This window comes from Dendropsophus ebraccatus, chromosome 5 (genome assembly GCF_027789765.1).
Source record: "Dendropsophus ebraccatus isolate aDenEbr1 chromosome 5, aDenEbr1.pat, whole genome shotgun sequence".
Lineage (NCBI taxonomy): Eukaryota > Metazoa > Chordata > Amphibia > Anura > Hylidae > Dendropsophus > Dendropsophus ebraccatus.
In genome coordinates this window covers 15,742,011-15,886,189 of record NC_091458.1, presented here as the reverse complement: position 1 = coordinate 15,886,189, position 144,179 = coordinate 15,742,011, and the positions used below count along the sequence as shown (strand labels likewise).

The window sequence follows — 144,179 nt, the reverse complement described above, 5'->3', positions numbered from 1 at the left end:
TTTCATGACCACAATGTATTTTAGCTGCTGTGATGCAACCTCACTGTTTTCCTATGTGGTTGACCTGATGACCATCGGGCCGGGTCTGCAATTTTTTAACAGTCAAATTTTTTTGCATTGGTTACAAAGTCGCACGCGGCTGTGTTTTGCCTGAGGTCACACAACGATATCTCCTCGATTTTACTAATAGACCTGGCACAACCCGATAATAAATCTATTTTCATAATAAATGTTTCCTCCACCCACAACACGTCCAGGTTCTTAGAATGAGTCCATATAGATCACTGTCACAATCCCCACATCCCCCCCAGCGGTCTCTGTATTACCCCTTGTATACCCCTCTTAGCGGTCTTTGTATTACCCCCGTATACCCCCCTCAGCGGTATCAGTATTACCCTACGTATACCCCCCTCAGCGGTCTCTGTATTACCCCCCATATACCCCCCTCAGTGGTCTCTGTATTACCCCCCCCCTCCGTATACCATACCTCCTCAGCAGTGTCTTTATTACCCCCTCCCCCCTGCTAAATACCCTCCTCAGTATTCTCTGTATTACCCCCAGTATACCCCCCTCAGCGGTCTCGGTATAACCCCCTGTATTCCCCTCAGCAGTCTCTGTATTACCTCCCCCCCCCCCCCCCGTATACCCCTCTCAGCAGTTTCTGTATTACCCCCGGTATACCCACCTCATCGGTCTCTGTACTATCCCCCCCCGTATACCCCCTCAGTGGTCTCTGTAATACCCCCTCCCATATACCCCTCTTAGATGTCTCTGTATATACCCCCCTCCCCCGTATACCCCCCTCAGTGGTCCTGTATTACCCCCGTATACCCCTCTTAGCGATCTCTGTATAACCCCCCCCCCCCCGTATACCCCCCTCAGCGGTCTCTGTATTACCCCCCGTATACTCCCCTCAGTGGTCTCTGTATTACCCCCTGTATACCCCCCTCAGCAGTCTCTGTATTCCCCCCCTCCGTATACCCCCTCAGCGGTCTCTGTATTACCTCCTGTATACCCCCCTCAGCGGTCTCTGTATTACCCCCCTGTATACCCCCTCAGCCATCTCTGTACTATCCCCCCCCCCGTATATCCCTCTCAGCAGTCTCTGTATTATCCCCCCCTTCATATCCCCCCCTCAGCGGTCTCTGTATTACCCCCCGTATACTCCCCTCAGTGGTCTCTGTATTACCCCCTGTATACCCCCCTCAGCAGTTTCTGTATTCCCCCCCTCCGTATACCCCCTCAGCGGTCTCTGTATTACCTCCCGTATACCCCCCTCAGCGGTCTCTGTATTACCTCCCGTTTACCCCCCTCAGCAGTCTCTGTATTCCCCCCCTCCATATACCCCCTCAGCGGTCTCTGTATTACCTCCCGTATACCCCCCTCAGCGGTCTCTGTATTACCCCCCGTATACCCCCCTCAGCCATCTCTGTATTACCCCCCCCCCCCCCCCATATATCCCTCTCAGCGGTCTCTGTATTATCCCCCATATACCCCCCAGGGTCTGGAATGCTGCTCAGTATGGCGGCATGTATATAAGAATGTTGCTATTCTCCGGTTGTTGCCAAATTCTTAGAAACCGCATAAAACAATTCCCCGTCATGTATCTGATGATAATAGTGCTGTTTGCTGAGTTTATACCTCACCCGCAGTTGTATTTGCACTAGGGTGCACAAACCTTCACGGAGAACGCCCAGAAAGCCACAATGCCGCTGCCAATCCTAACGCTGCTCAGATTTACTGGAAGTCACAATGTCCCCAGGTCACTTACACTTACCAAATCCATTTCGGGTGCAGCTGAAAGTGAGTCCTGATGTCACACTAAGTATTAAAGGGGTAATTTTCCAAAAATGTTTTTCTTTCACATCAACTAGTGCCAGAAAGTGCCAGACATTTGTAATTGACTTCAATCAAAAAATATCATCTTCCAGTACTTATCATCTGCTGTATGTCCTGCAGGAAGTGGTGTATTTTTCCCAGTCTGACACAGGGCTCTCTGCTGCCACCTCTGTCCATGTCAGGAACTGTCCAGAGCAGGAGAGGTTTTCTGGTTCAATGTTTTTATTCGTTTTTTAAGAACAAATTACAAAAGAGAAAATCTATAAGCACTGACGATTTGCCGCTGCTCTAGATAGTTCCTGACATGGACAGAGGTGGCAGCAAAGAGCAGTGTGTCAGACTGGAAAGAATACACCACTTCCTGCAGGACATGCAGCAGCTCATAAGTACTAGAATAGAAGTAATTTCCAAATTTGTTTCTGACACAAGTTGATTTGAAAATATTTTTTTTTCCACAGGAGTATCCCTTTAATATTACAGCAAAATAACACTATGGGGGAGATTTATCAAACATGGTATAAAGTGAAACTGGCTCAGTTGCCCCTAGCAACCAATCAGATTCCATCTTTCATTTTCCAAAGAGTCTGTGAGGAATAAAAGGTGGATTCTGATTGGTTGCTAGGGGCAACTGGGCCAGTTTCACTGTACACCATAGTGTTTGTTTTTTACCCTTCAGTTTACCATGTCTTGGGGTCTTCTAGTTAGCCCCCTCCTCCTATCACAATGAGATTGTTGATGTGAATCCCTGATATGAGGGAATGGCGGCATTTATGATTCTTTTTCTGGATTTATTGGTTCAGAATAAACACCCATAAAATGAGTGTATATAAAGTTCCTGCAGCGTGGTAGTACATATGGCATGTGTTAGCGTGGGCGTTGCAGGATACATTCATAGCATACCCCATTATATGACATCAGGATTCAGGAGGCAAACAACCATTCCCTTGTGTTTGATGTTCCATTCACTGGAGGAGTCCACCCCCGGCCACAACGGTGACATTTACAGCAGGAGCTTGGTGTCCTCTCTGTACATAGTAACAAAACACACAAGCGAGAGCAGAGACCCTATCATAGATGGAGAGAGGAGACCACAACCAGGAGGAGAAAGTGACCGAGCCACCACAAAAACTGCAGAAAACACCAGATCAATAACTGTGATAGCACCCCCTTGTGTATGTTCATGGTGTGTGCGGTGAGTTTCCTCATCTCCAGGTGTGTTCATCCTGCTGTCCTATCTGCTATCACCTGCATAGTGAGGCCACATAGGACATTATAGAAGTTCCCGGCTGTGATACATTATCTGTAGTAACCGGAACCGGACGTCTAATGACTTTCCACCATACGGAGACGATCAATAGTTTACAAGTGAATTAAGTAACTTCAGCATCTGCCAGTAACTCTGCTCATTGTAGATGGGTCCAATCTATTCAGAGTCAGCAAACTCCTCCAAACTTCTATCTATCTATCTCCTATCTATTATCTATCTACCTCCTATCTCCTATCTATCTATCTCCTATCTATCTATCTCCTATCTATCTATCTCCTATCTATCTATCTCCTATCTCCTATCTATCTCTCTATCTATCTCCTATCTATCTCCTATCTATCTATCTATCTATCTATCTATCTATCTATCTATCTATCTATTATCTATCTATCTATCTATCTATCTATCTATCTATCTATTATCTATCTATCTATCTATCTATCTATCTATCTATCTATCTATCTATCTATCTCCTATCATCTATCTATCTATCTTCTGCAGCACTACTTCAAGTATTGTGTGGTGCCAGCGGGTTGGACCTTAGACTCGGGTCCTCTGCAGTACATACAGGGATAAACCAGCAGCACTCCGTTCCTTTAGGTTACAAACCCACTTGCCGGATCTGCAGCGAGTCTCCTTGCTGCGTTTTTGCAGCGAAACTCGCTGCAGATCCCGGCCCTATACTTTCAATAGCAGAGAAACTCGCAGCAGGGATGTACATCCCTGCTGCGATTTTGTCTGCAGCCCGCCCCATTAACCCCCCGGCCGCCGGACATTATACATTACCGGGTCCCCGTTCCTGCTTGCTTCGGGGCTCCCGGTGTCTTCACGGCCCGCCCGGCCAATCAGTGCGCTGCGGCGGGGCAGCGCACTGATTGGCCGGGCGGAACGTGCCGGGAGCCGCCGAAGCAAGCAGGAGCGGGGACCTGGTAATGTATATCCTGCCCGCCCCCCCTGCAGCCCCGATCGCCCCACAGCCCCCGGCCGCACGATCGCCCCCAGCCCCGCAGCCCCCGACCGCACCATCGCCTGCAGCCCCCGGCCGCACGATCGCCCGCAGCCCCCCAGCCCCCGGCCGCACGATCGCCTGCAGCCCCCCAGCCCCCGGCCGCATGATCGCCCGCAGCCCCCGCTGGGGGCGATGGTGCGGCCGGGGGCTGCGATGCTGGGGGCGATCGTGAGGTCGGGGGCTGCAGGGCTGGGGGCGATGGTGCGGCCGGGGGCTGCGGGCGATGGTGCGGTCGGGGGCTGCGGGGCTGGGGGCGATCGTGCGGCCGGGGGCGATATACATTACCTGATCCCGGCTCCTGCTTGCTTCAGCGGCTCCCGGCACGTTCCGCCCAACCAATCAGTGCGCTGCCCCGCCGCAGCGCACTGATTGGCCGGGCGGGCCGTGAAGACACCGGGAGCCCCGAAGCAAGCAGGAACGGGGACCCGGTAATGTATAATGTCCGGCGGCCGGGGGGTTAATGGGGCGGGCTGCAGACAAAATCGCAGCAGGGATGTACATCCCTGCTGCGAGTTTCTCTGCTATTGAAAGTATAGGGCCAGGATCTGCAGCGAGTCTCGCTGCAAAAACGCAGCAAGGAGACTCGCTGCAGATCCGGCAAGTGGGTTTGTAACCTAAAAGTTCAAATAAACGTGATTTATTCCATTATAAGTGCGACGTTTCAACCGCCTCTCGCTGTCTTTTTCAAGCAAAAAAACATGTGACTGTGATACAAATATATACACTCCTCTACAGGTGTTCACAAGATTGGGGGGTGTGACCACCCTACACATGTGATCAAATACACATCTAGTGCAAAGAAAAAAAGGGTTATTCCATCTGTTTAAATATAGTATTACCAATGTGACAAAAAATATTGTGTATAAATCCATATATTTTGTGAGTCCAATGGTTTTTAATTTAAAGCAATCAAAGTCCAAAAAAGTATTTTGAAAAAATAAGCGTACAGGCCGGTTGCATAAATTCCATAGTACATTTACATTCATTTTAATGTTGATGGATGTCAGGATCCAATACACACGATCAGCGATGCACGCTTTGAGGATATACAAGTCTTAATTCACATTGTTCAGCCAGGTTTAAATGATGTTATGTAAAGAGCTATTCACATAGGGACGTATCTTGGGGAGTATACTTAATTCATCAGTTGAAGGACAACATAACGGAGTAAGCGTATCTCCAGTCCGGCTCGTCTCTACAACTTCAAGTTCCGCCTTGGATTGCTCAGTGTGAATAGATCCCAAATTTGGGTATCACTCCGAGTGGGAACAGAACCGCACAGATTAGGTAAGTGATCAGGCTTCTCGATTCCTTTCACCCTGGCGGTGAGTCCATACCGATACTCTCGTGCCCCATGGATAGACATGCCCGGAGACACTCCTTGTGGTATCCTTCACTGCTATAAAGAGTAGCTATTTCAAAAAACTTATTTATCTCCCATAACGACCCATCATGTAATTCCTCGGGTGACCAGCCGATCGTCAGATGAATCCCGCCATCCGTTTGCACCAATTCTATAATAATAAACAAAAACAGAAAAAATGAATCAATTACAGTCTCATGTAGTACACGTTTGATCAAGAAGGAAGGAATTACTATTTGCAGCAGTACAGCAAGTCATTTCCTATACATTCCACTCGTTACTTTATACTCAATATTTAGGCCATATGGTCCTAAAGCTCCAAGTTTATAAATCCACTCTAATTCTTTTCTTTTTAAGAGTGTATGCCTATCACCTCCCCTCTTTGGCTGAAGAACTTGATCAATTACCATAAATTTTAAATCTCTTTCTGTATGCCCAGTATCGAGAAAATGCTTCGGTACAGGTAAATCAACCTTACCTTTGCGAATTGAGTACCTGTGCTGAGTTAATCTGGTCTTAAGATCATTAGTAGTTTCTCCAACATAAATTTTGTTACAGGTACACCACAATACATATATAATCCAGCTTGAATTACATGTTAAATATTGTTTTATGGGATACTCCTTCTGGGTAACAGGATGAATGAATTTTTCACCTTTGCACATGTATTTACAGTTAACACACGACAAGCATGGATAGGATCCTCTCTTGCGTGGTGCTAAGTATCTCTGTGTGTCCTCCTTGGGTAATGTCACGTCTGTCTTTTAGATTAGTAGTTCTGCGCTATGATATGAGTGGTGGGGCTCGAAGTTCAGGTATGTTCCTGTAACTGTTCTTGATAATGTGCCAATGTTTCTGGATGATTCGACCTATTTGGGGAGATAAATGTGTATAAGTTGTGATGAAGGGTATACGGTTAAGCTCACCTCTGGACTTTCTTTGTGTAAGCAGTGTATATCTGTCTAATCTGTTAACCCTTTCTTTACTTTCCTCTACCAATGTCTTTGGATATCCCCTATCTGTGAATTCCTTGACCATCTTATCAAGTGCATTGTCCACATTCATTACTGGATCTGTAATCCTCTTAGCACTGATCATCTGGCTATACGGCAGGGACTTAATCATGTGTCGGGGGTGACAACTGTCAAATCTAAGCATATTATTGCAGTCAGTCTCTTTGTGATAGATTTTACTGATCAGTTTGTCCTCTATCAGAGTTACTTCAACGTCCAGATAGTGTATTCGTTCATGTGAGTGGGTAGCTGTGAACTTGATTGTTTCGTCCACACTATTCAGGTATACAAGGAAATCATCAAATTGCACTTTGTTACCTGTCCATAGGAGGAACACGTCGTCTATGAAACGCCATCATCCCAGGACATGTTGGAAATGGTGGGATCCATAGACGACGTGCTCCTCCAGCTCCGCAACCACAATGTTGGCATAAGTGGGTGCCACATTGGCACCCATCGCAATGCCTCTGCGTTGCATGTACAGTTGGCCATCAAAAGTAAAGTAATTATTGCCAAGAACTAAATTCAGCAGCTGCAGCAAAAATTCATTTTCCTGTGGAAGTAACTGAAGTTTAGGTAGAACATTCATAATGCCTGACATCCCCCTATTGTTCTCGATAGATGTATAAAGACTACAAATGTCTAATGTAACCAATAGGGTACCTGGTGGAATTGTGAGTGTGTTAATGATATTCAGGAAGTGTGTTGAATCTTTTAAAAAAAAGGTCTGGCCCTTGTGGCCAATGGTTGAGATACTTTGCCCAAAAAAATGGATGCATGACTCAATATAGAATCTCTCCCCGATACGATCGGCCTCCCGTTTTTTTTGTGATTTTTGTGAATCTTCGGAAGAAAATATAGGATTGGTGTGATTGGGTGTTTCACCATCAAAAAGTCCCCCAAATCATCATCAATGATATTACTTTCATGTGCCTCTTTAACCAAAGTTGTGAGTTTTCTAGAAATGTCAAATTCAGGGTCATTCTGCAAATGTATGTACACCTTGTCATCATTCAATTGATTGTAAGCTTCCTGTAGATAACTGACCCTGTCCATAACCATGATGGCACCACCCTTATCTGCTGGTTTAATAACCAGATCGTGGTTATGGACAAGGTCATTGAGCGCAAGCATATCATCAGTGGTCATATTAGGGTGTACCACATCATGCTCCCCATGCTTATCTTTTAATTCAGCAATGTCCTGTTTGGCCAGTGTACTGAACGTTTCAACAGGATGAAATATACTACCAGGTTGAAAGTGAAATTCAAGGTTGATTTACCTGTACCGAAGCATTTTCTCGATACTGGGCATACAGAAAGAGATGTAAAATTTATGGTAATTGATCAAGTTCTTCAGCCAAAGAGGGGAGGTGATAGGCATACACTCTTAAAAAGAAAAGAATTAGAGTGGATTTATAAACTTGGAGCTTTAGGACCATATGGCCTAAATATTGAGTATAAAGTAACGAGTGGAATGTATAGGAAATGACTTGCTGTACTGCTGCAAATAGTAATTCCTTCTTGATCAAACGTGTACTACATGAGACTGTAATTGATTCATTTTTTCTGTTTTTGTTTATTATTATAGAATTGGTGCAAACGGATGGCGGGATTCATCTGACGATCGGCTGGTCACCCGAGGAATTACATGATGGGTCGTTATACGTTTTTTGAAATAGCTACTCTTTATAGCAGTGAAGGATACCACAAGGAGTGTCTCCGGGCATGTCTATCCATGGGGCACGAGAGTATCGGTATGGACTCACCGCCAGGATGAAAGGAATCGATCACTTTCCCATGACAATCCCTGAGGAAGCCGCTGGGCGGCGGAACGCGTGGGGTTACTCTTTCCCACCTGACCCGTCTCTCATATGTTTCTAGGACTGACATGGTGACTGTTTTTTATTGTCCTACCTCATATGTATATCATTGTGATGTTGCTATAGGGTACATGTTATAGGGACTCTGCTCAGGCAGTTGGCTATATTTTGATATTGTTTGTACAGTCCTGGGTCAGGGTGGTTGAATAGTCCTTGCTGGTATACCGGCCGGACTTATGTGGACTTTTTAATTGTTTTTATGCAGAGTGGTTTTGGGGTTTGTCTCCCTTTTTGCTATACTCCTGCTTTATCAATTTAGTGTTTATTTTTGTATTTGTGTCTATATTATAATAAAGTATTTTTGTGATGTGCTACCTATTTGTGCATATGCTTTTTGTTCTTTTTGGGTTTCTATCTATCTATCTATCTCCTATCTATCTATCTTCTATTTATCTATCTCCTATCTATCTCCTATCTATCTATCTATCTATCTCCTATCTATCTATCTCCTATCTATCTATCTATCTCCTATCTATCTATCTTCTATCTATCTATCTCCTATCTATCTATCTATCTTCTATCTATCTATCTATCTATCTATCTATCTATCTCCTATCTATCTATCTATCTATCTATCTATCTATCTATCTATCTCCTATCTATCTCCTATCTATCTATCTATCTATCCTATCTATCTCCTATCTATCCAGCTTTGGTGATCCCTGCACCTTGCGTCATGGTTTGTAATTCTGGAACCATGAGAATTGTACTTTGGGAAAGTGCAACCAATGTGTAAACAGTATTAAATGGTGCAATGATGCAAACAGTCTCCCACCGTTTTGTGTTCACAGTTCCTATGCAGATCTGTGCAAGGTTACCAGCTGGAAACAGAACATGTGTAGCCTCACCTGACACTTCTTTGTTGATCTAACCTCTTTGCCGTATACAGACTACAGAGGAGTACTCAGGGACAGTACTCAAGCAACATATAACTGCAGGGTCAGACTACACCCTTACTTGTAGTCTGTAACCAGGGAGACACAAAAGATTTTTATCATTGCTGATTATTGGGATTATATTTTAAATGCATAGAAGGAATAGGAATCAGGTTGCGGAAAGGACTGTTCTGTCCCATAGGAATACATAAGATACAATGAATCCATGGAGATAGAACTAGTGCATGTATTTCTTGTAAATTCTCCTTTTCCAGTTGTGGGATTTCCATCATCGCTGTTCATTGCCGTCACTAGCCGGTTCATTGATAAGCCATGACTTACCCATCCAGACAAATCACTGACTCGTCTCTGTATAGTTATTACAAGCTCACAAAGACAACCAGGTCATTGTCTGCAGCCGGGAAACGTTAGCTTTGTGTCCTGTTCTCAGCTATCGCCGCCTTCCCACGGGCACATTAACAATTTTTCCAACAACCATCATTACACAACACAATAAATAATGCCGCCATCTACTTATATGTATCTGTAACTTTATTCAATACTAGGAACTGACCTGAGTACAAGGGAGAAGTGAAATGTCCCCCTAAGGAAATGCTAAGGAATATGGGGGAGATTTATCAAACAGTGTGTAAAGTGAAACTGGCCCTGTTGCCCCTAGCAACCAATCAGATTCCACCTTTCATTCCTCACAGACTCTTTGGAAAATGAAAGGTGGAATCTGATTGGTTGCTAGGGGCGACTGAGCCAGTTTCACTTTACACCATGTTTGATAAATCTCCCCCTATGTGTCTATTTACTTGTGATTGATTCTGTTTCTGCTGAGGATTGGCTCTAAATGTAGTGTAATATACCGTCATAGAGTAAAGAAAAAACACCGCCATGCATTGAAATGGGATTAGTGAATATTCTTGGGTAGTAGTAAGGTTAATACCCGCATCCCTTGTGGTTGAGGGTGTTAAAAGGGTTAATCAAAACATACCTACTAACAGCCCAATTTTTACAGGACCGTACTGCGTACGGAACCCTTAAAGGGGTGTTACTAGGCTGTGTGAGTGCATTATGGAGCAATGCTTAGGGCCCTATTCCACCGGACGATTATCGTTCAGATTATCGTTAAATCGTTCGAATCTAAACGATAATCGTTCGGTTGAAATGCAGTAACGATTAACGACCGAACGAGAAATCGTTGATCGCTTTATAAGACCTGGACCTATTTTTATCGTTGCTCGTTCGCAAAACGTTCGCATTGAATAAGACATCGTTCGGTCGTTCGCAATAGATACGAACGCAATAGCGAAGAAATACGGAAGAAGAAACGATCGCAATTACGATCATAAGTAACGATTATCGTTCCATGGAAATGAGTGAACATTTTCAGGTCTTTCGCAATAGCGGTCGTTTGAGATCGTTAATCGTTAACGATTATGCTAACGATAATCGTCCGGTGGAATAGGGCCCTTAAGCTTCTGGATCCCTCTGCCCAATCTCACCTGCCATGTGCATTTACGGTTTTAACATCTTCTTTTTTGGCATAGGAGGCTTTAAACTTCTACAAGTAACAGGACAAGCCCATTAAGGCTTTTAGGAGCCCTAAGGCCCCGCCCCCAGCACCGATCCAGTCCACCCTCTCCATTAATAATCCTTAGGGGGCTCTGTGCAGGGTTGGGGCTACATCTCTCCGGCTGGCCTGCTCCTTCTAATGTTTATCAATGGAGGGGCGGATTGGATCAGTGCTGGGGGCGGAGCCTAAATGCTCCCGATGGCTTAACAGGTAGAGGATTTTACAACTCACGGCACTGAATGGTGCCGAGGATGAAGGTAACAGACGTACCGTCATCCTTAATGTCCTGTGCAAAATAGGGAACTATCAGCCGGTTAGATTTGTCTCACCTGCTTATAGTTCTCCTTTAACTGATGGTTTCCTAGTGGCCCATGGTAATGGAGCAATAACCATTAACTCCATTTTTGTGTAGGGTAGTGGTAGAATTAACCATTGCTTCCCTAGTGATCCAGGGTAGTAGAGAGTTACCTATTGCCAGTGTCGGACTGGGGTACCTTGGGTCTACCAGGGAATTTGATTCTAGGGGCCCACCCTACATACACCAGATATAACCAGCGCAAAATCTTTCACTATAGCATTATACTATAGCAACTGTGCACAGAGCTGTATATGTGACCAGTGATTCTAGCTCACTGCTAGTAATAGCCCTATTTCACGGAACGATTATCGTTCATAGACTTGCTCCAACGACCGCTCGTTAACGAGCACTTAACGATTTTTTTAAGCGAACGATAACACATAATACGTGTGGGAACGTGAACGATATCTGTAGTGTAACGATTTTTTTTTGCTGCCGTTACATCGTTACATGGTCGTTTAAAACATGGGGAAATGTAGGTAGACATTTCAAGAACGACTGAAAGATTTTTTATTCAATGAAAAGATTAGCGAATTATTGTTGAAAGACCAACGATTTTTTTTTCAACATGTTGAAAAAAAATATTGAACGACTCAACGACGATTTCGCTGTTGTCGTTCGCTCGTTTACAGCTATTCCACAGAACGAATATCGTTGACAAACGGTCGTTTGAACGATTTTATGAACGATAATCGTTCGGAATAGTTCTGTGAAATAGGGCCTTAACTTGTTAGTGACTCTATGCTAACAGAATAGCGTGCCACTTAGTTTTCCTGAAAGTAGAAGTGTCATGAAACTAACAAATCTTAGGCAGGCAGGGGGGTGCAGGAACATAATAACAAAAGTATACTTACCTGTCCCAGTGCTTTTGTAGCGCTTCCTTAAAGATATCTGACAAAGCACTGCTTTTGGCCACAAGTGTAACTGACAGGGAGGGAGCCTATGGCTTTTGACAAACCTTGCAGATGTAGGTATAAACCTTGCGATGCATGTTTTTTCTTCAAGATTTCAGTGCAGAAGTTCTACTAGTCACTGCTCCATCCTACTTGCGCTCATTGTGCAGGTGATGGATCTGTGTAGCACGCTGATGTTCAGCTTTATGACTCTGCAATATGTGAAATAAGCCAAATAAGTTAAATCAAAGAACGCAAAATAAAGACACAACACATTGTAATCAGGTGTCAAAGGGGCACAATTTTATTTAAAATGACATGACACTGAAAATGGCAGACCCCCGACTCATAAAGAGTCACCCTCCAGCACTCAGGCGAGGAAAAACCCTCTGTGGGGGAAACCTCGAGGGAGCCATGGCTGGAGAGTTGCCCCTCCCCTGGGCTTAGAGGGTAATAACATACTATAAATACAATAAACTGGATGTAAAAGAGATCTGGCGGCAATATCTGTCACCTTATTAATGGCTAGGCGGGTGTATCTTTTCTCCCTCACAGATCCAGGTCCATTTCTCAAGAAGGTGGCGACTCGATGAAGGGGAAATCTAAAGCATACCACCCCTTTTCCTCTGCTAGAACCTCTAAATTGTATCAAGGGTAGGGGGCAGAAAAGTAGTCAAGCTCAAGGTCCTCTGACGCATCCAAGATGGCACTGATCAGGGAGCGGTGCATTGCTTTATAGAACCTTCTTTATGACATAAGCGCTTGTCATCACAGTGCACGGTTGCCATGGTTACTGCAGGTAAACACATCTGAAGCATTAACCCATTAATGACTGGTGATGCACTTTACTGCAGAGGTCACTAAACACACTTGTTACCAAGCAAACAGCTTATGGTTAGGCCACACTAAGAACACTAAATAATATGGTTTGATGTGGCCCATAGCAACCAATCACAGCTCAGCTTTCGTTTCTCTAATTACTTAGGTAAAATAAAAGCTGAACTGTGATTGGTTGTCATGCGCAACTTAGACAGTCTAACTTCCCCATAGCAACCAATAAAAGCTCAGTTTTAATTTTATAAGAGCTTGTTATGATATGAAAGGATATGAAAGGATATGAAAGGATAATGACTGAAAACACAGGAAATCAAGCTTCCCCATAATGCTTTGCAGTCGGTATTTCCTCTCTACCTCCAAACTTTTTGGAGGGACACTTGTGGTTCACAGACAAATCTATACACTACAATTCCCAGCATTTCCTGTCACTCAGTTTAGAACCCGCTGGTATACGGTTATATACGGCAGATCTGTTAACATGAAGGAGACTGTTGACAATCTGACGTAACTGTATGTGGAAAGGGCTGCCAATGAGTATTATTAATGAAGCTGTGGAAATGAATAGACAAGGAGAGGATCCCTGCCTGGATATTTATGATGCGATTTGGCTGGTGAACTCCCAAGTCTCTCAATAAGTTCACCAATCAAAATGCATGTTAAAAACGCAACAGATATACGCATTGTGTGAACATAGCCTTCTCCTGCTCCACTCCTGTCTATAGTGTAGCTCTTTCTAAATGATATCCAATAGCCACCGGCCTCCTGCAGCTCCTCCAGCTGCAACGTCACATACTCGGCTGATGGATCGCCTGCTCAGCCAATCACTAACTGGGGATGAACCCCACTGCAGTCATTGATTGGCTGAGCAGGCGATCCATCAGCCGAGTATGTGACATTGCAGATAAAAGAGCTGGAGCCGTAAAATACACAGAACCCGGTTGAAAATGACTGAGTATGTAAGTTAACTCCCCACCGGCCGGAGCATACATCACCTCCTCTCTGCACCGGCTTGCTTTGGGGGTTCTCGGCTGGACATCCCGCTTAGCCAATCAGTGGCTGCGGTGGGGCAGTGTGCTGATTGGTTGAGCAGGACGAGCAGATGCCGGGAACCCATGAAGCAAGTTGGGGAGGGGAATAGGTGATGTATGCTCCGGCCGGTGGGGAGTTAATTTACAGACTCGCTGCAGGATGTTAATCCCGCTGCAAGTATGTATTCTTATAAGTATAAACAGGCACTGGATCCACAGGGGATTTCGCTGTGAATTGGCGGCATGAAATCCGCTGCAGATCCGGTGTGTGGCTTCTCCAAGCTCCTGAATAGCTACAAGCTAAAAACAATCTCCTCTCTCCTCCCTTCCTGCTTAATTGACACCTGGAAGCTGAGTCCTCAGCTGATTTAGTGTGGGAGAGGGAGTTACAAGTGAGTGCACATAACATACATAACGTACATACATATTATATACAAGTATGCCCAATACATACACACATTTAAAGAAATGCACATTACCTATATCAATACATTTTGCACACACCATACACAGATATGAAGAAATCACCTATATGCATACATAGAACCCACATACACATGCAGAATACACACATCTACACATCTAAACAAATACACATCACACATACGCATAGAAAATACACACCATGTCCACAAACACAAATTTACCTCTGGTACAGGAAAGCACCAGGATCAGCTCACATGCTGTTAGATTTTTAGCCCTAGGGCCACACTGTACAGGCTGCAGCCCCTCTCCCTCCTCCCCTCCTGTGTCCCTACTGCCAGCAGCAGCACATAGAGTAGATGGAGGCAGCCTGAAAGGAGGAGGTGGGGGAAGGTCCCAGAGGAGAGGGGCTGTGTTAAATCTGCCCTTTACATGCTGCTGCCTGTCACCCCAGTCACTCCCTGCCTCTATATAATATGATGAAACCCCAGGTTACTAGATAGAGGCAGGAAGTAATAATAATAAAAATAATATTTATTTGTATAGCGCCAACAGATGAAAGGCATGTGCAGCAGTGTTGGGGATTGTATATAATCCTGGAGCTGCTAGACAGGGAGGCCCACCTCCTGTTTAGGGGGCCCCTAAAGGGCAGGGCCCACCGAGGGATTCCCCTGCTCCCCTGTGGGCCAGTCCAAACCTGCCTATTGCTTTTATGGTGGTCTTCAGTAGTGAAAGGGTTAACTATTATTTTCCTGGCAGTGGGGGGTATTGGAGGGTCTGACTATTGCTTCCCTGGTAGTGGAGGGTATCATAGTGGTTTCCATGATACATAACAAGGAATCTTTATTTAAATATCTTTTTAGACATCATATAATCCCAGTTACGTTTTATTAGTTGTTTGATAACCGGGATCGTCACAGACTTCCTATCTCCTGAATGCTGTGGATATTCATAGCAGGGTGGGGCCCCTTTTTTAAACTTTCTTATGGGGCCCCAGGGTTATATCTTATACCAGTTTCCTTGATCTTCCATCTGGTGAGACATCTGGAGAACCCGTCCTATCTCTACAATTATTTTTTATATGGGAGATAAGCTGTGATCTCAGATGTGACATCTTTTCTTTTACAGCAGCCTGCCATATATATGTTGCAGTGAAATAATAGAATCAGGGATTTGATCAAATCCCAGGAAATGATGAAATGACGCAGCCGTTCCATCATTTTTCTAGGGAATTGATCAAATCACTGACCCCTTTCTGGGAATGATGAAATGAACTCTATCATTTCCCCCTGCGACATAGAATTCGCTTACCGTATCGCCTCTCTGCTTCCCCAAGCCTATCTGCTCTGCTCCCCGTTCCCTGCTACATGCCTCTTGCTCCCCCAGCCTGTCTGCTCCGCTGCCCGTCCACCCCCGCTGCCATACGCCTACCAGAAGGTGTACTGCTCTGCTCCCCGTCCACCCCGCCCCGCGAGATGCCTCCTGTTTCCCCTGCCCATCCGCTCTGCTGCCCATCTGCCCCAACGCGGTATGCCTACTGGGAGATGTGCCGCTCTGCTCCCCGTCCGTCTCCGGTTCCGTCCGCCCCACCACCATATGCCCGCAGGTAGGTGTGCCGCTCTGCTCCCCATCACCCCCGCCACCATATGCCTGCCGGGAGGTGTGCTGCTCTTCTCCCCTGTCCGCCTATAACGTAATGCCTGCAGGGAGTTCCTGTCTGCCCCCGCCGCCATATACCTGCCGGGAGGTGTGCCACTCTGCTCCCCCTTCCGCCTCCGCTGCCAAACATAGAGCTGGGCGGCTCCTTTATCGTTCATTCCATCATTCCCCTGAAAAGGGTCAGGCATTTGATCTAATCCCTAGGGAAATGATGGAACAGCATCTTCATTTCATCATTTCCCAGGATTTGATCAAATCCCTGGATTCTCTCATTTCACAAGAATATAACTACTATAATCCTGCTCCCTATATACAAGCATATAACTACTATAATACTGCTCCCTATATACAAGAATATAACTACTATAATACTGCCCCTATATACAGGAATATAACTACTATAATACTGCTCCTATATACAGGAATATAACTACTATAATACTGCTCCTATATACAAGATTATAACTACTATAATACTGCTCCTATATACAGGAATATAACTACTATAATACTTCTCCTATATACAGGAATATAACTACTATACTACTGCTCCTATATACAGGAATATAACTACTATAATACTGCTCCTATATACAAGAATATAACTACTATAATACTGCTCCTATATACAGGAATATAACTACTATAATACTTCTCCTATATACAGGAATATAACTACTATACTACTGCTCCTATATACAGGAATATAACTACTATAATACTGCTCCCTATATATAAGAATATAACTACTATAATACTGCCCCTATATACAGGAATATAACTACTATAATACTGCTCCTATATACAGGAATATAACTACTATAATACTGCTCCTATATACAAGAATATAACTACTATAATACTGCTCCTATATACAGGAATATAACTACTATAATACTTCTCCTATATACAGGAATATAACTACTATACTACTGCTCCTATATACAGGAATATAACTACTATAATACTGCTCCTATATACAAGAATATAACTACTATAATACTGCCCCTATATACAGGAATATAACTACTATAATACTGCTCCTATATACAAGAATATAACTACTATAATACTGCCCCTATATACAGGAATATAACTACTATAACACGAACTGGAGAGAATGGAACGGCTGCACATCCCATCTATGGCTGATACTAATGCCGCTAGGCCTATATTAAAAATCAACACCAGAGTATCTGTATATGAATTGATCAAGCCATATTGCCCCGTGTACCACCGCATAGGTCCTCTGGTCCACACGGGTCCCTACGCTAACTCCACACCGTGTCGGTCAGCGGCCGCCAACCCCGCTAAGCGTGCACATGCAGGGAAGGGAGGCTATGGAATGGCCCTGCAACCCCAATGTCACAGGACCAGACCCAAAAAGCCCCACCAAAACCCAGCCAGCACCACCGGCGGGGAAGGCTGCCCCCAGACGACACAAGTATGGATATGGTATTACACTTACCATTGCTGCTCTCATAGAATGGGGAAGACATAAGGTCCGGACATGTGAGCACAGGCATATCCTGCTAATTTTGGTCATGTGGGTCTTATAAAGGAGTGCGAGCTGTTAAGAGAGGGAGAACTGTGAAACACGAACTGGAGAGGAAGGAACGGCTGCAAATCCCATCCATTGCTGATACTAATGCCTCTAGGCCTATATTAAAAATCAACACCAGAGTGTCTGTATATGAATTGATCAAGCCATATTGCCCCGTGTACCACCGCGCAGGTCCTCTGGTCCACACGGGTCCCTACGCTAACTCCACACCGTGTCGGTCAGCACTCTTTTTCTTCCCTGAACCGTATTTTGTTTCTCTCTTTTCTCCGTGTTTTGCACTCCTCCTGGTGAGACCCACATGACCGCAATTAGCAGGAGACACCTGAGTGCACATGGTTTTAATCCCTCCTGTTTTTTCCCATTCTGTTTGCTGCAGCTATGGTGAGTGTAATTCCTTATCCAGACTTGTGCTGCTTGGGGGCGACCTTCTCCGCCGGCGGTGCTGGCCGGGTTCTGGTGTGGTGTTTTTGGGTCTGGTCCTGTGCAATGGGGGTCACAGGGCCGTCCCATGGCCCCCGTTCCCTGACTGTGCACGCCTGCGGGGTTGGTGGCCACTGACTGGCACGGTGTGGACTTAGTGTAGGGACCCATGTGTATCAGATACCGGCACGAGGTACATGGGGCAGTATGGCTTGATCAATTCATACACAAAATTCTGATGTGTTTTTTATTTAGCCTAGCGGCACTAGTATCAGCCATAGGTGTGAGGTGCAGCACTCTGTTTCTTCCCTGAACCGCATAACTACTATAATACTGCCCCCTATATACAAGAATATTACTACTATAATACTGCTCCTATATACAGGAATATAACTACTATAATACTACTCCTATATACAGGAATATAACTACTATAATACTGCCCCCTATATACAAGAATATTACTACTATAATACTGCTCCTATATACAGGAATATAACTACTATAATACTACTCCTATATACAGGAATATAACTACTATAACACTGCTCCTATATACAGGAATATAACTACTATAATACTGCCCCCTATATACAGGAATATAACTACTATAATACTGCTCCTATATACAAGAATATAACTACTATAATACTGCTCCTATATACAAGAATATAACTACTATAATACTGCTCCCTATATACAAGCATATAACTACTATAATACTGCCCCTATATACAAGAATATAACTACTATAATACTGCTACTATATACAGGAATATAACTACTATAATACTGCTCCCTATATACAAGCATATAACTACTATAATACTGCTCCCTATATACAAGCATATAACTACTATAATACCGGTCACGGCTTTAAGTGATTTAGTATTTTCTCTGCTGATGAGGATCTTGTTTTCGCTCCAGTTAAATACTGTTAGATAATAAATAAACTGGATACACTATATACACTCCGCTCTCAGAGACGTCTTCCTTTTCACTTGTTTCTTGGCCTCTGTCCTGTTTTCCGTTCTCATCATTTACCACTTAATAACCACAGAACTTTGATGATTTTTATTAGTCATTATAAAGTTACTGCAGCCAAGACTTTATATAATAAACAGAGCTGAGAAAAAGCAAAGGATTCTGCCGCCTAATACAGTGTAGTAAATATACCGTAGCCATAGCTACTTAAAGGTACATTGCATCAATACAGGTTAGATAAGCTTATGGCATCTGTATGATGCTGGGAGGACAATACATGCAGGTTGGAGAAGACTACTGTAGTGTATACTTGGTCGATCTTCTATGACGACACTTAAAGCAATGACCTCAAGTGACACCCCCTGCTGTCAGAAGCCTCAGCCCCTGACAGACCCTGGCAGGTGCTGCATCTGCTCCTTTAACCATGGGACACTATGTTCAAGAGGCCTAACTGCACAGAGAGGCCTTACTACTATATTGATGCACAGAGGTGACTTAACTACTGTATGGATGCACTGTGGAGGCCTAACTACTAAAGGGAAGCACAGAGGGGACAAACTACTATACTGGAGCACAGATGGGGCCTAAGTACTATATGGATGCATAGTGTAGGCCTAACTACTTATAGGGGAGCACAAAGGGGCTTAATACCTTCTTGGTGGCACAGAGGGGCCTTAATACTATATGGGGTCACAACGCGGGCCTAACTACTATATGGGGCACAGGGGGTCTTTACTTTTTGGTGGCCCAGAGAGACCTTTATAGGGGGCACAGAGGAAACTAATATTCTGTGTGCTGGAGTAAGGAACCAAAAATGACTCTGATCAGAGGAGACGTCACCTGTGAGTCACTGGTCATTTTTATGCTATACCAATTGGATCATGTGATTTATAGCAGATCTGGTGAACTGTGAGCAATGGATAGCAGTACACCCGTGTTACACTGACTCCTGGTTGCCATGTAATAAAAGCCATATCACTTCATTGTGCAATTTTTTGATCTCATTGCAAACACCAGCTTAGGACTCTCCCATTATCCCGTCTTATATAAACTCCAGGCGTCACGTCTGGAATGGATAAGATTACTGGCAGCTCCTGAGAGTCATCCAGCCCGTACACTCCTGATAATGATGGTGGATCCAGCCTATTAGTATTATTTGGAGAAGATGGGCTGAGTAAGGTCAGAGCGAGAAAAGTCTCTTTATAAACAGTGATGTGAACGCTACATTACCCTATCAGCTCTGCTACATGCTGTTAACATAAGAGGATTGATTTCTATTGGGTTTTATTCCTTACAAAATGACACGGTGGGTTCAGATTACAGTAGTAAATGTACATAGATAATGTACATAGTAGTAATGTACAGTAGTTAATGTACATAGATAATACGGCCATATTGTACACCTAAATAAAACTACCATAGTGTACACCTAATACCACTGCCATAATGTACACCTAAATAACACTACCATAGTGTACACCTAATACCACTGCCATAATGTGCTCCTAAATAACACTGCCATAATGTACACCGAAATAACACAGCCATAATGTACACCTAAAAAACACTGCCATAGTGAACACCTAAATAATACTGCCATAATGTACACCTAGATAACACCACAATATAATGTACACCTAAATAACACTGCCAAAGTGTACACCTAAATAACACTGCCAAAGTGTACACCTAAATAACACTGCCATGATGTACACCTAAATAAAACTGCCATAGTGTACATAGATAATGCAACCATATTGTACACCTAAATAACACTGCTATAATGTACACCTAAATAACACTGCCATAATGTACACTTAAATAACACTGCCATAGTGTACACCTAAATAACACTGCCATAGTGTACACCTAAATAACACTGCTATAATGTACACCTAAATAACACTGCCATAATGTACACTTAAATAACACTGCCATAGTGTACACCTAAATAAAATTACCATAATGTACACCTAAATAACACTGCCATAGTGTACACCTAAATAAAATTACCATAATGTACACCTAAATAACACTGACAAAGTGTACATCTAAATAACACTGCCATAATGTACACCTAAATAACACTGCCATAATGTACACCTAAATAACACTGCCATAGTGTACACCTAAATAACACTGCCATAGTGTACACCTAAATAACACTGCCATAGTGTACACCTAAATAACACTGCCATAGTGTACACCTAAATAACACTGCCATAGTGTACACCTAAATAACACTGCCATAGTGTACACCTAAATAACACTGCCATAATGTACACCTAAATAACACTGCTAAAATCTGCCCATAAATAACACCACAATATAACGCGTATATGACCCTGTAATGTTCTGTACTAGTAGTGGATTATAAAGGGGCGTTTCGGGCGGCAGCCCGGGGCCCTGAGCTCCTGGGGGGCCCATGACCACCCAAAAAGACTTATAGTGGTGTACTGTCTCCTGGCTACAATTCCGCCATGATTTGCAAAAAAAATCACAGTTTTTTATGGCAATTTTGCACAAATCAGGACATCATGACATTATCTGTCCTGTAATATGAACGCCAGGCTAGTGCCGCCATAGTTACAGTGGGGGTGGGGGGGGCCCAGGCTTGGTGAACAGCCCGGGGCCTATGGTAAAGTTAATCCGCCCCAATGGCGGTATTATTTAGGCATTGTAATTGAACGGGGACTGATCTGAGTGATAATGAGCTTAGTACAGCGCTCTGGAATATGTTAATGCTATATAAATGAAGGAATTATTACTAGTGCCCCCTACTGGTAAGTCATTCTAGCAAACATATTATAAACAGCAGCCTTATGGTGCACATATACAGGTCCTGGAAGCTGAGATTTACAGTGCTGTTTATAGGGTTCTCTCCCTGTAGAGTTGCTATAGGTTTCGCTGTGCTCACCAGTGGTAAGTCCCTATTAGTCCAGGGCAAAAAGTCCCGGATGGCTAAAGCCGCTCCTATCTGCAGGTACATGAATTCTACAAATAGCAGCATAGATCTCAGCTACTTGCACATGACTATGGCTGCAAAGCCTGATGGGATTCGTAGTTTTGCAGCAGCTGTTTGACACCTGTGAAATAGGTAAGGGGACTTTGCTGTCATAGACTTATTGTTGGCTATACTCTGCCATCTAGTGGCCATCTATAAATCTGCAGTCTTCTTTTTAACTTGAGAACATGCGATGTGATCCTGGTGGCGCACTTGTTTGCTTTCTGTTTCTGCCGTACCTTGTACTCCAGCAAGGCAACAGTTAACGGGGCTATCCAGGATTAGAAATGAAACAGTGCCACACATGTCTTCAGGTTGTCTGTGGTATTACAACTCTGCTTTATTCTCTTCAATTAAACTGAGCAGCAACACCATACTCAAACTGAGGACAGTACAGACAGCACGCTGAGGAGGGAATTGCTTAGCTAAGCGCTTCTCCTGACTCCATTTAACAATCAGTGGAGGACTGAACAACCAGACCCCGACCAATCAAAACTTTTGCTAGGACATGTTCAGCATTTTTTAAAGTGACAGTGCCCATTTAAATTCTTAGTAGACACTAAGGGCCCTATTCCACGGGACGATTATCGTTCGTATAATCGTTAATGATAAACGATCCAAATGACCGCTATTACAAAAGACCTGAAATCGTTCGCCCATTTACATGGTACGTTAATCGTTACTTATGATCGTTCTTGCGGTCGTCGCTATTGCGTTCGACCGAACGACTTCTTATTCAACGCAAACGATTTGCGAACGAGCAACGATAAAAATAGGTCCAAGTATTATTAAACGATCAACGATTTCTCGTTCGGACGTCCTATTACACGGGCCGATGGGGGCCCGATAATAACTGTAAACGAGCGCCGATCTGCTAGATCGGCACTCGTTTACTGGGCCTGTTACAAGGCCTGATAATCGTTTCACAAGGGCTGCAGGGACATCGTTACTGATGTCCTTGCAGCCCTTGCTTAAACTGGATCCATTACCTATCCATATTGCAGGGCTCCTCTTAGCTGACAGGCCGCTAAGCCAATCACTGGCCGCGGTGGTCCTGGCCAGTGATTGGCTGAGCGGTCTTTCAGCTCAGACAGGTATCTCTGAAGCTAGAACACACGGACCCAGGGAGAAGCAGACCGCAAGAGCAGCCCTGGAGCCTGGATAGGTAAAGTATTCTGCTTGCATATCGTCAGCTGCCGGCCGTGCACTGCTATTACACGTAGCGGTGCGCAGTCGGTGCCCGACAATTATAGGTCCAAACCTATATCAACGATCAGCTGATGACAACGATCATCGACTGGTCGTTGTGTTTATTACACGGAACGATAATCAGCCAGATAGGGCCCATCAGCCGATTATCGTTCCGTGTAATAGTACCCTTAGGGTGGCTGGCTCCCTGTGCACAATTTTCTTTCAATGCCACCACCCCATTCAGTAACCCCCTCTAAAATTAGGGAGATGCCCCCAGTAGATTGAATCCTGCCATTTGGTAGATGCCCCCTCTAAGTAGGTAATACCCCTCCCAATTCAGAAGATACCCCTATTAGGTAGATGCCGCCACTAGGTATGCATCCCTCCCCCACAATTCCATAGACTCCCCCAGCAGGTAGAACCCCACCATTAGGTAGGTGTCCCCAGTAGGTAGATAATGCCCCTCAGTAGGTAGGTCATTTCGTCCAATTGAGTAGATGCCCCTAGCAGGTTACCCCCCCCCCCCCCTTAAATTAAGTAAATGCCCCCAATAGCTTACATAAATTAATGAATTAATCAAACATCCTTCTTATCTCCCAAAATTTTACACCTTTAAGAATTGTGAGCCTCCTGTGCAGGGAAGGGTAGCCAATTCTGCTCCCCCCTCCATATCTCAGAGTGATGCCCCCTGTACGGTCACACTGGTCGCACCCCCCTAAGGCCGGCCCTGGATTTGCTCTTTGTCTGAAACCACATTGTCAGGAATCTGTCTTCTGCTTGTTAACCCTTTTTTGTGTTGCAGCATGTTAGTAACATAAGGGGTTAAGAAGAAGGACACACGCTCTTACCTTCTCCCCCGGGCCCCCCTCCTGCACGGGCCCCATAGCAACTGCCTACCCTGTCTCTATGGTAGCTACGCCGCTGGTTGCTGAGAGGGTTAATCACAGTGAGTTCATTAGCAACTTGGCCAAAGAATAATCCTCCCAGCATTACAAAGCAAACTACAGTGTTGCAGATAAAGCCTGCCAGGGACTTGTTTACATCAGCCGCCTCAGAAGACAGGGGAAAGGAGGGGGAGACGAAGAGAAAAGCTCACACACAGATTTTTGTGTCTTCAGCAGAAAGCAGCAGCTAAGAACTGGGGGAAGGAGCCTGAATAGACAATAACAAGTATGGAAGGAATTGTTAGTCTCACTATGGGCAGCAACATATCAAAAGTTCTGTTTGAGTGTAATACCCCTCTAAGCAGAGGGACACAGAGTCTCTACCTTCAGAGCTGTAGTCCATGACTTTTCATGACTCCACCATCTGGGTGATTAGACCCCCACTGATCAGTAGATCAGTAAATCAGCCAGCTGCTGTAATGGAGGTATATAGGTCATCCAGGAGATCACGTTACTTTTCCACATACGGAAAGGCCCATACAGGAGCTTCATCTGCCAGAAGATTGATGATAACAGTTACTGGTAAATGAAGCCCTTTGCATAGGAAAATATAGATGCAGGATTGATAAAGTAATACTCGGTGGTGGAGACGATCACCATCAATGGGCGCAACATGTCAGGATTTGAATCTGAGCCTGAGCCATGCAAATCCACACCTCGTCTCTCTAATGCCATCATTTCCTCCCTGAGTCTGTAGCGTATAAAACTGCAAAATTTGGGAAAGAACAAATCCCAAACTTTTGCTTTGGATGATCACTCATGATGTTGGTCGATGGGCGCTCCTCACCCATACCACTAGCCACTGCTACTACTACTTCTAGCCTACACAGACATCTCCTGCCTTGTCCATCATGTTCTATACTATTCTATACAACTCTCACGTCAAGTTCTGCGTTTCCACACTGAATCAAGTCTAGTCAGGGGTTGGAGAAGCTGCATTTCTTGCCGAAGTGCCCCCCTGCTTTCGAAGAGTCCCTTTCTGGTTAACGCCAAGGTCGGCTCCTACCGGTGTTGCACTGGTGCCAAGTACTCCTGGATGTGGCACTCCATGTACTCATCACAGCAAGATCGAATTCTCTTACTGTGAATACTGGTTGTCTCTCTCTCTATCTGTCAAGTAAGCAAAACCTAACCACAGTTGTCAGGACTCTGTCCAGCACAGTACAGTACTGTATGGACTGTGTCCCTCTTAGTAGTCCACCCTATTGCTCCTGTCTAACTCTTCTACTACCCTACACAGCCGCACATCTCTTGCCCTATATATCATGGGTACCCAACCCTGCTCTCTCGCTCTCTCTCTATCTATCTATCTATCTATCTATCTATCTATCTATCTATATGTGTATATAGATATATAACCTAGGACTCACCCTTGTCTAAAGCCTCTGCCCTATGTGCAACAGAATAACAACACCCATCATCCCCATAGTAGGAGAAGCTGCACTAGTATCATGGACCATCATTGTTTACCTCCTCTTAATGCTGTTCTGCCCCCATTGATGAGACTTGATGTGACATGGGAGATGGTCTTCCCGCTGCTCCCCGGCTGTGATTACAGTAAAGCAAACAACTTATTAATCACCGAATGCAAATAACAGTGTCAGCCATCAATGTCGCCACGTGCGGCCTCCGGAGAGAGAGAAATGGAGCAGCTGCACAGATTGCACCTCGCAGGCAAATCACGGGTTCACGTTTTTGTTTGCCCGGATAAATAACTCAGATAAACCTATATTTGCCAACTTATAGGAAACACAAGCAGGGAGAGCCGAGGTGTAGTGTGCTTCACACACTATGGAAATTTGTATTTTATGTCAACCCCCACCCACAAATAGTCACAGCAGGTCTTCTCCTCAGTAGTCATAGCAGACCTTTCTACTCCCCAGTAGTCACAACAGACCTTTCTTTCCTCCTGTAGTCACAGCAGACCTTCCTACTCCTCAGTAGTCACAGGGTGATGTCCCACCACAAGTGTTGTTAAGTGTATGCACCCCAGTAAGTCGTGCACTTAGGTAAAAGTGGGTGACAAAGTATGTAGTTTCCCCACTAGGTGTCACTGTTCTTTGTATGTATTACTTCTATGCACAGCTGAAGGTAATGGGTTAAATGTTTCTGTACCATGTGTTCTGTGCTGACCACTCACCGGTGCTTCTTCTATCTCTCCTATCCTATCCTTCTTCTTTCTCGCCACACTCAGCTCCACCACTCACAGGAGGGTTTAGTTAGTACCCCTGTAGGAGGAGTTAGCTCAGCGTGGGAGGAAGTACAGAGAGTTAGTCGTTGGAGGTCCATGAGGATGGATGCAGAAGAAACCAGCTCAGCTAGAGATGGCTTCTACTGACCACTATTCCTATTATGCAGTGCTAAGTCCAAGTAGGGGAGAGCAGCCACTTAGGAATACCCTAGCCCATGCCAGGAATCTCTCAAAAACGTGCAGGGCGATCTCCTGTTATCAGAGGAACCGACCCCAGTAGGACAAAGCTACCAGTGTGAAAAGGTCTACATATCCTACTGCGCAGTGCAGGGCAACTGGGAAGTCTTGGGAACCCGCTACACCCAGATAACCAACAACTGGGGCTCATGCTACTCACCTAGGATGGGTTCTACAATACTAGAGGGCAGAAGGTGGTCAGACATTGTTGAAACGTGAGTACGAGTATCACTTATCTACTTATATATCCCTGCAGAGTACAGGATCTACACTGGGCAAGGGCTCCTCTGGCCACTCCTCTTCTCTCTACCTCTACAAAGCACTACTCTCTTCAAGCACCTATTCCTACAATTACCAAGTCTACTTCACTGTCAGCACAATGTAATGTGTACTGTTTATTCCCAAAGTTATACAGTCTTCCTCTCTCTGCACCTGCACCTATACACACACCACCGTACACCTTGGGTTATTTTCTCCCCCTCTTTGTGGGTGACGGTACCGACGGTACCGTGGGTGGGTCAACTACCACTCCTGGTTGCCGGGACAACAAGCCCAGAGGTTACCGACCATTTGGGGATATAAACCTGCCTACTATATCTGCCTACTAAGAAAACTGCCTACTATATCTACTTGTGAAAGGATGGCCTGGCATGACTTTTCAGGGAAAGGATAGCTTGATGTGAATACTGGTTAAAGGGAATCTGTCAACAACCGGGCCCTACCTAAGGTGCTGATTATTCTTCATGAATAATCAATGCTGCCCGGCCTCCTGCTCCCTTTAGCTGTCAGCCAGTGTCTCTGATTGCAGATCAGTCCTCTGTAGGCAGGTTATGTCTGGAAGAAACACTCAGATATAGTTGTATCTTTGACTCCAAATGTGTTGGAGCTGTGGTCTAGGGGTGATTCTCCTGTCTACAGGCCTGACAGCAGTTCATTCTTTGGTTTAAATCCCCTGAGGTAAATTAATAGGTCTTTATTTTTTTCTTTATTTTTTCCCCTTATTATTGTATCTTTTAATTGTTGCTGAGTATTTTGCAACCAAAACCAGGAGTGGATTGAAAACACAAAGTCTATGCTCACACACTAATGAAATTTAGTTGATGGCCACCATTTAATGGCAAAAAACACCCAGTATTTCAAAACAATGTCCCTTGTTTTAAAATAATGGTAATTATTTGTCATTAAATGGTGGCCATTGACTTAAATTTTAACAGGGATTAGAACCAAAGAATGAACTGCTGGTAGGTCTCTAGACAGGTAAGTTACCCCTAGACCACAGCTCCTACACATTTGGGCTGAAAGATTTAGCTATATCTGAGTGTTTCTTTTAGACATAACCTGCCTACAGAGGACTGATCTGCAATTAGAGACACTGGTTGACAGCTGAGCGAGCAGGAGGCCAAGCAGCATTGATTATTCATGAAGAAGAGAGAGGAGGAAGGAGTGGTGAGGTGTGCCATAGTGCCAGGCACTATGCTCACTAGGGGACTGCCAGCTACAGCACACTGTCAGCACCTTATGTAGGGCCCGGGAGATGACAGATTCCCTTTAATAGGAAGTCCTGCTGTGACTCATGGGTGAAAGGAAGGCCTGATAGCAGAAAGGGAGAGCGTTCTATTACTATTATTACTATTGTATTATTATTATTATTACTTTCCACAGTCCACACATGGCACATGGAGATTTTGCAATGCGTGGGTCATAGGTATCCGGTGTATTTGTTACGACATCTGAACTTCTCCTATGATATATTATACGGTTATAACAGCAGGAAATGCCGGATGGAATACGAGTCACGGTAGGCCATAAGCGGTTAAACATTCACGATTGTCATTGATTCATTTTTCTTTCGCAATCTTGTTTTTCACTAAAGTTTACAGGTCGTCGACCTAAAAGGTTTGGAATGTTCTCTCTATGTCCCAACTGTACCGGAAAAGTCCCCCAAAGTGGAACTACAGCTCTGAGGTCATGTCAGATCGATGCTTGTGTAGGTGAAGGTGCTGACAAGAGTATAAAGAAGGCCAAACTTTTATCATGAATACCAATGGACTCCATAGTGTGACTTCTCCTACAGTAAAGACTCCATAGTGACTGCTCTTACAGTAAAGACTCCATAGTGTGACCGCTCTTACAGTAGAGACTTCATAATGTGACTGCTCTTACAGTACAGACTCCATAGTGTGACTGCTCTTACAGTAGAGACTCCAAAGTGTGACTAATCTTACAGTACAGACTCCATAGTGTGACCGCTCTTACAGTATAGACTCCATAGTGTGACCGCTCTTACAGTATAGACTCCATAGTGTGACCGCTCTTACAGTAGAGACTTCATAATGTGACTGCTCTTACAGTATAGACTCCATAGTGTGACCGCTCTTACAGTACAGACTCCATAGTGTGACTGCTCTTACAGTAGAGACTCCAAAGTGTGACTAATCTTACAGTACAGACTCCATAGTGTGACCGCTCTTACAGTAAAGACTTCATAGTGACCGCTCTTACAGTATAGACTCCATAGTGTGACCGCTCTTACAGTATAGACTCCATAGTGTGACCGCTCTTACAGTATAGACTCCATAGTGCGATTGCTCTTACTTTATATATAAGATATAAGGACACAGAAGAGGTATGGAAAATCAGACAGGGCCTATACACAGAGGGGGTTTATACGGAGACACAGATGAGCCTAACTAGTATATGAGGACACAGAGGGGGACTTGAAATCAAATGGGGGTTCAGAGGTGTACAATATGGAGGCAAAGAAGCAGCCTATTTGCTATATAATGGCCTGTATACTATATGGGGGCACAGATGCTGCCTTACTACTATAACAGGGCACAGACAGGACCTAACTACTATATCGGAGCACAAAGAGTGCCTAACACTATATAGGGGCACAGTGTGGTACAATACTATATGGGTAACATATATGGGAATGTAGAATGTAGGTAACATATATGGGACCTAACTACTATATAGAAGCACAGAGGGGGTAATTACTTTTTGGGGGGCACAGAGGGGGTATATTATATAGGGACACAAAGTAGGTAATATTACTGTGCAAGTAATATAGTTGAGGAGTTTGTACAGAGGTGAGAATGGTGCTGGGGGGTGGCTAAAATGTTTGTGGCCCTAAGAAGTCTTCATAATAACTCAGACAAGATGCCCCCTCTGAGTCACTGATATAACTGCACTGTAATCCTTTATGAGTGGGGCTGATGGTGTGGGTGTGATTAGGTTACAGGGGGTTCTCTGCAGTGAACCCCTGATAGTGACCAATCCTATTTACAGTTTATACCTTTGACTCCCAAAAATGTCATTGAACATGTATTAAAAGCAAAATAAACCAGTTTATATAATAACAATAACCATATATAATAATACTATATCAGTTCATAGACATCTCCTATCTATGTTGAGAGGTGTTTGGCCTTAACCGGAACCTCCAGACCAGAAAGTACAAAACTGGGTCAATGCAGCTGTTGACACTGGCCAGTGGTCGCGTTGACTTGTAGGCCACATTAACCGCACTTAAAATCGGACACGGGACAAGGTTCACCTTACGGAAGTAATAGTACATAGTCCTGGTGACGTGAAATGGCAGGAAGCATATGATGAAGACCAACATGACTGTGATGATCATCTTGACCGACTTCTTCTTGGACTTGGCCGTCTGAGTGGCGCTCGCCATTGGCTGGACGAGAACGTAAATAATAAGGCAATTACACACGATGAGGATGGTGAAGGGGAGGCAGAAGAGCATAACCAGGTTGGCAGTGCTGTAGACCACAAAGTCGTCGAAAAGGTCAATGCTGGAGGTGTCATGGCACACGGTGCTGTCATCCCTCATACTGGTGGAGACAAAATAAAATGTAGGGGATTGCATCACGATCACGACTAGCCAGATGCACGCCGAGGCTATCCTTGCGTATCGTATTTGGCCCCAACGTAGAAACTGCAATGGGTAGCATACCGCCAGGAACCGATAAATACTGATACATAGTAAGAAGAGGATGCTGCAATACAGACTGGTGTAGAAGAGGAAGCGGACAATCTTACACAAGGGTTCGCTGAACGGCCAGTCGTTGGCTTTAGAGTAATAGTAGGCCAGCAACGGCAAGGACAAGACGTACAAGAGGTCCGATAAGGCCAGATTAAACATGAAGACGTTCACCACCTTCCATGGTCGGATCCGAAATATGAAGATGAAGAGGGCAAGGACGTTAAGGATGAAACCGAAGACGAATACGATTCCGTAAGCCACGGGAAGGAGGATATACTTGAATTCTTCATCAAATATACATCTGTAGGTTAAGTTTTCATCGTCGGACATGTCATCCATGGGTCCAGACAAGGCACTGGAAGAGTTAACAAAGAAGAGGTTATAGAAACATGAATACCAATGATATAAAATACTTTATACCCAATAAGGGCGATAATTGGGGCATCAGTCCATTATAGGTGATTTAGATGAGCGTAAAGAAACGTTGCTTTTCCCATTCACTATAGTTACATATACACAGTTATCTGCTATCCTATATCAGATAAAATAACATGTTGTTAAGGATTAGGGGTCTGTGTGGACCCCATGGCCTTCCCTATCATAAACCACTTTCTTTATTACATCCTTTACTTTTTTAGACGGATCTGAGACACTCACCTTTAAATCACTTAGGATGGGGCCGTTTGGTTCCCTCCATCGTTTTCTGTACGTTTTTAGTGTAAGCACCAGCCTAGTCCTGAGACACAGAAGAAGAAGCGTCAGAGGAAAAAACACAAAACATTATCCTTTTATTTATAATTGTAGCTAATTTTTTTTTAAGAAACAGCGCCACACCTGCGCACAGGATGTGTGTTGTATTACAGGCCAGTCCTGTTCACTGTAGCTGCAATACCTAACACATTGTGGGAGGAAGTCGCCATGTTTTTCTAATAATGGAATAATAATTTGAAGTCAAATGGGGATATAGAAGGGAGCCTATACACAATATGAAGGCAAATAAGCAGCTTATATGCTATGTAAGGGCCTGTATACTATATGGAGACACAGAGGAGGTCTATTCATAAGATATGGGGACACAGAGGGGGCCAAACACTATATGGAGACACAGATGAGCCTAACTACTATATAAGGGCACAGAGGGGGACTTGTAATCAAATGGGGTACAGAGGGGTACAATATGGAGGCAAAGAAGCAGCCTATATGCTATATTAGGTCCTGTTTACTATAGGAGGGCATAGATAGAGGCCTAACTACTATATGAGGGCACAAACAGAGCCTAACTGCTATATCGGGGCACAAACAAAACATTGTCCATTGTCCTTTTATTTATAATTTTGGCAACTTTTTTTTAAAGGAAGAGCACCACACCTGCGCACAGGATGTGAGTGGTATTACAACTCAGTCCTGTTCGCTTTTATGTAGCTGCAATACCTAACACAAACCACAGACAGGATTATGGGAGGAAGCCATTATATATAAAAATGGACAACCCCTTTAAGTTCTCTTGGCTTATACAACTTTATAAGATCTGTTCCAGGTAGGAAAGTTGTTGGCAATGACAGTAACCACATTACTTTCATGAGTGCTATTGAGTTCTCATAATCTATGTTTATGTATCAGTGTGTACAGATCCCTATCATGCCTCAATATTAAGAAGAGAAACAAGTAGAATAGTCAGTGATATCCTACATAAGCAGATTGTTATTTACTTCTAATACCACCCACTCTGCAGCACGAATATACAATACAAGGTAAAAATCTCAAAAAATCAAGATATTAGAACAAGAAAAAAGGCAATGGGGTTGGTGTGGACCCATGGCGGTACCCCATCAATACAGACCTAATAATCTTCTATGGCTATAATCATGTTCTGTGTGAAACAACCCATGAGCACCCACTCCCATCTCCATATGAGTCATCAAAACCATATCATACTCCCATCCTCCTTAATTATTAAAGAGGTCCTCTAGTGAAAATATGTTTCTGATTTTAAAATGTTATATAGATTTGTAAATTACTTAAAAAATCTAAACGCTTCCAGTACTTATCAGCTGCTGTATGTCCTGCAGGAAGTGGTGTATTCTTTCCAATTTGACACAGCGCTCTCTTCTGCCACCTCTGTCCATGTCAGGAACTGTTCAGAGCAGGAGAGGTTTTCTATGGGGAGTTGCTACTGCTATGGACAGTTCCTGACATGGACAGAGGTGGCAGCAGAGAGCACTGTGTCAGACTGGAAAGAATACACCACTTCCTGCAGGACATGCAGCAGCTGATAAGTACTGATCTATATAACTTTCTGAAACTCGTTGATTTAAATGAAAAATATTTTCGCCGAAGTATGTTCTGAAGCGTAGCAGGCACCTGGACATTAGAAAACAGTCAGAAAATTGAGAGTTTAGTGAGCATGCTCAGTGACAGGCAGGGGCCACTGTGCAGGAAAAGGGAGGAAAGGGAAGGAGCTGAACCGTCTTCATTACCTATTGTAAATGTCGTGATCCTGTGTTATCTACCTACCCCTGATTGGCTAGAGGAGTAAGGGAGGAAGTACCTGTGTGTGCACTACTGGAAATCCGCCCAACCTCCTAAGAAGATTGTATGTGAAATGTCACCATGTCATAGATCAGTAATAGGGAACCTTCTGCTTTGGCAAAACTACAACTCCCATCATGCCTGGGCAGCCAAACCCTATAGTCAGCAGTGACATGTGAAGTTCTGCAGCCTGAGAGCTAACTGAACAGCAGCACAGTTGTGCTCTGTTCCCTCTCAGCCATTCCCTCCATAGCCTGCTTTGTTCAGGATCCGTGTATCATGGATCCTTCCCGTGTTCCTATAGACGTGACATTCCATGAATAAAATCCAGCCTGGAATCTCCTCGGAGCCACGTGCCGCCGTATCCAGCCGGTTTTGCCCGCTCGGTGTGATTCCACACCCGCAGCACCACTATGCATCAGCTGAGGTCACCGCTTATTACCTTACATTGTTTTCTATTAATTGATTTGTATTGGCTGAAACTCTCCACCTACAAGTATGATCGAAAGTACAAAGTAGTCAGAGGGTTCTCCAGGCTCCGGCCTACACAGCGCGGCCGCCTTCCCGCAAGGTAAGAGGGTTATGGGCTGGTTATCATAGTGTATGGAGCCGGGCACGCTCAGTCATGTCAGCGCTCTCCTAGTGTAGATTGGTGAACTTACATAACCCCGTATCTAACCTCTAGACTGTATCTAAGCTCTATACCAGAGGAGTCATGGCCCTCCAGCTGTTTCAGTACTACAACTCCCATCATGTCTGGGCAGCCAAAGCTTTAGCGGTCCAGGCATGATGGGAATTGTACTTTTTTTTACAGACAGTATCACACATGGCAGGCTTAGATACACTAGTTCAGTAGACAGTATTGGACATGGTAGGCTTAGATACACTGACTCAGTAAACAGCATCACACATGATAGGGTTAGAAACACAAACTTTGCAGATAGTATCACACATGACAGGCTTAGATACACTATTTTGGTAAACTGTATCTCACATAATTGGTGTAGATACACCAGCTAGGGAATGATGGGAATTGTACTTTTTTTTACAGACAGTATCACACATGACAGGCTTAGGTACACTAGCTTGGAAGACAGTATCAGGTATGAAAGGCTTGGATACACTAGCTCATTAAACAGTATCACATATAATTGGTGTAGATACACAAGCTAGGCAGACAGTATCCCACATGACAGGCCTAGATACACCAGCTTGGTAGATAACATCAGGTATGATAGGCTTAGATACACTAGCTTGGTAGACAGTATCAGGTATGATAGGCTTAGATACACTAGCTCGGTAGACAGTATCAGATATGATAGGCTTAGATACACTAGCTTGGTAGACAGTATCAGGAATGATTGGCTTAGATACACTAGCTCGGTAGAATGTATGAGATATGTCAGGCTTAGATACACTAGCTTGGTAGACAGTATCAGGTATTATAGGCTTAGATACACTAGATAAGTAAACAGCATCACATGTGATAGGCATGACAGTATCACACACTAAAGGCTTAGATACGCCAGCTCTGCAGATAGTATCCCAATATAAGTTTAAATACACAGGTTAACATGTGATAGAATTAGATACACACATGATAGGATTAGATACAGAAGCTCAGCAAACATTATCACACATGAAAGGATTAGATACACCAGCTCAGCAGAAATTATCACACATGATAGGATTAGATACACAGCTCAGCAGACAGTATCACTCATGATAGTATTAGATACACAGCTCAGCAGACAGTATCACTCATGATAGTATTAGATACAGCAGCTCAGAAAACAGAATCACCAATGTCAGGATTAGATACAAAGGCTTAGCATAGAGCATCACACATGATAAGCTTAGATACACTAGCTTAGCAGACAGTATCAATCAGGATAGGATTAGATACAGCAGCTCAGCAGACAGTTTCACACATGATAGGATTAGATACAGTAGCTCAGCAGACAGTATCACACATGATAGGATTAGATACAGTAGCTCAGCAGACAGTTTCACACATAATAGGCTTAGATACAAGAGCTCCCCAGTGACCAGGAAGTATCACAAGGCTTAGATACCTCTCTCCGCGTTCCTTTGGGGGTGCGGTTACTTTGGCGCGTTTAACGTTCCAGTTGTGATATAATAAGCTGTTTCCTCGGCTATTACACAAGCGGCGGTGCGGGGACATGACGTGTTCTGCGTCTGCAGAGCGTTACGTCTCCTATAAATACCGACTATAAACTGTTATACAACGCCACAATTATATACCTGAGGGCCACATAGTGATGGAGCAGAGCTGAGTATGTCAGATGCTGCAGAGCTGAGTATGTCAGATGTAGCAGAGCTGAGTATGTCAGATGTTACAGAGCTGAGTATGTCAGATGCTGTAGAGCTGAGTATGTCAGATGTTGCAGAGCTGAGTATGTCAGATGCTGCAGAGCTGAGTATGTCAGATGCTGCAGAGCTGAGTATGTCAGATGCTGCAGAGCTGAGTATGTCAGATGTTGTAGAGCTGAGTATGTCAGATGTTGCAGAGCTGAGTATGTCAGACATAGCGAAACTGTTATCATTAGCATAAACCATGACACCATGACGCAAGGCTGAATTCTCCAGTCTTACAGAATCTTCTCTATCAGATGTTGTAGAGCTGAGTATGTCAGATGTTGCAGAGCTGAGTATGTCAGATGTTGCAAACCATGATACCATGACGCAAGGCTGAATTCTCCAGTCTTACAGAATTTTCTCTATCAGATGTTGCAGCAATAAGTTTATCGGGTGATACAGAAGAGGTAGCAGAACTGAGTTTGTAATCTGTTGCAAAATTGACTTGGCCAGACACCACAGAGAGGTGTTTGCCATGTGAAACAGGAATAAATCCAGATAAGCAGAACTGAGCTTGTTGTATGCGATGAAACACAGCATCCTTGTTTGTCAGATGTAGCAGAGCTGAGTATGTCAAATGCAGCGAGCGTAGTCTGTCATCAGTTGAAGAAGTGAGTTGATAGATGCAGCAGTTTGTCAGATGTTGTAGAGCTAAGTATGTCAGATACTACAGAGCTGAGTATGTCAGATGTTGCAGAGCTGAGTATGTCAGATGTTACAGAGCTGAGTATGTCAGATACTGCAGAGCTGAGTATGTCAGATGTTGTAGAGCTGAGTATGTCAGATGTTGCAGAGCTGAGTATGTCAGATGTTGCAGAGCTGAGTATGTCAGATGTTGTAGAGCTGAGTATGTCAGATGTTGTAGAGCTGAGTATGTCAGATGTTGCAGAGCTGAGTATGTCATATGCAGTAGAGCTGAGTATGTCACATGCAGCGAGCTGAGTTTGTGATCGGTTGCAGAATGAAGTTGATAGATGCAGCAGAGCAGAGTTTGTCAGATGCTTTGCACAATGTTTGTGGTGTACGCTCACCATATGCATCCTGTACAGTAAACATATGCACAGACCCTCCCCACACCCCATCACTCAAGCATCATGGCGTTGCTGGAGAGAATTGCAAAGACCTCTGCACTATTCCTGAAGCGTATAGTGCGGTTTATGTTTTCTAACATTGGAATCCATATATAAGTGGTATAGGCATCCATCAGCTAGAACCTCCACTCAATACTGCAAAAGCACAGCAGAGTTGAGTTTGTCACATCTAGTAGATCTGACTTGCCAGATGTAGCAGAGCTGAGCTTGTTAGCACTTGACCTTCCTTCTGCGCAGTTTTGATCCAGAGTCTTATTATTCCACTATAATTTCCAATGTCCGACCGATCAGGCGTCAATATAATCGAGACGTTGAAATGACATGTAGCAGAGCCAAATGTGTCCTCCGCTATCAATCGTGTTGATACATTGTAGCGTGCGCTTACATTCTATATAAACTTATTGTAAGATCTTATCGCTACGCACAAACAAAAGCCTAAATGTCAATGGCAAACTCAGCTCTGCTACATCTGTCTGCACAATATGCAAGATAAACCATGACCTGATCCAGAGTGGGTATAGAGACAGGTGGCGGAGAGTCCGGGACACTTACCTCTCATCCTGATGATCCAGAATTAGAGCCCGGTGAACTTTCACAGACTAAGTTTGGCAGCTCTGGGTGCGCAGAGAAGTTGATCATTCACCTGTCAGGGAGCTGAATCACTGGCTCCACCTTCCAGTGTCTGAGATGCTGCAGCACAGCAGAGCTGAGTGGGCTGGGATGCCTATCCACACATTACAGGAGGAATCACAGAGGAGGACTGATAACCTATGGGAACATTACTACATCCCACAGGAGGGATGAGCCACACAGAGAGCGGGAAGGGGGGCGGCATGTTCCCATCAAGCTGAACCAAGGGAATGGGGAATCAATGTAAAATCCGGTAATGTAGAAAGTGGTCAGCACTGCCAGATTACCAGGAGTACCCTCACATAGCCAGCAACTTGTATCCAATAGTCCAGAACTTATCACCCTGCAGTACCATCTATAACCACTAGGTGTCTACTAAGTGCTGGGACATTGGTGGGAACTGGGAGGCATCAATAACACAAGTAACAGTCCAGGATGAAGAGATACAGCGGTATATATGTACAGTGACCCAGCAGCAGAATAGTGAGTGCAGCTCTGGGGTATAATACAGGATGGAACTCAGGGTCAGTAATGTATGTACACAGTGACCCCCACCAGCAGAATAGTGAGCGCAGCTCTGGGGTATAATACATGATGTAACTCAGGATAAGTAATGTAATGTATGTACACAGTGACCCCACCAGCAGAATATAGAGTGCAGCTCTGGAGTATAATACAGGATGTAACTCAGGATCAGTAATGTAATGTATGTACACAGTGACCCCACCAGCAGAATAGTGAGTGCAGCTGTGGAGTATAATGCAGGATAAGCAATGTAATGTATGATGATTGCGGCTCTGAAGGCGAGAGGTCGGCCATATTGGTTGCTATATTTGGGCGACTCCTGGCAGATCCTTTGAGCTCCTCCTCTCTGACCCATAGTGATCAGTTATATAAGGTGACATTCCCCTGTTAGTATTCGGGTCAGTATCTGGCATCAGTAATTGTCCGCCAGGACACAGTTGGAGCCATAAATGATTGGCCTGGCATTGCTACAGCTGGGCTGGAGGGATGGTGGCATCGCTCTCATCACAGGGAGAATGTGGCAGAACTGGTTCTGGGAATAATTATTAAAGCCGCTGATTAATATGTCCGCCGCAGTGATGTTCCATGATGTCACAGCCGCCGCATGGAGATACAGCCCTCTGTCTCATCTGTACAAACCACCAGGGATCATACAATATGGGGAATACATACCAGGTGGGGCTGAGCTGCAAGACCAAAACAATTGGGAGATATATGGCCCCCACTGTCTATGTGGCCACCGAGGTGGTCTAAGTCATTTACCGTTATAATTGGCCCTCTGCTGCCATTGGGCTGCAATACCAGGCACTACCACTGTGAGGTGCCAGTAGGTGATCAGGGTATGTACCACGAGTGGGAGCCCCACCAATCATCATACATACGGTTCCCCTATCAATGTACACCCCTACACTCCTCTAAGCCCATAGATATTTACCATTGACCCCAAACAACCCCATTCTCTGCCCTTACCCCCCAGGACTTATTATTAACCTGTTCACAGCCCAAGAGAACCAAGAATGTTGTAATTAACCCATTCACTGCCCTAACCCACTAACATTTAGGCATTAGCCTTTTCACTGCCCTAAACCACCAGGGATGTACCCCATTTACCCTTTACTTGCCCTAGACCACCAGGGATCTAACCCATTACCCCTTTACTTGCCCTAGACCACCAGGGATGTATCCCATTACCCCTTTATTTGCCCTAGACCACCAGGGATGTACCCCATTACCCCTTTACTTGCTCTAAACCCCCAGGGATGTACCCCATTACCCCTTTACTTGCCCTAAACCACCAGGGATGTACCCCATTACCCCTTTACTTGCCCTAGACCACCAGGGATGTACCCCATTACCCCTTTACTTGCCCTAAACCACCAGGGATGTACCCCATTACCCCTTTACTTGCCCTAGACCACCAGGGATGTACCCCATTACCCCTTTACTTGTATTGCTCCAGGGATGTCAACTTCATCTCCTTCTATGTTTCAGATCCCAAGATATTTAAAAATTACCCTCTCACTGTCCAGGGCAATGCAGGGTATGAACTGTACTCTCTTCACTGCTCTAGACCACCAGGGATTTAAAGGGGTACTCTGGAGAAAAATGCTAGTTTTCAAATCAGGTGGTGTCAGAAAGTTATATAGATTTGTAAATTACTTCAATTTAAAAATCTCAAGTATTTCAGTACTTATCAGCTGCTGCCTGTCCTGCAGGAAGTGGTGTATTCTCTCCAGTTTGACACAGTGCTCTCTGCTGCCACCTCTGTCCATGTTAGGAACTGTCCAGAGCAGGAGAGGTTTTCTATAGGGATTTGCTGCTGCTCTGGACAGTTCCTGACATGGACAGAGGTGGCAGCAGAGAGCACTGTGTCAGACTGGAAAGAATACACCACTTCCTGCAGGACATACAGCGGCTGATAAGTACTAGGAAACTTCAGATTTCTTAATAGAAGTAATTTACAAATCTGTATAACTTTCTGACACCATTTGATTTAACTTTTTTTTCTACCCCTTTAAACATTAACCTCTTCACTGCCCTTGACCATCAGTGCTGTGCCCTAGACCACCCTGAATTTAAACATTAAAGGGGTACTCCAGCCCAAAACTTATTTTCCTCAAATCAACAGTTACCATAAAGTTGTAAAGATTTGTAATTTACTTCAAAAATTCCAGTCTACCAGTACTTATCATCTGCTGTATGTCCTGAAGAAAGTGGTGTATTCTTTCCAGTCTGGAGAGGTTTTCCATGGGGATTTGCTACTGCTCTGGAGGTGGCAGCAGAGAGCGCTATGTCAGACTGTAAAGAATAAACCACTTCCTGCAGGACATACAGCAGCTGATAAGTAGTGGAAGACTGGAGATTTTTAAATAGACGTAAATTACAAATCTATATAACTTTCTGACACCAGTTTCTTTTTCTGGGAGTACCCCTTTAAACATTAACCCCTTGAGTCCCTGCCCCGGATCGCCATGTCTATGTATAAAGCAGATGGCAGCCGTGGCCGAAAAAATTCCTGCATAAAATTGTTTGCGTAAGTAAAAGGGGTTAATAAAGCCGCGGTTGTATTACGTACTGTGGGCGGCTTTATAACTATGAGGTTGGGGAATGCTATAAAAGTTTCCATCCACCTAATATAATTTCTTATCTTGTCCTGACCTTGAGACACATGGTAATAGGGCCACGGCCCCGCAGCGGAGTAGCCATAATAAGGAGGAGCCTTCAGCTGTCCGGGCATGCTGGGAGTTGTAGTTTTGCAGCAGCTGGAGAGCTATAGGTTAGAGACCACTGCTTTACAGTAGGTGTCCAGCAGGGGGCAGCAGCAGCAGCAGGTTTGGCTCTGCAGACGACAGATTGGCTCGGCAGATTGTGGGTTTACACAACACGGCTCGATGTTTTACAACACTGCGAGTGATGGCGGTATATGGTGGTTACACATCCGCCGGCTTCTCGTTACATTCGGTTTCATCTTCCCACGTCCGTTCTTTTATTAGATTTGCTTTCTAGGATGGGATAAGTGTATTTATAACCAGAGCAGCACAGAGTATTTCAGGAGATCAACAGGTGTCAGAAAGTGATATAGGGTTGTCATTTAATTCTATTTGTAAATTTTCAGTCTCCTAGTAGTTATCAGCTGCTGTATGTCCTGCAAGAAGTGGTGTATTCTTCCCAGTCTGACCCAGTGCTCTCTGCTGCCACCTCTGTCCATGGCAGGAACTGTCCAGAGCAGCAGCAAATCCCCATAGAAAACCTCTCCTGCTCTGGACAGTTCCTGACATGGACAGAGGTGGCAGCAGAGAGCACTGTGTCAGACTGGACATAGTGAAGGAGCAGGGTCGCCCAGCAGCACAGAGTATTTCAGGAGAGGAGTGTGACAGCCAGATTGGGAGTCCCAGACATAGTGACGGAGCAGGGTCGCCCAGCAGCACAGAGTATTTCAGGAGAGGAGTGTGCCAACCAGATTGGGAGTCCCAGACATAGTGACGGAGCAGGGTCGCCCAGCAGTACAGAGTATTTCAGGAGAGGAGTGTGACAGCCAGATTGGGAGTCCCAGACATAGTGACGGAGCAGGGTCGCCCAGCAGTACAGAGTATTTTAGGCAAGAAATCTGCTGGTCTCATAGGGGGTACGTAATACAGTGCAAGCAGCAGGGTCACCCAGCAGCACAGAGTATTTTAGGAGAGTGCTGGCCTTGTGGGAGGTCACAGACATAGTGGGACATCTACTATGGAGCAGGATACCCTGGCAGCAGCGGCTAGTAGGGGGCGCTGACCACTTATGTCCATCCCACATCAACTCACATCTCCCTATAGTTCATGTTAAAGGAACTGTCTATAGACCTGACGTGTGTGTGTGTGTGACATCCACGTTTGCCTAAATCAGACACTGACACACATACGCACGTATTACTTGCGTGCGTGCGTGCGTATGTGTGTCAGTGTCTGATTTAGGCAAACGTAGATGTCAGTTCTACCAAGCTAATCTGGTGCCACCTATTATACTTGTAGTACCACCAATAACCATCAGGTGGTGCTGCAGAGATCTTCCTATTAGGACAATTCCTGGTGGATGCTGGATTGTAGAACTAGTAGTCCCAGCCGGCACCCTGGCACTTACCACATTACCATGACTCATGTTCTTATATGAGGGACTATGTTGAATTTTATAGAGAACCATCTGCAGCTAGTGCTGCAATTACATAGTGATTCCCAGATGACCCCATGGATTCCTATGGAGGTCGGAGAGCTTCCTTAATAGATCCTCCTGCAGTAAAGGTCACAGGCAGTCTAGTCTATAGTTTGCGGACTCTTCTTACATTGGATGTTCCATTGAAATAATCCAAAACTTTTGGCCCAGATCAGATTGTTCTGTGTTTGGTGTAAACGTTCAGTCATGGGTGCCCAAAAAAATGTCATTTAAATTTAAAGGGGTACTCTAATGAAAAAAAAATTCTTTCATATCAACTGGTGTGAAAAAGTGACAGAGATTTGTAATTTAACTCTAATAAAAAGTCTCCAGTACTTATCAGCTGCTGTATGTCCTGCAGGGAGTGGTGTACTCTCTCCAGTCTGACACAGTGCTCTCTGCTGCCACCTCTGTCTATGTCAGGAACTGTCCAGAGCAGCAGCAAATCCCCATAGAAAACCTCTCCTGCTTTCCAGACTGGAAAGAATACACCACATCCTGCAGGACATACAGCAGCTGATAAGTATTTGGCACCAGCTGATCTGAAAGAACTTTTTTTCTTTTGCTGGAGTACCCTTATAAAGATAACCTGTCCCAGCAGATAGCAGTAATGTATAGAAGCTCATCCGGCTATCCCCTGTGATCATTGGTCCGTTGCTATAGATTTGCTCTGCAGTGGCCACTACAGGGTGGATGTGGTATTACAGTGTGTAGGATTCCAAACGGATTGATTACCAGTCACCTCTCCTCCCTCCACAGGCTGTTAGAGAGATCTGCAGCTGCATCCCCCTCCTCTCCCCTCTTTCTTCTCTACTATTAACTGTTCTACTGTAGATGCAGCTGGTCCCCCCTGTAGAGAGCATGTTGGGAAAAGGAAAAGGGGTGGAAGAGAAAAGTACTACAGATGACAGGTACACCTTAAAGGGGTACTCCGGCCCGGGGGTATTTTTAAGCTATGGCTGGGGAGGGGGTGGTTATGGACAGCGGAGGTCACTCACCTCCCCGGTTCCAGCGCCGGGTCCCAGATCTCACCGCCATGTACACCCGTCCCGCGGCCGCTTCCTGACGTGACGTCTCAAGGCAGCTCAGCCATTCAGAGGCCGAGGCAGGACTCCGCTACGTCGGTTCAGTTCACCGCGGCTCCGTCCGAATCACATAAAGATCATAGATAATAGTAAATCTATATAATTAGATTGGAAGCTAATGGAGCGCTGCAGTGTCCTGATACCCGTATCCCAGCAGCTACTATCAGTACAATCAGTGTCTGGGTATTGTATGTCTCCTGTACCTGTCACACTGCGGTACAGCATACACTGAGATGTACTACAAGTGCTACGTATTTGCCACACCCACAGTAAGGAAGTAGAGATTTTGGTCACATTACACTCACACAGACAGCTTCAATGTCTCTATCCAGGTGTAAACCAATCCCTACAACGCTACATCTTATTCTTACTAAAGAGAATTCCCTATGCAAACACCAAAAATACCTTCATACAGTGCACACATAGTGGTAGCTCCACACAGGCCCTGCAGACTGTAGAAGTAATTACAGTGCAGTTTTATCCAGTCACTACAGTGATTGCAGTGCAATTACATCTAGTCACTCTAGTGATCGCAGTGCAGTTACATCTAGTCACTATAGTGATCGCAGTGCAATTTCATCTAGTCACTTTAGTGATCGCAGTGCAGTCACATCCAGTGAATACAGTGATAGCAGTATAGTTACATCCAGTCACTACAGTGACTACAATGCAGTTACATCCAGTGAATACAGTGATCATAGTTCCGTTACATTCAGTCACTACAGTGATTACAGTGCAGTTACATCCAGTGACTGCAGTGATCACAGTGCAGTTATATCCAGTCACTACAGTGATCACAGTTCAGTTACATCCAGTGAATACAGTGATAGCAGTATAGTTACATCTAGTCACTACAGTGATTACAATGCAATAACATCCAGTAACTTTAGTGATCACAGTGCAGTTGCATCCAGTCCCTACAGTGATTACAGTGCAGTTACACCCAGTGACTGCAGTGATTACAGTGCAGTTACATCCAGTCACTACAGTGATCACAGTGCAGTTACATCCAGTCACTAAAGTGATTACAGTGCAGTTACATCCAAGGACTACAATAATCATAGTGAAGTTACATCCAGTGACTACAGTAAAAACAGTACAATTACATCCAGTGACTACAGTGATTACAGTGCAGCTACATCCAGTGACTACATTGATAGCAGAACGATTACATCCAGTGACTACAGTGATTACTGTGCAGTTACATCCAGTGACTATAGTGATAACAGTATACTTACATCAAATGACAACAGTGATTACAGTGCAGTTACATCCAGTGACTACAATGATCATAGTGCAGTTACATTCAGTGACTACAGTAAAAACAGTACAATTACATCCATTGACTACAGTGATTACAGTGCAGCTACATCCAGTGACTACAGTGATAGCAGAACGGTTACATCCAGTGACTACAGTGATTACTGTGCAGTTACATCCAGTGACTATAGTAATAACAGTATACTTACATCAAATGACTACAGTGATTACTGTGCAGTTACATCCAGTGCTACAGTGATAACAATACAGATACATGCAATGACTACAGTGATTACAGTGCAGTTACATCCAGTGACTACAGTGATAACAGTACGGTTACATCCAATGACTTAAGTAATTACAGTGCTGTTACATCCAATGACTACAATGATTATAGTACAGTTACATTCAGTGACTACAGATGTCATCTTCTTGATCACTTTCCTTTTCGTCTTCATGCTGCACATACCACCATGGCAATTTATTTCAGCCACAGCTCTTCTCTGCAGAACCTGCCAGGCAAATGTTAAGCTTCACAGTTTTCCAACACCATCCTGTCCCTAATCATGGTTCCCTAAATGCTAATAATTCCTACTTTGGTAGGTAGGTAGGTCCCCCAATTACAGAGGTGGGTAAGTCCCGCAATAAGTAGATAGACATCTTAAAGAGGTAGACAAGACCCCCAGTAAGTGATGGGTGTTCTCAATATGTACATTGTTGCCATAGCAGGTACATTAGTCTGCTAGTGAGTAGATAGGTACCCAGTATGTAAACAGGGGCCCTCTGCAGGCAGATAGATCCCAAGTAAGTTCGCAAGTAGGAAGATAAGTGCCCCCTGTATGTAAGTAATACTCAAGTAGGTACACAGGTGCCCCTCTGTGGAAAGATAACTGTCCCCACCGATGCATAAATTCCCCCAAGAAGGTATTCAGATTCCCCTCTGTGGCTAGATGAATGCCCCAGGTAAGTAGATAGATGCCCCTCTGTGGGTAGATAAGGGCCCACATGTAGGTAGGTAGGAGCCCCTCTGTGGGTAGATAAGTACCCCCATGTAGGTAGATAGAAGCCCCTCTGTGGGTAGATAAGGGCCCACATGTAGGTAGGTGCCCCTCTGTGGGTAGATAAGTACCCCCATGTAGGTAGATAGAAGCCCCTCTGTGGGTAGATAAGTACCCACCCCCCACCTAGGTACACATGTGCCCCACATACATAGGCAAGTGTCCCCATGTACATAGCCAGGTGCCCCACACCAAAAAATAAATAAATAAACTGACCTACACTAACACTGACAGGATCTTCCTCCTCTTCTACTGTTGTGGCTCCTTAAATCATCACTTACCTCAGGACCCCTCACCTCAGGACCCATCACTTACCTCAGGACCCCTCACTTACCTCAGGACCCATCACTTACCTCAGGACCCATCACTTACCTCAGGACCCATCACTTACCTCAGGACCCCTCACTTACCTCAGGACCCATCACTTACCTCAGGACCCATCACTTACCTCAGGACCCCTCACTTACCTCAGGACCCCTTACCTTCCTCAGGACCCATCACTTACCTCAGGACCCCTCACTTACCTCAGGACCCCTTACCTTCCTCAGGACCCCTCACTTACCTCAGGACCCCTCACTTACCTCAGGACCCCTTACCTTCCTCAGGACCCCTCACTTACCTCAGGACCCCTCACTTACCTCAGGACCCATCACTTACCTCAGGACCCCTCACTTACCTCAGGACCCCTTACCTTCCTCAGGACCCCTCACTTACCTCAGGACCCCTCACTTACCTCAGGACCCCTTACCTTCCTCAGGACCCCTCACTTACCTCAGGACCCCTCACTTACCTCAGGACCCCTCACTTACCTCAGGACCCCTCGCTTACCTCAGGACCCATCACTTACCTCAGGACCCCTCACTTACCTCAGGACCCATCGCTTACCTCAGGACCCCTCACTTACCTCAGAACCAATCACTTACCTCAGGACCCATCACTTACCTCAGAACCAATCACTTACCTCAGGACCCCTCGCTTACCTCAGAACCCCTCACTTACCTCAGAACCAATCACTTACCTCAGGACCCCTCACTTACCTCAGGACCCCTCACTTACCTCAGGACCCCTCACTTACTTCAGGACCCCTCACTTACCTCAGGAACCCTCACTTACCTCAGGACCCCTCACTTACCTCAGGACCCATCGCTTACCTCAGGACCCCTCACTTACCTCAGGACCCATCGCTTACCTCAGGACCCCTCACTTACTTCAGGACCCCTCACTTACCTGAGGAACTGGTGCTTACCCTAGGATGCAGGTTGCTTTATACGCCCGTGCTCTCAGGTAAGTGAAGAGATGTGGGGCTCCTTTCTGCCACACACAGCATTGTGTTCTCTATGAAAAGTGGTGCACGCTTGCCTGAGAATATGAGAATACAGGTCCCACAATAAGGGAAGCGAGGCGATCTGACGGAGACCCAGCGTGCGAAAGAGACCGCTATACAGCACAGGGCAGCCCTCTAGGTTCCTTATATATACCATGTATACTATATACCTTACTTAATAAGATGAACAGAGTAAAATAGAAGAATTAATAGTCATACATCCGGCTTAGATTCACTAAATAATATATTGGTCTTAGATACACTGCTCAGCAAATAGTATAACTCAGAATGGGCTTAGATTCAATGGTACAGTCCGAAGTATCACACGCAATAGTCTTATTAGATACATGAGCCAAGTAAACGGGATCCCATGTAATGGGACAAGATTACTCATTGACTCACACTAGATGGGTTTATATACACCCTAGTACATATTTAGATACTCTGTAGTGCATATTCAGATACACCCTAGTACATATTTAGATACACTGTAGTGCATATTCAGATACACCCTAGTACATATTTAGATACACTGTAGTGCATATTCAGATACACCCTAGTACATATTTAGATACACTGTAGTGCATCTTCAGATACACCCCAGTACATATTTAGATACACCCCAGTACATATTTAGACTAAACAGATAAGGGAACATTGATACTGTGATCAGCAATATTACATAGAAAAAAAAGTTTTCACCACCAGGTGGCAGCATAGTATTAAAGGAATTCTCTAGCTTTAGAAAAACAAGGCCCAACGTTATTCCACAGACAGCACCGCTCTCGTCTCCAGGTCAGGTGGGGTTTGCAGTTAAGCTCCATTCACATCAATGGAACAGAGTTACAAAATCCCACCCAAGCTGGAGACAAGAGTGGGGCTTGCTGTCTTTGGAAGAAAGTGGCCATGTTTTTGAAGCGCTGGATAACCCCTTTAAACTAAACTCAACTTGTGATTCTCCAGTTGATGTAAATCTTCCGTTCCCATCCTGACTTTCTTCCTACCCGTAATCTCTACTTTATGGCTCTCCAGTTGTTAAGAAACTACGACTCTCATCATGATTTAATCTTGTAACAGCTGAAGAACAAGGTGGTGATAAACAAAGAAAGTCAAACAGGAAAGGAGTCGAAACATGTTAGGTTTATAGATAATAATATTTAATTGTATTTATTTGTATTTATTTGCATAATTTGTTCCGGGATTGTGCCTGTAATCCAAATCCACTCTTCAACCAAAGCAAATTTTCCCATAAGAAATCATTGAATTGCAGACAATTGGTTCCACCCCCCCCCCCCCCCCCAAGAAAAATATTTTTTATTCTGAATAACATATAAAACAAGTGAAACAAACATTTAGAAACAGCTGAATATGTGATATTATAAGTTACTGTACAGTATAACAATCAGCATATGGAGTATTGTTACGGCCGCGGCGGCGTCCCGCGTTCCGGGCCGCCGCCGCGACCGCTACCTGCCCTATGCAGCAGCCGGTGTCCATAGTCGGGGACCCGGCGCTGCTGTCACCTCGGCCCCGGGGGGCGCCTCACCTCTCCACGCTCCTGTCTCCCGCTGTGCCGGCCGGCGCGCGCGGCCCCGCCTCCTAGGGCGCGCGCGCGCCGGCTGTCTCAGATTTAAAGGGGCAGTGCGCTCCTAATTGGTAGTTGCACCCAATCACTCCCCTATAAATCCCAGCATGCCCTGTCCTTAGTGTTGGAGCCTCTACATGCTTCCCATAGCGTTTGGCCCAGCCCCCTGTTGTTCCTGAGTCCTATCTGTTACCTGGTCCCAGTCCCTGTTCCTGAGTCCTATCCGTTACCCGGTCCCTAGTCCCTGTTCCTGGTTCCTGTTTCTCCTGCCACGCCTCGCCTGCCGACACCAGCAACCAAGCCAGGGGTAGCGACCTGGGGGTCGCCTGCCGCAGCAAGTCCATCCCGCCTTGCGGCGGGCTCTGGTGAAAACCAGCGGCCCCTTAGACTCCGCTCCCTGGTGAGGTTTGTGCCATCGCTGGTGCCGGTCCAGTGGATCCACTACTCCGGGCGTTACAGTAGGCTCCAACCATGGATCCCGGCGAGGTGCCCGATCTCCGTGACGTCGCCAGAGTGGTCACTCAGCAGGCGCAACAAATCCAGAAACAGTCACAGCAGATCCAGCAACTCACTGCCGCCTTACAGCAGCAGACTACTGCCCAGCGCACACCACCTCCTGACGCTTCTTCTTCACTCCGACTGGCCCTCCCAAGCAAGTACTCTGGGGACTCTAAGTTGTGCAGAGGATTCTTGACTCAGTGCACCATGCACATTGAACTTTTGAGTAGTCAGTTTTCCACCGAGCGCTCTAAAGTGGCTTTCATCATCAGCCTATTAGAAGGTAGAGCCCTGGCCTGGGCCACGCCACTGTGGGACCGTGATGATCCAGTTGCTGCCAATCTCCGGGCCTTCCTATTTGAGTTTCGCTCCGTCTTTGAGGAACCTGCCCGTGCTTCTTCAGCCGAGACTGCTCTCCTCAATCTCTCTCAAGGCAGCTCCTCTGTTGGTGACTACGCCATCCAGTTCCGCACTCTGGCAGCCGAATTGGACTGGAACGAGGCCGCCCTATTGGCCACCTTCAAGAAGGGCCTGTCTAGTCGTGTGAGAGACGTGCTCGCTGCCCGAGACCTGCCTACCTCCCTGAACGAACTCATTCTACTGGCCACCCGAGTTGATACTCGTTTTTCGGAGAGGGAGGAGGAGGTTCGGCATGAACATTTACTAACCCGTTCCCGTCGCCATCCCCAGCTGGCGCCAGTTTTCCAGAATCCTGACCTTTCGATGTCCCAACCCTCTCCTGAGATTCCTATGCAGGTGGAACGGGCTCACCTGACGCCTGATGAAAGAATCCGGCGCCTGGAGCAGAATCTCTGTCTCTATTGCGGTGGTTCCGATCACTTCCGGCTGGGATGTCCCCTACGTCCCCAAACATCCGGAAAATGCTCGCACCTAGGTCCGGTGGGACAGGTGTCCCTAGGTGTGAATGCCACCATTCCAAGTCTATCTATGCCAGTTTCCATCCGGACTCCCTCAGGACAAAATCATCAGACTACTGCCTTCCTCGATTCTGGATCAGCAGGCAGTTTTATTGCGGCAACATTGGTCCAAAGATGGCGGCTACCCGTGACCCGACTAGCCAGGCCCCTGACTATCTCCTCGGTCACAGGCGAAATTCTTACCGACCGTGTGTACTACCAGACCGCATCTTTAGTCCTCCAGGTGGGTCCTTCACATCAAGAAGAGATATCCTTCTACGTCCTGCCCCATTCTTCCCCCGCGGTCCTCCTGGGACTCCCGTGGCTACAAAAACATGCCCCTCAGCTGGACTGGAGAACCGGGGAGATTCTCAGTTGGGGTCAGGACTGTTCCCACCAGTGTCTCAAGTCACCTCAGACCAAGTGTATTATGTCATTTCCTGTCCCGGCCAAGCCTCTATCCGGCCTACCGGCAGAAGACCAAGACTCGGCGGATGCCTTCTCTGCCGAGGTGTACCCTCTCCCCGTACCCAAGACTAAGGTCGTATCCTCTCACCACCGGAAGAACTTACAGAAGGTCCCTTGCCACGTTATACCGCCTGATCGCCTAGTACCAGTCGTCACCTCCACTCTTCAGAGAGTACCCCCCGGAAAGACTCATGTTCACCCTGCGCTTCGAAGAGGTATTTTGAACTGGGGACATTCCTCGTTGGAGGCCGGGCACCCGGGAGTCCGTAAGACCGGCCAACGGATCTCTCGCCACTACTGGTGGCCCAGCCTATCCCAAGATGTCAAAGACTTTGTGGCTTCCTGTGCCATTTGCAGGCAAGAAAGAGGGGGAGGCCAAAGGGGGGGGGTACTGTTACGGCCGCGGCGGCGTCCCGCGTTCCGGGCCGCCGCCGCGACCGCTACCTGCCCTATGCAGCAGCCGGTGTCCATAGTCGGGGACCCGGCGCTGCTGTCACCCTCGGCCCCGGGGGGCGCCTCACCTCTCCACGCTCCTGTCTCCCGCTGTGCCGGCCGGCGCGCGCGTCCCCGCCTCCTAGGGCGCGCGCGCGCCGGCTGTCTCAGATTTAAAGGGGCAGTGCGCTCCTAATTGGTAGTTGCACCCAATCACTCCCCTATAAATCCCAGCATGCCCTGTCCTTAGTGTTGGAGCCTCTACATGCTTCCCATAGCGTTTGGCCCAGCCCCCTGTTGTTCCTGAGTCCTATCTGTTACCTGGTCCCAGTCCCTGTTCCTGAGTCCTATCCGTTACCCGGTCCCTAGTCCCTGTTCCTGGTTCCTGTTTCTCCTGCCACGCCTCGCCTGCCGACACCAGCAACCAAGCCAGGGGTAGCGACCTGGGGGTCGCCTGCCGCAGCAAGTCCATCCCGCCTTGCGGCGGGCTCTGGTGAAAACCAGCGGCCCCTTAGACTCCGCTCCCTGGTGAGGTTTGTGCCATCGCTGGTGCCGGTCCAGTGGATCCACTACTCCGGGCGTTACAAGTATAATGTATAGTAACAGCATACACCTGATAACACAGCAGCAGTTTGTAGATAAAGGATGGAGCTGCAGATCCCCATAATGCAGTAGTGTAGTACAACAGGCTAGAATAGAGAAGCATGGCTGCTGTCAGAGGTCTGTGTGGTCATGAAGCATGGAGCATGAAGGAATGAGCAGGGTATAGGATGAGCACAGTATAGCAGCGCTCACTGTCCGGGGAGAGAGGGGTTACAGCTTTGGGGAGATTACCTCCACAGTCCTGTCCCCTGATGTAAGCCCCAGCCTAAAGTGGATCTGCTATGATTTGGAAGGTGATGGAGACTTCCTGGGTCAGAGTACAGGGCTGTAGACCCCGCTATGCAGATTATGCCCCTCTCCCACTGACCCAGTACAGGGAGCTCTTACACCAAAGCAATGCTCTTACACCAAATCACAATTTTGAAAAACTGTGAGCTCTTAAACCAAGTTACTCTTAAACCAAGGTACCACTGTACTATAATACTGCCCCATATACAATAATATAACTACTATAATACTGCTCCTATATACAAGAATATAACTACTATAATACTGCTCCTATATACAAGAATATAACTACTATAATACTGCTCCTATATACAGGAATATAACTACTATAATACTGCTCCTATATACAGGAATATAACTACTATAATACTGCTCCTATATACAGGAATATAACTACTATAATACTGCTCCTATATACAGGAATATAACTACTATAATACTGTCCCTATATACAAGAATATAACTACTATAATACTGCTCCTATATACAGGGATATAACTACTATAATACAGCTCCCTATATACAAGAATATAACTACTATAATACTGCTCCTATATACAAGAATATAACTACTATAATACTGCTTCTATATACAGGAATATAACTACTATAATACTGCTCCTATATACAGGAATATAACTACTATAATACTGCTCCTATATACAGGAATATAACTACTATAATACTGTCCCTATATACAAGAATATAACTACTATAATACTGCTCCTATATACAGGAATATACCTACTATAATACTGCCCCCTATATACAAGAATATAACTACTATAATACTGCTTCTATATACAGGAATATAACTACTATAATGCGGTTCAGGGAAGAAACAGAGTGCTGCACCTCACACCTATGGCTGATACTAGTGCCCCTAGGCTAAATAAAAAACACATCAGAATTTTGTGTATGAATTGATCAAGCCATACTGCCCCATGTACCTCGTGCCGGTATCGCAGGGCCGTCCCATGGCCCCCGTTCCCTGACTGTGCACGCCTGCGGGGGTGGTGGTCACTGACTGGCACGGTGTGGACTTAGTGTAGGGACCCATGTGTATCAGATACCTGCACGAGGTACATGGGGCAGTATGGCTTGATCAATTCATACACAAAATTCTGATGTGTTTTTTTATTTAGCCTAGGGGCACTAGTATCAGCCATAGGTGTGAGGTGCAGCACTCTTTTTCTTCCCTGAACCCCATAACCACTATAATACTGCCCCCTATATACAAGAATATAACTACTATAATACTGCTCCTATATACAAGGATATAACTACTATAATACTGCTCCTATATACAAGAATATAACTACTATAATACTACCTTCTATATACAAGAATATAACTACTATAATACTGCTCCTATATACAAGAATATAACTACTATAATACTGCTCCTATATACAAGAATATAACTACTATAATACTGCCCCCTATATACAGGAATATAACTACTATAATACTGCTCCCTATATACAAGAATATAACTACTATAATACTGCCCCTATATACAAGAATATAACTACTATAATACCGCTCCTATATACAGGAATATAACTACTATAATACTGCTCCTATATACAAGAATATAACTACTATAATACCGCTCCTATATACAAGAATATAACTACTATAATACTGCTCCTATATACAGGAATATAACTACTATAATACTGCCCCTATATACAGGAATATAACTACTATAATACTGCCCCCTATATACAAGAATATAACTACTATAATACTGCTCCTATATACAGGAATATAACTACTATAATACTGCTCCTATATACAGGAATATAACTACTATAATACTGCTCCTATATACAGGAATATAACTACTATAATACTGCTCCTATATACAGGAATATAACTACTATAATACTGCTCCTATATACAATATAACTACTATAATACTGCCCCCTATATACAAGAATATAACTACTATAATACTGCTCCTATATACAGGAATATAACTACTATAATACTGCTCCTATATACAGGAATATAACTGCTATACTACTGCTCCTATACACAAGACTATAACTACTATAATACTGCCTCCTATATAGCAGCAGACCATATGGTTAGGAAGCCATTAGAGGACCCTCATTGTGTTACTAGTACGGTATGTATGAGGTTGGGGGTTGTAGTTACATATAGGGATTAGTAGGACACTCTCTGACCTTCACAGGTTGGGCTCATGTGATTGGCAGCTGCAGGACTGATAAGCGACACTTTATTTGCTCTATAATCAGGCAGAGATCACATGACGGAATTTATACACATTTCTCTAGGACAAAGCCAAGGAGGCATCTATTCCCAGCATTATTGCCTCCTGCAGGGAGAGTCCGGACTGTGCGCAGGTGAGTCACAGCTTATTGGCTATTTGTGTAGATGGTTACTGTCTTGTAAAAGGGTTACTTCATCTTCAAACTTTCCATGTTTGCCCTTGCACTAGTAAATGGGGTTTTGAGGTTGGTCACTGACTCAGGATGTAACTCAGGATCAGTAATGTAATGTATGTACACAGTGACCTCTCCAGCCGAATAGTGAGTGCAGCTCTGGGGTATAATACAGAATGTAACTCAGAATCAGTAATGTAATGTATGTACACAGTGACCGCACCAGCAGAATAGTGAGTGCAGCTCTGGAGTATAAGGGTGCCTTCACACCTACCGAATCCACAGCGGATCTCACTTCTGCGGATTCGAAGCGAGAACCGCTGCGGATCCGGTATCAATTCACCCCTATGATAGCACATATTCGCAGCGGGATTAACATCCCGCTGTGAATATGTGCATTAACTCCCTGGTGCCCGCAGCCCCGACGTTGCATCCCCCATCCCTGGCGGCAGCACATCCCCCCCATCCCGGCCACATCCCCCCATCAGCCCACCCCCAGCCTCAGCTGAGCGGGACCGGAGCCGGGAGCCTCACTGCAGCCGCGCCGCCGAGCAGGTAATGTATGCTCGCGGCAGCCCGTAGATGGGCTGATGGGGGGATGTGGCCGGGATGGGGGGGATGTGCTGCCGCCAGGGATGGGGGATGCGACGGCGGGGCTGCGGGCACCAGGGAGTTAATGCACATATTCACAGCGGGATGTTAATCCCGCTGCGAATATGTGCTATCATAGGGGTGAATTGATACCGGATCCGCAGCGGTTCTCGCTTCGAATCCGCAGAAGTGAGATCCGCTGTGGATCCGGTAGGTGTGAAGGCACCCTAATACAGGATATAACTCAGGATCAGTACAGGATCAGTAATGTAATGTAGGTACACAGTGACCCCACCAGCAGGATAGTGAGTGCAGCTCTGGAGAATAATGCAGGATGTAACTCAGGATCAGTAATGTAATGTATGTACACAGTGACCCCACCAGCAGAATAGTGAGTTCAGCTCTGGGGTATACAGGATCAGTACAGGAGGGATAATGTAATCTTATTCTTCCCAATAGACATGTAAGGTTTGCTGTGTCCACTAGATGGCGCTGCAGTCTCTTGTGTATATATTATTGTGGTGCTGAGGGCAGCTATAGTGATAGTTCTATGAGGTCCAGGCTGCAGCTTCCCCCTCACCCATCACCATGTACAGTGCACAGAGCTGCAGATCCTACAGAACAATGAGGATGTCAGACAGCAGCTGTCGCCTATTGATGGAGAACAGGGGGGGCAGGTTTATTATTATTGCCTATATGCAGAGCACATAGACATACATGAGCCATGTCTTAGTATAGCCGTCATATGTGTTGGTGACTTATTCTGGGGGTCTCTGGGTGGGGCGACCCCTCTCATACAGAACATTGTATAATAGGGCGTTGTGTCCCGGCTCAGGGCAGTCATTCCCACACAGGATCAAATGGACACAAGTGGGAAGTTATCTCCCATAGGGATGGACGTCATCCCCGCCAGACCATACACATGGTAATACAGCGGCCGCAGCACAGGATTGACCCCAGAGCCAGGGTCATAGGGAGGAAGAGGTTCTGCATCAGCTGAGAAAGCATGTCACCTCCCTCAGCAGTTTTAGATGGGATACAGGTTATTGCATTAGACATGTTGCAGGGTCTTTTTTTTTCTTTATTTAGATCAGATGCTGACTTATCAGCTGCTGTATGTCCTGCAGGAAGTGGTGGATTATTCCCAGTGTGACACAGTGCTCTCTGCTGCCACCTCTGTCCATGTCAGGAACTGTTCAGAGCAGGAGAGGTTTTCTATGGGGATTTGCTGCTGCTCTGGACAGTTCCTGACATGGACAGAGGTGGCAGCTGAGAGCACTGTGTCAGACTGGAGAGAGTACACCACTTCCTGCAGGACAGACAGCAGCTGATAAGTACTGGAAGACTGGAGAGTTTTAAGTGGAAGTAAATTACAAAGCTATACAACTTTCTGACACCAGTTGATTTGAAAGAAAAAGATTTTTGCCGGAGTATCCCTTTAACTTTATCTAGATTGGATACAGGTTAATGCTTTAGATTCTTTTCAGTCTTTTTAGCAAATTCTTTTTTTTTCTTTTTACATCACATACAGACAGGTGATTGGATGAAACGCGTTTCAAGTTTTTGCTTTTGTCTTTTCTTACATAGAATCCAGGTTATTTCAGGTTGATTCTGACCCTGTGCTTGTCTTCCTTCAGGCTGGATACGGGTCGTGGTTGGAGAAGTTTTCCATCTCGACCCTTTCTTCCCATTTTATACAGGTTATACAGCAGACGCATTTCGGGCTCCTCTCGTCAGATTTAGTTTTTTACAGGGTTTTTTTTATAGGTGATTGTATGACACTTTCTTTAGTTTTTCTTAGATGGGATTCTGGTCATAGCTTTTTTTATTTGTATTGGATAGCAGTTATTGGGCGACGCGTTTCAGAGTCTTTCAGAGTCGCCTCGACCCTTTCTTCTGATATAATTTTTAGATCGAGTAGAGGCTATTGCTTGATGCATATTGGGATTAGATGAACCTTTTGTTCCCACTTTCTTTAGTTTTGGACGCGTTTCGGGCTGTGCGTTCACACCTACAGGATCCGCAGCAGATTTGATGCTGTGTTCAGTTATTTAAAGGAAATCTGCTGCGGATCTGCAGCAGAAAATAAGCTGCGGATCTGGTAAGTGTGAGCGTACCGCAAAAATTTACATATATACAAATTCATTATATAGTGAAAAAAATATTCAGTTTGCCCCTGTGTATCTAATCAGTTAGATATTAGTTGCTTTACTAGAAATGGTTCTGTTCAGACGCCGGCGTTTCTTCACCAAAACAATTGCAGAAAATCGTCAGCAGATCGGCAGCTCAGGCTCGGGCTCCCCGCACTGGGCGCAGTACCGCACTGTGTCCAGCAGGTGGCGCCGTGGCGCTGAGCAGCATCTGCCTGCAGTGTCTCCTCCCCCTGTCGTGCTCCGGCTCCTATTACACGCCGTGTGCCCCCTCCCCCAGCAGTAGCCATCCTCCTCCTCCTCCTCCCCGGTCTGCTGTGTGTCTGCTGTGCCCAGTCTCCAGTCTGTCGGCCCTTCATGGAGCCCCCCGGACTCCTGCGCCCTGTCTGCTCCTCCTGACACAAAGAGCCCGCATCCAGCTGCCCACCCCTGGCCTGCCTGGCACCCGAGCTGGAGCAGCCTGGGGCAGGAGGGAGGCTGCCCCCCGGAGCCCTCACACCACCACCCTTGGGATTTATGGTTGCTTCTCGGCCCTCCTCAGGCACCATGCAGCCCCCTCCAAGAAAGGTGAGGAGGGAGGGGGGAGGCAGAGGGGCAAATAGAGGGGTGGGGGCTGCCCGGGCCCTCCCCCTGCTGCTGCTGCTGCATGCTGGATAATGCATTGTTGTGTGCACAGCATTCCATGTGCATTGTGTGTGCGGGGAGGATGGTGCAGCATGCAGAGCAGCCCTACACTGATACACTGTAACAGCACAGCAGCTGATGACACCCACAGCCCTGCACATCCTGGACATCATACATAGTGACCTGTACATCATGCTGCATAGAGACCAGATACATCCTAGACATCATACATAGTGACCTGTACATCATGCTGCATAGAGACCAGATACATCCTGGACATCATACATAGTGACCTGTACATCATGCTGCATAGTGACCATATGTATGACCTGTACATCATACATAGTGACCTGTACATCATACATAGTGACCTGTACATCATGCTGCATAGAGACCATGTATGTGACCTGTACATCATACATAGTGACCTGTGCATCATACTGCATAGTGACCATATGTATGACCTGTACATCATGCTGCATAGAGACCATGTATGTGACCTGTGCATCATACTGCATAGTGACCATATGTATGACCTGTACATCATACATAGTGACCTGTACATCATGCTGCATAGAGACCAGATACATCCTGTGCATCATACATAGTGACCTGTACATCATGCTGCACAGAGACCATGTATGTGACCTGTACATCATACATAGTGACCTGTACATCATGCTGCACAGAGACCATGTATGTGACCTGTACATCATACATAGTGACCTGTACATCATGCTGCACAGAGACCATGTATGTGACCTGTACATCATAGTGACCTAGGCATCATACATAGTGACCTGTACATCATACATAGTGACCATGTATATACCTGTACATCATACATTGTGACCTCTGCATCAAACATAGTGACCATCTCTATGACCTGTGCATCATTCATGGCAACCTGCTGTATGGCCTGTGTTTGCTGGGAGTTACATCTTCTTCTCTATGTGATACACAGTAATAACCTGAGCTGTATGATCATACATTGTGTCTCCTCTGATTCTGTGGGACAGGAATGATCTGTGGCAGCCTACATTCTGTGCATCATACATAGTGACCTGTGCATCATACATAGTGACAATCCTAGGACTTGTGCATGGACGGAGTTACATCTGGTTCTGTATGGGATACATTGTGACAACCTGACAGGCTTTATGATACGATGCTACATTGTAACAACCTGCCTTGTCCCATCATACATGTCGGCCCATCATACATGTCGGCCCATCATACATGTCGGCCCGTCTCCCAGCTGCTGGTTTGCTGCAGTTTCCACATCTGATCCCTTGCACGTTGTCCTATGAATGCAGATGCTCCCCGGCCGGGCCTCCAGCCATTGGCAGCTCTCTGCTCCTATATCCAGCAGGCTGCAGCTCCTCCAGCTTCCCCCATTGGACAGCTTCTCCCCATCTCTTCCTGCATATAGCCCGGGCCTCCCCTGCTCCCATCCGGGTGCATATACAGATATATATAGATATGATGGTGCACTGGGCGGCTGCTGTGACAGCTGATACATGGCTGAGAGATTGTTGTGTGCAGGTTCTGGAATTGAATGGTGTAATACAGAGTATCTCTCCTATAGCAGGGGAATATATATATACTCTTGCATTCACTTCTTTGGCATATACCCGTACACTGTAATCTCTTGTACTGGATACATAGAGTTTGCCGTCTCCTTATTGGATACATTGCGATCACCTGTAACTTCTGCACTTTGGCCTGATATAAATGCAGGGCTGACCTGTATATAGACCCCCCAGGGCCAGCTGCTGCAGAACTACAACTCCCATCATGCTAAAGCTTTGGCTGTCAAGGCATAATGGGAATTGGGCAGGGGGCAGTGTATGTAGGTGCAGTGCGGGGGCGCTGGATATAGGTGCAGTGCGGGGGCGCTGGATGTAGGTGCTGTGCGGGGGCGCTGGATGTAGGTGCAGTGCGGGGGCGCTGGATGTAGGTGCAGTGCGGGGGCGCTGGATGTAGGTGCAGTGCGGGGAGCGCTGGATATAGGTGCAGTGCGGGGGCGCTGGATGTAGGTGCAGTGCGGGGAGCGCTGGATGTAGGTGCAGTGCGGGGAGCGCTGGATGTAGGTGCAGTGCGGGGAGCGCTGGATGTAGGTGCAGTGCGGGGAGCGCTGGATGTAGGTGCAGTGCGGGGAGCGCTGGATGTAGGTGCAATGCGGGGAGCGCTGGATGTAGGTGCAGTGCGGGGAGCGCTGGATGTAGGTGCAGTGCGGGGGCGCTGGATGTAGGTGCAGTGCGGGGGCGCTGGATGTAGGTGCAGTGCGGGGGCGCTGGATGTAGGTGCAGTGCGGGGGCGCTGGATGTAGGTGCAGTGCGGGGGCGCTGGATGTAGGTGCAGTGCGGGGGCGCTGGATGTAGGTGCAGGGCGGGGGCGCTGGATGTAGGTGCAGTGCGGGGGCGCTGGATGTAGGTGCAGTGCGGGGGCGCTGGATGTAGGTGCAGTGCGGGGAGCGCTGGATGTAGGTGCAGTGCGGGGAGCGCTGGATGTAGGTGCAGTGCGGGGGCGCTGGATGTAGGTGCAGTGCGGGGGCGCTGGATATAGGTGCAGTGCGGGGGCGCTGGATGTAGGTGCAGTGCGGGGAGCGCTGGATGTAGGTGCAGTGCGGGGGCGCTGGATGTAGGTGCAGTGCGGGGAGCGCTGGATGTAGGTGCAGTGCGGGGAGCGCTGGATGTAGGTGCAGTGCGGGGAGCGCTGGATGTATGTGCAGTGCGGGGAGCGCTGGATGTAGGTGCAGTGCGGGGAGCGCTGGATGTAGGTGCAGTGCGGGGAGCGCTGGATGTAGGTGCAGTGCGGGGGCGCTGGATGTAGGTGCAGTGCGGGGAGCGCTGGATGTAGGTGCAGTGCGGGGGCGCTGGATGTAGGTGCAGTGCGGGGGCGCTGGATGTAGGTGCAGTGCGGGGGCGCTGGATGTAGGTGCAGTGCGGGGGCGCTGGATGTAGGTGCAGTGCGGGGGCGCTGGATGTAGGTGCAGTGCGGGGGCGCTGGATGTAGGTGCAGTGCGGGGGCGCTGGATGTAGGTGCAGTGCGGGGGCGCTGGATGTAGGTGCAGTGCGGGGGCGCTGGATGTAGGTGCAGTGCGGGGGCGCTGGATGTAGGTGCAGTGCGGGGGCGCTGGATGTAGGTGCAGTGCGGGGAGCGCTGGATGTAGGTGCAGTGCGGGGAGCGCTGGATGTAGGTGCAGTGCGGGGGCGCTGGATGTAGGTGCAGTGCGGGGAGCGCTGGATATAGGTAATGATAAGGGGGTCACATGTGTGTCTCATATACATTAGAGGAGAAGCAATGGCTTTCTAGCTGTTTCCGTTAGCTGTCAGGGCATGATGGGAGTTGTTGTTCTGCAACATCTGGAGAGCCGCAGGTTGGGCAGGACTATCTAATGCATTGATGGGGAACCTTAGGCCCTTCAGATGCTGCAAAACAACACTTCTCGTCATCCCCGGACAACTAAAGCTTTAGCTGTCCAGGCATGATGGGAGTTGTAGTTTAGCATCAGCTGGAGGGCCAAGGTTCCCTGCTCCAGCTGTAATGTAATGTCAGTGACCCCCATATAGTGGCCTAGCAGGGGTTAATCTGAACATACAATCCGCTATAACCATCTGGAATGATCCTGCAGACTCCACACTGTAACGCTCTGCGCTGCTGTGAGCTGCAGTCTGGCGCTGCAGGGGATTTAGCAGCTTTGTGCTGAGTGTGCAGCTCCGTCCTTCTCGCCATAGGTGACCGGGATGACGGGGTTGGTACAGCAGCCTGTAGACGGCACGCTACGCAGCAGAGCCGAGGTTGGCGGTGTAGCAGAGCTGTGTCTGTCAGTGGTGTTACATCTCCATCAGCGTCATTTACTGTACATGGTGGTTCTAGTTTGGAGGTTTGGGTTGCAACCAAAATGCTGTCATGTAGGACCCTATTTAAAGGGGTACTCCAACAAAAAAACTTTTAGATCAACTGGTGTCAGAAAGATTTATATAGATTTGTAAATTACTTCTAATAAAAATCTCCAGTCTTCCAGTACTTATCAGCTGCTGTATGTCCTGCAGGAAGTGATGTATTCTTTCCAGTCTGACGCACTTCTCTCTGCTGCCACCTCTGTCCATGTCAGGAACTGTCCAGAGCAGTAGCAAATCCCCATAGAAAGCCTCTCCTGCTCTGCACAGTTCCTGACATGGAGAGGGGTGGCAGCAGAGAGCACTGTGTCAGACTGGAAAGAATACACCATTTCCTGCAGGACATACAGCAGCTGATACGTACTGGAAGTAAACTGCAAATCTTTGGCACTTGCTGGGACAAGTTGATTTGAAAGAATTTACCTTTTTTTCAAGAACTACCCCTTTAAGGGCTTATCCAGGGTTAGAAAAATCACAACTACTTTCTTGCAAAAACAGCACCACCCCTTCCTCAGGCTGTGTGTGGTACTGAGCTGTAATAACATACAAACAAACTAAGGACGGGAGAGAGGTGCTGTTTCTGGAAGAAAGTGGCCCTTTAAGTGTAGGTGGTGAGTGCAGCGAACTCTTCACCAGTACAGACACACTCTGATAGTTTGTTACAATGTGTCAGGCAGTTTAGCTTCACCTTTGACCTTATGTGTTAGATCTTGGGATCTGGAAGGGATCATTGGACTTTTATGATTGATCCTATGAAAGTAACACATGGCAGCATTGGCAGACTGGGCTACTGGGTGCAGAGCCGAGCATGCACCATGGCACCTGATGCTGGGGTCCCTATGCAGCCCCCAGCCCTTTAACATGTAGGTCAGGCAGGGGGAACATTTGGCCCTTCAGCTGTTGCAGAACTACAATTCCCATCAGGCTTGGACTGACATGATGGGAATTGTAGTTCTGCAACAGCTGGAGGGCCCTTAGGTTCCCTATCCATGATGCAGGTGTTGGATTGTGTGGTGTGTAAGGGGTTAAACACGCCGCCGTCTTCGGGGCACGCGGCAGTTCTGTGTCTTGTAGATGGAGATGATAATGGAAGGGTGTGCGGTAACGCTGCCGGCGAGGATGTCCCTGGCGCACGTTGTGTGGTACGTGTGACACCTGGGAGCAAGGCATGCTGGGACAGGACCTGTTACCTGGATGGGCTCAGGCCTTGAGTATGGTGGAAATCTGCAAAAAGCTGGATGGCGGCCTTTATACTGATCCGTATACACCATATATACGTATACTGATCCGTATACACCATATATACGTATATTGATCTGTATACACCATATATATGTATACTGATCTGTATACACCATATATATATACGTATACGGATCAGTATACACCATATATATACGTATACTGATCCGTATACACCATATATACGTATACTGATCCGTATACACCATATTAGGGATGTCACGATACCAGAATTTTGAGTTCGATACCGATACCAGCTTTCTTATTTCGATACTCAATACCAATTCGATACTTTATAAAGTTTAAAAAAAATAAGTAACAATACAAATATAAGCAATATACTTATTTATGTGATTTTTGATAACTTTGTTACATTTTATACTTCGGACAATTACGCATGCAATGGATGTCAAACATGTATGTTCCTTTTCTTCCACTTTTTTTTTTTTTTTTTAAAAGCAAAAGGGATTATTAGAACCTTTTATTGTGATTTTTTAAATTTTTTAATAACACTTTTTAATTCCCCTCTACCCCGCAGCATTCCCCTCTACCCCGCAGCATAACTCCCTGTGCACAACAGCATACCTCCTTGTGCACTACAACTCCCATCATACCTTCTTATGCACTACAACTCCCATCATACCTTCTTATGCACTACAACTCCCATCATAACTTCTTATGCACTACAACTCCCATCATACCTTCTTATGGGGATTTGTAGTGCACACGGAGGTATGCTGGGAGTAGTAGTGCATAAGAAGATATGCTGGGAGTTGTAGTGCCCAAGGAGGCATGCTGGGAGTTGTAGTGCCCAAGGAGGCATGCTGGGATGTTGTGTCGGGAGGCTTCTGCTGCACAACTGCAACTCTCAGCATACCTTCTTGTGCACTACAACTCCCAGAATACCCCCTTTGTGCACTACAAATCACCATAAGAAGGTATGCTGGGAGTTGTAGTGGACACTGAGGTATGCTGGGAGTTGTAGTGCACAAGAAGGTATGCCGTGATTTGTTGTATCAGGAGGCTGCTAATGCAAAACTGAAACTCCCAGCATACCTCCTTGTGCACTACAACCCCCAGCATACCTCTTTATGCACAGAAAGGTATGCTGGGGGTTGTAGTGCACAAGGAGGTATGCTGCTGGGAGTTGTAGTGCGTTAGCAGCCTCCTGACACAACAACTCCCAGCATACCTCCTTGTGCACAACAACTCCCCACAAGAAGGTATGCTGCGAGTTGTTGTGTCACTGTACCCGGGGGAAGGGTGGTGGTGGGGGATCGGGCAGGTGCGGGGGACCATGCTGCACGGGCGGGTGCGGGGGACCATGCTGCACGGGCGGGTGCGGGGGACCATGCTGCTCGGGGCGGGTGCGGGGGACCATGCTGCTCGGGGCGGGTGCGGAACTGGCAGGTGCTGGATGGTGGGGAACTGCCGGGTGGGAATGGAATAGTTAAATGACTGCCGCCCGAACACGCTCGCGGGCCGCAGTCATTAGCAGTGGGGGCCGCTTCATATGCAGCAGACTCCTTCTGCATATGGAGCGGCTCGGGAAGGGTTAAATGCTGCTGTCAGTTGTGACAGCGGCATTTACCCTGAATAGCCAGCACTAGCGCTCGCTATGTGCCGTCTATTTGAATTTGCCGCCGCCGGGAGCGGAGACCACGTGGGCGGAGGAGGGGACACCAGGGGGTCGGGGGTGGCACACAGAGAACACGTCCGGCGCTCAACTAGCCGCTGCCCGTGTTCTCTGCTCTATACTTTATATTAAGCTGCTCTATTATGCAGCTTAACATAAAGTATCGATACCAGGAAATCCTGGTACCGAACCGTTTTTATGCCCGAAATATCGATAGTAGTATCGATATTTCGGTGCATCGTGCATCACTACACCATATATATACGTATACTGATCTGTATACACCATATATACGTATACTGATCCGTATACACCATATATATACGTATACTGATCTGTATACACCATATATACGTATACTGATCCGTATACACCATATATATACGTATACTGATCTGTATACACCATATATACGTATACTGATCCGTATACACCACATATATGTATACTGATCCGTATACACCATATATATACGTATACTGATCTGTATACACCATATATACGTATACTGATCCGTATACACCACATATATGTATACTGATCCGTATACACCACATCTACGTATACTGATCCGTATACACCACATCTACGTATACTGATCCGTATACACCACATCTACGTATACTGATCCGTATACACCACATCTACGTATACTGATCCGTATACACCACATATACGTATACTGATCCGTATACACCACATATACGTATACTGATCCGTATACACCACATATACGTATACTGATCCATATACACCATATATACATATACTGATCTGTATACACCATATATACGTATACTGATCCGTATACACCATATATATACGTCTTATCCGTATACACCATATATACGTATACTGATCCGTATACACCATATATATACGTCTGATCCGTATACACCATATATACGTATACTGATCCGTATACACCATATATATACGTATACTGATCTGTATACACCATATATACGTATACTGATCCGTATACACCACATATACGTATACTGATCCGTATACACTATATATTTATATATATATAAAATAAAATGTGTGTGTGTGTGTATACTGATCCGTATACACTATATATTTATATATATATATATATATATATATATATATATATATATATAAAAAATAAAATGTGTGTGTGTGTGTATACTGATCCGTATACACCATGAGGGAGATTTATCAAACATGGTGTAAAGTGAAACTGGCTCAGTCGCCCCTAGCAACCAATCAGATTCCACCTTTCATTTTCCAAAGAGTCAGTGAGGAATGAATGGTGGAATCTGATTGGTTGCTAGGGGCAACGGGGCCTGTTTCACTTTACACCATGTTTGATAAATCTCCCCCATGATACTGAGAGAGATCCAGCTCTACAACTCAAGACTTCTGCTTGCTGTCAGTGAGTGGAGCTTTCGCTGTGTATATCCAGGGGGGAAGAGAAGAGTTAAAAGATTCGGTTTTAGAAGGAGAATGAATGAGAAACTGAAATGGATTTGTAATCCCATGTGATGTTCTATGGGGCTAATCCCAGATTTCTGCTCGTACTGTGACACATGGCGCCAATTCGCAACAAAATTATGCTGAATGAGGTGGAACATGGATTCTCATTGAAATTATTGGATTTCAGGATAATGTCTGCATTGGATACCTATCACTTCTTACAGCTGAGGATTTGTTACAGCTGTATCCAGTCTAGACAATGCTCTGTGAGCTCCAGACTGATACATTGTACATAGCTAGTCCTGCTCTCAGCTGTATCCAGTGTAGACAATGCTCTGTGAGCTCTACAGCCTGGACCCCAGACTGATACATTGTACATAGCTAGTCCTGCTCTCAGCTGTATCCAGTGTAGACAATGCTCTGTGAGCTCTACAGTCTGGACCCCAGACTGATACATTGTACATAGCTAGTCCTGCTCTCAGCTGTATCCAGTGTAGACAATGCTCTGTGAGCTCCAGACTGATACATTGTACATAGCTAGTCCTGCTACCAGCTGTATCCAGTGCAGACAATGCTCTGTGAGCTCTACAGCCTGGACCCCAGACTGATACATTGTACATAGCCAGTCCTGCTCTCTGCTGTATCCAGTGTAGACAATGCTCTGTGAGCTCCAGACTGATACATTGTACATAGCTAGTCCTGCTACCAGCTGTATCCAGTGCAGACAATGCTCTGTGAGCTCTACAGCCTGGACCCCAGACTGATACATTGTACATAGCACATAGCTAGTCCTGCTCTCAGCTGTATCCAGTGTAGACAATGCTCTGTGAGCTCCAGACTGATACATTGTACATAGCTAGTCCTGCTCTCAGCTGTATCCAGTGTAGACAATGCTCTGTGAGTAATCCACATCCATGTAACTGAGCCAGAAGGTAGCACCATGGAGAGAAGTGTCTCGGATGCCACCGCAGTGCAGTGTCCTCCTTAGATGACTATTCCCGGCTCATCGAGTCTATGGGAAATCTGCACCTGTTGCGCCTCCTTGAAATCAGCTGTAAAAGATATGTGAAATGCGTCGGCTGTGATGTATATTGTGTTTCTCTCAGCGCTGGGCCTGTGGTCAGCCGGACGCTGCACACTTGTGTATTGTGTTTGGGCAGTCCCAGCTGGAAGGTGTTTGTCATGTGGTTGCGTGGTGTTGTTTTTCCAGGATGTCTCGGTGGCACAGTGCGATAATTGTAACGGTGCGGAGATCTCGCTCTACCTGTAATTTCCTGCATGTGAAGGAAAAGAGCTATTTCTGGTGAGCTGACTGTGTCCCTGGTTACACCGCTGGATGAAAGGAGCGTCTCATGACTATGGATGCAATAAGCAACGCTCACCTGCCACGTAGGGAGCGCAGATGTAGCAGAGCCGGCTGTGTTATGTAAAGGTCTATGCTACTCTTCAGTATACAGGTGGAGCAGCACTCACTGCCAGATTATTATAATGATCATATTTTATTTATGTAATCGGTTTTATTTATTTATACATTTTTGTTTACTGTTTTTATTTTCTTTTGTTTGCGTTTTCTTTGTGCTTTGTTTTAAATTTTTTTTTTTTTTTTTTTTGGATCGGTTCCTGATGAGAAAAAAATTAGGAATAGAAAAACCTTGTTACTTCGTCTGTACACTAATCATAAATATTTATAAAATAAAAAAATTAAAAAAAATGAAAATTAGACAGAAAATGTAATTCAAAACTGAGCACCTTGTTGGGCCCGAATGGGCAAGAGGTGAGAGGTCATCTGAGATGGACTTTGCTCTGTGATTGGCTAATTACTGATGGTGTCATGATTGTCGTAGCTGTTCACTGAATGGCTGATCATGAGGGATATCGGACTTATCTGTGATTGGCTGATAGCTGTTGATGCGAGTGCCTGAACTGCTCTCTGATTGGCCGATTGCTGATGGCATGTGATGTACCTGAGCTGCTCTGATTCGCTCATGGCATGGAATGTGCCTTAGCTTCTCTCTGATTGGCTCATGGCATGGGATGTGCCTGAGCTGTTCTATGATTGGCTGATGCTGATAGCATGGGATGTGTCTGAGCTGATCTATGATTGGCTGATTGCTGATAACATGCGATGTGCATCACATGATGTCATCCCTGTGTGTTGAAGCTGATCTTAGCATCTGATACTGCTCCGCGTATGACTGATTGCTGATGACATAATCAGTATGTCTAAGCTGTCAGCTCTGTGATTGGCTGACTTCTGATGATGTCATATGTCCATAATAATTTCTGCAGCAATGTAGATAGATTTTCATTAATAAACTATTTGGCTCCTAAACTTGTGTGTGTGTGTGTGTGTGTATATATATATATATATATATATATATATATATATATATATATATATATAATATGTGTGTGTGTATTATTATCCCCTTGTCTGGTGTCAGGTGGGTCTTAAACATTGTGATATTTAGATAAACCATGTGATCAAAGTGATGCCAGCCTGACTGAGGGGTGCCTCTCCCCCCCCCCCCCCCCCCCCCCCCATTACTGGCACAGTGGCACCCCTTCTGACCCCGGGACTTCTGAACTTCTGTGCCTTGTGAAGCTATTGTATTATTTTGGGGAACTGGTTACATTGGCTTTAGTGTAAGATTTGGGGGATTTTTGTCTTATTTACAGAAGAATCAATTGTCTTATCGTGATAACTTCTCCAAGTAGTAAGAAACGAGGTTGGGGGTGGGGGGTGGGATTATCCTGTCCTTAATAGAAGCGGTGACTGCAAAACCCTACAGTTCTAGTAATGTCTCCGGATTCATCATGGAAGTATTGGTGTCTTGGATGCAGATGGCTGTGGTAGGTGAGGGGGTCAGTGGTGGGAAGATAGATTATACTAGATACATCGTATACCCCAGAGCTGCATTCACTATTCTGCTGGTGAGGTCACTGTGTACATACATTACATTACTGATCCTGTACTGATCCTGAGTTACATCTTGTATTATACTCCAGAGCTGCACTCACTCTTCTGCTGGTGAGGTCACTGTGTACATACATTACATTACTGATCCTGTATTATACTCCAGAGCTGCAATCACTATTCTGCTGGTGAGGTCACTGTGTACATACATTACATTACTGATCCTGTACTGATCCTGAGTTATATCCTGTATTATACTCCAGAGCTGCACTCACTATTCTTCTGGTAGGGTCACTGTGTACATACATTACATTACTGATCCTGAGTTACATTCTGTATTATACTCCAGAGCTGCACTCACTATTCTGCTGGTGAGGTCACTGTGTAGATACATCCTGTATTCTGCTCTCGGATGCCTGTCCTGTGACTGGTATAATGGTGACACAGCACGATAGCATGCAGACTGTATGCAGGAGCTGTACATAGTGTATGATGTCTGGTGCTGTCACTGTCCTCTCCTGTGGTGGGTGACACTCCCCTCTCTGTGGTTACTGTGCAGCTGTAGTCGCAGGGTCAGGAGCTGCACAGGTGAAGTATTGCAGTTTCCACGCTGCGTTCTCTCTTTTCCTGGAATCTTCCCGGAGGCGACGTTACTGAAATAGTCTGTCCCTTCCAGTAATTCCTGCAGCTAGACTGGCCTCTGCAGCCTCATGCAGGGTGTGTATGCTTTGCAGCCCTGTTATATCCTGCCCCAATGCATCTAAGGGGTCGTATCAGATACTGAGAGCTGATCACAGTGATCGATCAGTCATATGTTTTGTGACCTGTGTGGCCGAGGACCGATGATTATGGGTAATAGCCTTGTGTAATAAGGCCTTTAACTTAAAATGTAAGCATAACTGTTTCTGTGTATGCAGAGTACTGTGTCTCCATGGTAACAGACTACAAACAAACCCTAAGTAGTCATGTGTTGCCCCACCTTTTCTACTGCCTCCCTCTCCATATCAGTGCGTGGAAATTACAGGAAGACAACATTTAAAGGGATATTAGAGAGAAAATACTTCTAAAAAAAATAAATCTCCAGTCTTCCAGTACTTATCAGCTGGTGTATGTCCTGCAGGAAGTGGTAGATTCTTCCCAGTCTGACACAGTGCTCTCTGCTGCCACCTCTGTCCATGTCAGGAACTGTCCAGAGCAAGTGAGGTTTTCTAAGGGGATTTGCTGCTGCTCTGGACAGTTCCTGACATGGACAGAGGTGGCAGCAGAGAGCACTGTGTCAGACTGGAAAGAACACACCACTTCCTGCTGGACATACAGCAGCTGATAAGTACTGGATGACCAGAGATTTTTTTTTTTTTATAGAAGTAACTTACAAATCTCTGGTACTTGCTGGGATCAGTTGATCTTAAAGAAACAAATTTTTGGTGAACAACCCCTTTAAGGCTTCTTTTACATTACGGTACAATTGAATCTGTTTATGTTCTCTAAAATGTATTGCATATGCAGCATGAAAGGCTTAGCCTGGGATAAAGGATTATCCAGGATTCACTTCTTTTTCCAAAACCAACGCCACCCCTGTCCTCAGGTTGTATGGGGTATTACACCTCAGCTGTACATGGCTGAATATAATGCACTGCCCCTAAGGAGAATCAGACTGCAGCTTTGGATGTGACTGGAGTATACGGTAGTATGTATAATGCAGTGCAGTGTTATAATAGAATTGTGTGCTATTATAACATCCTCCAGTAATACTGATCAGATGGTTTTCCATGTCTTATAACTCTGCCGTTACATCTCCTCACAGTCAGAGACACGGATAAGAACGGCCGCGGCCGAGTTTCGTTTCTCGAGATGAGTCATTTTGCTTTCAATTTCCCACCTGCTCGTCTGGTTCTGCAGGTGACACTGATGCAGACACGTTTCTTTCCGCTCCCTGCAGGTGACGTGGAGGTTGGTAGATGTCTATAGCCCCAGGGGATGTAAGAGTAAAATTCTGTGAAGTCTCTAGTCACACCCAGAGCTGCAGTCAGGATTCTGGGGGGGATTCCTTCTACCTGTATTGTTGGGGTCTGGCTGCGTCATCTGCTGCAGTCAGGATGCTGGGGGTTTCCTGCTACCAGTATTGCTGGAGTGTGGCTGCATCGTCGGCTCCAATCACATCCAAAGCTGCAGTCAGGATTCTGGGGGGTTTGCTTCTACCAGTATTGCTGGAGTCATGGCTGCGTCATTGGCTCCAATCACACCCAGAGCTGCAGTCAGGTTTCTGTGGCTGTGCATTAGTTGGGTTCCCATCCACACCACCACCGCCGTTTAATGCAAACTGAGCCAAGCACTTGTCCCATTCTGCAGCATGTAGTATAAGGTTTGCAGCTTTGCATGTGATTGGAGTGCAACAACTATGAGGACCTTAAAGGGATATTCCCATCTCCATTATTATAGTTACTCTTGCAGGAGACATTAAGTTAAAGGGGTACTCTGGGGCAAAACTTTTAAATCAACTGATGCTAAAGTTATTCAGATTTGTAATTTACTTCTATTAATATCTTCAGTCTTCCAGTACTTTTTAGCTGCTGCATGTCCTGCAGGAAGTGGTGTATTCTTTCCAGTCTGACACAGTGCTCTCTGCTGCCTCCTCTGTCCAGAGCAGGAGAGGTTTTCTATGGGGATTTGCTGCTGCTCTGGACAGTTCCTGACATGGACAGAGGTGGCAGCAGAGAGCTCTGTGTCAGACTGGAGAGAATACACCACTTCCTGCAGGACATACAGCAGCTGATAAGTACTGGAACACTGGAGATTTTTTAATAGAAGTAATTTACAAATTTGTATAAGTTTGACAGCAGTTGATTTGAAAACTTTATTTTTCCCTGCCTGAGTACCCCTTTAAATATTTTAGAAAATAGTCATTTAGAAATATTTCCTTCTTCTCCTGATAGGCTGCTCATTGTCTAGGTTACCAACCACCACTCTGCTCTAAAAGCAGTGGTCTCACTGGTGTATATGTATAGATATAAGATGTATAGGGATATTGGGGGAGATTTATCAAACATGGTGTAAAGTGAAACTGGCTCAGTCGCCCCTAGCAACCAATCAGATTCCACCTTTCATTTTCCAAAGAGTCTGTGAGGAATGAGAGGTGGGATCTGATTGGTTGCTAGGGGCAACGGGGCCTGTTTCACTTTACACCATGTTTGATAAATCTCCCCCATAGTGTGTATGTATACTTTTATAATATATAAATATGTACAATATATATACACCAGCCAGACCACTGCTTTTAGAGCAGAGCGGTTGTCTGTAACCTAGAGAATGAGCTGTCAACTGTGGGAGGAAATAGCAGCATATTAGGAGGAGGAGACAGCTTTGGTAAATGAATGTACAGTAAGTGCAACTCGACGATCCCTACAGGTATAACTATGTTAGTTAGCTGAGATGGGAATATCCCTTTAAGGGAACCTCTAGTGTCGGATGTCTGCCGGTGGCTTAACTTGTCTTAAGGACTTTCCCTGTACGCTTTTGTGTCACTTAAGATCTTGTTCCCTTTTGATCCACCTGCGTGGTCTGACGTCAGCCGGGGTGACGTTCACTTTCTCTGATGCCAGGAATAGACCAGCCGTGTGCTCGATAGGCAGATAACCGGGATTAGAAGCTGATTTAGCTCTCGCTATGATTTCTATAGGTTAAATAAAAAAAATTTAAAAATAATATAATATAACTTTTTTTTTTTTTACTGCTGGAGACTAGATAGGTAGGGTGGCACAACTATGGACTAGCTGTTCCAGTACCGAAAGTAATATTGAGTATAGTAACTGAATAGCTTTTTAAATTTTTTTTTAATATTGCTGGAGACAAGATAGGAAGGGTGGCACAATTGTTGACTAAATGACCTCAGGATGATCATCACACTATCATTACAGTGTGAGGTCCTCGGGACTGATTGATACATAAGAGTACGCTTTCACTCTTTTACCCTTGTAGTTTTTAGTGGAAATGGACTTGTGACCTCTGCTAAGGACGGATTAGCTATAAATACTTCTCTTCTACTACTGGATACTAGATAGGCAGGTTGAACATGGACTCAATGCGATCAGGATAATCATCACACTACACTATGACTTACCTCATTGGCTTTGACTATGTCACTTCTGCTGCAGGATACTAGACAGGCAGGTTGTCACAACTGTTTACTGAATGTCATCAAGGTAATTATAGAATATCACTTGATTGTGTATAGTGTGTGAATAAATGACAGAATTTTTAGCACCACATATAGTATACAGTTCCAGATCAAATTCAGTCTCTGCAGGTGCTTGAAACTAAATAGGCAGGTTATACAATAGAGCTATTCAGTCGATATCCACTAGACAACATGGTTATAATGACAGATAAATATTGTACTGCAGGAGACTAGATAGATAGGTTAATACAATTGTGGGCGGTAAATCCTTAGTATGTTCATTACATTAGGGATGTAGACTAAATAAGAATAAACTGAATTTACTGCAGGAGAATAGATAGGCAAGTTAATATATCTGTGGGCTGAATATCTTCAATATCTTCCTCCCACTAGTATAGTGTTATAAATGATTGAAAGGCTCTTTGGCTCTGATACCATTTGTTGTACTGCTGGAGACTAGATAGGCAGGTTGACACAACAGTGGACTGAAGTTACCTGGATGTTTATCCCACTTTTACTCTTTTGAGGTAAACACATACGAGTAATACTCGCTTTACCATTGTGTCAGCCTTTCTGTTTCGTCTCCTCCACCACAAGTGAGTTATATGCAAATATTATCCAAATAGAATACTTGTTTGTAATAGTCAAATACTCTGTTGTACTGCATGAGATTAGATAGGCAGGTTAATATACCTTTGGACTTAAAGGGCTAGTTCAGCAAAAAATGACAGAGATTTGTAATTTACTTCTATAAAAAATAATCTCCAGCCTTCCAGTACTTATCAGCTGCTGTATGTCCTGCAGGAAGTGGTATATTCTTTCCAGTCTGACACAGTGCTCTCTGCTGCCACCTCTGTCCATGTCAGGAACTGTCCAGAGCAGGAGAGGATTTCTATGGGGATTTGTTACTTCTCTGGACAGTAAATTACAAATCTCTACCACTTTCTGGCACCAGTTGATTTGAAATAAAAAAAATTGCCGAACTACCCCTTTAAGCATGTTAATCCCACTAAAGTATTAGGTTATAGTGTTTACAAAGCTCTTTGGCTCTGATTATGTTTGTGGTTCTGCTGGAGACTAGATAGGCAGGTTAATATACCTGTGGACTTAATATAGGTATAGGGTTACAATGGCTAAATGGCTTTTTGGCACTGATTGTGTTTGTGGTGCTGCTGGAGACTAGATAGACAGGTTAAAATACATGTGGACTGAATATAGTTCTAGGGTTTCAATGCTGGAGACTAGATAGGCAGGTTAATATACCTGTGGACTGAATATAGGTATAGGGTTTCAATGCTGGAGACTAGATAGGAAGGTTGACACACCAGAATATTATTAGCGAGTGTGGTTGACATGTGATTGGCAGCGAGTTATACTGCTGGAAACTAGATAGGCAAGATTTCACCTCAGAAGGCCATAGGAGGCATGCAGATACCATAAAGCAAACAGTATACCTATACTAACAGCTGTCTAACTTTTTTTTTTTTTTTTTTTTATTTCTGGTATTTTAGGTGAAAGTTACGCAAGAGCTGAAAAACATTCAGGCCGAACAGATGACTAAGCTGCAAGCCAAGCATCAGGCAGAATGTGATCTCCTCGAAGATATGAGGTAAGCCGCTATTCCAGCCCGCCCCTGCCCGCCGCTGGATTCCTGTCCTGTTTGCTCGGCCTCCTCCTCTTTATTTTGGAAGAACAGTTGGTTTTAAGCAAACTCCAGGAACTGTCAATGGAATTTCCTCTGGTCCTTCCTGTCGGCAGCGCGCAGAGCTGTCACACAGCTGGAAGAAGCAGCCAGCAGACGTAGTGTTAAAGGGATAGCGCCCTTATTTCTGCTCAAACTCAACTCTGTTTTGAGAGACCTTAAAGGGATTGTACAGTATTAGATAATCATGGCTGCGTTCTTCAAGAGACAGCGCCACACCTGTCCTCTGGTGGTGTCTGGAATTGCAGTGCAGCTCTATTCGCTTCAGTGGTGTTGAACTGCAATACCAGACTCAATCTGTAGACCCGGGTGGCACTGTTTTTTTGTATGTTATATTTACTAAAACCTACCAAAGCATGACTGAGCTCTTATGGACTGTCTGGAAAGCTGACCTGCAGAATAGTGAGTGCAGCTCTGGAGTATAATACAGGATGTAACTCCGGATCAGTAATGTAATGTATGTGCACAGTGACCCCACCAGCAGAATAGTGAGTGCAGCTCTGGGGTATAATACAGAATGTAACTCAGGATCAGTACAGGATCAGTAATGTAATGTATGTACACAGTGACCCCACCAGCAGAATAGTGAATGCAGCTCTGGAGTGTAATACAGGATGTAACTCAGGATCAGTACAGGATCAGTAAAGTATGTACACAGTGACCCCACCAGCAGAATAGTGAGTGCAGCTCTGGGGTATAATACAGGATGTAACTCAGGATCAGTAATGTAATGTATGTACACAGTGACCCCCACCAGCAGAATAGTGAATGCAGCTCTGGAGTGTAATACAGGATGTAACTCAGGATCAGTACAGGATCAGTAATGTATGTACACAGTGACCCCACCAGCAGAATAGTGAGTGCAGCTCTGGGGTATAATACAGGATGTAACTCAGGATCAGTAATGTAATGTATGTACACAGTGACCTCTCCAGCATTACATTACATAACTGATCCTGAGTTACATCCTGTATTATACTCCAGAGCTGCACTCACTATTCTGCTGGTGGGGTCACTGTGTACATACATTACATAACTGATCCTGAGTTACATAGTGACCCCACCAGCAGAATAGTGAGTGCAGCTCTGGCCATCATGTTGTCATTGTGGCCTTGTACCATTGTAGTTACTGATCCCTTACAGCAGACACCTATTAACCTTTGGTGTGCTGTGGTGATAGAGCTGGTAGTAAAGCTTATCTAGTGTATAATCCTTCCATATTGTAAATGATTGTTCTTTTAGCCAAGTAATGAGCTGAGACGACGCACTAATAATGAACCGGAAAAAATGCAGATTCTGTAATAAAGATTTTTTTATGAGGCTCGGAGACGCTAATATGGGGAGATTTCCATATTCCTGCATTTATTCAACTACAAAGAAATGTAACTCATCAGGTTAAGTGGCGTTCAGGGTCTCTGGACAGCCGGGTGCCCGGTGTAATGGCTGGGACCGCCGTCACCCAGGGTCAGGGCCCAGTATAGGGATCCAAACTTCCTGTATGGTCTCACATTGCTGGTGGTGTCATTGTCACCCAGCTTTCTAAGAGCCCTAAAAGGCAGCAAGTACTAGTAATATAGTGATGCATGAACCTCCTGCTTATCTGGCTTCTGTCTTTATGTCGGCCATACTGGCCATAGGAGACTGTTGACCAGAAAGTTGTGGAAACTTAGGTTTAAAGGGGTTATCCAGGCTTAGAAAAACATGGCTGCTTTCTTCTATAAACAGCGCCTTTCCTGTAGGGTGGGGGGTTTTACAGCTCTGTTCCATTGAAGTGAATGGAGGTGAATTGTAATACCACACACAACCTGAGGACAGCGGTGGCTCTATTTTAGCAACAAAGTAGCTGTGTTTTTTAACCCCTTTAAATGTCAGTTAAAGCTATGATTGTTCATGCACCAGGAGGCTCAGGATGAGCAGCACAATAGGTTGATGTTTCCTGGCCAGTCTCATAAAAGGGAGAAAATTCCTATGGCTGCACAAAACTGGACTTTGAGAGAATCCCAAGGTCGCATTTCTAGGCTGGGTGTGGGGACGTAACGCGTATGGGGCTGGCGGAGGCCGTGATGGGGCCATCGCCTTATGAGGTAGAGATCTGTCCACCTTGGCCGTTTCCTTCCATGTGTTTAGTCCTCCAGCTGACCATAGAGTGGGCTCTTTCCTCCCGGACCACCATTATCCTTTGTCATTGCCGGTTGTATCTCATTGGTTCTCGCTTTCCGGCTCCACCAATCACACAGCAGCTCACTGTGACTTCTGATTGGCTGAGCAATAACTTTGTCTCAACCTTTCAATACGCGTCAGTTGTCCCTATGGGAGATAGAGCGGCCGTTCATTGCCTCCATGTATGAGTATGAGGAGATGTTTTTCGGATAGATACATTTTTCACATTCCAGAAATCTGAACATAATTACTGCTGCCCGTGCCTTCAGTTTTCTGGAATTTTCCATAATATCCGGCTGTGATCATTAGCAGCCCTGATAGTGGGCCGGGTGCCTGAAATGGCGTTGTGGGTGGCCGGTGGTGTCATGGGTGGGTCACAGCGGTGCCGGTAACCGTCCTGTGTCTGGGGTTATAGTCATATGGGATATCTATGGGGGAGTATATACAGCCATATAATCTTATGTTTGACAGAGTACCCATGGGAGCAGTATATATAGCTATGTGTGCAGTGTGTATTATATATATGTGTGTGTGTGGATACATGGACCCTATGGGAGCAGTATATACAGTCATATGACCTTATGTTTGACAGAGAACCCATGGGAGCGGTATACACAGCTATGTGACCTGACGTTACACAGGAACCCTATAGGTACAGTATATACAGTCATATGACTTGACCTTATACATGGCCCCTATCGGAGCAGTATATATGTAGCATATGACCAAATGTTGTACATGGGCCCTATGGGTGCAGTATATACAGCCATATCACCTGATGTTATACAGGAACCCCACGGGTGCAGTATTTACAGACATACAAACTGACGTTAAACAAGGACCCTATGGGTGCAGTATATACTGAGCTATAACCTGATGTTATACAGGGTCTCTATAGGACAGTATATACTGCCATATTACCTGATGTTATGGAGGGACCACATGGGTACAGTATATACAGTTATATGGCCTGACATTACAGGCTGTGTATGTAGCCACATGATCTCACATTACATGCAGTGTATATAGTCACATGACCTGACGTTACAGGCGGTGTATATAGTCACATGACCTCACGTTACAGGCGGTGTATATAGTCACTTGACCTGACGTTACAGGCTGTGTATATAGTCACATGACCTGACGTTACAGGCAGTGTATATAGTCACATGACCTGACGTTACAGGCCGTGTATATAGTCAGTCACATGACCTGACGTTACAGGCCATGTATATAGTCACGTGACCTGACATTACACACTATATATCAGAGACTAGTGGATATGGGGCTGAGACCTGGCAGCTGTCGGATCCATTATTGCTCGGGATTGGAGTTTGCTCTGGGCCTCGGCTCTTTGACTCTGGAAGCGGATGTAAAGCAAACACAAAAGCCAGAGCAGGAATGTCAAGTATTTACAGCCGAGGCTTCAGTACAATGTCACGTTCCATGTAATACACCCATCATGTTCTGTAATACATGGAACCATTGTTATTCCTCACTGGGCCCCTCTGTATATGTGAGGAGGCTATAGGGGGGGCAAGGATGGCGGCACATCCGGACTCTACGCATAGGAAGACACCAGTATTAGAGGACAGATGGGGGGCACCGCCTAGGAAGACACCAGTATTAGAGGACAGATGGGGGGCACCGCATAGGAAGACACCAGTATTAGAGGACAGATGGGGGGCACCGCATAGGAAGACACCAGTATTAGAGGACAGATGGGGGGGCACCGCATAGGAAGACACCAGTATAAGAGGACAGATGGGGGGCACCGCATAGGAAGACACCAGTATTAGAGGACAGATGGGGGGGCACCGCATAGAAAGACACCACTGTAAGAGGACAGATGGGGGGCACCGCATAGGAAGACACCAGTATTAGATGACAGATGGGGGGCACCGCATAGGAAGACACCAGTATTAGATGACAGATGGGGGGGGGGGCACCGCATAGGAAGACACCAGTATTAGATGACAGATGGGGGGCACCGCATAGGAAGACACCAGTATTAGAGGACAGATGGGGGGCACCGCATAGGAAGACACCAGTATTAGAGGACAGATGGGGGGGCACCGCCTAGAAAGACACCACTGTAAGAGGACAGATGGGGGGGCACCGCATAGAAAGACACCAGTATTAGAGGACAGATGGGGGGCACTGCATAGGAAGACACCAGTATTAGAGGACAGATGGGGGGCACCGCATAGGAAGACACCAGTATTAGAGGACAGATGGGGGGCACCGCATAGGAAGACACCAGTATTAGAGGACAGATGGGGGGCACTGCATAGGAAGACACCAGTATTAGAGGACAGATGGGGGGGCACCGTATAGGAAGACACCAGTATTAGAGGACAGATGGGGGGGCACCGCATAGGAAGACACCAGTATTAGAGGACAGATGGGGGGGCACCGCATAGGAAGACACCAGTATTAGAGGACAGATGGGGGGCACCGCATAGGAAGACACCAGTATTAGATAACAGATGGGGGGCACTGGATATGTCCACGTTATGTAGGACAGATGGGCATTTTGACCCACGCCCAGTTTACTCTATGGCAGGGATTCCAGTGATGGATGATGGATGGCACCAATTTTATTCTGGTGGACATTAACAGGACATGCGGTGGGCATTATATCCGCCATAGTCCCCACTGGAATTAGAGTTACTTTCCCTTTAAATTTTACTCTGCTGCAAATCTCTGGGTTTTTCTGCTCGGAAGTCAGTTACGTTTATTCCCAAAGTTCAGGCGGCTGCGGAAGTGTCTGCAAATGTTTGGGAAATCACCGCTCCCCTCAGATACACCATGGTGGGCGATGACTCCTGTTAGTGTGTATCATAGATGATGGCATCGGGGTCACTTGGTGTGAGGATTGGAGGAGGAGGCATCGTTCCCGTCCTGTGATCTCGATCTGTTCTGTGGACACAGTGACCCTTGGAGACTGAGGTCAAAGAAATTTCCTTCAGATTCTCAAGGCTTGTAATCGAGAGAGTGGTTCCCATGGGGGGCGTGTGAACGGTGCAGGCCCAGATATATCTTATTGATGAGATGCCAACATATCCTGGAGGACTAATCCACTAATATGGATCTCGGTCATGCCCTTGATAGCAATATCCTAATATTATCAGGAGTGAAACAACTTGTTCTACCAAGAGCACCACACCTGTTCATGGGTCATACTTGGTATTGCAGCTCAGTCCCACTCGCTTTAATAAAGCTGAGATGCAATACCAAACACAACCAGGGGTCGGGTGAGGCGCTACAGAACCTCTGTTCTCCGGGTTGTGTTTTTTGACAAAATTTGACCAGTGACAAAATGTACAATTTTTGTGACCAAATGGCTGTTCTGTGGTCCAGAAAACCATCTTTGTAGCAAGATTTGGTCCATTGTATGTGCAGATAATGCCCATGAGTGAACATAGTGTTCATGTGAGAGAACCAAAGGGATCGGATTGGCTGAGAGAGAACTATGTGATTTTACATATAGTACACACTGTATGGCCACCTTTTTGGCACCCCCTTCAGGAGTCTTTTTGCATGCATTCCTCTTTCAGGCTTCGTTTCTAGATGTCCCCTCCATGTTGTTGTCTGCAGCTGCCCTCTCTAGATGTAATACCGCCACCCGTATTTACACTCTCTATATACCATCAACCTGAAATGCTGCTGTTTATTAATCGTGTCTGACACGACTGGTATGTTCTGTGCAGTCACGCCATGTAAACATAGCAAGCAGAAGGGACAGTCTTGTGTCAGCTTGTTCATATTACTCATATGTATAGGAATGTATAAACATGTACATTGTGCTATACCTAGAGCAGGGGCCTATAGGGGGCAGAGCAAAACAGTGTAAAGCCTTGGCCACTAGGTGTCGCCCTCCCCTACAGTCTGCTGTCCACTGCCTGTTGTTAGGGGAATTCTGTCTCTGATAACAGCAAGGTCAGGACAGAATACAGCAGTCTAGTGCACTTTTACCAGCCCTATGTCATGGCAAACCAGAGAGGAGTATGTGTCATGCTGTGAGGCGCATATATATATATATATATATATATATATATATATATTTATATATATATAATACTTGTGAAGGTTAACACTTTTAATAATAACCGCATGAGGCAATACAACTAGTACTGCTAGGAGTACCTAAATAATACTGCCACACAGCATCCATATACTACTGCCATGCAGTATCCATATATTACTAACATACAGTGTCCAAATACTACTACCATACAGTATTCAAAGAGTACTGCCATAGAAGCTTTACCTCGCCTATCTACTTTCAGAATACTCCCCGGGGTGTTTCCTTGGGTGAGCCCCCTAGAAAATTGGTGCCTTTTGAGTACATTTCTCAGTTTGCCTCCTGCTGAAACCATTACTCATACTTCAAGAAGAAACTTCAGCGGATTCTGTCAAATTTTGATGAAGCATCTACAGCGGCGACTTCTGCAGCCCATGCAGATAGTTTCAGCCCTAAAGGAATGGTTTCACAGCATTCCTTCTACTATAACATAGCATGACTGGACACGTGACACTGACACAGATGGGATCTGTCAGAATTCAGAGAAATTGCATTAAACTTTATACTCCAAGATTACACTGCACATCTGTAAAAACAGGACACAAGCATCGTGGTTGTATGTTATGGGGAGGTTGCGGTTTAATTCTCCTGGAATGTATGTTCTAAATATATTGGTGTCTTTTTACATGAGGTGTGTATGTGTATTACTACTATAGTACTGCCTCCTATATACACCAAAATAACTACTATAATACTGCCTCCTATATACACCAATATAACTACTATAATACTGCCCCCTATATACAAGAATATAACTACTATAATACTGCTCCTATATACAGGAATATAACTACTATAATACTGCTCCCTATATACAAGAATATAACTACTATAATACTGCTCCTATATACAGGAATATAACTACTATAATACTGCTCCTATATACAGGAATATAACTACTATAATACTGCCCCATATATACAAGAATATAACTACTATAATACTGCTCCTATATACAGGAATATAACTACTATAATACTGCTCCTATATACAGGAATATAACTACTATAATACTGCCCCATATATACAAGAATATAACTACTATAATACTGCTCCTATATACAGGAATATAACTACTATAATACTGCTCCCTATATACAGGAATATAACTACTATAATACTGCTCCCTATATACAGGAATATAACTACTATAATACTGCTCCTATATACAGGAATATAACTACTATAATACTGCTCCTATATACAGGAATATAACTACTATAATGTGGCTCAGGGAAGAAACAGAGTGCTGCACATCACACCCATGGCTGATACTAGTGCCGCTTGGCTAAATAAAAAACACATCAGAATTTTGTGTATGAATTGATCAAGCCATACTGCCCCATGTACCTCGTGCCGGTATCTGATACACATGGGTCCCTACACTAAGTCCACACCGTGCCAGTCAGTGGCCACCAACCCCGCAGGCGCGCACAGCCAGGGAACGGGGGCCATGGGACGGCCCTGCGACCCCCATGCCACAGGACCAGACCCAAAAACACCACACCAGAACCCGGCCAGCACCGCCGGCGGAGAAGGTCGCCCCCAAGCAGCACAAGTCTGGATAAGGTATTGCGCTCACCATAGCTGCAGCAAACAGCTGCTCCTATATACAGGAATATAACTGCTATAATACTGCTCCTATATACAAGAATATAACTACTATAATACTGCTCCCTATATACAGGAATATAACTACTATAATACTGCCCCCTATATACAAGAATATAACTACTATAATACTGCTCCTATATACAGGAATATAACTACTATAATACTGCCCCCTATATACAAGAATATAACTACTATAATACTGCTCCTATATACAAGAATATAACTACTATAATACTGCCCCCTATATACAAGAATATAACTACTATAATACTGCTCCTATATACAAGAATATAACTACTATAATACTGCCCCCTATATACAGGAATATAACTACTATAATACTGCTCCTATATACAGGAATATAACTACTATAATGCCGCTCCTATATACAAGAATATAACTACTATAATACTGCTCCTATATACAGGAATATAACTACTATAATACTGCCTCCTATATACAAGAATATAACTACTATAATACTGCTCCTATATACAAGAATATAACTACTATAATACTGCTCCTATATACAGGAATATAACTACTATAATACTGCTCCTATATACAGGAATATACTACTATAATACTGCTCCTATATACAAGAATATAACTACTATAATACTGCTCCTATATACAAGAATATAACTACTATACTACTGCTCCTATATACAGGAATATAACTACTATAATACTGCTCCCTATATACAGGGATATAACTACTATAATACTGCTCCCTATATACAGGAATATAACTACTATAATACTGCTCCCTATATACAGGAATATAACTACTATAATACTGCTCCCTATATACAAGAATATAACTACTATAATACTGCCCCCTATATACAGGAATATAACTACTATAATACTGCTCCTATATACAGGAATATAACTACTATAATACTGCTCCTGTAATTTGCCCTGTTGATGAGCATTAGCTCTTTCCTGTTCCCTCCGATATTCTGCACAGTCGGTAGTATTGCTGCCATCTCTCTGGATGTGATCTTCCTCTGTACATTGCCCAGGTCGGTGCACATACTTCCGATCAGAGACACCCCCCCCCCCCCACCCCCGCCAGTGATTTGCTGACGCTCCTGTGATGTTTTCGGCTTTGTATTTTATGACCTGGCATTATGGATATTTTGGCAGCTCCTCCATGTCCATCCTCTGGTGTCACATCCTCTCATTTCCTATTTAGCTGCTATCTTAGTTTGCAGGTGTAACAGGAGTCGGGTGACCACAACCTCCATGGGGTCCTTGATGGCAAATTAGATTTCACCATGCCTGATCCTCTTGTTCGCCTGAGAGAAAAGCTGCCACTTGAGGTCTTCTTCCCTATAACACATGCATACTCTGTTAGTGCGTGAGTGTGTATAGATGTTGGATGGAACAGCTGTCAGATGAAGACTGATGATTAAAGGGGTAGTTCACCCCAAATTCTGTCAGAAACAGCACTTATCAGCTGCTGTATGTCCTGCAGGAAGTAGTGTAATCTCTCCAGTCTGACACAGTGCTTTCTGCTGCCACCTCTGTCCTTGTCAGGATCTATTTCTATGTGGATTTGCTGCTGCTCTGAACAGTTCCTGACATGGACAGAGGTGGCAGAAGGGAGCTCTGTGTCAGACTAGAAAGAATCCACTACTTCCTGCAGGACATACAGCAGCTCATAAGTACTGGAAGACTGGAGATTTTATAATAGGAGTAAATTACAAATCTCTTGCACTTTCTTGCACCAGTTGATTTGAAAGAAAAACATTTTTTATGAACAATTCCACAAAGGAATCACTGCGCTTTTCAGTGACTTTCAGGCCTTATTCACACCTTCAGTAAAGTTGTGCGTAATTGCGGATCTGTAATCACGGTTCACATTGATTCTTCACACAGTCCGTTTAAATTTTGATCCGTAATCCGTAGTCTTGCAATCTTGCAGTATGGATTACCAATATGGGATCCATATTTTTTACGGACTGGTCAAATCTATGCAAACTAGTACTGTTCACATTTTACGGAAACGAATGCAAAGACGGGTGAATTTATACGGACCACAGAGTAAAAATAGCAGGAGGTTTTGTGGTCTAGGAAAATGAGTGTGTGAATGAGGCCTCACAGTTTGTGCCTATAGGAAACACGGGTAAAGTAGTCGATGTCGGGATCCCTCCTTATCCCCGGATTTTTGCAGTGCATCTCCATGTGGTGATATTCCTTAGTAGAATGCACATGAGAGGCGGATGAATGTAGAGACTTGTGTGGCTGAGGTTAGTGACATCAGGAGGGTTACACCTCATTAAGTGCTGCCTATAAACTCCAGCATTTACTGTCTACAGTAACATCCGCCATCTATACTACAGGAATGTGCCAACAAAGTGGTGTGAAGGGCCGGGGCCTGCTATAGTCATCTATATAGTTGGATCTATACCGATCTAAGGCGACTATTACACCGAGCCATTTTTAACGATAAACAATGTCGAACGACCGCTAAGGCAAACGACCTGAAATCGTTCGCCCAATTACACGGAACGATTATCGTTCTTGCGGTCGCTATTGCGTACAGTTCGGCTATGACTTCTTTTTACACCGAACGATTTGCAAACGATCCAACGATAAAAATAGGTCCGAATTCTATTAAATGACCAACGATTTTTCGTTTGTCGTTAATTCGTTGTCTGCTATTACATGAAACAATCATCGCTTAAATCCGAACGATCTAACAATTTTTCGAACATTAATCGTCCTATGTAATACAGAACTAACACTCCTTACAGCTGAGAAGTGATATAGTTGTATCCAGTGTAGACAATGCTCTGTGAGCTCTACAGCCCGGACCCCAGACTGATACATTATACATAGCTAGTCCTGCTCTCAGCTGTATCCAGTGTAGACAATGCTCTGTGAGCTCTACAGCCCGGACTCCAGACTGATACATTATACATAGCTAGTCCTGCTCTCGGCTGTATCCAGTGTAGACAATGCTCTGTGAGCTCTACAGCCTGGACCCCAGACTGATACATTGTACATAGCTAGTCCTGCTCTCAGCTGTATCCAGTGCAGACAATGCTCTGTGAGCTCCAGACTGATACATAGTACATAGCTAGTCCTGCTCTCAGCTGTATCCAGTGTAGACAATGCTCTGTGAGCTCCAGACTGATACGTTGTACATAGTTAGTCCTGCTCTCAGCTGTATCCAGTGTAGACAATGCTCTGTGAGCTCTACAGCCTGGACTCCAGACTGATACATTGTACATAGCTAGTCCTGCTCTCAGCTGTATCCAGTGTAGACAATGCTCTGTGAGCTCTACAGCCTGGACTCCAGACTGATACATTGTACATAGCTAGTCCTGCTCTCAGCTGTATCCAGTGTAGATAATGCTCTGTGAGCTCCAGACTGATACATTGTACATAGCTAGTCCTGCTCTAATCTCAGAAGTGATACAAATGTATCTAGTGTAGACAATGCTCTGTGAGCTAAATAAATTGGCAGTAGCTGTACAAACTATCTGCTGTACTGGAATCCAATCTGTGTCTTGTCACAGGTTCACAGTGTGCTGGGACCTGTAGTTCCCCAGCTCTTGTTTGGCTGGCTCATGTACAACCTGTTATGTGATATGTATACAGAGGTGGTGGTCAGCAAACAGTGCTCAGTTTACCTTCCAGGCGGCTGTATGTGTGCACTGTATGGGGGTGTATATAGGTGGCGGAGGAATGCAGTGATGGCAGCCATCTGACACCATCACAACACCTCATTATTATTATAGCAATGTTCACAATAAGCATATATCTTTTTTGTGGAAAACTACAACTCCCAGTATTCATGGCATACTGAAATTTGTAGTTTTGCAACAGTTTACAGGGGTACTCCAGTGGAAAAAAAAATCTGTTAAATTAACTGGTGCCAGGAATTTACTTATCAGCTTCTGTATGTTCTGCAAGAAGTGGTGTATTATTTCTAGTCTGACACAGTGCTCTCTGCTGCCACCTCTGTCCATGTCAGGATCTGTCCAGTAGCAAATCCCTATAGAAAACCTCTCCTGCTCTCCAGACTGGAAAGAATACACAACTTCCTGCAGGACATACAGCAGCTGATAAATACTGGAAGAACATTACAAATCTCTGGCAATTTCTGACACCAGTCCATTTGAAAGAAAAGAAAATTTGCTGGAGTTCCCCTTTTTAAGAGCCGCAACACAGTCAAGTGACCACTAATTGTATAGCAGTATTGTTTATGCAGTATATGGTGCTGCTATTAGATTGCTTTAATGGTGGAGCTGTTAAACACTATGTGGCGGGAGACTAGTATTTGTGCAGCTCATGATATAAACACATCGTCCATTCAATCTATGGGGGACGATAGAATCCTTGGCCGTTCTTCATCTGCTTGTTAGAGCTGACTGATCTGTGTCTTCTCATTCTTCACTAACTGTACTTTTTATATATTTTTTTTCTTTCAGGACGTTCAGTCAGAAGAAGGCCGCAGTGGAGAGAGAGTACGCACAGGTAAGAACCAACACTTCATACTTATCACACTGTGCAGCCTTAAACTCAACTCAACTCACAGGGATATATGTGAAGAAACTCCTCTCTGTGTTACAGTAATGGGAAAGCTTATTTAATGACTATGTTGGCTGACGGTGGATACAGATGTTATATTGTGTGCATGCAAAAGGCACTTCAACTGATTCCCAAGCAGCTTAACTAAACCTACCTCCTATATACAAGAATATAACTACTATAATACTGCTCCTATATACAGGAATATAACTACTATAATACTGCTCCTATATACAGGAATAAAACTACTATAATACTGCCTCCTATATACAAGAATATAACTACTATAATACTGCTCCTATATATAGGAATATAACTACTATAATACTGCTCCTATATACAGGAATATAGCTACTATAATACTGCTCCTATATACAGGAATATAACTGCTATAATACTGCTCCTATATACAGGAATATAACTACTATAATACTGCTCCTATATACAAGAATATAACTACTATAATACTGCTCCTATATACAGGAATATAACTGCTATAATACTGCTCCTATATACAAGAATATAACTACTATAATACTGCTCCTATATACAAGAATATAACTACTATAATACTGCTCCTATATACAAGAATATAACTACTATAATACTGCCTCCTATATACAAGAATATAACTACTATAATACTGCTCCTATATATAGGAATATAACTACTATAATACTGCTCCTATATACAGGAATATAGCTACTATAATACTGCTCCTATATACAGGAATATAACTGCTATAATACTGCTCCTATATACAGGAATATAACTACTATAATACTGCTCCTATATATAGGAATATAACTACTATAATACTGCTCCTATATACAGGAATATAGCTACTATAATACTGCTCCTATATACAGGAATATAACTGCTATAATACTGCTCCTATATACAGGAATATAACTGCTATAATACTGCTCCTATATACAGGAATATAACTACTATAATACTGCTCCTATATACAAGAATATAACTAATATAATACTGCTCCTATATACAAGAATATAACTACTATAATACTGCCTCCTATATACAAGAATATAACTACTATAATACTGCCCCCTATATACAAGAATATAACTACTATAATACTGCCCCCTATATATAGGAATATAACTTCTATAATACTGCTCCTATATACAGGAATATAGCTACTATAATACTGCTCCTATATACAGGAATATAGCTACTATAATACTGCTCCTATATACAGGAATATAACTGCTATAATACTGCCCCCTATATACAGGAATATAACTACTATAATACTGCTACTATATACAAGAATATAACTACTATAATACTGCTCCTATATACAAGAATATAACTACTATAATACTGCTCCTATATACAGGAATATAACTACTATAATACTGCCCCTATATACAGGAATATAACTTACTATAATCCTGCCCCTATGGTCTAGTGATATCAGGATTCTGGTGTGGTAGCTCTTCTTAGCCTTATCCTGGTTTCCCCTCTTTCGCTGCCTTGCTCTGTATGTCGGGGATGGATTTGAGGCTTGTCTGGCTCCCGCTTCTTGTCTGGGTGCCACCTCTAAGCGGCAGCTGTTTGTTTGAGCTCTGGTTGCAATGGTTGGCGCAGGCTGGCATTCTTCAGCTGGTGCACAAGTCCTTCATAAAGGGAAGCGTTGTTGACCTACACAGCAGGGGAAACTGCTTCCTGCATCCTGCAATGAATACCTATGAGCGAGCTGAAATTCCTTCTTTGTTCTGGACCAAGAGCAGCGATTGTCCGCGGCCCCATGAGAAAGTGACGGCTTCACATGCCGGGGAGTCTGTGCCAGTGTCACCTGCCAGAGCCCGGGTTTACGAGACATATGTTATGTTTATGTGGGCTGTACGCAATCATGCTGCAATAAAGGCTCATTCATCAGTGTCCTATTAAAGAGATCCGTAATGATCAGCTGTAATCTATGGGAAATGACTGCTTTGTTTTCCTGCAGCACCCCCACAGGAGAAATGAAGTATTACACTGAAATAGATGTATAGATGTTATGTTCCGCCATCATGCCTCCTGTGTCAGTGTACACTGTCACCCTCGCATCATATTCATGAACCAAGAGTCCTAGAATGAATCCTGTACACCAAACCTGTTGCTTTCCAGCTGTTGGAAAACTGTAGTTGTAGTTTTGCAGCAGCTGGAAAGCAGCACCGATCTAAAAAATGGAACACCTCTCTGAAATGTCACCCTTTTATGTTATGGGTGATTATGCCTCGCCATTCGCCACGTGGGGATGTGTGTTTTGTGTTTTTGTGCGAATGTAACAGTTTGTTTGCCTTATAAAAAGGTGTTATTTTCTGTCGCTGTCAGACGGGAGACATATGCTGAACGTCACATAACATGGAGACGATCTGCGTGCGCGGCTACCAAACGTCTCTGATCACTTCTGTTCTAGGCCGGGATCTCTCCTGAAGATCCATAGAAGGAATGGGCGCTGTAATAGACTTAATAACAACAAATACTAATAGGCAGCATAGCTCTTGATGATTTTTTTTTTTTCACGTTTTTTGAGATTTGTAATGTCTGGGTGTCTGGCACTGTTTTTGGGGTTGCTTGGTGTCTGTCACTCTTGTTGGGGTTGCTGGGTATCTGGCACTGTTGTGGTGGTTGCTGGGTGTCTGGCCTTGTTGTGGTGGTTGCTGGGTGTCTGGCCTTGTTGTGGTGGTTGCTCGGTGTCTGGCCTTGTTGTGGTGGTTGCTTGGTGTCTGGCCTTGTTGTGGTGGTTGCTCGGTGTCTGGCCTTGTTGTGGTGGTTGCTCGGTGTCTGGCCTTGTTGTGGTGGTTGCTCGGTGTCTGGCCTTGTTGTGGTGGTTGCTCGGTGTCTGGCCTTGTTGTGGTGGTTGCTCGGTGTCTGGCCTTGTTGTGGTGGTTGCTCGGTGTCTGGCCTTGTTGTGGTGGTTGCTCGGTGTCTGGCCTTGTTGTGGTGGTTGCTCGGTGTCTGGCCTTGTTGTGGTGGTTGCTCGGTGTCTGGCCTTGTTGTGGTGGTTGCTCGGTGTCTGGCCTTGTTGTGGTGGTTGCTCGGTGTCTGGCCTTGTTGTGGTGGTTGCTCGGTGTCTGGCCTTGTTGTGGTGGTTGCTCGGTGTCTGGCCTTGTTGTGGTGGTTGCTCGGTGTCTGGCCTTGTTGTGGTGGTTGCTCGGTGTCTGGCCTTGTTGTGGTGGTTGCTCGGTGTCTGGCCTTGTTGTGGTGGTTGCTCGGTGTCTGGCCTTGATGTGGTGGTTGCTCGGTGTCTGGCCTTGTTGTGGTGGTTGCTGGGTGTCTGGCCTTGTTGTGGTGGTTGCTCGGTGTCTGGCCTTGTTGTGGTGGTTGCTCGGTGTCTGGCCTTGTTGTGGTGGTTGCTCGGTGTCTGGCCTTGTTGTGGTGGTTGCTCGGTGTCTGGCCTTGTTGTGGTGGTTGCTCGGTGTCTGGCCTTGTTGTGGTGGTTGCTCGGTGTCTGGCCTTGTTGTGGTGGTTGCTCGGTGTCTGGCCTTGTTGCGGTTGCTGGCACTGTTGGGGTTGCTGGGTTGCTGGCACTGTTGGGGTTGCTGGGTTGCTGGCACTGTTGCGGTTGCTGGGTGTCTGGCACTGTTGTAAGGGTTGCTGGGTGTCCTGCACTCTTGTGGGGGTTGCTGGGTGTCCTGCACTCTTGTGGGGGTTGCTGGGTGTCTGGCACTCTTGTGGGGGTTGCTGGGTGTCTGGCACTGTTGTGGGGTTTGCTGGAAGGCAGGCACTCTTATGGTGGTCCTTAGACTGTAATGGGGAGCATTGGGTGTCTGAAACTGTTGTGAACGGCACTTGGTTTCTGGCACTCAGTTTTTTTTTGTTTTTTTTTGGGGGGGGCGCACACTGGTACTGTTATTGGGGCACATGATTTCTGGCACTATTAAAAGGGTCACTGGAAGGCAGGCACTGTTATGGGAGCACATGATATTTGTTAGTGTTTTGGGGGCACATGGTTTGTGCCACTATTATAGATGTCCCTGGGATGGGGGACACTTGTATGGGGGACACTGGGAGGCAGGTATTGTTATGGTTTCTTCCACTCTTATGGGGCCACATGGTTTCTGGTACTGTTATGGAGGGCACTGGAGGCAGGTACGCTTAAGGGGGCACATGGTTTCTGGCACTGTTATGGAGGGCACTGGGAGACAGGTACTGTTATGGGGGCACATGGTTTCTTCCACTCTTATGAGGGGAAAAGGTTTCTGGCACTGTTATGGAGGCAACTGGGAGGCAGGAACTGCTATGTGGGCACATGGTTTCTGGCACTGTCATAGAGGGCACTGGTAGGTAGGCACTGTTATGGGGGCACATGGTTTCTGGCACTGTTATGGGGGCACATGGTTTCTGGCACTGTAATTGGGGGCACATGGTTTCTGGCACTGTAATTGGGGGCACATGGTTTCTGGCACTGTAATTGGGGGCACATGGTTTCTGGCACTGTTATTGGGGGCACATGGTTTCTGGCACTGTTATTGGGGGCACATGGTTTCTGGCACTGTTATTGGGGGCACATGGTTTCTGGCACTGTTATTGGGGGCACATGGTTTCTGGCACTGTTATTGGGGGCACATGGTTTCTGGCACTGTTATAGGGTCACATGGTTTGTGGCACTGTTATGGAGGGCACTGGGAGGCAGGCACTGTTATGGGGGCACTTGGTTTCTGGCACTGTTATGGAGGCACATGGTTTCTGGCACTGTTATGGGGGTATATGGTTTCTGCCACTGTTATGGGGGGTACTTGGTTTCTGCCACTGTTATGGGGACACTTGGTTTCTGCCACTGTTATGGGGGCACTTGGTTTCTGCCACTGTTATGGGGGCACTTGGTTTCTGCCACTGTTATGGGGGCACTTGGTTTCTGCCACTGTTATGGGGGCACTTGGTTTCTGCCACTGTTATGGGGGCACTTGGTTTCTGGCACTGTTATGGAGGCACATGGTTTCTGGCACTGTTATGGGGGTATATGGTTTCTGACACTGTTATGGGGGGTACTTGGTTTTTGCCACTGTTATGGGGGCACTTGGTTTCTGCCACTGTTATGGGGGCACTTGGTTTCTGCCACTGTTTTGGGGGCACTTGGTTTCTGCCACTGTTATGGGGGCACTTGGTTTCTGCCACTGTTATGGGGGCACTTGGTTTCTGCCACTGTTATGGGGCACTTGGTTTCTGCCACTGTTATGGGGGCACTTGGTTTCTGCCACTGTTATGGGGGCACATGGTTTCTGGCACTGTTAGGGGGGCACATGGTTTCTGGCACTGTTAGGGGGGCACATGGTTTCTGGCACTGTTATGGAGGGCACTGGGAGGCAGGCACTGTTATGGGGGCACATGGTTTCTGGCACTGTTATGGAGGGCACTGGGAGGCAGGCACTGTTATGGGGGCACATGGTTTTTGGCACTGTTATGGGGGCACATGGTTTCTGCCACTGTATGGTTGTATGCCCCCGCAGTCTGTATAGGATGTCACAGTCACTGACAGCAGTCAGAGTTCCTGAGGATTGTAGAGGACTGGACGCTTGGTACAGGATGGATACATGTTATAGAGACCCTTACACTATGTATTTGGGGTAGGCTTCTGATGCTCTAGCGTGACTCTGACCTTTTGCTGTGGGTCAGGAGAGGTCACAGAAGACACAGAGTCCCCGTACACTCCGCTCAGTGCTCGCATTGCATGCAGTTTTCCCCGCCGCAGGAATGTTTCATTTCAGCCAAAGGCAACAACTCTGCAGCCAGAGTCCTGCTCCTATTATTGGAAATGACACCGAGGATCTGCTGGGTCATTCTTGGCTCCGCTTTCTCAAGTCACGGGTGGAGTGAGTGGATGGCGCGGCATAATTTAAAGGACCAGGACATCCAGATCACTCCTATGACTGCTCTCTTCCAGAAACAGCACCACCCTTGTTCTCAGTGTGCTTGTGGTATTGCACCTTGATTCTGTTGAAATGAATGGAGCCGAGTTGTAATACCACCATTAACCTAAGAGCGAGGGTGGCGCTCTTTTGGAAAAGTTAACTATGTTTTTCTAATCCTGAATACATCTCATTTTAACATGTATAGTGTGTTTATGTTTACTTTGTTTCTGGGTCTTCTTAAAGGGCCATTCCATATAATTATAATAATAACTTAATGGTTATATAATGTCCAGGATTCACATTTCCTTTAAAGTTAATGTAAGTTTAAAGGAAATAACAAAGAATTTTGTACCATTGACCTTTATAAAAATATAAAAATATGGGTCACTGCACCTTTAAGAAAAATAATAATCATCATGTGATGTGTGTGTATATAAGAAATACCTATAACATACATAACTTTACACCACAGTGCTGCAAGGCGAAGCTCCGCCCCCATATTGCCTGGAGGGAGGGACCTGTCAGGTTCGGCATGTTACAGATGCATTGTATCCCCATCATTGTCATTTTGCTATTTATAGGTAAATGATATGTAACCTGATCCCTCTGGGAACCTGTCAGGTTCACGTGTCATGGCGCGGGTAATAAATGATGTAATGTAAACGAAGGGCCCGGCCTGTGTTTGAGGAAAGGTGTGTAATCCAGCGACAGATATAGATCGCACACTCCACCTGATATCACGCCACATCCACAACCTTACAACTATTTATAACACTTAATGACTATTTATAAATCTATAGGATTAAGAATTACCATGTGCCGTTTCTTTAAGACTTCTTTGCAGCATTGCCCCAAAGTGTGATAAACAAAGTTCTGCCTATCAACGTAATTTTTGACATCGAATCTACATATTGATTATTGAATAAACATAGCAACATGTGGACCTCTAGGTGTTGCAAAAATATAACCCCTAGCATGCTGGGAGATGTAGTCGTGCAACAGGCTGTCGATCAATACAGTAAATTTAAAAGATTGAGCAGTGTTGCAAATCTCCTTTATACAGTATGTGTTTCCGTGGAGACAGACTACAAACAAACCCTGCGTAGTCAGATCTTGTTGCCGTGTGTTGTTCCACTCTCTTTTACGGTCTGTAGGTTATAAATAAGAATAGGCAGTGAGTACGTAACTGCAGGATCTGACTACACAGGGATAGTTTGTAGTCTGTTACCATGGAGACAAACAGATCTGTACAGGATCTGCCTATTAATTGGTCCAGGTTAAGGAGAATGTCTTGTCCATATGCTTTAAGGAAGGGTGTCTACTTCTTGCGACCCCTCACAATGAGCTGGAAATACCTGAATTGCCACCATGACAAACAACACTTCCCTAAAGTTGCTGTTATTTACCCCAGAAATATCAGTGGAAGCAGAATACATGGCAATAAGTAGAAGGGAAAAAAAACAGCTCAAGGGGTTATCCACAAACGGCGCCACTCAGGTTTTGTATGGTATTGCAGCTCATTTCCATTGAAGTTGATGGAATGGAGTTGCCAATACCACACACAACCTGGAGTAAAGAGTGGTGCAGTTTTTAAAAGAAAGCGGCTTTGTTTCTTATAGTCCCATAAAACCCCTTTAAGCCCCACCCATATTCTACAAAACACTCTTTTGGGGTTTATTTAAAAAAATTGACCCTGTGTTGCCCACTTGTCTAAACTGTCATTGTCACCCATAGCAACCAATCAGAGCTCAGCTTTCATTTCCTAAACCACTCTGATGTGAAAGCTATCCCGTGATTGGTCGCTATGGGCAACAGTTTACTTTCCTATAGAAACCAATCAGAGCTCAGCTTTCATTTCCTAAACCTCTCTGGTAATTGGAAAGTCGTACCCTGAATGGTTGCTATGGGCAACAGACTGTACTTTCCCATAGCAACCAATCAGAGCTCAGCTTTCATTTAGTAAACAGCTCTGGTAAAGTGAAAGCTGTGCTGTGATTGGTTGCTTGGGACAATTGATAAATGAGGCCCATTGTATTTTTATCGCCCCCTTTGTTCTCGGAGATGATGTCTGTTTGTTTTCGCAGTGACTGTCTTAGCGTTGTGTTGCGGCCGGCTCCTCGCTTTACGTCACTTGTATGTGTTAGTCATGGTGACACAAAAGCTTAATTTTTCCTGGAGATATTTGGATGACTGAGCTAAGATGGTAATCGAGTCTGGGCTTTAAAGCCGAGCGTAAATAATGGCTGGTGGGCATGTAACGCCCCGGCTGACAGTGCTCGGCTTGTCTCTTGGCACACTTGGGGCCTTGTCCTGAGCGAGCGGCTGCATCCTGCCTCCGCCCAATGAAAATACAGGAGTGTGCCGGGGACAGAGAGCAGTCAGTGCCGCACAGGCCACAGGAATGTTTCCATAGCATGAAGAGCCCAGGTCAGTGGCTCCTCTTCAGGCCTGGACAGTGAAGGACGCCATTCATAGCTGCTTGGCATCAGGACAGGCCCGAAAAGTAGACTCTATTCTGCCTAACAAGTACCTGAGCTCATGTATACAGAGGAGGGGCAGGACGGTGCCTGCCCTGTATACTGACTGGGGCTGTTAGTATCTAAGCTGGTCACCTGTGTCTCGGGGAGTAGTCATATAGTGATATAATACACTTGTATATAAGGAGCAGTATTAATTTTCTACTACTATAATTGGGCCTCTATATATTCCGATACATAGGTGCCGGGGGTTGCAGGTTCCCTTTATATTCTTGTATACACAGTAGGAGCAGTATTATAGTAGGTATACGGACATGAAGAGAAAGGAGCTGCTGCACCTCTCACCTATGGCTGACACTAATGCCTCTCTGCTACATTTAAAAACCAACGCCAGGATGTTGGTATATAATTTGATTAAACCATATTGCCTCATGTACCACGTGCAGGTCCCCTGGATCACATGAGTCCCTACACTAGATCAACACTGTGTCGGTCAGTGACCGCTAACCCCGCAAAGTGAGCGCACAGAATGGCCCCGCAAACCCCCTGTCACAGGACCAAACCCCAAGGGCCTCCTCAAACCCAGCAGGTGCCGCTGGCGGAGAAAGCGGCCACCAAGCAATACCAGTGTGAACAAGATCTTACCACTCACCACTGCATCGGAGGTAGAATGGGAGAACCAGGAGGTACTTACCATGTGTGCACAGGTGCTTCCTGCTTATTCATGGGTCCTACAAGGAGGAGTGCTAGCCACTCAGAAAAGGGAGAAAAGTAAAACATGGAGAGAAGGAGCTGCTGCACCTCTCACCTATGGCTGACACTAATGCCTCTCGGCTACACTTAAAAACCAACGCCAGGATGTTGGTATATAATTTAATCAAACCATGTTGCCTCATGTAACATCTGCAGGTCCCCTGGATCACATGAGTCCCTACACTAAATCAACACTCTGTAGGTCAGCGAGCGCCAAGCCCGCAAAGTGAGCGCAAGCAGAGAGGGGAGGCCACGGAATGGCCCTGCAACCCCAATGTCACAGGACCAAACCCCCAGGGCCCCCCCCCAAACCCAGCAGGCGCCGCTGGCGGAGAAAGCGGCCACCAGGAAACACAAGTGTGAACAAGGTCTTACTACTCACCACTGCACCAGAGGTAGAATGGGAGGTGTTGGTTTTTAAATGTAGCCGAGAGGCATTAGTGTCAGCTATAGGTGTGAGGTGCAGCAGCTCCTTTCTCTCCATGTCTGTATTATAGCAGTTATATTATTGTATATAGGGAGCAGTATTATAGTAGTTATATTCCTGTATATAGGGGCAGTATTATAGTAGTTATATTCCTGTATATGGGGAGCAGTATTATAGTAGTTATATTCCTGTATATAGGGGCAGTATTATAGTAGTTATATTCCTGTATATAGGAGCAGTATTATAGTAGTATATTCCTGTATATAGGAGCAGTATTATAGTAGTTATACGAACTGGAGAGAATGGAACCGCTGCACATCCCATCTATGGCTGACACTAATGCCGCTAGGCCTATATTAAAAATCAACACCAGAGTGTCTGTATATGAATTGATCAAGCCATATTGCCCCGTGTACCACTGCGCAGGTCCTCTGGTCCACACGGGTCCCTACGCTAACTCCACACCGTGTCAGTCAGCGACCGACAACCCCGCAAAGCGTGCACGTGCAGGGAAGGGAGGCCATGGAACGGCCCTGCAACCCCAATGTCACAGGACCAGACCCAAAAAGCCCCACCAAAACCCAGCCAGCACCACCGGCGGGGAAGGCTGCCCCCTCTCCAGTTCGTGTTTCACAGTTCTCCCTCTCTGAACAGCTAGCACTCCTTTATAAGACCCACATGACCAAAATTAGCAGGATATGCCTGTGCTCACATGTCTGGACCCTATGTCTTCCCCATTCTGTGAGAGCAGCAATGGTAAGTGTAATACCATATCCATACTGGTGTCGTTTGGGGGCGGCCTTCCCCGCCGGTGGTGCTGGTTGGGTTTTGGTGGGGCTTTTTGGGTCTGGTCCTGTGACATTGGGGTTGCAGGGCCGTTCCATGGCCTCCCTTCCCTGCACGTGCACGCGCACGCTTTGCGGGGTTGGCGGTCGCTGACCGACACGGTGTGGAGTTAGCGTAGGGACCCGTGTGGACCAGAGGACCTGCGCGGTGGTATACGGGGCAATATGGCTTGATCAATTCATATACAGACACTCTGGTGTTGATTTTTAATATAGGCCTAGCGGCATTAGTATCGGCCATAGATGGGATGTGCAGCCGTTCCTTCCTCTCCAGTTCGTATTATAGTAGTTATATTCTTGCATATACTGGCATTATTATAGTAGTTATATTCCTGTATATAGGAGCAGTATTATAGTAGTTATATTCCTGTATATAGGGAGCAGTATTATAGTAGTTATATTCCTGTATATAGGAGCAGTATTATAGTAGTTATATTCCTGTATATAGGAGCAGTATTATAGTAGTTATATTCCTGTATATAGGGGCAGTATTATAGTAGTTATATTCCGGTATATAGGGGGCAGTATTATAGTAGTTATATTCTTGTATATAGGAGCAGTATTATAGTAGTTATATTCCTGTATATAGGGGCAGTATTATAGTAGTTATATTCCTGTATATAGGGAGCAGTATTATAGTAGTTATATTCTTGTATATAGGAGCAGTATTATAGTAGTTATATTCTTATATATATGGAGCAGTATTATAGTAGTTATATTCTTGTACATAGGGACATAATTATCATACTTATATTCTTGTACATAGGAGCAGTATTATAGTAAATATAGTGTTACACCGACCTCTTTTGCACACCCCTCGCTATATATCACACGCACACACCAGGAGCTCACAACATGATGCACACAGCTTCTCTCCCTTCCACTAACAAGCTAATATTGACACGGGGCGCACAGCTGGGCGTGAGTCCCGGGATCCTGTGTGCTGCGATGTTCTGCCTGAATATCATTAGTCTGAAGTTGCCAGGAACAAAGTTTCTTACTGGAATGTGGATGTAACAAGAAGCGTTGGGTTTCTCTTCAGGAGAATCTCTATTCCCAAGAAGCGAGATTTGGCGCCGGCCGCTGCCCCTCCCACGTGTGACGGTTTCGATCTCCGTGACGTCGATAAAACGAACAGCATGAGAACTTTGCCCAGATGCCAAAGAATCTTGCGCAATACTGATCCATGGGAGCTATTAATAGCCGCCCCTCTAAGTGCTGACCTCAGCAGGCTGCAAATGCACAGAACGTCTCCGGCCGTTTATCGAGATGAATAATTTCCATGACAATTATCTATGGCTCCTAATGGCACAACTGCTAAGTAGTCTAAAACATTGCTGTTCGGAGGCAGCTCAGCTTTCCTAGGCCTCTAAAAGGCCATGATATTGGAGTAGGCATGTGTGATAGCAAAACATAGCCGTTCAGGGGTTAAAGAAAGCTGGGTGACCCCAATACTGCCACCATTATGACACCCATCCTGCTTTCTAAAGTGTTTTACTTTAGTTATAAGGGCATAGAACATAATGCAAGCCGAGCTGGGACACGCCCCCGAGGAGCAGAAGGACGTCACCCAGCTTTCCCAGAATCCATATAGCAAAGGAACTTTTTTTTTTTACTAACTTTACAGATGAGGACTACTGAGTAACTTATATACCATTTAAAGGGATACTATATGTATATGTATATGTATAGAATATAGGCCGGCTGTCATGTGATCCTCAACAACCTGTGTCATGCAGCCTATTCTCAAAAATTTTACATTTTTTTTTAAAGTGTTATTCTGATTGGCTGAGAGGAGTAGGGTCAATAATTTATTAAGCTAATGATGATTTTTTTTTTTTTTCAAGTGTCCCAATGAGAACGTTTAGGCAGTGGGGTTGTATAGTGGTGCGTATGCCGCCATTACTGTGCCATAATGCTTCCCGCCCATCCCCCTTCTAACAGACACGGCACATATGTTGGACAGGTGGTCTCTGCTATCTACTTCAGAAATATCACAAAACTGCCAGCTCATCTAATCCGAGATAACTGAGGAATGCCACGTTATTCCAGACTGTTACAATTCTGCATAAAAGAAATAAAAAAAAAATAGAATATATATATATATATATATATTTATTCTATTTTATTTTTATTTATTTTTAGTCCAAGAGCCCTTAAAAGGGGTAGTTTACAAAATTTTATAATTCTTTTTTTTTTTTTTGCAAATCAACTGTTCCCAGCAAGTGTAAAAATTCTCAAGTCTTTCAGTACTTATCAGCTGCGGTATGTCCTGCAGGAAGTGGTGCATTCTCTCCAGTCTGGAGAGGAGGAGAGGTTTTCTATTGAGATTTTGCTATTGCTCTGGATAGTTCCTGACATGGACAGAGATGGCAGCAGAGAGCACTATGTCAGACTGGAAAGAATACACCACTTCCTGCGGGGCATACAGCAGCTGATAAGTACTTAAGATTTAATAGAAGTAAAGGGGTAGTTTTTTGAATTACCCCTTTAAGGTCGGAGTTAGCAGTGTTGTGCATGAAGTGTTCCCTGTACTTGGGCTTGGAGTAATAAAGACATTCTTGATGAATTAGAGTGTTTTGGAAGACGTGACGGAAACCGTTATTCAGTTGAAATTTTCGACATTTTGTTTTTGAATCTAAAGTTTTTAGAATTTGTTTTCAAAGTCCACAAATGTGACTATAAAAAAAGGAGGACGCCAGTAACCCTAAGTACCAGTCAACACTGGCAGAGATATAATATATATATATATATATATATATATATATATATATATATATATATATAGTAACAGAGAGGTACGCTATAGGTTTCATTTTTTTTTTACCCCGCCGTTTCCTCTTTAAGTTGGTGCACAGCCTTGAATATATTATAAATTGGTCGTATAAACCTTTTTAGTTGATTGTGTTTTTATTGAGGGTATGAATTGCCAGACGAAGGGCTGATGTTATTACTGGAGGCAAATTAAAAACAGCGATCTTCAAATTAAATAAGGAGCATTTGGCAGCAGATCTATGAGTGGAGGACAACGACAGACAGGCCTGATCTGCTTTACTGTAGTCACTGACTGCTGAAAATGCTGTGCAGTGTAGGCTAGGTATACAGAGGAGATTCCTTACCTTTAACTGACCTTATTATATATACTGTATAAAGCAGAATTATAGTAGCTATACTATTGTACATAGGGGGCAGTATTATAGTAGTTATATTCTTGTATATAGGAGCAGCAGTATTATAGTAATTTTCTTGTATATAGGAGCAGTATTATAGTAGTTATATTCCTGTATATAGGAGCAGTATTATAGTAGTTATATTCTTGTATATAGGAGCAGTATTATAGTAGTTATATTCCTGTATATAGGAGCAGTATTATAGTAGTTATATTCCAGTATATAGGGGGCATTATTATAGTCGTTATATTCCTGTATATAGGAGCAGTATTATAGTAGTTATATTCTCGTACATATGAACAGTATTATAGTAGTTATATTCCTGTATATAAGGGGCAGTATTATAGTAGTTATATTCTTGTATATAGGAAGCGGTATTATAGTAGTTATATTCTTGTATATAGGAGCAGTATTATAGTAGTTATATTCTTGTATATAGGGAGCAGTATTATAGTAGTTATATTCTTGTATATAGGGGCAGTATTATAGTAGTTATATTCTTGTATATAGGAGCAGTATTATAGTAGTTATGCGAACTGGAGAGAACGGAACGGCTGCACATCCCATCTATGGCTGATACTAATGCCGCTAGGCCTATATTAAAAATCAACACCAGAGTGTCTGTATATGAATTGATCAAGCCATATTGCCCCGTGTACCACCGCGCAGGTCCTCTGGTCCACACGGGTCCCTACGCTAACTCCACACCGTGTCGGTCAGCGACCGCCAACCCCGCAAAGCGTGCACGTGCAGGGAAGGGAGGCCATGGAACGGCCCTGCAACCCCAATGTCACAGGACCAGACCCAAAAAGCCCCACCAAAACCCAGCCAGCACCACCGGCGGAGAAGGCTGCCCCAAAACGACACAAGTATGGATATGGTATTACACTTACCATAGCTGCTCTCACAGAATGGGGAAGACATAAGGTCCAGACATGTGAGCACAGACATATCCGTGCCTGCGGGGTTGGTGGCCACTGACTGGCACGGTGTGGACTTAGTGTAGGGACCCATGTGTATCAGATACCGGCACGAGGTACATGGGGCAGTATGGCTTGATCAATTCATACACAAAATTCTGATGTGTTTTTTATTTAGCCTAGGGGCACTAGTATCAGCCATAGGTGTGAGGTGCAGCACTCTTTTTCTTCCCTGAACCGCATTATAGTAGTTATATTCTTTTATATAGGAGCAGTATTATAGTAGTTATATTCTTTTATATAGGAGCAGTATTATAGTAGTTATATTCTTTTATATAGGAGCAGTATTATAGTAGTTATATTCTTGTATATAGGAGCAGTATTATAGTAGTTATATTCTTTTATATAGGAGCAGTATTATAGTAGTTATATTCTTATATATAGGGGGCAGTATTATAGTAGTTATAATCCTGTATATCGGAGCAGTATTATAGTAGTTATAATCCTGTATATCGGAGCAGTATTATAGTAGTTATATTCCTGTATATAGGAGCAGTATTATAGTAGTTATATTCCTGTATATAGGAGCAGTATTATAGTAGTTAAATTCTTGTATATAGGAGCAGTATTATAGTAGTTATATTCCTGTATATAGGGGGCAGTATTATAGTAGTTATATTCTTGTACATATGAACAGTATTATAGTAGTTATATTCCTGTATATAGGAGCAGTATTATAGTAGTTATATTCTTGTATATAGGAGCAGTATTATAGTAGTTATATTCCTGTATATAGGAGCAGTATTATAGTAGTTATATTCTTGTACATATGAACAGTATTATAGTAGTTATATTCTTGTATATAGGGGGCAGTATTATAGTAGTTATATTCTTGTATATAGGAGGCGGTATTATAGTAGTTATATTCTTGTATATAGGAGCAGTATTATAGTAGTTATATTCCTGTATATAGGGGGCAGTATTATAGTAGTTATATTCTTGTATATATGAGCAGTATTATAGTAGTTATATTCTTGTATATAGGAGCAGTATTATAGTAGTTATATTCCTGTATATAGGAGCAGTATGATAGTAGTTATTGCGAGGGGAAGAAACAGCTGACCCGCACCACTATCCAATGTTCCAGTATCGATGGGTCCACGGACGTGAGTATGCAGGATACACCGCGATATGTACGGCTGGGTACCGGGGGTGCAAGACAGTAGGAGAGGAATACGTTGTGTATGGGGTAGATGAAGACAGCACTCACCCGGTATGAGACAGCTCACTTTATTCCATAAAGTTATATTCTTGTATATAGGAGCAGTATTATAGTAGTTATGGTTCAGGGAAGAAACAGAGTGCTGCACCTCACACCTATGGCTGATACTAGTGCCGCTTGGCTAAATAAAAAACACATCAGAATTTTGTGTATGAATTGATCAAGCCATACTGCCCCATGTACCTCGTGCCGGTATCTGATACACATGGGTCCCTACACTAAGTCCACACCGTGCCAGTCAGTGGCCACCAACCCCGCAGGCACGCACAGCCAGGGAACGGGGGCCATGGGATGGCCCTGCGACCCCCATGCCACAGGACCAGACCCAAAAACACCACACCAGAACCCGGCCAGCACCGCCGGCGGAGAAGGTCGCCCCCAAGCAGCACAAGTCTGGATAAGGTATTGCGCTCACCATAGCTGCAGCAAACAGAATGGGAAAAAACAGGAGGGATTAAAACCATGTGCACTCAGGTGTCTCCTGCTAATTGCGGTCATGTGGGTCTCACCAGGAGGAGTGCAAAACACGGAGAAAAGAGAGAAGCAAAATGCGGTTCAGGGAAGAAACAGAGTGCTGCACATCACACCTATGGCTGATACTAGTGCCGCTAGGCTAAATAAAAAACACATCAGAATTTTGTGTATGAATTGATCAAGCCATACTGCCCCATGTACCTCGTGCCGGTATCTGATACACATGGGTCCCTACACTAAGTCCACAACGTGCCAGTCAGTGGCCACCAACCCCGCAGGCGCGCACAGCCAGGGAACGGGGGCCATGGGACGGCCCTGCGACCCCCATGCCACAGGACCAGTAGTTATATTCTTGTATATAGTATTATAGCAGATATATTTTTGTACATAGTACATATAATTGTATATATTGTAGTTTCCTAGATACTATAATGGCCAGAACCTGTATACATTACACCAGACTTTCTTTTCCTGTCTGTATAGACACTTGGAGCGTCCATCGCTCATCAGTTCCTGGGAAACTGGCATGAAATATCAGGAATTAACATAATCGTATTTAAGACTGTTGTGGGCGTGCTTTGGATGGCAGAATGGACGGGCAGAGCGGCCACCTGGCAGGAACAAATGATCCTCTGACTGTGTGACTTTATCTGGGTTTCTGTGTCAGGGTTTTCCTCTCGAATCCTCTTATTAACCCCTTGTATGCACAGAGGTTGGAAACTGGAACTTGTACAGGAGACAGGGGCAGGGAATTCTTTACGTGATGGTGTCAGCAGCCTCAGTAATGAACTTCAGGCCTCTAATAATTTAATAGATATAGATGGCAGCCTCCATAAGTTGCTGCAAAAGTGATTGTGCACACTTTCTCACAGTCCCCATAAGTTATATCTTCAATCATGTATTGGGTGGAACTCCCCTTTAAGGATAGTCAGGGTGAATTGTGCCTAGCTTTAGCTCTATGGTCAGGTTGTCATCTCTGTAGCAGCGGAGACATTTCCCCTGATTGTAATGAACTCTTTGTTTTCCTCTTGTCCTCATAAATATGATATAGGGGGATGGGCAAGCCATGGGGAAATAAGACACCAGCCATTTGCATATGTCTGCATAGGAACCATCTATTAATTGTGTCTGGAATGTGTCCGTCGTAATTTGTTCTGCCATCGAAACAAGGCGCCGATCCTGATGGAGACAAATGAGGAGGAACGCAAGGAAGAACCAAATAATTGTTATGTGCAAACATGATTATTACAATTTGAGTAAATTTAATAAATTACGTGTTTGCTTTCCCTTTAATTTTTAGAATTTTTATTTTTCAAGTTCATAATATATTTATATATTTTTCATTGCTGTTTTATTAGTTTTTACATTTATTTAGTGAAATTGTATAATTTTATTTACAATTATATATTTTTAAATTATTATTATTATTATTATTATTATTATTATTATTATTATTATTATCATCATGCATTTTATCTGCTACGAAAACTTAAAGGGGTACCCTTGCTAAAAAAAAAATAATAATTTCAAGTCAACCAGTGCCAGAAATGTATAAAGGCTTATAATTTACTTTTATTTAAAAAATCTCTAGTCTCCCAGTACTTATCAGCTACTGTATGTCCTGCAGGAAGTGGTATATTCTCTCCAGTCTGACACAGTGCTCTCTGCTGCCACCTCTGTCCATGTCAGGAACTGTCCAGAGCAGCAGCAAGTCCCCATGGAAAACCTCTCCTGCTCTGGACAGTTCCTGACATGGACAGAGATGGTAGCAGCGGCTTTGGCTGTCTAGGCATGATGGGAAATTTAGCTTTGGAACAGCTGGAGGGTTACAGGTTCCCCATCCCGGATTTAGATGGATTGTCAGCAGTTGTGCTTGTTACTTAAAGGAGTTGTCATTGCCCCCGGTGACCTCCTTGTTACTATCTACCCTCTATTGTTTGCTTTGCAGTTACTGACCCCGTCACCAGTGTTTCCTCCCTCGTATTTCCTAGAAGTGACCTGACCTCGGCCCCATGACTCCCGCACAGTCAGCACATTATCCCTTACACGAAAGTTTCACCAAAAACATGATGAATCTTTGTGTCATTTATTTATTCTACATTGTTATTGCGGCTTTGGCGACAATATTTCAAGGTGAACTTCATCCAGTTGTTAGGACAATATGGCCGCCACCACAACTGCCTGATTAAAGTACATGTGGGCGTACGGCCTTCAGTCGTCAGCTGTGTAATGTCTCCACAATAGAGGATTTCTTGTCGGTTTATTGTTTTAATAAAGCTGAGTGAGATTGGGAATTCAAGGGGTTCCCTATAGTCTGTGTGTACAGACCATGCCCTAAGCTGGTTGTTAGGTTGTCTGTATTCTTAGCAGTGTTGCTAGTTTTCTTGCGACTAGTGTACCTTAAAATATACCCTTAAACTAAGGGCACCTGACATCTATTCCTCTCATCGTATGTGTATGGTGTCTGGCAGCAGCTCAGGCCTATGGAAATCACTCAGCCCAGTTCTTCATAGGGACCCCCATACTCATTAGATGGTGGTTTGGCAGGGTGGGATCAGATTAATCTAATGGGTATGAAGATGCTTACTTAATCAGACTTTAAAAAAAAAAAAAATTACATTCATTGTTAAATCCCTTTAAATAGTAAAGCTATATACTCTATATGCTTCTCATGAGATTGTCTGGGATTTTTCCTAATCTCCAGTCATACATGAGAAGCTGTGGGTATTTTATAGTGTCGGGGGTGCGGGGAGGAGAGGGTCCATCTGTTGTGGATGGTATTATGCTCCTCAGGGCCTGGGAACACCAGTCAGGATCTGTTGTTGTTGTCGGGTTCCCCGGAGCTCCTCACATCCTTCATTATAGCTCATCCCCATAAACATCTCCCCTGGGCCTGACCAACATGTCATCCCCGGGGGGCGTCTGACTCTGCTGCTGCGGAATCCCGGGTCCAGGGGACGGGGACATTCCTGGGCAGCACCAGCGTACAGCCGCACACTATAACAGCGTGGGCTTGTCTAATATATATATATATATATATATATATATATATATATATATATATATATATTTCTGTATTTAATAAATACAGAATTGGTCCATTATTATTGGGTCATAGATCAATGTCCAATACTTATCAATAAAGCACAGCCTGCTGCCCTAGGGGTCTGGATATGAGAAGAAACAACATTTGGGAGATATTGATAATCCAGTCATATATTAATATGATTAATAAATATACAAAATTATACATGTAATAAATAATTTTCGTGTTTTTTCATCTATCTCCTATCTATCTAAGGGTGAGATTTCAGGGAACAATAATCGGGTCGATTTGGCCGATTATCGCTCCGTGTAATAAAAACGATCAGCTGATGACAAGGATCATCGGCTGATCGTTGATATAGGTTTGAACCTTTAATTGTTGGGCACCGACAGCGCATCGATAAGTGTAATAGCGGTGCGCAGCCGGCGGCTGACGATATACATTACCTATATAGGCTGTAGGGCTCCTCTTGCAGTCTTCTACTCCCTGCGTCCCGCGCGCTCCTGCTCCAGAGCCGCCTGTCTCAGCTGACAGGCCGCTCAGCCAATCGCAGGCCAGGACCACCGCAGGCAGTGATTGGCTGAGCGGCCTGTCAGCTGAGACAGGCTGCTCTGAAGCAGGAGCGCGCGGGACTCTGGGAGAAGAGTAGCCCTGCAGCCTGGACAGGTAATGTATAAAGTTAAGCAAGGGCTACAAGGACATCGGTAACTATGTCCCTGCTGCCCTGGTTAAACGATAATCGGGCAAAATAACAGGCCCAGTAAACGAGCACCGATCTTGCAGATCGGCGCTCGTTTACGGTTATTATCGGGCCTTCATCGGCCCGTGTAATTACACCCTAAGGGTCCGTTTACACAGAGAGATTATCTGACAGATTATCTGCCAAAGATTTGAAGCCAAAGCCAGAAATGGATTTGAAAAAAGAAATCTTAGGCCCTATATGACCCTAACCCTATAGACTGTTCCGGGCTTTGGCTTTAAGTCTTTGTCAGATAATTTGTCAGATAATCTTCCTGTGTAAATGAACCCTATCTATCTATCTATCTATCTATCTGGATGTCATCTATGCAGTAGTATCTGGTGTATGTAAGAGTGTGGGGGCCATCTGCTGCATCTACGCTGCATTTTATATATATATATATATATATATATATATATATATATATATATATATATATATATATATATATTTTATTTATTTATATATATTTGTAGATGGGGCGATGTTGTAGGGTCCTCTTTATGTGGCCCCTATAGCGTCATCCTCTATAGGACATAGACATTAGGGTTCTAGATGTCACCGTTCTTTGTCCCATATGGCAGCCTGCTGACCGGGCCCTGCTGACCAGGCTGGACGTTCTGGCCATGCAGCATATTTTCCCTCCCCTGTAGATCAGATGATGGTGGAGTTGTGTCCACACTGCGGATCCTCTGTTATTCCAGGCGGCGGGGCTGATGGATCACTGCCGGCTGACTCTTCACAAGTTGTTGTAAAGTTTTACCAACTGTGTATGGGAAAGCTGGGTAATCAATGTCTACCAGTATATATGTATGTGTGTAGATATAATATATATATATTATATGTAATCATGACTTCCCCTCCATCTCCACCACCATCTGATAAATCCATATATCAGACATCCAACCCTAAACGGGATACTTTTGCTATAAAATCTCGTCTGGAACATACTAACTCCAATACCCCCTCCTGCATTGGATGCTTCCAGCTTACGTCCCCCCAATATCTATGTGACTTAAAGGGGTACCCCAGAGAACAAAAATTGTTGTCAGCTCATGTCAGAAAGTTATACAGATTTGTAATTTACGTCTTTAAAAAATCTTCAGTCGTCCAGTACTTATCAGCTGCTGTATGTCCTGCAGGAAGTGGTGTATTCTTTCCATCCTGACACAGTGCTCTCTGCTGCCACCTCTGTCCTTGTCAGGAACTGTCCAAATCCTCATAGAAAACCTGTACATTTCCTGTATACAAATGTGCCATCACCCTTCTTTTATCTATACTTTAGCTGTTATTACCAATTAATCACCTTTTATATAATTCCTCGCAGAGAGTCTTTGTCGCAATGCCGGGACTGTGCCCACTACCTTTTTTTTAGTACCTTAGTAATATGGAGTGGAGAATGTATAACTACAATTTATCCATGCATTTTATCCAAGCAGATCATAGGTGATAGTGTCCACTAAAAAGTAATGTGGTACTATCTAGGTAGCTGATGTATCTAAGCCCGTCATTGATAATGAGTGGGTGGGCTTGTTTATCATGTGTGATACTGTCTGCTGGACCATGTATCTAAGCCTAACATTTGTGATACTGTCAAGTGAGCTGCTGTATCTAAGCCTATCATGTAATACAGTTTATATTACTATGGCCACTGTGCGCTCTCTGCTGGGATGGCTTCACTGTCGGTGAATTTCTGGTCGTACAGGCGGCTTTCTCCAAGGCTTTGCCTGGGGTTGTAGCCAGACACCATTGCCCTGAGCTCCTCCTCACTGTCCTACTACAGGCCAGACATTAAAAGCAATGTGTCACATCAGGAGCTGCAATCTGAATTCTGTCACACTACAGATTTGTGTCCATGTCGCTTCAGCTCATTATAATGAAGTTGTTGTTTCGTATCCACAGACCATCCAGAAGCTAGCCAGCCAATACCTGAAGAAGGAGTGGCCCGTAGTGAAGCCGGAGGAGCGCAGCGAGTACAGGTAACAGCACCGTCCTTTACTGTAACTGTAACCTGCACAATGTGTACAGCGGCCTACTCATAGCAAAATACTGATCCTGAGTTACATCCTGTGTTATACTCCAGAGCTGCACTCACTATTCTGCTGGTGGGGTCACTGTGGACATACATTACATTACTGATCCTGAGTTACATCCTGTATTATACTCCAGAGCTGCACTCACTATTCTGCTGGTGGGGTCACTGTGTACATACATTACTGATCCTGTACTCATCCTGAGTTACATCCTGTATTATACCCCAGAGCTGCACTCACTATTCTGCTGGTGGGATCACTGTGTACATACATTACATTACTGATCCTGTACTGATCCTGAGTTACATCCTGTATTATACTCCAGAGCTGCACTCACTATTCTGCTGGTGGGGTCACTGTGTACATACATTACACTACTGATCCTGAGTTACATCCTGTATTATACTCCAGAGCTGCGCTCACTATTCTGCTGGTGTGTACATACATTACACTACTGATTCTGAGTTACATCCTGTATTATACTCCAGAGCTGCACTCACTATTCTGCTGGTGTGTACATACATTACATTACTGATCCTGAGTTACATCCTGTATTATACTCCAGAGCTGCGCTCACTATTCTGACAGACCTGTAGATGTGACTAGCCATGTGTTCACACATCGTCTCTGCTTTCTAGTTTATTATATTATTTATAGTCTTAGTTTCCGGCTTCATCAGGGGAGATATAAGCCTCATGGATTACAGATAATTACAGCTGCGTTTCAGGTCTTATTTAAGCTTATTACCCCCCACTCCAAACACAATGGGACAATTCTGAGACGTTTCTGGACAGGTCATGTGAAGCTGTGCTTCCCTCGAACGTGATCTGGTCTCTTTCTCGACCAGAACGGCCCCGTACTTACATCATCCTGTATATTCCTTTGTATTCAGGACTTTCAGGATCTCTGCTTGCTGTCATGGGATGTAGATACTTATATCTGTAGTGCTGTACACAGCTGAGGGTTTGGTACAATGTATTAATATGCAGAGACAGACTGTGGTCTACACTGATACATTGTAACAAATCACAGGTCTATGGCCAGTAATGGCTGATAACAGAGAGCAGCAGATTGTATAATGTATACACGTGTCCTGCCCACCATGTTACATAGAGAGGACGGCTCTGAGCTCAGCTCTATCTCTGCTTCCAGGAACATCTACACAGTGTGGAAATCCTTCCTGGAAGGGACGATACAAGTAGCACAATCCCGGATCAACATCTGCGAGAACTATAGGAACCTGATCTCCGAGCCCGCCAGGACGGTGAAGCTGTACAAGGAGCAGCAGCTGAAGAAGGTACATGATACACCTCATACAGCCAGAGACCGTATCATACTGCAGAGCTGCACTCACTATTCTGCTGGTGGGGTCACTGTGTATATACATTACTGATCCTGCGTTACACCCTGTATTATACTCCAGAGCTGCACTCACTATTCTGCTGGTGGGGTCACTGTGTACATATATTACATTACTGATCCTGTACTGATCCTGAGTTACACCCTGTATTATACTCCAGAGCTACACTCATTATTCTGCTGGTGGGGTCACTGTGTACATACATTACATTACTGATCCTGAGTTACATCCTGTATTATAGTCCAGAGCTGCACTCACTATTCTGCTGGTGGGGTCACTGTGTACATACATTACATTACTGATCCTGTACTGATCCTGAGTTACATGCTGTATTATACCCCAGAGCTGCACTCACTATTCTGCTGGTGGGGTCACTGTGTACATACATTACATTACTGATCCTGTACTGATCCTGAGTTACATGCTGTATTATACCCCAGAGCTGCACTCACTATTCTGCTGGTGGGGTCACTGTGTACATACATTACTGATCCTGAGTTACATCCTGTATTATAGTCCAGAGCTGCACTCACTATTCTGCTGGTGGGGTCACTGTGTACATACATTACATTACTGATCCTGAGTTACATCCTGTATTATACCCCAGAGCTGCACTCACTATTCTGCTGGTGGGGTCACTGTGTACATACATTACATTACTGATCCTGAGTTACATCCTGTATTATACCCCAGAGCTGCACTCATATGGCATCTCTCTCTCTATACAATTAGATTTGCCTATCGGTGCTGGGAAAGCTGTCCTCCCAGCATAATATTAGTGTTGGAGGGCTGGGATGATGTGGAGCACCCCCGCCTGCTTGATGTGGAGCGCCCCCGCCTGCTCACAGGCCACAATAATAACCTCTGGGGGTTTGTCTTGCAGTGTGTGGACCAGCTGACCAAGATCCAGACGGAACTCCAGGAGACAGTGAAGGATTTAGCCAAGGCCAAGAAGAAGTACTATGAGGCCGAGCAGATGGCCCATGGAATGCGGGAGAAAGCCGACATCGATGCCAAGTGAGTTCCCGGGGTCTAATGTTATTACCCGAGGAGGCCGCCACTTCACAATCAGGCATTGAGCGCAACACTTGGCTGCGTCTGAGGAGCGGAAGGAGAAGCTGTGACTGAGCTGAGAGATCTCTGTATAACAGCGAGGAGCCACAGAGACTCCACATCCAACTCACAACAACTGTATGCAGAGGAACAACCTCTACACTGCCACCTAGAGGCACACATCATGTATTACACCATCAGCTACACCAAGATAGTGCTGGAGAAACTGTATATAGTACTGAGTGATATCCTTGTATATAGGAGCAGTATTATAGTAGTTATATCCTTGTATATAGGAGCAGTATTATAGTAGTAATATTCTTGTATATAGGGGGCAGTATTCTAGTAGTTATGTTCTTGTATATAGGAGCAGTATTATAGTAGATATATTCTTGTATATAGGGAGCAGTATTATAGTAATTATATTCCTGTATATAGGAGCAGTATTATAGTAGTTATATTCCTGTATATAGGAGCAGTATTATAGTAGTTATATTCTTGTATATAAGGGGCAGTATTATAGTGGTTATATTCCTGTATATAGGAGCAGTATTATAGTAGTTATAGTCTTGTATATAGGAGCAGTATTATAGTAGTTATATTCCTGTATATAGGTGCAGTATTATAGTAGTTATATTCCTGTATATAGGAGCAGTATTATAGTAGTTATATTCTTGTATATAGGAGCAATATTATAGTAGTTGTTTTCCTGTATATAGGAGCAGTATTATAGTAGTTATATTCTAGTATATAGGAGCAGTATTATAGTAGTTATATTCTTGTATATAGGGGGCAGTATTATAGTAGTTATATTCCTGTATATAGGAGTAGTGTTATAGTAGTTATATTCCTGTATATAGGAGCAGTATTATAGTAGTTGTTTTCCTGTATATAGGAGCAGTATTATAGTAGTTATATTCTAGTATATAGGAGCAGTATTATAGTAGTTATATCCCTGTATATAGGGAGCAGTATTATAGTAGTTATATTCCTGTATATAGGGGCAGTATTATAGTAGTTATATTCCTGTATATAGGAGCAGTATTATAGTAGTTATATTCCTGTATATAGGAGCAGTATTATAGTAGTTATATTCCTGTATATAGGGAGCAGTATTATAGTAGTTATATTCTTGTATATAGGAGCAGTATTATAGTAGTTATATTCCTGTATATAGGAGCAGTATTATAGTAGTTATATTCTAGTATATAGGAGCAGTATTATAGTAGTTATATTCTTGTATATAGGAGCAGTATTATAGTAGTTATATTCTTGTATATAGGGGGTAGTATTATAGTAGTTATATTCCTGTATATAGGGAGCAGTATTATAGTAGTTATATTCTTGTATATAGGGAGCAGTATTATAGTAGTTATTGTACACATGGGGCGGCACTGTTGTGGTTATAGTATAATACAGTAATGTTGGTGTTATAGTAACGCCAGTAGTGACCGGAGGCTGGCGTTTCCTTGTTGCTGTTGTATCCCTGGTGGTGACACTGTCCTGTCTGACAGGTTTGTCACTGATCACTGTCATTCTATGAATTACTGAAGGTCTCAGGTTTTGTCCCATGATGCTGTGGTGTTAAAATTATCTCCTAAAACGTGGAGTTGTGATGTGTGTATGTGTGTGTGTGTGTGTGTGTATATGTATGTGTGTATATGTATGTGTGTGTATGTATGTGTGTGTATGTATGTATCTATGTGTGTGTATGTATGTTCCTTTCTAGTGATTACATATGTGGTTGCCTGGTCTTTACCTCATTTCTGTATCTGCAGTATATATCACTGCCCCTCTGTATAAGAGCCTCATATACTTGTATTTATGCATTGTCATTTCCCTAGATGGTTCGGGACATGATGGGAGTTGTAGTTGTTCATCATCTTGATACCCACAGGTTAGATAACCCTGCTTTCAGGTACTTTTAGTGTATTTGACAGGTGTAGCTGTGTTTATTTTGGAGGAAGGGTTCCCCTTTATCTGCTCCTCGATATTCCTCCTCCATATGGATCTTGTTCTCTTCCACAGGTAGCAGGTATTTGGGGGGGGGGGGGTCGTCATTCACCTTTCCCCAAGCTCTGAGTGGCATATGCTTCTTCATTGTAAGGAGACATATCCTCCTGTTTTACCTTTATTAGAGTCAGCCTTCACTCTAGTTCTTCATGAATCAGGAAGCTCAGGATGAACAGGTATGAACCTATAAATGATGCCTGTAATCTGAGAATGGAAGAATGTGATCATGTAGGATCCTGTGATGGTTCTGTAATAGATCACCATGTCTAGGACGGCAGCGTCCTCCTCCTCCTCATTGCATGGTGGCGTTCAGGGTAATGACCTGACGTCACACGGCCTCCGCAGATTAGAAGCTTTGTGTCTGTGGGATTAGAGTCACTCTCTCACTGAACCCCGGCGGGATTAGTGTTTCCTATCTGAGGCGGAAGAGGCTTAGCTGGGGGGTCAATACATCTGTATTCTGCTGTGCGGAGAACATGTGGAGTCTGAAGGGAAGCTGCCTCCTCTGTGACTCCTCTGCATCAGTCCGAAAAAAATTTCTTGGTGATCTGGAATGGAAACCATCAGCAAGTTGCTGTTGATGGATCTTTTTGTTTTTACTATGAGTCTCTGTTAATCCTAAAATCCTATTTTTTGCGCCACTCTTCTCCTCAGGCTGGATCTGGTATTGCACTTGCCATTCAAGTGAACATCCAGTGGCAGAAGCTTTGCTGTCTATGTAAATTTAAAGGTGTTATCCCTATAGGATAGATGTTCAGATCTCATTGGCGGGAGTGTGAACCCCCACGGTCACGAGCAGGGGGGCACTTGGCCCTAAATGACAGCTGCTCCACCACTGATCCGTTACTTCTCAAAGGTTAAATGAGCACTGTTACTTTAAAAAACGTGCTAGCGTTCAATTGAGATATGAATACTCTTAAAACTTTTCAAATGTCTCCACAACATGTTAAACGTTTTGTTAAAGGGACAGACACACTTTATGAGTAGAGGTATTTCACCCCAAAAAAAGGTCTTTCAGATCAACTGGTGCCAGAGATTTGTAATTTACTTATGTTAAAACATCTCCAGTCTTCCAGTACTTATCAGCTGCTTTATGTTCTGCAGGAAGTCTGACACAGTGCTCTCTGCTGCCACCTCTGTCCATGTCAGGAACTGTCCAGAGCAGCAGCAGAAAACCTCTCCTGCTCTCCAGACCGGAGGGGACACACCAGGACATAGAGCAGCTGATAAGTACAGGTAGACTTGAGATTTTTGAATAGAAGTAAATTACAAATCTCTGGCTTTTTCTGGTACCAGTTGATTTGAAAGAATTTTTTTGGGGGTGGAGAACTCCTTTAATCTGGAGTCTAGGCTGGTTATATCCTGAAGGATTGGATACAATGGTAACAAACCCTCAGCTGTGAGAAGTATTAGGTTTTAGCCTCCATCTGTCAACAAGCATGTTCCTATTCACTGACAGCAAGCAGATGTCTTGTCTATGAGAAAAAATGTAATTCGATAACTTGGCTGGGCGTCCATTATAATCTAGCTATGATTAGAGTAAGGGCCATATTTCATGGCTGAATCGGCCCTCTCCGGACGATTATTGCTCCATGTAATAAAAACAACGATCAGCCGATGATAACGATCTGTGTAATAGTGGTGTGCAGCTGGCAGCTGACGATTTCCAAACTCTATACGTTACCTATCCATGGTCCAGGGCTCCTCTTGCGATCTGCTTCTCCTTGGGTCCCGCTCGCTGCAGCTCCAGAACGGCCTGTCTCAGCTGACAGGCTGCTCAGCCAATCACAGGCCACGACCGCTGTGGCCAGTGATTGGCTGAGCTGCCTGTCAGTTCAGACAGGCCGCTCTGGAGCTGCAGCGCACGGGACCCCGTGAGAAGAAGACCGCAAGAGGAGCCCTGCAGCCTGGATAGGTAATGTAAAGAGTTTAAGCAAGGGCTGCCCTTGTTAAAGAGGACCTGTCACCCCCCGTGCCAGGGTGACAGGCTCCCGACCCCCTGTTAGATCCCCCTATACTCACGTGATCCTGCCGGGTCCCGCTTCCTGAGCCGATCGGGTCACGGAGATTTCAGCGCCCGAAGCCCGGCGCGCGCTGAGAGATGAGTCCGATGCCCATAGAGAATGACGGAGCATCGGACTCCCCATTCATTCTCTATGGGCGTCTGACTCTGCTGTCAGCGCGCGCGCCGGGCTTCGGGAGCTGATATCAACGTGACCCGACCGGCTCAGGAAGCGGGACCCGGCGGGATCACGTGAGTATAGGGGGATCTAACAGGGGGTCGGGAGCCTGTCACCCCGGCACGGGGGGTGACAGGTGTCCTTTAAACGATTATCGGGCTGTGTAATAGGCCCAGTAAACGAGCACCGATCTAGCAGGTCGGTGCTAGTTTACAGTTATTATCGGGCTCCCATCGGCCCGTGTACTAGGACCCTAATGCTGCGCTTACACGGAGCGATAATTCGCCCGATAGTACGATTAACGATATCGAAAGAACGATGTTTTGTTTGTTTTTTAGAACAATCAGCGTTTAGACGGAACGATATATCGTACGAAAAAATCGTTTTGCGATGGCTTAAGCCTATCTCGCACATAGGTAAAATCTGTGAACGACTGTTTACACTGAACGATCTGCGAATTTTTTGCGAACGACTATTTCCGAACATGTTGTAAGATCAAAATGAACGGTTTCTCGCTCGTCGTTATCGTGCAAATTCGAACGATAATCGTTCCGTGTAAACGCAGCATAAGAGGTTTTCATCAGTATCCGTGAACAGCAGCTCGCCTACTTACTGATGGTTTCCAAAGAGACTATCTGATGGAAGATTGTGCAGTCATGTAGCAGAGCTGTGTGCGCCTCTTTCTTACAATTTTTTTTTCCTCTTTTTTTTTTTTCACAGATCCAAACTTAGTTTGTTCCAATCCAGGATAAGTTTACAGAAGGCAAATGTGAAGGTGAGATCCCGGGCCCATATGACTAACGCCTCATACCGACCAGTAAACTCGGCTAAACTGCTCCGTCTGGAATTTGCCTTGGATTTGTGCTTTGCTTTTTGTTTGCTCCATTCACTTCCAGAGCAGTTAAGCTCCACCCCGCTATCAGACATGTGACCCATCAGCTGAGCTCCCATGATGCATTGCTAAATCCTACAACCTGTAACGCCTCACCACGCGTTTCGGTCGCCCCTGAGAGGTCTTATGGGCAGTGTCATCCTCTAAGGCTGGTATTACACGGAGCGATTATCGTTAGAAAAATCGTTAAATCGTTCGGATTTGAACGATAATCGTTTTATGTAATAGCAGGCAACGATTAAACGACCAACGAGAAATCGTTGATCGTTTAATAGTATCCGGACCTATTTTTATCGTTTGATCGTTCGCACATCGTTCGGTGGAATAAGAATTCACAGCTGAATGCAATACCGACGACTAAACGACCACAAGAATGATCATAAATAACGATCATCGTTCCATGTAATTGGGCAAATGATTTCGGGTCGTTTGCCTTAGCGGTCGTTTAAGATAGTTTATCGTTAATCGTCGAAAAATTGCTTGGTGTAATAGTACCCAAAGGCTCAACGTAATCTTTCTCCATTCTTTATCGTCTTCCAGTTAAAAGCTCGAAGACAGGAATGTAACGCCAAAGCCACTCACGCCCGCAACGACTATCTTCTCACCCTGGCAGCTGCCAATGCCCATCAGGACCGCTATTACCAGACCGACCTGGCCAACACCATGAAGGTGAGTGCGGCTCTGAGACCATGGGGGTCAGGACTGCTCTGCAGCAGGTTTGGCGCGGGGTGGGCACACGACCCTCATTGTTGTCTGCGCTGCCAGTCTTGTGGCTGTTTATTAGTGTGGTGCTGCCCATCAGACAATGGCGGTGACCTTGTTGTATTGTGAGGCCGGTGAATGTGTTTATGCGGCCTGTCTGCTCTCACTTCCTCCTTCCTTTGTACTTGGAGGGTCGGAGACGGGCGAAGGAGCGGATCCCTCTGATGTCATCGGATTATTTTTCTAATATTGGCGAGGAATGTGTGAGAGTCTGGGCTGGAGGTGGCATCGGGGGCTGAGGAGTGTGGGGCTGGGGGTAGCTGTATACTCCTTATAGCTTGTCCTATGTCTCCTCCATGCTGTACACTACAGCTGCTCTGTGTATATCCCTTGTAGCTTCTCATGTGTCTCCTCCATGCTGTACACTACAGCCTCTCTGTATACCCCTAATAGCTTCTCATATGTCTCCTTCATGCTGTACACTACAGCCTCTCTCTGTATACCCCCAATAGCTTCTCATGTGTCTCCTCCATGCTGTACACTACAGCCTCTCTCTGTATACCCCCAATAGCTTCTCATGTGTCTCCTCCATGCTGTACACTACAGCCTCTCTCTGTATACCCCTTGTAGCTTCTCATATGTCTCCTCCATGCTGTACACTACAGCCACTCTCTGTATACCCCTTGTAGCTTCTCATATGTCTCCTCCATACTATACACTACAGCCACTCTCTGTATATGTCCTATAGCTTTTCCCATGGCTCCGGTCTCTCCTCCATGCTGTACACTGCTGCCACTCTCTGTATACTCCTTATAGCTTGTCCTATGTCTCCTCCATGCTGTACACTGCAGCCGCCCTCTGTATACTCCTTTATAGCTTTTCCTTTGTGTCCTGTCTCTCCTCCATGCTTTACACTACAGCCGCTCTCTGTATACCCCTTGTAGCTTCTGTTATGTCTCCTCCATGCTGTACGCTGCAGACGCTCCCTTTTTCCCCCCTATTGCTTTTCCCATGACCCCTGTCTCTCCTCTATGCTGTACACTGCTGCCGCTCTCTGTATACGCCTTATAGCTTTTCCTTTATCGCCTCCATACTATACACTACAGCCTCTCTCTGTATACCCGTTATAGCTTCTCATATGTCTCCTCCATACTATACACTGCAGCCTCTCTCTGTATACCCGTTATAGCTTCTCATATGTCTCCTCCATACTATACACTACAGCCTCTCTCTGTATACCCGTTATAGCTTCTCATATGTCTCCTCCATACTATACACTACAGCCGCTCTCTGTATACCCGTTATAGCTTGTCCTGTCTCTCCTCCATACTATACACTACAGCCGCTCTCTGTATTTCTCTTATAGCTTGTCCTGTCTCCTCCATACTATACACTACAGCCGCTCTCTGTATACATCTTATAGCTTTTCCCATGGCTCCTGTCTCTCCTCCATACTATACACTACAGCTGCTCTCTGTATACTCCTTTATAGCTTCTCATATGTCTCCTCCATACTATACACTACAGCCGCTCTCTGTATACCCGTTATAGCTTCTCATATGTCTCCTCCATACTATACACTACAGCCGCTCTCTGTATTTCTCTTATAGCTTGTCCTGTCTCCTCCATACTATACACTACAGCCGCTCTCTGTATACATCTTATAGCTTTTCCCATGGCTCCTGTCTCTCCTCCATACTATACACTACAGCGGCTCTCTGTATACCCCCTATAGCTTTTCCTATGGCTCCTTCTTTCTCCTCCATACTGTACACTGCAGCAGCTCTACTTTGTCTCCTCCATACTATACACTACAGCCGCTCTCTGTATACCCCTGTATGACAGCTTTGGATGTGACCAGAGTATAAGGCGGATGTAGATGGAAGTCATGTGATCTTATGTTGGTCCCGTTTTGCTTTTCTGGACTGATTTCCAGGAAGTCAGTGGATTAACCCCGGATTAGATGCGTCTCAAATACTCGGATTAGTGAAATCTACAGAACAGATCGATGAACTTAGCCTTACACCAAAATCTCCCTGTGCCAGCGGCCATGTATCATGTCCTGGAGTGCTGGGGGAGTGCTTATGGGGGGGCTGGGGAATCACTACCCTGCTCCATTCAGCTATTTCACTCTTATATGTTCCTGGGAAAGCTGGGTGAAGGCCAATATGGCTACCTCCAGCCAAACTCATCACTCAGCTTTCCTGGAATCCTCAATGATAAAATTTGCCTGGTAACCTGATGACCTATAATAATTTATGACCTCACTGCTTCATAACTACGCATATCTGCCATTCAGGAGTCTGGGAAAGCAGGGTGACTAGGAGAGCTGTAGTGGCAGCCATGTAGGTCAGTTACTGTGTATATCCCTTTCTGGGAAAGCTGAGTACAGCCTTTCATAACAGCTCCAACCTAGCTCATCACACAGCTTTCCCAGACTTCTAAAAAGCAGCACAATTATTTATATATACAGTGTATATATATATATATATATATATATATATATATATATATATATATATATATATATATATATATCCTCCATCCCCACATCGCCCCATAACTTAGTCAGATCTGTCATTCAGGAGCCTGAAAAAGCTGAGTTACAAGCTGTGTGGGAGGTGTATAGGCAGTACCCAGCTCTCCTAGAATAGGGCAGTGCCCATCACTGCTTATCACTCACCCAGGTAAATTTGCCGTTCTGGAGGGTGGAAAAGCTGAGTAGGAAGCAGTCATGGCAGCTACAGTAGCTGCTGGCTGGATAAGAACCTCTATGGTCACCTCTACAGCTTTCACATAGCTTATCACCCAGCTTTCCCAGACTTCTGAGTGGGATGAATATATATATATATATATATATATATATATTCTCCTGTAAGCTTCATAACTAGGCAGATCACCATTCAGGAGTGTGGGAATGCTGAGTGATGAGCTGTGTGGACCTGTACAGTACTGACAATCATGTGGGCAGTTACCCAGCTTTCCTAGGACAGGATGGGACTAGGAAAGGGCTGAACAAGATGTTATAGGAGGAAGCGTGCTCCCTCATGGAGGTCTGGGATTGTGGCTGCCTCCGTGCGGGAGTCATTGCGGCTGTGGAGCCTTGTTTGGGTATAGGCTTTATTGTCTGGAAAAGTTAGAGATGATGAACAGATTACAGATTTATAGGGTCCCTGTGCTGTGGGGGCGGGGGTCTCTCCCTTCCTGTACTCCACCTGCTTCCTGCATGGCTAGTGAGACCACTGCCTAAATATACGCCCCTAATACATTGTACATAGCTAGTCCTGCTCCCAGCTGTATCCAGTGTAGAACATGCTCTGTGAGCTCCAGACTGATACATTGTACATAGCTAGTCCTGCTCCCAGCTGTATCCAGTGTAGACAATGCTCTGTGAGCTCCAGACTGATACATTGTACATAGCTAGTCCTGCTCCCAGCTGTATCCAGTGTAGACAATGCTCTGTGAGCTCCAGACTGATACATTGTACACAGCTAGTCCTGCTCTCAGCTGTATCCAGTGTAGACAATGCTCTGTGAGCTCTATATCCTGGACTCCAGACTGATACATTGTACATAGCTAGTCCTGCTCTCAGCTCTATCCAGTGTAGACAATGCTCTGTGAGCTGCAGACTGATACATAGTACATAGCTAGTCCTGCTCTCAGCTGTATCCAGTGTAGACAATGCTCTGTGAGCTCTATATCCTGGACTCCAGACTGATACATTGTACATAGCTAGTCCTGCTCTCAGCTGTATCCAGTGTAGACAATGCTCTGTGAGCTGCAGACTGATACATAGTACATAGCTAGTCCTGCTCTCAGCTGTATCCAGTGTAGACAATGCTCTGTGAGCTCTATATCCTGGACTCCAGACTGATACATTATATATAGCCAGTCCTGCTCTCAGCTGTATCCAGTGTAGACAATGCTCTGTGAGCTCTATATCCTGGACTCCAGACTGATACATTGTACATAGCTAGTCCTGCTCTCAGCTGTATCCAGTGTAGACAATGCTCTGTGAGCTGCAGACTGATACATAGTACATAGCTAGTCCTGCACCTGTGGTGGGGGAGGGGTTATGCTGAGTGACAGCTGGAGTGAACACAATGGCTGCTGCCTGCTAGCCTGTGAGGATCAGTCACTCGGCAGTAGTTTTGTGCATTCCACAGTACGACCTGGAAATTGATCTTTTTTATGGGCCGGGCTGATATGGTGAAACACGTGTCGTCCGTTCTTGTAAACCTGTGATGTCACTGAGCTGTGTGTACGACACCTGACTTCTGTGCTGACATCTAGTGGTCACTACAGGCAACTGCTGCAGAATGAGAGGGTGGTGCATATCATATGTCACAGTGATTTGTTTAGTGTTTTCCCCTTTAAATGGGTCCTCCAGAAAAAAAATATAAATTCTTTCAAATCAACTGGTGCCAGAGATTTGTAATTTACTTCTCTTCCTCTTTTTTCAGTACTTAGCAGCTGCTGCATGTCCTGCAGGAAGTGGTGTATTCTTCTCAGTCTGACACAGTGCTCTCTGCTGCCACCTCTGTCCATGTCAGGAACTGTCTAGAGCAGGAGAGGTTTTCTATGGGAATTTATTGCTGCTCTGGACAGTTCCTGACATGGACAGAGGTGGCAGCAGAGAGCACTGTGTCAGACTGAGAAGAATACACCACTTCCTGCAGCAGATGATAAGTACTGGAAGACTGAATAATTTTCAACAGAAGTAAATTACAAATCTCTGGCACCAGTTTATTTGGGGGGGGGGGGGACAGGGGTTTGTTCCCCCCCAGGGTCTGTGCCCTCTATGACCATATCCCCATCTGCTGGCTGTGTGTCTAGCCCGAGCTCATATACTGAGGTGCTCCCTCTGCTGGTGGTCCCTGACAATGCGCCTCTCATATCACCATGGCATTTGTATGTAAAGCTTCTGTTCTGTACATTCTGCTAGAGAACTACAGCGCCCCCTAAAGCTCACCAAGAGAAGTGCATGATTCAGTTCCTACCAATTAAACTTATACATTGTAACAAATCCTCAGTTGTGCGATGAAGCTAATTGCTCCTTTCCTTGAAGGAAAATCTCTAAGCACCTATCCTGCAGCTGTCATGCTGGGAGTTGTAGTTATACAGAAGCAGGTTGAGAACACTTGATCTAGGCCTGGGACGGCCATGCCTGATGTCAGATCAGTGTGAATTCTGCTTTCTCCTCTGGTTTTCCCTTCAGTGTTTGATGTCTTCTCCAGTTACAGATTCCATCCCCGCTGCCAGGATTAGGACTGTAATGTCACCGCTCGGATGACGGAGCTGTGAACGGCCAGAGGTCACAGTCCCAGGAGATTTCTATATTAGTTGCCTCTCCATGTCTGTTTCCATGAAGCACTGCGCTCCTGAATGTATGTGCTTTGTTACAATGTGTCAGCAGAATTTTAGAATGTAATCGATGACTGTTTCCGTTCATTGACAGCCATGAAACAGCCATGAATCTTCGCTGACACATTGTAACAAACCTTCTGCTGATATGTTTAAAGGGGTATTCCACGCAAACATAACTTTTGATATGTTGCTGCCCATGGTGAAACTGACAATTACTTCCATACTTGTTATTATCTAGTCTTGTCTTCTTCCCCCAGTTCTGAGCTGCTGCTTTCTGCTGAAGACACAAAAATATATATGTGAGCCTTTCTCTCTGTCCCCCCCTCCCTTCTGAGACGTCTCATGTAAACAAGTCCCTGGCTGGCTATATCTGCAACATTGTAGCGTCTTTGTAATGCTGGGACTGTGATTAACCCTCCCAGCTTTACAAAGAAGAAGAAGCAGTGTTGCAGATACAGCCAGCCAGGGACTTGTTTACATCAGCTGTCTCATAAGGGAGGAGGGAGAGACAGAGAGAAAAGCTCAAACACAGATTTTTGTGTCTTTAGCAGAAAGCAGCAGCTGGTAACTGGGGGAAGGAGACTAAATAGATAATAATAAAAAGTATGGAAGAAATTGTTAGTCTCACCATGGGTAGCAACATATTAAGAGTTATGTATGAGCGGAATACCCCTTTAACCCATAAATTCTCTTCTAGGTACCTGCTATGTCTATAAAAATGCTCTGTATAGGAACGGAGTCTTTACTGTTAGAGCGGTCTCGTTCTTATACAGGACATGGGGGAATTTTTATAATGTCACTCAGCTTCTTTTTTTCTTCTCGCTGGTTCTCATTGCCCCCTCTGTCTTCCCGCAGACCCTCGACGGTAACGTATACGACCACCTAAAGGACTATCTCATGGCGTTCAGCAGGACGGAGCTGGAGACGTGTCAGGCCGTACAGAGCACATTCCAGTATTTGTTGGAATCCTCCAGCCGGGTAAGTGGCCTCTGTGAACAGCAATCCATGTGTGGCCTGCAGATCACCGGGCCGGGCGACTTGGGTCCGAATCTAGTCCGGTCAGGGTATTGTAGTGTAGAGGATTTTAAAAAATTAAAAGATTAGATTGTCAGCAGAGAACACTCTTGACATCTTCCCCCAACCTTGAAACACTGCAACACCCAGCAGGCCCTGACAGCCAAAGGCTGTCAGTAGTGTTGCGACAACTTGATAGCCACAGGTTGAAGAACACTGCCCTAACCTATTTAAATAGGTAATTGAGCAGCAGAATTCTGAATGCAGCTCTGAAGGCAACTAGAGCATACCATCTACAATAAACTATTTATTATTTATTACTTTTTATGCTCTTATTACACCCAGAGCTGCATTCACAATTCTGCTGCTCCCCTTCGGCTGTTGGGGCGTGCTGGGTATTGTAGTCTTGCAACAGCTGGACCGCACAGGTTGGAGAAATCTGCCCTAACCTATTAAAATAAATTGAATGAGCAGCAGAATTGTAAATGCAGCTCTGGGGGCATCTAGCACATATAATGTGCACGTTTTTGTATTATGTACCTTGTACGATCTAGTTCCACTCAGAGCTGCACTCTCAATTCTGCTGCTTGCAGGCTGGGTGTTGTAGTGTTGCAATAGCTGGACAGCCACGGGTTAAAGAACACTGCCCTAACCGAATTAAATAAAAAAATAAATAAAATATGCATGATCTAAGCAATTTAAAGAAGTGAGCAGCAGAATTGGGAATGCAGCTCTGTGTGCAACTAGAGCATACAAAAAAAAATATATATATTTTTTGCTCATTGTATGCCCTATTTGCACCCAGAGCTGCATTCACAATTCAGCTGCGTACTTCTTAGGCTCGCTTGCATCCATATGTACTGAGCACCCTGCACAGACACTGAACCAGCAGGAATAATAAACTAGAAAATTGCAAGAACGTTGAACGCAGCTTTGGATGTGACTAGAGTAAACTGTCTACTACTGATCCCCATTTAACAACCGTCCTTCTGTCTGCTCCTTGTTCCCCACCCTAACACACACGTACCCCTCCTCTCTTTGATGTTCCAGGCGTTCATGCAGCTGAAATTCCCCTCCTCGGTAAGACTTTCACAGATCGCTAGCACTCAGTCAGCCATTGCTTGCTTTATATTTTCCTGTCCATGGTGCATGTCCCATCCTGTTACAGCGGGTGTGTGCTGGTCACTGGGGCCACGCTGCTCTCCTCCTGCACAAGTATTGGGGGTTGCAGGCTGCGTAATGCTTGATATTTATATATTTATCACTTTTTATTTTAATTTTTTTTTTTACTCATTTTTATTTTCTATTTAGTAATACATTATCCAGCTCACATGTGCCGCCGAGGGGTCTGCGGTAGAGCTCTTTATGGGTGTAAACACTCCTCACCGGGTACAAGGTGCTCTCTGCTTTCCATGGATCATCACTTAGTGAATATCTCATTGTTTGTAGGTGATGCGGGATTATAACCTCCAGTTATTCACCCAGGAGAATCCAGTATTTCACAAAGCCCAGCCATTTCAGTTCCAGCCATGTGACAGTGACACGGTAAGGACTGCAAGAAAATTACTATAATACTGCTCCTATATGCAAGAATACAACTACTATAATACTGCTCCTATATACAGGAATATAACTACTATAATACTGCTCCTATATACAAGAATATAACTACTATAATACTGCTCCTATATACAGGGATATAACTACTATAATACTGCCCCCTATGGATAAGGATATAACTTCTATAATACTGCTCCCTATATACAAGAATATAACTGCTATAGTACTGCCCCCTATGGATAAGGATATAACTTCTATAATACTGCCCCCTATGGATAAGAATGTAATGAGAAGCTTCTTCCTCCTTGGGGTTGGTGCGGTGGATATAGCAGTAGGTGATGTGTCTCCATGTAATAACCCTGTGCGGTGTGTCTGTCTCTGTTTCTGTCCCGCTCCCTCCTCGGTCAGAGTTTTAGCGCTGTTCCTCTGGTGGACATTGAACCTTCTCCTGTCAGTGCTATGAGAATTTCTCTAGCCAAGGTATAACCCGCTCGCCATCCATCATGTGATTCCTCATTGTGATTCCCTGTTGATTTCCCATTGATCATATATCCGTCTCCCTGTATACAGACACTTCATACATTGTATTTGAGGAGCTCATCCTCCATTGCAGTCCGGGGCCATATACAGCAGTGTCCATCCACCATACCAGGGGGCATGATACATGGCAGTGCCCCTCACATCCTGACCTTCATGCATTGCAGCTTTGGGATGTTGCTAGTGTTTTCATCCTGAGCCTCCTGATGCATGAAAAGAAAAAGGCAGCACTACAATGTTACAATGACTGTACTTTTATACATTTATATGACTTTTCAGTATCTGAGCATTGCAGTACTGCCATCTGTTACCCGTGCACCCCTCCTACCATGGTGGTGTTACCGTATTGGTGCTTTATGGTCGCTGTGTTTTCTCTATGTGTTCTATGTGAGTGGTAAATGTATTTGCTGTTATGGTACTATAGCGGAGCTGTGGAGACATCACTACAAGAATTATCGCAGATGCTGCGTTTTTCTCCACAACTGGGTTAAGGTTCATCAGGGGTTATTATGGACTTATATCGCTAGTAATTAGACATATGTATAAAAGGCTCCGATGCTGCAAAAATCACACACATACTGAGCTCAATACAAGAATATCCAGTCATCCCCAACATGTTTCCTCACTACTAGTTTCTCTTCATCAGGGGTCAGTGTGGTTTTATATCACTAGTAAGCAGCCATGTATATAAATGGCACCAATGCCTTAGAAATCACACATTATACTGAGCTCACTACAGGAATATCCAAATGTCCCCAACGTGTTTCCTCACAACTAGGTAGGATTCATCAGGGGTCAGTATAGTCCTATATCACTAGTAAGTAGGCATGCATATAAAAGGCACCAATGCTTTAGAAATCACAAATTATACTGAGCTCACTAAAGGAATATCCAAATGTCCCCAACGTGTTTCCTCACAACTAGGTCGGATTCATCAGGGATCAGTATGGTCTTCTATCAATAGTAAGTAGGCATGCATATAGGCCTGCCCACGACATGATAACTTATTGAGTATTATGCTGGGGGCTACACTGGCATGGTTCTAAGTTGCCCCTAGCAACCAATCAGATTCCACCTTTCATTTTCCAAAAAGTCTGTGAGGAATGAAAGGTGGAATCTGATTGGTTGCTAGGGGCAACTGAGCCAGTTTCACTTTACACCATGTTTGAGAAATCTCCCCCATGGTGTTTTACTTACCCTCCCCACTATATTGTCCCTTATGAGTATTTTTTATATGCCTACTTTCTAATCCCATGTAAGTCATTGATCCCTGATGAACTGCACCCAGTTGCGGGGAAACACGTTGGGGATAACTGGATATTTTCTTGTAGTGAGCTCAGTTGAAATGTTCTATTTGCTGCGCTTTTACTATTGGTGTTTATTGAGTATGAGGACAGGGCTGTGAATGGTTACTGAGCTGTGTGATTTATAGTCCTATTATAGTATCTGTAGTGCACTTATACCTTTTTAGCACATGTTTAGTAAAGGTTTTTTGTGCTATAATAGGTGATTAGGCCAACTATACTTATCCCTGGGTGATTTAGCTACTGTGCTACATTACAGTATAAGCCACATAGACACAGACTGGAGCCCCCAAATGCGTTGGCGCCGTCTCTATATCCGGAATGTTCTCTCTCGCGTTGGATTCTTCTCCTCCCTTTTGTCTTCGTAAAATTGGTGTCGACTCTTATAAGCGTGAAATAACTGCAAGAATAGTGACACATTTACGGCCAGCGGCGCAGTCTGATACATTGCAGATTGGCTGTGAATTCTGGCAGGTGGAGGCGTCGGGCGCCGTCACCTCGCACACGTTATTAGCATTTCCCTCTTCCTCGCAGTCATGTTCACTTCACAATCGCAATCTGCTCGGTTTTAAGAACACAATCAGTTTTTAGAATTTAAAGGGGATATCCAGGATTGCAAAAACATAGCTGATTTTTTTTTTTTCCCCTCTGAAAACAGCGCCACTCTCGTTCTCAGTATGTGTGTGGTAATGCAGCCTGTTTCCATAGAAGTAGATGGAGCAGCGTCGTAATACTGCATACAACCTGAGAACAGGGGTGGCGCTGCTTTTACTATTTGACCATGTAGGTGATTCTTATAGTGCAAGAGGGATCAGTAGGGTGAGGATCAGCTGGACAAAACTGACATTGTGGTCAGTTTTCCTGCAGCGCCTCCACAGGGGAAATGAAGAATTACATGGTGCAAATGAATAGGATGCCTATGTGATGCATGCTGGTCCCAGGTCCTCCTGTGCAAGGGCAGTCGTGGTAGACACCTTTTGAATCAGAGTTTTCACCCAGCTTTCCCAGGCTTCTGCATGGCTCATGTAGTAGTATGAACAGGCTTAAAGGGGTACTCCAGTTTAAATCTTTTTCTGTAAAATAAACTGGTGTCAGAAAGTTATATAGATTTATAATTTACTACTATTTAAAAAATTTCAGCTACCGTATGTCCTGCAGGAAATGGTAGATTTTCTCCAGTCTGACACAGTGCTCTCTGCTGCCACCTCTGTCCGTGTCAGGAACTGTCCAGAGCAGCAGCAAATCCCCATAGAAAACCTCTCCTGCTCTGGAAAGTTCCTGACATGAACAGAGGTGGCAGCAGCGAGCACTGTGTCAGGCTGGAAAGAATACACAATTTCCTGCAGAACATACAGCAGCTGATAAGTACTGCACGACTGGAGATTTTTTTAATAGAAGTCTACAAATCTATATGACTTACTGACACCAGTTGATTTAAAAAACATTTTCGCCGGAGTACTCCTTTAATGTTTTCCATGTTCTGGGGATTTTTGAGGAATTTACCCTGGAGATGACATTTGGGGGTTTTCGCGTGCAGTTGTAGTAGGTTTTATTGTTGCGGCCCGTCCATCCGGGAGGATTTCCATCCTCCGTGTCAGCTGTTCGTCTTCCTCTCTATGGAGATAGCGCACATTGTGGCGAAACGCTGAGGCTGCAACTCCTGCCCAGACGCGGGGCCCTTCCTGTTTACTCTGGAATATCTGTATCCTGATGGAGGGAAAGCTGTGGCAGAGTATTATCTGGGGGGGTCACTGCGAGGACAGAGGGGGGCACAAGCTTTAGACATCCTATAATAATATGCTATGAGAAATGATACAATTGTATCCAGTGTAGACAATGCTCTGTGAGCTCCAGACTGATACATTGTACATAGCTAGTCCTGCTCCCAGCTCTATCCAGTGTAGACAATGCTCTGTGAGCTCTACAGCCTGGACCCCAGACTGATACATTGTACATAGCTAGTCCTGCTCTCAGCTGTATCCAGTGTAGACAATGCTCTGTGAGCTCCAGACTGATACATAGTACATAGCTAGTCCTGCTCCCAGCTGTATCCAGTGTAGACAATGCTCTGTGAGCTCTACAGCCTGGACCCCAGACTGATACATAGTACATAGCTAGTCCTGCTCTCAGCTGTATCCAGTGTAGACAATGCTCTGTGAGCTCTACAGCCTGGACCCCATACTGATACATTGTACATAGCTAGTCCTGCTCTCAGCTGTATCCAGTGTAGACAATGCTCTGTGAGCTCCAGACTGATACATAGTACATAGCTAGTCCTGCTCCCAGCTGTATCCAGTGTAGACAATGCTCTGTGAGTTCTACAGCCTGGACCCCAGACTGATACATAGTACATAGCTAGTCCTGCTCTCAGCTGTATCCAGTGTAGACAATGCTCTGTGAGCTCCAGACTGATACATTGTACATAGCTAGTCCTGCTCTCAGCTGTATCCAGTGTAGACAATGCTCTGTGAGCTCTACAGCCTGGATTCGAGACTGATACATTGTTCATTGCTAGTCCTCTGGTCTCGCCCCCGGTGGTCTCGCTGACTTTGTCGCGACTCGTTGGGTACGGTGAGCGGCTCGGCTCTCTGCTGTTATCGGACCCTTTATGGGCTGTGAGAAACCAGGAAAAATATTGTTAATTCAGCGTTTTATAGTCTCTGGCAAGAACGCGGCCGCTTCCCTGTGCCAAGATTAGATGGAAGGTGCCAGTAAAAGTAACGTAAGAAATCTCTGTTGAGGCGAGGGGCGGCGGGGGTCTAGGGGTAAGGGGGGGGTTACTCCATGCTGCCCCCTTGTAGGAGGGAGAGGAGGCTTCCCCAGATTTTGCATCTATACAGATCCCTAACTCTTTTCCTTGGAAAGCTGGGTGATGACCAGAACGGCTGCCACATGGTCCTGGTGCCCACAGCAGTGTAGTCCCACTGCGTTCCTGATAGGTAATTCTAGCTCGGTATGCTGGCACAAAGTATTCCTACATAACCTCTGCCATTCAGGGCTGAGGGAAAGCTGGGTGACCATCTCTGTGTGCTAAGATGGGTGCTGTCAAATAGAGTTATGGTGTATCCTGGTGCAGGGGGATGTGTGATGTCATCATGATAACACTAACTGCATATGATGCTGTGACAGTAGACATTTTGCAGCAATTCACTTTATGTCACTATATGTTGTGGGTGCCAATGATCCCCATATAAGTGCAACCTAATGTAGTCACTTAAAGGAGTGTTCTTAATTTCACATCAATAAAACTGAGTCTCTTACAAAGGTTTCTAACAGTCCGGCATTGGGTGCAGAGACCAATATGATCATAAGAACAAGGCAAGAGAAGCGCACAGCTCTATGCTCCACTCCCCGGCTGATAGCCGGCCAGTGCATTAGATTGGGCCTGTTATATCTGAGTGGCCCGTCTAGTGCAAATGGACAGAGATGGCAGCGCGCTGGGGAGTGAAGCACAGATCTCAGCGCTTCGCTCTGCTCTACCACACATCAGAATTCCTATCTGTCCATTTCCTGCTATCTTAAAGATCCCCCTTGCTGTCAGTGAATAGGGTGATGGCTTCTCCTTCCCCTCCCTGCTCCTCCAGCTGCAGGGCTGATAATCTGGGAAGGTGTATGTGTGTGTATATATAATATATATATACACACAGTATTTCCCCATAGTCTCGGCTTTGCTTGGTGGCTGCACGGTGTGGCGGTTGCATGGCGCTCTCCAGTAAATCACGGATCACATGCTCGCTGGTGATGAGGATGATGGCGCCCTCCCTCGCAGGGTCCCTACACGTGTTTCATTGTGTTTCTTTTACTCCTCAGAGCCGGCAGCTGGAATCGGAGACGGGCACCACGGAGGAGCACAGCCTGAACAAAGAGGCCCGGAAGTGGGCGACACGGGTGGCACGAGAGCACAAGAACATAATCCACAGTCAGCGGGTATGTATAGTGACAGATCAATGCATGGGGGGCTCCCAAACAGCGGCAACACAAGGGCACCTACAGAACAGCACCAGCATAGGGGAAGCCCCCGCAAGAACAGCACCAGCATAGGGGAGGCCCCCGCAAGAACAGCACCAGGATAGGGGAGGCCCCCGCAAGAACAGCACCAGCATAGGGGAGGCCCCCGCAGGAACAGCTCCAGCATAGGGGAGGCCCCCGTAAGTACAGCTCCAGCATAGGGGAAGCCCCCACAAGAACAGCACTAGCATAGGGGAGGCCCCCGCAAGAACAGCACCAGCATAGGGGAGGCCCCCGCATGAACAGCACCAGCACAGGGGAGGCCCCTGCATGAACAGCACCAGCATAGGGGAAGCCACCACATGAACCGCACCAGCATAGGGGATCCCTCTAAAGATACAATGACCGATCCCTCCTCCCTCCTTTAGTTACTGGATGACCTGGAGTGTCAGAGTACGCCGGCATCTGAGCAGGGCCGCATGGAGCTGGAGCTGAAGATCGAGGAGGTGAAGGAGGCCATCCGCAAGGCTGAGGTATGTCGCTCTACATACATCATGTTCTATTCTCTCATCCTCTTTGCATTGTTGCCGGGGCGAATCTGCAGATTATTTGCGCCGTTATCGCAGGTGTAAGAAATGTAGCGGCACTGATCCCTAGGTGAGAATCTGTAATAAACGCTGTAAGCCGAGGCTTTATAAGTGTGAGATGCAGAGACTGGCACACGGGGAGGGGAGACATCACATTAATAATATTTCATGGTATAAAACAGTGTACAACATTTATCTCACTGTCTTAGTTTCCATGTAAAAATGTTTTAAAACTTTTTCTGGTTGCCCTTGGAAACAGACAGCGTAATAGCTCCCTCTGTAGTCAGACAGTTATAATGGACGTAGGTGGAGCTCAGCTATTGGTCACATGGCCCCCCCATAATGCAGCATTCTGAAGGCCGCTCTAGATGTCACTGGGGAAAGAGGAGAATTCATACAACTCAAAATCGAGAAGTATTGATGATTACTACATATATCTAAAATCCCGACTGACCCACAGAATGAACTCCGTATGATAGCAGTGAGGTCAGCCTTAAAGGGACAGGAAACCTGAAGCCTGCCTTTGCATTTGCTGTGTAGTTAGATGCAAGCTATTGCTCTCTGTTATCAGCCGTTTCACACATGTTCATGATCCATAGAAAACACCCCCGGGTCCTGGTTTTCCAAGCTATGTCCCTCCCAATAAAAACTACAACTCTCATCATGCCTTGCAGCCTTTTTTAATAAATGCCTGATGGTAGTTGTAGTACAGGCCTATAGCTCTCCAGCTGTTACAAAACTACAATACTTGTTAGACTTCAGCTATCAGGGCATGATGGGAATTGTAGTCCCTACCTGTGACTTTATAGCTGTTGCAGAACTACAATCTTCATCAGGCCTTAAAAGTATTTAGCTGTCAGGACATAATAGGAGTTGTAGTCCCAGTTAAGCTGTGGCAGAACTACAGTTCCTATCATGCCTTGACAGCTTCCAACTATCGGGGCATCATGGGAATTAAACTCAGGCCCTAAAACCGTTGCAAAACTACAATTCCCATCGTGCCTGGACAGCTAAATCTTTAGCTTTGTCTGTCCGGGCATGATGAGAATTGTAGTTTTATAACAGCTGGAGGGCCTGAGTTTGACACCTGTGTATTAGGACATGATGTTGAAAGCGTCAATTTCCATCCCTATTCCCAAAAACTACAATTCCCATCATGCCCTGACAGCCTTTGGCTGTCAGGGCATGATGGGAGTTGTAGTTTTCTAACAGCTAGCAAGATCCATGCACACCAGTAACTCCCATCAGAGCTGCCGCGTCACTTGTTCGGAGCCATAGACCTCCCGGTACCCCGGACCCCCACAGTGTCGTTTAAGTCTCCGGTCGACCTAGAAGCCATGAAAACGAGCGTGGCGGTTCCTGTCTGCGCCCCAGCGCCCTGAGCCCTTTTCATTATCCCGTATAATAAGCCTTTTGTATGAAATTTTGTAAGACGGAGCTGGAAGTGGTAATTATATCATTTTCCGCCCGAGCCGTCTCAGGAGCCATAAACATTTTATTAGAGGTCGGCCGGTTTGCCGCGCGGCTTTGTTATAATTTACGGCTCTGGCTGCGCGCGTCGTCTCTCCCCCCCCCCCCCCCCTATTGTCACGGGCGCACAGAAGCCTTGCCAGCGTCTCTCCGGCGTTACATATGTCTCCTTATACTTTGCTTTAATTAAATTTTAATTAACATTGTTACAAATAGAAGTAATTATAACCTTGCGTTACCAAACGTATTCATTCTAGAGCAGCTGCGAGAGGAAGGCCGGGCGCACGGGCAGGGCAGCAAAACACGTGGAAGTTACCAGCTTGGCTTTCCATCACCCGGGGCATAGATTCAGATTGCCGTACATTCTCAGCCAACAGCTGTCATTTCTGATCCCCTATATACATGGACACTCACTGTGGCTGAGCATGCATGTGGTCTGAATTCAGACATCTCTCATATGCCTTTATCTATTGACCATAGTTTAGTGTATTTTACGTCGTCGTCGTATTTTTAATTATTGTGTGATGTCATATGACCATTCTTCATGAGTATTCCCATTGAAATCAATGGCAATACTAAATGCTTTGTGCAATAGGCAATGGCCAATAGCTAAAGCTTTGGCTGTCCAGGCATGATGGGAGTTGTAGTTTTGCAACAGCTGGAGAGCCAGGGTTCCCTACCTCTGATCTAGCCCAACAACCTAAAATCTGTAAAGGCAAGTGAAAGGGAAAAATAAAATAACTACAACGAATTTTAAAACTGAATATTTTGATATCTAAAAGCGAGGGGAAAAAAACTACAAAAAAAAAAAAAAAAAAAAATATATATATATATATATATATATATATATATATATAGGAAGAAATAAAATAAAGTACAAAAAAATGTAAAAGGAAAAAATATTTGCTGAATATGTAATATTAATAAATGGTTATACATTTAGATATCAAGATAAAATAGTATCAAAATATACAATAGATACAGCAAAATATATACTTAATAGTACTAAAAATTAAGAGTACTTAAAGGGGTACTCTGGAGAAAAAAATGAACTGCTGTCAGGAAGTTTATAAATTACTTCTTTTAAAAAATCTCTAGTCTTCCAGTACTTATCAGCTGCTGTATGTCCTGCATGAAGTGGTGTATTGTTTCCAGTCTGACACAGTGCTCTCTGCTGCCACCTCTGTCCATGTCAGGAACTGTCCAGAGCAGCAGCAAATCCACATAGAAAACCTAGTCTAGACAGTTCCTGACATGGACAGAGGTGGCAGCAGAGAGCACATTATATTTACATTTTAAAAATAAATAGAAGCGGATTCCTATATATTTATATGTAAAAAATAAATATATATATATATATATATATATATATATATTATGTTATATTTTTTCCTCTAGTGTCTTTTCCTCGTGTGAACCCTGTGCTACATTGCTTTCTCTTCATCGCCTTCAAGAATTATCCTTTAGGGGATATTTCAATGTTTTTAATTGTAAAACTGTAATATTCTTCCTGTCCTCATGGGAAGTATGTGAGCTCTGCTGCAGCTCCCCCAGGAGTGACATTTCTTACATGTTAATGGCTCAAGTAGTCACGCATGGAGTTCCTCTATTTATTGTGGTTTCTCTCTTAGTGAAATTAAAGCGACTCTGTACCCACAATCTGTCCCCCCCCCAAACCAGTGAAACCACTTGTCCGTTCGGCAGGGGAGGCAGCTATTTTCCTAAAAACAACTTTTAATCCTGCAGCGCTGTGTTTAGCGGCCGGGGCTTACATTTGTATATGCATTAGGCTGGCACACCCTCTCTGTCCTTCCTCCGCACCCTCCTCATCATTAGGAATGATCCAGGAACATTTACTGCTGTTTGAGCTTTGCACAGGTGTCTTAACGATCCAGCCCATGTTCATTATACACACAGGTGGGGAATAGGAAGCAATCTGCCTGGATCATTCCTAATGTTGAGGAGGGTGGGGAGGAAGGACAGAGAGGGTGTGCCAGCCTAATGCATATACAAATGTAAGCCCTGGTCGTTAGACACAGCGCTGCAGGATTTAAAGTTGTTTTTAGGAGAATAACTGCATCCCCTGCCGAACGGACCCCAGGACAGATCTTGGATTAAAAGCAGCTATCTGAAGGTACAAGTGGTTTGGGCGGGGTCAGATTGTGGGTACAGAGTCGCTGTAAGGTGTAAAAAGGTAAACCACAACCTCAGTGATCCAAGTTTTGTTTTCCTGAAAGCTCAAAAGAAAAGTCCATAAAACCAAGAAATAAAAAAATTGTTTCACAACATTCATACTAAATGTCACTCCCATCATGCCTCGGGCTATAGCAGAGATTGCATATTTTATTACCCTGGGAGGAGTTTTCTCTACATGAAGCATGATCTAAAAACTCTGCAAACATATAATACTGCCCCTATAATATTACTACTATACTACAGCCTACTGTGAATATAACTACTACAATACTGCTCCTTTTATACAGGAATATAACTACTATGATACTGCCCCCTATATACCAGAATATAACTACTATAATACTGATCCTATAAACAGGAATATAACTACTATAATACTGCCCCCTATATACAGGAATAGAACTACTATAATACTGCCCCTATATACAGGAATATAACTACTATAATACTGTCCCCTATATACAAGAATATAACTACTATAATACTGCTCCTATATACAGGAATATAACTACTATAATACTGCTCCTATATACAAGGATATAACTACTATAATACTGCTCCTATATACAGGAATATAACTACTATTATACTGCTCCTATATACAGGAATATAACTACTATAATACTTCACCCTATATACAGGAATATACTACTATAATACTGCTCCTATATACAGGGATATAACTACTATAATACAGCCCCCTATATACAGGAATATAACTACTATAATACTGCTCCTATATACAGGAATATAACTACTATAATACTGCTCCTATATACAAGAATATAACTACTATAATAGTGCCCCCTATATACAAGAATATAACTACTATAATACTGCTCCTATATACAGGAATATAACTACTATAATACTGCTCCTATATACAGGAATATAACTACTATAATACTGCTCCTATATACAGGAATATAACTACTATAATACTGCCCCTTATATACAACTTCTGGTGGGGTCACTGTGTTAATAAATTACATTACTGATCCTGAGTTACATCCTGTATTAAACCCCAGAGCTGCACTCACTATTGTGCTGGTGGGGTCTTATACACACTCGGGGGTTGTATATGCTGACTATGAGACACCTGGGATCTTCATGGGTGAGTGGGCGGTGGTGTTTCCCAGGCCTGACCTGTCACCTCTGGGTAATTAGTGGAGGTCACATGACCCATGGGGTATAAGAATCGGTTACTTATATGTACTTAGTGTTCCATCATCCCTGTGGGCAGTGATCCTATAGAGTGACTGGTGAAGCGGTCGTGCACACAGGCCTAACACTTCTCACAGCTGAGCGTTTGTTACTATTGCCTGATCTTATACACCCTATCGCTGACATCATGGCTTCTCTGTGTCTGTGACAGATCACCAAGCTGAAGGCAGAAGCTCGTCTTGACCTACTGAGACAGATCGGGGTTTCCGTAGACACGTGGCTGAAGAGCGCTATGAACCAGGTGATGGAGGAGCTGGAGAACGAGCGATGGGCCAGCCTACCCACCATGATCAACAACGGATCCTCGCACTTGGTACAGTCACTGGTGGCATCGGCTCTGAGGCTCTTAAAGGGCACCCATCACTTATCATTTGATAGCTGACTGTACTGTATATAGGAGATGGGTTTGCTTTAAGAAAAAGATGTGTATATGAGTTACCTTGCGTCTACATACTTCATACACATCCAGAGCTGCATTCACAATTCAGCAGGCTACCTCTCCAATGTTCACATTCCCTCCATGTCTCACATCCTTGCCATTTCATCTGAATACCCAGCATGTGATACTAGATTATCTATCAGTTATACAATACATAGTGACTCTGAATCAGGAGCATTCGTAGCCACTTTCCTCTGTTACACACTTCTTGTTGCTTCTTTACGTATAGTTCTGTGCATTGATCAGCGGAGCGGCTGTCTCACACTGCGTTCTGCCGCGTCTCTATCTCATCTGCAAGTATTGTCTGTCACCCCTCCAGCTGGCCGCATCACACCGCAGAAATATGCACCGTATTACAGAGTGCGGAGATTAACTCTTGTGGTGTTTGTTCTATGTACTGATCCTGTATTATACTCCAGAGCTGCACTCACTATTCTGCTGGTGGGGGTCACTGTGTACATACATTACATTACTGATCCTGAGTTACATCCTGTATTATACTCCAGAGCTGCACTCACTATTCTGCTGGTGGGGTCACCCTGTACATACATTACATTACATTACTGATCCTAAAGTAACATCCTGTATTATACCCCAGAGCTGCACTCACTATTCTGCTGGTGGGGTCACTGTGTACATACATTACATTACTGATCCTGAGTTACATCCTGTATTATGCTCCAGAGCTGCACTCACTATTCTGCTGGTGGGGGTCACTGTGTACATACATTACGTAACTGATCCTGAGTAACATCCTGTATGATGCTCCAGAGCTGCACTCACTATTCTGCTGGTGGGGTCACTGTGTACATACATTATATTACTGATCCTGTATTATACTCCAGAGCTGTACTCACTATTCTGCTGGTGGGGGTCACTATGTACATACATTACATTACTGATCCTGAGTTACATCCTGTATTATACTGCAGAGCTGCACTCACTATTCTGCTGGTGGGGTCACTGTGTACATACATTACATTACTGATCCTGAGTTACATCCTGTGTTATACTCCAGAACTGCACTCACTATTCTGCTGGTGGGGTCACTGTGTACATACATTACATTACTGATCCTGAGTTACATCCTGTATTATACTGCAGAGCTGCACTCACTATTCTGCCATGCACTGGGGTCGTCCTGCGCAGTAGAGAGGCTTTGGGCCTCCTGTACAGCCTTATCCTGGCCTTGTTCTCTGCAGGCTGCAGACCGGAGATCCCTGTTTTCCGCTTGTTCTTCTGCCTGCTCCATATTTCGGCTGTGGTTTGCCCTTCTCGCCTTTCCAAAAAAAAAAAAAAAAAATTTTTGAGCCTCTCAGCAGCCGCATATTTCTGGGATTAACACGAGAAGCAACAACACGTTTTATGGGAAGTCTTAGAGAATGTGTGAGTTTATAGCCAAGGTGGACAGAGCTCCGGCAGCAGAGAGTCCACCGGCCAAGTATGTGATCTGGAAGAGCGGACATAGAGACATAGGGGGAGATTTATCAAACATGGTGTAAAGTGAAACTGGCTCAGTCGCCCCTAGCAACCAATCAGATTCCACCTTTCATTCCTCACAGACTTGGTGGAAAATGAAAGGTGGAATCTGATTGGTTGCTAGCGGCAACTGAGCCAGTTGCACTTTACACCATGTTTGATAAATCTCCCCCATAGTCCCAGAAAAAGCTGAGACTACCAGATCCAGATCCAAAAATCAGCTTGATTGATAAATATTCCCATAGTCACCAGTGCGGGGTGATGGGCTCCATGGCTATAGCTGAGTGACACAGGGGTAACCGAAGTAGGCTCTATGCTGATTGTTTCCCTTTAAAGGGATATGTCATCTGAAAATGACCTTTTTTCCCTTCAAATATTGATATACCATCCTAAAGAAAAGTAATCCTGAAATATTGTAGTTTCCATTTTGGCCACTAGGCTTAAAACTAAGCTGAGACTTCCTGTTCTGACTGTGATAAGGAGGGAGCTGCCGAAAAGTTATCTGTTGAGAATTACAGTGAAAGGGGACAGCAGTAAATAGAGGAGACAATAGATGACGCTCACAGCTCGGTCTCCCCCTCCTCTGGGCTATGACCTTTGCACTGGTCACAGAGCATGCTCACATACCTGTCCCGGATTTTTAGACTTATCGAATGTTGAATTAAAGCATTTGTCGTTTATTTTTATTTTTGTCCTCATAAATAATTCTTGGTTGTTCACAGGGTAACGCAGACATGGACCGGGAGGACGGCGAGGAGCTGGAGGACAGCATGGATGCTTTCGATGACAGCAGCTCAAGCCCGTCGGGGACATTGAGGAATTATCCGTTGACCTGCAAAGTCATCTACTCATATCAGGTCTGTGCAGTGCGGGTGTATTAGGTTGTCCCATTTGATGGTACTATAGGGCCCTTTAAGATCCCCAAGGAATTAGATAACATGTCAGACAATGGGGTGGAGCTAAACCAAAGTCGCTGCTGCTTTGTGTGTGAATGGAGAAGATCGGATCATGGTTGGATACATTCCACCCAAGACCATGAGATGGAGGAAACAACAGATCACAGATTGTAGTCACGAGGACCAGGAAGTCAGGAAACCCAGGCTGATAAGCTCCTCTGTATAAAGAGCGCTCCTCTGTCTTGCAGGCGTCTCAGCCGGACGAGCTGACCATAGAGGAACATGAGATGCTGGAAGTCATAGAAGATGGAGATATGGAAGACTGGGTCAAGGTACGGGAGATCGTTCAGTAGTTGTTTTGGTTTGACCATCAGGAGGCCCCTGTGACCACCACTGTCCTCACCATGGTGTCTTGTTCTTAGGCAAGAAATAAATCGGGGCAAGTGGGCTACGTCCCTGAAAAATATCTCCAGTTCCCTACATCAAACAGCCTCCTGAGTATGTTGCAGTCCTTGGCTGCACTAGACAACCGGTCCCACACGTCCAGCAATTCTAATGATGCCGAAATGGCCTCCGGGAGTATGAACGGCGACACAAGCGGTGAGTACAATATATGGCTAATGTTCAGCATGTCCACATATACATATACTTGTGCCACTTGTATACTCAAGTTACTGTTATTATTGACAATTACTGGGTCAAGACCCCATGCGTTCCTGTTTTTCACCCTTGGGGCCTCTGCGTATTGAGTCTCATATTCTGACCATTCTCTTATAGGTAAGGTTTTGGGAATTGCAATTTAACACCCAAAGAGCTTATCAGATTTTATCTTAGATGTCATTATATCCTAAGGGTACAAACCCACACACCGTATACACAGCTTATTTACTGCTGCGATACGCAGCAAATACGCAACAAACACGCAACAAATACGCAGCAGATTAGATCTAAATAACTGGACACAGCATCAAATCTGCACCACCAAATCTGCTTCAAATCTGCTGCGTTTTTGCTGCGTATCTGCTGTGTATACGGTGTGTGGGTTTGTACCCTAAAAGTGAGTCCCCATGGGTGAAAAAAAAGGAGTAACTGGAGTGTTTTCACCCATGTGCCCTTTGTGTATTGAGACTCATATCCTGACTTAGCTCATATTAGGAAGGGCTTGATGACTGGGCATTTTGGGTTTGGAAGTGCAGTCCCAAAACCTTTTGTTGGGTTTTCCCCATTGATTTCGCTATAGAATGTTTGATCATTGCTGGCAACTTGGTCAGGTGTTTGAACAACCTAGTTTTAATGAGAAGCTCTGTATAGTTTGGCGCAAGACTATAGAAGTAATAATGTCATGACAAATCTTTTCTGGTGCCCCGAGACTCTTCCTAAGTATAGTATAGAAAAAGTATACTTGCTACTTCCTAAAACAGCGCCACAGCTGCCCCCAGGTGGTTTGTGGTATTGCAGCTCAGCTCCACTCATTTCAATGGAGGCAAGGTGCAATACAAATCAAGACTGATGGCAGTTATCGGACAAGTGTAAATTTTTTAATTTTTTTTCTTTCTCCTCCTCCACAGTGTGTTTTGTGAAAGCACTTTACGATTACGATGGCCAGACAGAAGACGAGCTGTCGTTCCCAGAGGGCGCCATCATCCGAATCTTGAACAAGGAGAATCAGGATGATGATGGATTCTGGGAGGGGGAATTCAATGGACGCATTGGGGTTTTCCCCTCTGTTCTGGTGGAGGAGCTGAGCGGGTCAGAGAACGGTGATGCCCATTGGATCGAAGACATTCAGGTAGGAGGAGAAGACTTTTTGTTCATTTGTGGGAACAACATATGTTAGATTGTTTTTTATTCCATAAAAAATAAATAAATAAATAACCCCATTTTCTGTCCACAGGTATCTCCTTCCCCAAAGCCACAGAATTCTCTTCCGCCGCTTCCACTGTATGATCAGCCTCCCACCAGCCCCATATTTAGTCCGGACAAGAGGGGATCCCTGTATTTCCCACGGTCCCCGTCGTCTGTGACCGGTAAGGCTTTGAATACAACCTGCCAGTATGTAGAAAAGAAAAAAAAATCTGTGATGGAAAATTGTACTTGGGAAAAAATTGCACAATTTTCCATCCCAACACTTTCCAATAGGTTTTCCAGTGTAATGTTCTGAAGATAATAGGAAGGAAAGATGTTTAAGGCAATCCAGACTATGGGTCCTATTCCACAGGCCGAGAAGGGCCCGATCAACGATGTAAACGAGCGGCGATCTGCTATTCCACGGCCCGAAGATCGTTGAGCGAGGGCTGCAGAGACATCATTACCGACGTCCTTGCAGCAGCAGTAATACATTACCTGCAGGTCTTCTCCGCGCTGTCTTCATCCCAGGGTCCCGCGCTCTCTATCTTCTGAATGGCCGGTCAGCTGACAGGCCACACTCAGCCAATCACAGGCCGCGTTGGTCCCGGCCTGGGATTGGCTGAGCGCTCCGTCAGCTGACCGGCCATTCATAAGATAGAGAGCGCGGGACCCTGGGATGAAGACAGCGCGGAGAAGCCCTGACAGGTAATGTATGCTGCTGCTGTCAATCCGTAGCGATGCACGGTGGGGGAACGATGATTTTAGGTCTGGCCCTAAATGAACGATCAGCCGATGACCCGATTATCGGCTGATCGTTCTCTCTATTTCACCAAACGATAATTGGCCGAATCGGGCCAAATGGGGCCGATCCGGCCGATTATCGTTACTGTGGAATAGGGCCCTATGAGTCTATTATATCTGATAAGATAATGATCAGAGTATATGACTCAATACACCTAGGCCCTATGGGTGAAAAATAAGAAACTCCTCTTTTTCACTCATGGGGCCTCAGGGTATTGAGTCATATACGCTGATCATTATCTTACTGGTGGAGTTTAATCACAGGAACAGATAGTTTTACTAGCCAAATCCAATACTGGTTTTTCTTACGCTTTTGGCTATTGTGGGAGAGACCCATCATGGCTCAGTCACATGTGATGGGGAAACTGTTTTATATGAATGTTGGAATTAGCGGTAGTCTGTAAGGAAGGATATTTGGTAAAACAATTGCAACATTGTAAAGAGGAGGAGTTACTGGTATATGTCTTTCACCCATGGGGCCTCTATGTATTGAGTCTTCTACTCTAACCATTATTTTATTGCTATGGTTTAATCATTTGGGCACTTTGGGTTTGGAAGCACAGCCAAAACCATGTTGGATTTTTCTTTTTCAAAAGAATTATCCATCATCACTACCCAACATTAAGTCTCCATGGGTGAAAAAGAGGAGTTACTGGTATTTTTCACCCCTGGAGCTTTTGTGTATTGAGTCTCATATTCTATATTTCTAATAGGACACATATTACTATTAATTAAAGGTACGGAGTGGTAACAGGACAGACCCCCCCCCCCCCCCCCCCCCAGTATAGGGAAAAGATAGGGCCGTCTAATGGACTGATTTTCATTTATTTTTTGTTATGAAAAAAGGTATATAGATAATTAAAAATTTATTCAGATTTTTTTTTTTAAACATCTATAGAAAATAACCTAAATCTAGAATCGCCATCCACATCGCAGCCGCCACGGATCACCACCGATGGATACCAGAGCAAGTTACGACCGGTAAGTTTGCGACTGGGGTTGATGTAAAAATTTTTATAGGCGTCTTCTATAGATGTTAAAGGGGACGTTGTGTATATGAGCCAATCGCGTGAAAGCAATGATCTAAATGAGCTGCTCTTCCATATTCCCACTTTTATATAAATAAAGGGGCAATTGGAGAGAGGGAGTTGGGGCTCCAGACAGGCCCAATCCCTCTCTCTCCTACATGATGTGTAATATAAAACATCAGGGGGCCTCCATATATACGTGACATTTTTGAGTGATCCCAAAATCAGCGAGAGCGGCCAACCCCTGTTTAGAAAGTTACATTAAAAGTTTTGACACAGCTGCTTTGTAATTGGTTACCTTTTATTTCCAGGTGCGAGCAGCCCCTCCTCCCCCCACGCAGGCTCACCGGCGCCCCCCAGAAAAAACAGAAGATGTGGAAATTACGTTGGTTTAACAACGACATCCAGAATCTCTGCTGCAGTCATGGTCCAAATGAGTCATTTGGTCCCTAAACTTTTTCTGCACCTTGTGCATATCGAGACCCCGGAGGATGGGAGAGAAAGAGACACAACATATCTGGGACGTTTTGTGCCTTTTTTTTTTTTTTTATTTGCTGTTTTAATAATTGTATCCTGAGCGAATGTAGGGAGATCCCAGTGGTACGTTTATGGCAGAACCATCAGAGAACAGAAGCAAAAGTCTTTTAGCATTGTTTATTTATTTTTTTTATTTCCACCTATAGAATTGCAGTGTTTTTTTTGTTTTTTTTTTACCCCTTACTGCACTGCAAGCTAAAGGTTAAAATTTTAAAGGGAAATTCCACCTTTAAGCACTCATGAATAAATGCATGTATATTATAAGAAAAATGAATATAATATACATGGAAAGAGACAAAGGGGGTTTAGTATTGGGAAAAAAAAAAACGTAAGGAGCATTGGTAAAAACTAAAAGGGAAAAAAAAAAAAAAACTTTTTTCGCCATTAAAGGGGTTATCCAGCGCTACAAAAACATGGCCACTTTCTTCCAGAGACAGCACCACTCTTGTCTCCCGCTTGGGAGGGGTTTTGCTGCTCAGCTCATTGAAGTGAATGGAGCTCAATTGCAAACCGCACCTGAACTGGAGACAAGAGTCGTGTTGTCTCTGAAAGAAAGTGGCCATGTTTTTGTAGCACTGGATAACCCCTTTAAATTCACTGCTGTTCCACTGCCCCCTGGTGGGCAAAGACATTGATGCAATGTAATTGGCTGTATGCAGTGTTTTTCCAAAACATGGGGCAGCAGTGTAGGGGTGTAGATTAGAGTTGTTGTTGTTTTTGTTGTTTGGTTTTTTTTTTTTAATGTAATGGAAACCCCTTTAAGAAATAGTATAGTAGAGGGGTATACCAAGAAATATGTTGTCCCCTATCTGCAGGCTCTATTCATGACACAGAAACCGACGGCCAACACAGAGATTGCCGCGGGGTCAGACTCTCAGACTTTCTAAGGTCAGACTCCCCCCCCCCCCTCCCCCCGTGATATCTTACTTGTCCTGTGGTTGGGGACAAGTTAATTTTTCTTGAAATATCCCTTTAGGGTGCGTTCACACCTACAGGATCTGCAGCTGATTTTCTGCAGCAGATTTCAGTTAAATAACTGAACACAGCATCAAATCTGATGCTGTGTTCAGTTATTTAACTGAAA

General features: G+C 44.8%; 2 protein-coding genes across 8 annotated transcripts; one reads left to right on the top strand and one right to left on the bottom strand.

Moving 5' to 3' along the window:
• Positions 1-29,893: 29,893 nt before the first annotated feature.
• Positions 29,894-37,253, bottom strand: LOC138792300 (P2Y purinoceptor 2-like). Of its 2 annotated transcripts, none has more exons than XM_069969568.1 (3): positions 37,118-37,253; positions 31,224-31,302; positions 29,894-30,921 (listed from the first exon to the last, which is right to left on the bottom strand). In XM_069969568.1, the coding sequence occupies exon 3, from the start codon at positions 30,903-30,905 to the stop codon at positions 29,970-29,972; it is 936 nt and encodes a 311-aa protein (XP_069825669.1). In that variant the 5' UTR covers positions 30,906-30,921; positions 31,224-31,302; positions 37,118-37,253; the 3' UTR covers positions 29,894-29,969. The 2 variants fall into 2 exon arrangements, with proteins under 2 accessions (XP_069825669.1, XP_069825670.1); XM_069969569.1 differs by lacking the exon at positions 37,118-37,253 and adding an exon at positions 35,171-35,283.
• A 16,525-nt stretch (positions 37,254-53,778) lies between these two features.
• On the top strand, positions 53,779-143,829 carry FCHSD2 (FCH and double SH3 domains 2). 6 transcript variants are annotated; one of them, XM_069969565.1, is made up of 22 exons: positions 53,779-53,798; positions 74,031-74,128; positions 86,531-86,576; positions 108,530-108,606; positions 109,813-109,957; positions 110,904-111,037; positions 115,987-116,041; positions 116,699-116,827; positions 123,083-123,205; positions 124,292-124,321; positions 124,691-124,786; positions 125,210-125,281; positions 130,453-130,569; positions 131,019-131,123; positions 136,219-136,380; positions 138,708-138,842; positions 139,130-139,213; positions 139,304-139,481; positions 140,450-140,670; positions 140,776-140,908; positions 142,429-142,511; positions 142,870-143,829. In XM_069969565.1, the coding sequence occupies exons 2-22, from the start codon at positions 74,073-74,075 to the stop codon at positions 142,951-142,953; spliced, it is 2,265 nt and encodes a 754-aa protein (XP_069825666.1). In that variant the 5' UTR covers positions 53,779-53,798; positions 74,031-74,072; the 3' UTR covers positions 142,954-143,829. The 6 variants fall into 6 exon arrangements, with proteins under 6 accessions (XP_069825666.1, XP_069825665.1, XP_069825661.1 ...); XM_069969564.1 differs by lacking the exon at positions 53,779-53,798 and adding an exon at positions 56,892-57,145 and having other exon boundaries at positions 136,219-136,308; XM_069969560.1 differs by lacking the exon at positions 53,779-53,798 and adding an exon at positions 56,892-57,145.
• The last annotated feature ends 350 nt before the right edge of the window (positions 143,830-144,179 follow it).

Excerpts from the sequence above, each read along its gene's own strand:
- LOC138792300 (XM_069969568.1), bottom strand. The coding sequence starts at position 30,905 with ATGGATGACATGTCCGACGATGAAAACTTAACCTACAGATGTATATTT.
- FCHSD2 (XM_069969560.1), top strand. The coding sequence starts at position 57,095 with ATGGTTGCTTCTCGGCCCTCCTCAGGCACCATGCAGCCCCCTCCAAGA. Across the intron at positions 74,129-86,530 it reads GATCTCCTCGAAGATATGAG|GACGTTCAGTCAGAAGAAGG; the intron begins GTAAGCCGCTAT and ends TTTTTCTTTCAG. Across the intron at positions 125,282-130,452 it reads TGAGAATTTCTCTAGCCAAG|AGCCGGCAGCTGGAATCGGA; the intron begins GTATAACCCGCT and ends TTTACTCCTCAG.